The sequence below is a fragment of the Ceratotherium simum genome, chromosome 26 (genome assembly GCF_057802395.1).
Source record: "Ceratotherium simum simum isolate JZ-2026a chromosome 26, ASM5780239v1, whole genome shotgun sequence".
In the NCBI taxonomy this organism is placed as follows: Eukaryota; Metazoa; Chordata; class Mammalia; order Perissodactyla; family Rhinocerotidae; genus Ceratotherium; species Ceratotherium simum.
In genome coordinates, this window is record NC_141925.1 from 40,188,470 (window position 1) to 40,326,705 (window position 138,236).

At 40.0% G+C, this 138,236-nt stretch overlaps 2 protein-coding genes and 1 pseudogene across 3 annotated transcripts; all 3 read right to left on the reverse strand.

Moving 5' to 3' along the window:
- LOC101402247 (NXPE family member 3-like) overlaps window positions 1–10,507 on the reverse strand; it is a 16,006-nt pseudogene extending 5,499 nt beyond the window's left edge.
- A 10,847-nt stretch (window positions 10,508–21,354) lies between these two features.
- Window positions 21,355–40,542, reverse strand: LOC147913669 (NXPE family member 3-like). 2 transcript variants are annotated; one of them, XM_087449220.1, is made up of 5 exons: window positions 40,319–40,381; window positions 39,640–40,283; window positions 35,284–35,363; window positions 34,717–34,929; window positions 21,355–21,887 (listed from the first exon to the last, which is right to left on the reverse strand). In XM_087449220.1, the coding sequence occupies exons 3-5, from the start codon at window positions 35,309–35,311 to the stop codon at window positions 21,355–21,357; spliced, it is 774 nt and encodes a 257-aa protein (XP_087305346.1). In that variant the 5' UTR covers window positions 35,312–35,363; window positions 39,640–40,283; window positions 40,319–40,381. The 2 variants fall into 2 exon arrangements, with proteins under 2 accessions (XP_087305346.1, XP_087305345.1); XM_087449219.1 differs by having other exon boundaries at window positions 39,640–40,542.
- Window positions 40,543–62,651: 22,109 nt separating this feature from the next.
- On the reverse strand, window positions 62,652–94,321 carry LOC101402498 (NXPE family member 3-like). Its single transcript, XM_004442899.3, has 5 exons — window positions 94,253–94,321; window positions 80,953–81,707; window positions 76,600–76,679; window positions 76,033–76,245; window positions 62,652–63,184 (listed from the first exon to the last, which is right to left on the reverse strand). The coding sequence occupies exons 1-5, from the start codon at window positions 94,319–94,321 to the stop codon at window positions 62,652–62,654; spliced, it is 1,650 nt and encodes a 549-aa protein (XP_004442956.1).
- Between the last annotated feature and the right edge of the window lie 43,915 nt (window positions 94,322–138,236).

Consider the following 138,236-nt stretch of genomic DNA (forward strand, 5'->3'; position numbering starts at 1 on the left):
AAAAAGTTCTTGTTCATGTTATCTTTGAAGTATGTGACTATTATAAAGTATATGATTATTATCTATTTTTAGACGTGTAAGCCCTTTGCTGCATGTACACTGCTTTGTTAAAAGGTATATAAATTGCACTCAGACCTGTAGACCTTGGAACAATGCCTCAGAATATTCCGTTGGACTGTTTCCCGGGACTCAATTTCCTCACTTTGATTATTTGAATAAACTCCTTCATTTAACGTTTACCTAGAATCTTTATTTCATTCAATAAATTGGCCACCACAAAGGGACCCAGAGGGACTGCCTGAGACCACTTGGAGCATCGAGAGGACTCGGCACCGTGGTACCAGCAGGGCCCTTTGAGCCCATCCAGCTCGCCAGAGCTCCAGCTGCAGCAAGGTAAGTCTTTCCGGGGTCTCGGATCTCCTGATCAACAGTCGAAGGTCCTTGAGTTTATTCCATAATTGTTTTGCGCTTGTCCAGATGGGGCAGGTTATCCTTTGTGTTCACAGAGAAGAGAATTCCAAACTTGGTACTCAGGTTTTCTGGCCTTTTGAGCCAAGAAAAATTAGGAGAACAGCTGATGGCTTGAATCAGAGTTTCCCCTATTTGCCTCCTTGACAAGTGACAATTGGTTCAGCTAGTGCTGAACCAGAATGGGAAATAAAGCTTCAAAAACTGGAAACTGTGGGACATCCAACAGCCAGCCGCCTGCTAGTACTCCCGCAAAAATACATATGGAGCACATGCTTGCAAATGGCTCCCTTCATAGGAGGATATCACTAAATGAGATCTCACTTTAATATGGCCAAAATGGGCAATTTCAATTTACCCAAATTGGTGTATTTGCATACACAATTGGAGAAAGCCAGCCATAAAATTAAACAACCAATGGGAAGCCTATTTTAATTTTTTGAGGCTTCTAAATGAAATCAAGAATCCTTTATTGCCTCTTTAAAAAAAAATAATTAGGGGGCCGGCCCAGTGGCGTAATGGTTAAGCTTAGCACGCTCCACTTTGACAGCCCAAGTTCACGGGTTCAGATCCTGGGCGTGGATCTACACCACTTGTCAGCCATGCTGTGGTGGAGACTCACATACAAAGCAGAGGAAGACTGGCACAGATGTTAGCTCGGGGCTACTCTTCCTCAGAAATAATAATAATAATAACTAAATGAGAGACATGCCAGATTAGAGAATGACAGGCACACCAGCAACCAGGCTAACAAAAATGAAACCAAATCTGCTGTTCCTCTCCCCTCTTTTGCTGAGCTCCCCTACTTCAACTGCCCCCAAATTCCTGATCTAAAACTAAGCAAGTGGAAATGGGTAAACTTTTGAGATAATTTGAAGTTATAATGGCCATTCCGGGGAACCTTTGTTTCAGATAAATCCACCTTAAAGTTCACCCTTAAAAGAGAGGATTCAAAACCTCTCAGAGACAATGGAATGCCTTCTTTGATTGATATGCAGAAGCTTGTAAAAGACAAAATGACTTCAAAAACAGCTCTAAAAAGGATCCTTACAGAAAAAAAAATCTTTAATAAGAATCTTTAGCCATCTGAGCAGGAGACATTAACGGAGTCCATCTGCCAGAAACACAATTTGGATCCAACTATTCTTTTGAGTTTTGTACCTGAGACATTACAAGCTTTGTTTGACATATAACCAAGAAGTTCTTGTTCATGTTCTCTTTGAAGTATATGACTGTAAAATGTGTGAGCCCTCTCCTGCACATACACTGCTTTGTTAAAAAGTATATAAACTTCACTCAGATCTGTAGACCTCAGAGCAGTTCCTCAGAATCCTCTGTTGGACTGTTTCTCAGGACTTGAGTTCCTCACTTTGATTATTTGAATAAACTCATTCATTTAACCTTTACCTAGACTCTATTTCAATCCATAACTGTGACATTCCCAGTGTCAACAGCAGGGACATGCAGGTAACAGGTGCTCAGTATGCATCTGCTGATTGAAGAGGTTGTGTCCTAGGAGGAGAGGGGAATTTGCTTTCAGGGGGAGGGGAGTATGAGAGAATATTCCTGAAATCTGGAAAGATGCCTGCCTGTGGCCTGCCCTAAGAGTATTTGGGTCCTAGTGCCCCATAGAGGTGACAGAGCGTCAGGAAGCAGGTGAAAGATGATCCCAGGGACTCTGGACCCAGGTGGAGATGCCTGCCCCCACCCCGCCAGCAGAGCCCAAGACCACACAGACTTGGACAATGGACGCTTAGGGGTGACCACTGTGGACAGAGGACTAAGGTAGGATCCCTGATGGTTGCCACATGTGTGGTTATCTGTTTAATGCTTGTCTTCTTTCGGCACTCTGTTAGCTCCCGAGAGATGGGGCCATTCTGCCCTGCTCTCCTATCCCCGGGACTTCCAGGACTTTGGACAGTGTCTGGCACAGAGTGGTGGTGGGGAGCATGCTGAGCAGCAGCAAATGCCTGAGATCAGATTATAAGAACTGACAGAGCCCACTACGTGCTTCATCCTAAGCACTTTACCTACATTAATTTGTTTGTTCCTCACCACAACTCTATGAGCGAGGTACTATTATTATCCCCCTTTATACATGAGAAAATAGAGCTAGAGAGGTTAAATAACTTGCCAGAGATCACGCAAATAGAAACTGGCAAATCGCAGCAGGTGGAGCAGGGCTTTGAGCCCAGACAGTCTCACTCCAGAGACTATTGGGCTTTACCTCCAAGCGACATCCTGAGACGGCTCCTGTGTCGAATCTCAGATTTATTTCCAAACAATGTAAAAAGGATATGTGGTTCTCCTTTTCTGACCAAATGGAGCAGAAAAATTGGTCTGGAAAGACCAAGGTCTCCTGGTGCTAAATTCTCACGTTGGGAGTAAATGTTAGTGGGAGCTCCCAAGAGGCAAGAAGCCTCCGAGATGGGCGTCTGGTGGAGCTGGCCCCTTGGGGGTCTCCAGCCCAGCTTGCCTCAATTCTTAACAGTGGGCTCCTCCAGTCCTCATCAGAGCCAGTGATAAGTTTCATGCTTGGGGCCATGGAGCAGCAGCCATCTCACCTGCCAGCCCTCCCACCTGAACACCTCTGCCTCTTCCCACGGCCTCTTCTCTCCCTTTCCCCTCAGAGGAGGTGTCCCTCCACCTCTGCTCTGCCCCCCACTCAGCCATCTTCTGGGACCCTGTTTTTTTGCCTCCTTCCTCTACTCTCTCTACTGCAGATCAGATGCCCAAGTCTCCATCTTAAAAAATGCCTCCCTCCTGCCTGGGGTCTCTGTAGCCCCGGCCCGGTCTCTGATCTCAGGGACAGTAGGGCTCACTGTGAACCAGTCTGTTTTCACTGTCTGCTCTCCCTCGCTCTCATTCTCTGTCCACCCAGGGAGGCTTGCTTCCCTGAGACTGAGGGTAATTCTCTGCCTTTACTTTGCTTGGCTTCCGGCTGCAGTCTCTGCTCTCTTCTCACTCAGTGGGGTCTCATCCATTCTCCCTGCTCCCTGACCATATATGCTGGTGATTTCCAAATGGACACCTCTCCTTGCAGGGGCTGTCAGAAGAGCAGAGAGGATTGGAACACTTCTCTCTTGCCGCAGGTCTGTGATACTCCTTCCAGCTTCAGCCAAATTGTTGCCTACCCTGACCACTATAGGCCAGGTGGCATGCCCTTTCTCCGTGTCCTCAAACCACTCGGTGCATACTACAGTTAAGCACTGATCACATGGCAGGTTTTAAAAAGTCATGTGCCTCCTTATTGAAAACTTGTAGAGGGCAGGGATGCCAAGCATTATGTAAAAGTAGTCAGCACTTAGCATGAGACCTGGCATATAGCAAGCGCTCAGGAAACGTGTTCAGTAGAAGTGGGTAGGTAAATGATAGGGTAGGGGCTCAGGAAGAGTAATCACAGGGATCAGAACTCAGGGCTTGGGGCAGACACCCCAGACGATGCTGGGTTTCTCACCACACCTGCAGGGCCTCCTCGTGGAGTGTGGTCACATTCCAGTAACATCCACTTGAATGTCCTACCAGTGAGTCACAGGGCAGGGTGGGGGGTCGAGCGCAAAACCAGAGCTTTCCCAAATCTTCACCTCTGTAGTGACAGGTAGACTCTTCCTCCCCAATTAAGGGGGGGATAACATTACAAGTGACAATTTCTTCATATCCAGTGGGTCCCTTGAAATAGCCCATGACATTGACTGTGGCCCACTGGTGTCTCCAGATCGCTCGCAGAATCCTAGCTACCTCACTGGAGTGGATCAGCCGCACTTGCACCTGAGCCTGCCCAGCCCAGAGCAGCGGGAAGGACAACAGGAATGTGCCGTTCTCCAGATCCTGGACATCCCCAGGGACCCCGGCCTTCAAGTCAGGACCCAGCTGCTGCGCCCAAAACAGATCCCCGCCATGGGTCTTGGGCCTGCCCCGGTGGTTTCTGGCTCTAAGGATGGCCTCCAGGTAGCCTCCCAGGGCATAGCTGGTCTGGGCAGGATCTCACAGTTGGTAGGTGGAGATATGGGGGCTGGTGGAGGCCAAAAGGTCACCCCGTCTCCCAAGGTCAGAGGTCAGTGCAAAAGATGGGTTAGGTCTGAGAGCTCCCGGGTGGGAAAGCCAGAGGACTTGCAGGCAGGGCAGGGCCCTGGGGGCAGAGGGACAGTGCTGTCAGGCCAAGAAACTCTGATGTACAAGATCTGTGGGTAGAGAAAAAGGAACCTATCAGTGGTTTGTGTCTCTTCATCTTTCTTCTGGGAAGGAGTAGTCAATTCACCAAACTTAGTCCTCCTCCGCCTGGTAGGTCTCAAGCAGGAGTCCTACCTGCCTTGCCTCATGCTGCTTCTGACCCAAAGCTGGTGTCTGAACCGCCACCACACATCTGCAGACACCGTCTTGTGTTAAAACCATATGTCTGCGGATTTTGCTAAATTCTACAGAGAATAAGTAGCAATCTTTGTCTCCTGGTCCCAACTGGCTTCTGCTCCCCCACCTGCTCCCCTCTGACATACACACTCTTACTGCCACTGGACAGGGGTCCAGGCTTGGATCCACCCTCCAGTCTCTAGCTCGCCCCACCCCTTACAAGCTCTTCTCTTTCTGGACTCCAAAACCTGGAGTAAGTCCCCTACTCCTTTCCTCCTGTTTCCTCTTTCCTCCACCTGGCCTCTACCATCTCCATCCCAGATTTAGAAGAAGGATTTCCTTTACACACAGAAGAAGGAGCTAGAGGCCCACCTCAGGGAGCAGTCAATGGAATTGGACACATGGGGACCCAGGGCTTCCCTGCACAAGAGGCAAAATGGAGAGAAGTGTTCAGGTAGAAGGAAGTGCTGGGGAGGGAGTGGGCTGTGGCTCCAGCTCTCTCTAGCCCCCAACAAAAATTCAAGTCTCAGGTAAGCACAAGCCTAAGTTGGCCTTTCCTCATGGGAAACATCCATATGGTTCAAAATCATAGCACAAATGCTCAGCAATTCCTCCAAGGGAAGGAAGTCAATCCAGTTTCATGGCCCATCAGCATTTGATGGTCTCTAGCCCTTATCTACCCCACATCCGGTTTGTTCTCTGACTACACCTTAATGTCAAGGATCTTGACCCCCTTGCTCAACCTTTCCTCACAGCACAGACATTAGGTGATGTATACACACTCCTGGCCATTGGATACTCCCAGGTCTCACCAGGGCCAGGGCACAGGGGATACCCAGATGCCTCTCCTTACATAGCTCCTGGATAGAGTCAACATGAACAGGAAGCAAGATTTGGGAGGTACATCAGGAAGGAAGGACTGGTATAGAGGTCAAGGGGCAGAAGGAGATATCTCCTTCATGCCGATCATTGAGAACTGTCCTGGAGACACTTAATTAAGCCCCTGGAATTTGAAATTTTCTGTACCACGTCGTATGAGTTGTTGGCGTACGTAGTTTGTGACTGAGAACTGGGGAGGCCACAGTCTTACCAGGGACCCATGTACCATGGGGCCAAGAGGCATATGCAGTTGGGGAATGGGACATGATGTGGTGCAGTCCCGTAGGAGACCAAATCAAATCAGCTGAAGCCTTGGCTAAACTTGGCCAGAGGGGACAAAGGAAGAAAGGAAGGAGCAGAGGAGGAGAGCTTTGAATTGGATACGAAGTTGAAGTTTAAAACGAATAGAACTAAGTCTTAGAGAAGCAAAATAAACTGATTTAATAACCAAAATTGACTTTAAAGTCATGGAGTTAGACTGAGATATGATTAAGGAAGCCCAGGGAAAGGATGGCATTCTACAGACACAGTTCATAGCAACAACCAGAAGAACTGAAGTTGTTTCAAATTTATATTTCAATACGGTCCTCCCGAAGCTGGTTGTAAGTGCTTAAGTAAGCACGAGCCTGCAGTCTCTGCAGGCTGTAGAGACCCACATTGTGGTTCACGGCTGCAGTCTGGCAGCTGGATTTTCATTGCATGGGCTTCACCAAGCAAAAACTGGGCGTCTGATGTTGACTTTGATCTAAGAATCTGCTCCTAAAACTGGGGCTAGATTACCAAGACAGGAGAACATATGATTTTGTTTGTTTTGTATTTCAGAGCATACCACCTCCACCCAAGTCAACTTGAGGGGGTTCTTCTGTCAAGGGGTAGATGAGGCTTTGTTAAAAAGGAATGCAACGAAAAAGATGACATGTAAAGGCCGTAACGAAGGAGGGGAAAATGGACTAATTTTAAAAGCATGTTAAAATATTAAAAGCACAGTTGAAACTTTCTGAAGTGATCAGGAAACAATGGAGAGAAATATAATGCCAAAGACAAACCCTCTACCACAAAAAAAGATGTGACACAGAGAAATATTTTTGCCAACTTCGAAGTAACACAAGTTACTGAAATACTGGAAAATTCAAAAGCAGAAGAAAGACAAATGTGTTTGTTAGGAATTACTTTTGGCCAGCAGTAACAGACACTAACTTCAGTGGCATAAGCAAAGAAAGATTTACTTTTCTCACAATGAGTATCTGGAAGCAGACAATTGATGACCTTGGTTCAATGTCTTAAGGATGTCAGGGCAAGGTCTCTGTGATTCTCTTGGCGTTTTTCTCAGGGTCCCAAGAAGGCTGCTGGAGCTCCAGCCATCTCATTCACTTTCTGGCAGCAGGAAGGAGGAAAAGCAGAGCACCAAAATAACTGTAGAAGTCCCACCCAACAACTTTTGTTTATATTTCATTGACCACACTTGCCTGTCATGGAGTCAGGACATATAGTCTTCTCCCCTTTCCCTGCTGAGCACATTACCCAGGTTTGGGTTAGTAGGAAAGAATGGAAGAATATTTCTAAAATGAGCAAAAGCCTTGGAACCACCAGACTGAGTTCAGGAATCTGCTGAGAGAGAAACTGCCCCCAGGAGGCATGTTTCATGGGAAAAAGCAATTCCTGTGCAAGAAGCAGTGGCCACAGCCTTTGAACAGAGTACAGAAGATGCCTACACACAAGTTATGGCAATATATTTCTTTCCATTGTGCCATTTGCAGAACCCACACCTTATGCAGCAGTTGGATATCAGGACCAGGGAACTTAATAGGGATCAGGAAATTAAGATGTTTTAAACATACATGATGCGGGGAAAACGGACCCCTCAAGTCAGATCTGATGATGAAGGTTTCGTTATTGCATATTTCTGCATTTTTCCAAAAGAAGAAATTGCCCCATACCCCACTCTCTGGAAGAGAAGGCAGTGTGCAGAGGTGGATTTTCCCTACTGCTAATATATGCAGAGGACATGCACTCTCAGTGGGAGAAATTTCCCAATAAAGTTTAAGTTCACAGGTTGTGGACTTCAGACATCCAGTGCAATGCCAACCAACTGGTGACCTGGCGAGGCCAAAGCCAAGAAGCTTTTCTCTTCTTTGCCTGCTAACTTGCCTTCAGACACCTCTGAGGCCCAGCTTTGGCTTTGGCGAAACAAGATACTTGATTGTATTAAGTGCTGAGCTCTGGGAACAGTTTTCTGGGTTAACTGCTCGGAGGGGTGGGAATTTGCTATCATTTTGTAAATCTGGTGGGTGTGGGTCTGCTGCAGTGATAATCTGAGAGTCCTGTTGACTCTGGAGGCCTTTCTTGCCCTTCTTGCCCTTCCTCCATCTCTGAACTCTCAGGGCCTGTGTATGTAAGATGGTGCTTCTGTATAAGTGTGTCTCTTATGTGGATCCAGGCTCTCCTGCAGGCGGGCTTCCCAAGGGCTGGACCTGAGGAGGGTGTTTGTGACAGACACTGTTGGTTGCCTATCCAATATCCCACTTTTTAGGGGGGCAGAATATAGCCAAATGTGTTACATTGTTACCACGTGACACATTACTAGCGGTCTGAGCCGATCATGACATTCACACTCCACACTTTCCCAATCTTCTTGAGAGTTTCCTGGTTCTGGCTGATAAGACATGAGAAGAGGTCTGATGAGAGACCTCAGGGACAGCTTTCTCTCACCTAATAAAAGGGCCCAATGAAGCTGATGCTGTCTCTATTTTATTTCCACCCGGGACGTGGATTCAGTGTCTGGAGAGGCACCATCTGATCAGATCAACCATCTGATAAGAAGAGAAAGGCCGTTTCAAACCGCCTTTCTCCTCCACTACCCACATACTTCTGGTGCTGGGTATCGTAGGAAACATTCTTGTCCCATAGGACCTCTGACACGTGATAGGGCTGTGTCATGATGCAGGGTTGGCACCTTGTGGGGAAGGAGTGTTCCTGGAAGCCATTCCTTTACGGGGACGTTTAGCTATAACTTAACTGTACACAGGAATAGACTGCAAACCACTTCTTTAAATCAAAACTAAATGTTCCTCAATTCAAATTTCCCTTAATGGGCTCTAAAAAATGCCTGTGACCGCTCCAGCATCACCTGACACGGAAGAAGTTGTAGTAGAAAGACACATGGCCTTAACAGATTGAGGTTAAAATATTGTATTATTGTAAATTTTACAAAAACACATGACATTGTTAGTGCCCCTCCCAGGGACTTGGAAAGGATCCGTGCAAGTGAAGGATTCTGAAACTTAAGCCTCACTGGCTTCCCAGCAAATATGCCTCAACGTACCTGTGTATTCAAGCTTGAGAGAGAGAAATCATGCATATAAATCTCCCAGCATGCAGTAGTGACTTGACAAATGTTAATTCTCTTTCCCCCTTCAGTTAACTACAACTAATATATAATGAGCCCTACTATGTGCTAAGCTTTGGCAATATAAAGATGAACAGGAAGTGGCTCTACCGAAAGGTGACAGACAGGAAATAGGTGTTTATAGTACAAAGTGGTGAGTAATACAGTAGGGATTTGAGGTAAGTAGTCTCTAAGGGTGATGTCATTGTCGCTGAAGGTTGAGAGAGAGAGAGATTGTCGAGAGGTGGATATTAGTGACCAAAAACCAAATGAGGCAAAACCAAATGAGGCTTGGATTCTAAAAGACGTAAAAACAGTGGATGAAGAAACTGAATTTCACCTTAGTATGGAAACACCTGGTTGATGGGGAGAAAGCAAAGAGGTCAGAGAACAGTTCCTGGGATACAGCAGGATTTACAGGGACCAGAGGGATGCAGGAGAGAACACAAGTTCAGGGCAGGGTGGCCTAAGGGCTTGTGGCTCTATAGTCATATCAGGAAATGCCATCTCTTGGGGTAACCTTTTCCTCTGCCAGGCTCATGTCCCTAAGATATCCACTCTATTCTGAGATAGCACTTCTCTACCGAATTCCTATCTCCTGTTGTGTGATAGAGAACTAGAAAACAAGAAAGGATGTTCTAAGGAAACGTTCCCAGTTTCACCAGAACTAGTCACAGCAACGATATAAACTTATCCCAGGTTACACAGTGAAAAGTTTGAACAAATGCCCAGAAAAAGGAGCTGTGAAAGCAACTCAGTTTGAAAACAATTATTTAGCTTAACTTAAGTGATTTGTCCTTTGTAAATACACAGATTTATATCTTTGAGTTTTCTTTTGCTTTTTCCCCCTATTTATTTCTGAATAAGCTTCTTTTTGTAGAATTCAACTTTTTTCAGCAGAATCAAGGGGAAAAGGAAACTTCTACATATGCACTGAGGTAGAGAGGGGGAGCAAGGTAGCCTTAGAGACAAGGTATGGAGGTGACAGTGGCCTTCTCAGTTTTAAGAACTGGAAAGGAACGAGGTGAACTGGAGCAGAAATATCACAACGTAGGGAAAGAGAAAGCATGGACAGCTCAGGTTTCTGTCTTCCCTTCAAGCAAACTCTTTTGGGCTAGTGTTTTGGACTCCCTTAAAGCTACTCCCACCTGATACAATGTGCTCATTCTCTTTCTAAAAACTTGTCCCTCCATGACACTTCTGTTCTTGGATTAGAAATAGGAAAATGGAATGACAAAACGGAGAGCATCTCTCGGCCTTCTTCTCCTAGATGAAAGTAACTGGTTCAAGCTCTATGGATGAATAGAGATAAGTGGAAAGAGGTATAGTCACACAAATTGCAATGACTGATCTCCCAACCGCAATCTTGTGCCACTTGAACTGTCTGATGAATAGGTCTGTGGAAGCCTGGAGTTTTTCACTAGACATCTGGTATGTGATCAAGACCCTGTGTAGACCACAGTGTAAAATCCGAAGGACTGACATCAGAAACATGGTGAAATAAGAGTTTTCTATCATCTCCCTCACAAAGAACAACAATCACCCGTAGGTTAGAGGGCTTTTGTAGAAGTTCAGGTGTCTAGTGGAAAAGTTCCAGCACAACCTTGGAGCAATTATGATCCAGCAATTCTATTCATGTCCACAAAAAACTTATATGAGAATGTTCATAGCCGCATTATTCATAACAGTCCCAAATTGAAAAAAACATATTCACCAATGGAAGAATTGGTATGTTCATACCATTGAATACCACTCAGCAATAAAAAGAAAACTATTGATAAATCCAACAATATAAACAAATCTCAAAAACATCAGGTTGCATGAAAAAAGCCAAACACGAAAGATACATATTAGGGCCGGCCCCGTGGCTTAGCGGTTAAGTGCGCACACTCCGCTACTGGCGCTCCGGGTTCGGATTCCGGGCCCGCACCGACGCACCGCTTCTCTGGCCATGCTGAGGCCGCATCCCACATACAGCAACCGGAAGGATGTGCAACTATGACATACAACTATCTACTGGGGCTTTGGGGAAAAAAAAGGAGGAGGATTGGCAATAGATGTTAGCTCAGAGCCGGTCTTCCTCAGCAAAAAAAAAAGAGGAGGATTAGCACGGATGTTAGCACAGGGCTGATATTCCTCACAAAAAAAAAAAAAAAAAAGATACATATTACATTATTCTTTTAGTAAGAAATTTTAGAAGAGACAAACTAATTTATGGTGATAGAAATCAGAATAGCAGTTGGCCCTGGGGTAAGGGGTGGCCTGGAAGGGGGCATGAGGGAAACTTATGGGGTTCTGGAACATCCTTTGTCTTGAAGTGGGTGATGGTTATATAGGTATATACATTTGTCCAAATTAGTTATACGCTTAAGATCTGTGCATTTGACTATATGTAAACTGTACCTCAATAAAAAGGAGGAAAAACAAGGACAAGAGAAAAGGAAAATATGTATATTCATATAACTCATAACTAAATTCTAGATAATATCAACATAGTAGAGATGGTGCATGGGGTAAGATTAAGTGATGTGAGAGTATACTAAAGTACTTGTATTGCTTAAAGGGAAATATACAGATATTGATAGACTCAAGAAATCAACAGTGGTAAGTAAACATAGGTATAAGTAACCAATATAAGACTAAAAATAGAATGTAAAATGTTTAAATCATCAGAAAAAAATTAATTCATCCATTGGAAAGTTGGGAAAGAGAAAAAAAGAAAGTATAATAAATAGAAAATTTGAGACACGTGGAAGAAACAAGTCCTAATTTATGTACTGTCATTGCAATAAGTGTAAATAGATTAAGCTCGCCAATTAAAAGACAGTGGAGTGCAATCGAGAACATATGCTCTTGGTGGACATCTCACTTCCTCAGAAAACATGGAAAAGGAGGGGCTGGGCTTACCACACTCAATCTCTCCCAAACTAAAAAGTGTACTTTCATGGAGGAATTATCTTCCTCCTTTGAGGTTGGACCACAGAGAAGGGCAGGATTAAGTGTGGCAAGGACAGGCATATGCCTAGGTACTGCCTTGGTGGCTGGTGACATGTTTAAGTAGGATAGGACCAAGGACTTGAGGCAGAGGCTAAAGAAGGACCTGGTGGCCCAGGAGCAAAGCCGAGGGAGGGCCCAGGGGACTACTTATGTGGGGCTTGGGGACTCTTTCAGGTTGTCTAGAGTCAGAGAGAGATGTATTGTCTAGAGCTTGAGAACTGGGACTTCCACCATCCAGCATGAATCCTGGGAGCAGCAAAGAGCTAACGCTGCCAGACTCAGTGACTACCCAGCTGCTGGTGAGGACGGGGGACCATCAAGCTGAGGATAAATTCAGACTCCTCTTGACCTTATGCATTAACTTCTGCCTGTTCTCTGACCCAGAGAGGCAAAGAGCCCCGGGCCAGGTGGCAGTACAGCAAATGAGTGGTGTTACCCATCTCATTGTAATTTTCCATATTATTGTCTCCAACAGAGTCCATATGGGGATTGAGTAAATCTATAATGTGCAAGTGCAGTTAAAGTTATGAGGACCCATAAAAATATGAAGCAGGAACAACAGCAGTAAGACAGTAATAGCAACACAGGACAGCTGGGCAGATTTTTAGCTTCCACTCAAGTGAGGATGGGAGGTAGGGGGAAGTGTATGAAAGAGATTCAGTCCCCTAACTGCTATTACCAACTCCAGATACACTCCCAGTTCATCTCTTCTCTTGGAACAAGGGGGTCTTAGCCCCCAGTTCCACTCACCTACTCACCTCTCTCACCTCCATCAAGCACCTAGAAATTTTGCCACTGCTTCCTTGTACCTATAATGTTGGACAGACTTCCTTAAGATCTAAAAGCCACCGACACTGCTCTAGTAAATCCAGTCATCTTACGCCGTCAGGCATCTGTTTCCAGCATGACTACCACGTAAAGTTTATTCAACATCTTATGAAACCTAAGGGAAATATTAAGAAGAGAATTTGTTAGGACAGAGCCAGTTATCTCTTCTCTGCCTTCATAATGCAGCTGCTGCCTATTCTCTTATTGTTGCCCTTCCAGGCCCTCTTTTAGTAGAGAGCTTATTTCCACCTCAGCACTTACTTCTTGAGGCTGATGGAAGACACGGGAATCCAGGCCATTATTCCTTAAAAACTGCAGACATCCTACCATTCAGTTGACCCTTTTCACTCCTGGGGCTAGGTTGCAGGCTCCATATTCTCCCCAACACAGCCCTAGGACCCAGGCAGATACATTCAGCTAGAGAAGACCAAGAAGAGGAATCAATCTACCTAATTGTAAATGATGCCCAGGGCAGAGTCAAGCCCAAAGTGATGCCAGCAAAGCCATCTCCGGGAAGCTTGCTCAGTTGATGGGTGAACAAGTCACTGCCATACATAGACCTGAATTTACTGTTGGAATTTAGGTGGCAATCAGTGAGCATGGTTCCCCAGCCAGCACTGTATTCAGGACCATCTAGATGATTGCTGTGCATCAGGTAGTGGTCAATAGAGGCAAAAAGGGAAATTAGAACCACAGTGGTTGGGTTCTCTGCTGCTGCCCAATGCCACCTCTCTCTCCTGTTTGGCCCAGTTCATGGATGAGAATAAGCATGCAGGGAAACCACGAGGTGGGCTACAGAACCATAGGGTCAGCTAGGGGCCTATTGGTATAGCACCACTCCAAGATACCTCAGCCATTTTCTCTGGTTCTGCCCTGTTGGATGCTGGCTACCAGCTTTCAAGGGGTGGACACCCAGTATCCTATCCTACAGACACTCCACATCTTCTAGAAACAAAAGATCCATCTCACCTCCTTCCCAATCATGAATCTACTCCCAGTTCTCCTCTAGGTTGCCAGTGGTAATTGTCATCTCCAAGGTCTCTTTCTCCATTATCTTCCTCAAGTTCTCAGCAGTATTTTAAACTGTTGACTGCCTTCTCCTCCTTGAAGCCCTATGCAATCCTGGTTTTTATAACTACCTGAGTCTCCTGTCTTCCTGATCACTCACATGCTGCCCCATACCCCTGTCTGTGGATACTACCAATGTTCTATTTGTTAAGCCCTGAACACATCTCTTTCTCAAAATCAGGCACCATGTCTCGTGTCTATCTTTGTATTCCACACAACATTAAGGCCCAGATTGTGATTTTTATTTTTTAGGAAGTTTGGGGGGTGGTTATTGGGGTTGTTGTTGTTTTGCAGGGAAAGATTTGCCTTGAGCTAAAATCTGTTGCCAAACTTCCTCTTTTTTTCTCCCCAAAGCCCCATTGCATGGTGGTATATCCTAGTTGTAAGTCTTTCTAGTTCTTCTATGTCAGCCGCCGCCACAGCATAGCAACTGACAGACAGGTGGTGTGGTTCTGTGACTGGGAAGTAAACCCAGGCCACTGAAGCAGTGAGCACTGAACTTGAACCACTAGGCCATCAGGGCTGGCTCAGCCCAGATTGTGATTTTAATCCATACTGGTTGCTTGACAAACAGACTGAATGCCTTGTTCCCTAAACCTGAGTCTGCCCACGTGCCCACTTCCTCTGCTCACATTTCCTTTCTGAAGCCTAAGCCCCCTTACCTCATCGCAGGATACCTCTCTTCTTGTTCTTTCTCAGCTTCCTCTATGAAGTCCCCCAAGTCTTGTTTCCTCTCCTCACAGCAACTCACAGGGTGATGTCCTGCCAATGCTTCAACTACTGCCACAGTACAGCATCTCCAAACATGTGGATGATGTAGCCAGTCAGGTACCCAGAATGAGTCAAATGTGGAGAGAGGGCAGCTGCAGTAGGAAGGAGAGAGCCACGCTTCTTGGCAGAAGAAACTTTGAGGCCGAGAACACAACAGCAAAGAAGAAATATGGGAATAAGCCTGCAGGAAAGAGGAGCTTAATCGCTGTAGAACACTGTGGTCCAAATCCCCAGACAAAGAAGAATAATCTCCTTTTCCCACTCACCAGAAAGCCTTTTCTACTGACATCTGTAGAACAAAGCAGTGTCCTGGGGAGAGGGCCATGTGTGTCTCCTTTCTAGGGGAAAACTAGACTTGAAGTCCATACCTGAGCAGATGAGGGAAATGTGCACGGGATGATATATTGCGTTCTTGCTTGAAGACTGAGGTGCTTTTTCCCTGAGTCTGAATTTTCTTTGTCTTCCGTGTAGCATTCAGCACTGAGAGGGGAAAAGGGGCTTGAGCTGAGGGCTGGGAAGAGGATTCCAAATGCCATAGCTGTAAGAAATGAGTGAGAGATTGGGGGAAAAGAGAAACTTTGAAATCCAGATTTCACATAGGAAAACATTATTTCTATTCTATTTACAGAACATGTTATATACAAATTATTTGATTAGACAAGATAAGAAAGATCAATTTACAAAAAGGAAAACTCAGAAAGCAGGGAGGATAGTATATTAGTCAGGGTCCAGTGAGGAGACAGGAATACACACCCAATTTTAACAGAGAGAATTTAACATAAAGAATTGTTGACTGGGTATAAAGAGTTGTTCATAGGTAACTGAAAAAGCAAAACGGAACATTCAGGTGTCATGTAGGTTGCAACTGCAGGAAGCAGCAACCACTCTTGGGGCTGAGGAAATGAAGTGAAGAGGTTAGAATGATGCAAACTTAGAAGAGGAATCTCATGGAGATAAAACTCAGACCTCTGGAAAGAGGTGCTGCTCAGCTGGTTCTGCAAGTGTTGGAAAAACTACAAACTAGATTCAGCTTCTGCTCCTGGCAGGACAGATGCTGCCCAGGTGAAGCAGGCTGCTGATGCTCACAGGAACAGGACACAAACAGCAATCCCAGAAGAAGCAGACAGGCAAAATAGAAAGTGCTTTTATTTCCTCCAGGCTTGCAGTCTCCCTCTAGCATCCTCTATTGGAAGATCTGAATAGGGAACCAGCAAGCAGAGCAGAAATGTTTGCAGAGTCCCAGCCTCAGACTCACAAAGTAGAGCATAGAAGGATATGTTTGAAGCTGAGAGACAATAGCTTAATTACTGGCAGAAGTAGATGAACCAGTAATTAAACTTGTTGTTTAGAAGTTGCCCCAGGTGAGCAATAAATTTAGCTTTAATTTTTCTAGCAGCAAGGTTAACACTAAAGGATATAAAACCAGGCTGGCCCAGTGGCATAGTGGTTAAGTTTACACGCTCCACTTCAGTGGCCCAGTGTTTGTGGGTTTGGATCCCCAGTGCGGACCTACGCACCGTTCATCAAGCCATGCTGTGGCAGGCGTCCCACATATAAAGTAGAGGAAGATGGGCACGGATGTTAGCCCAGGGCCAATCTTCCTCAGCAAAAAGAGGAGGATTGGCAACAGATGGTAGCTCAGGGCTAATCTTCCTCCCAAAAAAAATATATATATATATATAAAATGTTTTCTTTCCCAGTAAAGTAAGATAAAACTTTGGAGAAAAACTCCCTGTCAACTAAACTGTAGAAGACACTGGGAAAGGAGTAGAGTTGTTTGGGGGAGAAATTGAGATAACAAGGTCCCTGAGGGAATGCAGTTTGGCTGAGTAGGGTCATAGTTACAAGGACCAAGGGAGGGGAGTCGTGCTCAGGGGTTTGCAAGGTAAGGATCCAGCATGCTGGTTTCTTTCCAGGTCAGCAGGTTCCTTCATGGGCTGTGGTCACCTTCAGCCAGCTGTTCCCTGAGTGTTCACACAAGATTGAGAGCTGAATACAAAATAAGTACTCCCCTAAAACCATTTCCAGGTATTGTCAGTTATCTACCTTTTCCTGGGGTCTACGTTGCAAGGCATAGGCTCTAGCCCTGCTAGTAGTTCAGGAAACAACTTTGAGCATGGTAGACAAAGCCCTAGGGGATTTGTTGCTTAATTCTGCTGTCTCACCTCTTGCCTCATCCCATCCCCAACACAAAAGCATTGCTGTGTGATTTTGAGCATCCCTGTTTCCCAGCCTGGAATGCCCTTCTGATACTCTGTGTCTAGCTAATCCACAATCCTCTTTCAGAACTCAGCTCAGGTATCTCCCTTTGTGGAATTCTTCCCTAGACTGCAAAGGCTGGGTTATATGCCTATCCTGTGTCCTCTCATAGCTCACCTCTATTATAGCACTTATCACATGAAACTGTAGTTGCCAGATACACCAGGGGCAGCATAATCACAGAAATGGAAGACAATTCTGGCTGATTAAAAGTAACAGGCATTAATAAAAGGATCCTGGGTAGCCCATATACTGCTGGGAGCCTGGAGAAGCAGGCCTAAATGCTAAGCTTCCAGGAACTATACCCTTAAACCATACTCAGAACATGCCTGATGAGGTGCTCACCACCACTGTTGCTGCCCAACTGAGCCGTAGGAGACATTCCCGCTGTTGTTTACACCACAGATGCCATTTTTGTGCCAGGAGCCTGACCTTGCAACCACCACCTCTATTGAAAGCCAGGTACCTCTGATACCACCCTCACTAGCAAAGTGGATTCTGTGTGGACCTCATTTTTCAAGTTATTCACGTCTGAATTGAAGGATGTGATATTATGGAAGCCAAGAGAAGAGAAGATTTCAACAAGGAAGGAGTGGTCCATGATGCAGAAAAAAACTAAAAGGTAAGGACTAAAAATTTTTCATTGGATTTACCCTCAAAGAGGCTCTTAGTTACCTTGGTGAGAACAGTTTTGGTGGATTGGAGGGGAAGTGGATTGAGAAGTGAAAGAGAGGGAATGAAGTTGAGGAGACAACTCTTTCAATAATAGCAGCCTTGCAGCTTGAAGAGGTTCTCACTGGCCAAATCTGGAGTAACTTGAGAATCAAAATTAATAATGGTGATAATTGGTTGCAGACCATTGAATAATGAGTCCCTATTGATATAAATGAATGAACAAAGAAACAAATAAATGGGAGGAAAAGGAAAGCTCTTCCTCACAGTAGAATGCCAGCTAATAAACACATGTAGAAGGAATGATGGATTGAGAAGAATCACCATTTGCAACTATCAAAGTAATAATGGTTTTAGGCAAGAAACATAAATGTGTGCTAAAACTGGTAGAGGAAAGCTTGAAGAGGAACACGGTGTTTACATACTCTCAAATATCTCCCCACAAATCACTTATTAATTGCAAAGGGAAAATAGTAACTTTACAATGGAAAAAGCTAGTGGACACCACTTTAGTTAAGTGGTCAAAGTAACATCACCAATATTGGGACACACTGACACGACGTGCTTCCTGATGAGATGATCTGAGAAGAACACTACCTCATTCCTGTGGTCTTCATGCCAAAAAATGCATAGCCTGAAATTAATCATTAGGGACATCAGATAAACCCAAATTAGAGACAGTCTACAAGATAATTGGCCTGTATACTTCAAAAAATTCAAAATCATGGAAAATTTTAAAAGGCTGAGGAACAGATGAAAGGAGACTAAAGACACACGGCAACTAAATGCAATGCATTACCTTGATTTGGATCCTGAGCCAGGAAAAATAATATCTATAAAGGACACTATTGGAGCAATTTATTAAATTTTAATATGGACTGTGGACAAGATTGTATCAATATTAAATTTCCTGACTTTGATAATTACACTCTGGCTATATAAATAAGAGAATATCTTTGTTCTTAGGAAATTCATACCAAATTATTTAGAGGAAAAGAGGCATGATGCATGCAACTTCCTCTCAAGTAATTCAGAAAAAAATGAAACACTAAAAAGAAGATTGAAAGTTCTGGGTGTGAGGGCAAGGATTTTGCATGGGTTTCAGACAGAGTGATTGAGTACAGATTCAGCCTTATCACAGGACACTGTTCTGATATCAACATTTAACTTGTTTTTCTTACTCTTACAGATTTTATTATTATTTCATATGGTTCTTTAAAAAATGTTGTCATAAATTTTTACTACCAAATTAATCTTTATTCATTCTTGTACATTAGGTCTTCCAACTGGAGTCATTTTACTTCCGACTGAAGTATAGTCTTTAAAATTTTTCTTTAGTAAAGACCTACTGGTAAAGACTCTATTAGTTTATGTTTGTCTGAAATGGTTTAATTTTACTTTTTTGTGGACTGAACTGTGTCCCCCTAAAATTCATATGTTGCAGCCTTAGCCCCCAGTGTGACTATATTTGGAGATAGAGACTTTAAGGAGGTAATCAAAGTTAAATGAGGTCATAAGAGTGGCACCATAATCTGGTAGGACTGGTATTCTTATAAGAAGAGGAAGAGACACCAGAGATCTGTCTCTCCACGCATGCACAGAGACAAGGTCATGTGAAGACACAGTGAGAAGGTAGCTGTCTGCAAGCCAGGATGAGAGACCTCACCAGAAACCAACCCTGCTGGCACCTTGATGTTGGACCTTAGCCTCCAGAACTGTGAGAAAATAAATTTCTGTTGTTTAAGCCAGCCCATTTGTGGTATTTTATTATGGCAGCCCAAGCAGACTAATACACCTTTATTTTATAAAAATATTTTTTCTGGTCATAGAAATCTGCATCAAAGATATCATTCCACTGTCTTCTGACTTCTCATTGCTGTTTGAGATGTCAGCTATGAGTCTGTTATTCCTTTGGAGGAAATCTGACTTTCTCCTTACCTGGTTTTTAAGATCTTTTCTTAATGAAATGTTTGGATGGCAATTTATCTTTTGATAAATTTTCTTGGACTTCATTAAGTTTTTTGAACCTGAGAATTGGTGTCTTTTGTCAGTTCTGGAATGTTCTCAGACATTATTTTTTCATATATAGCCTCTGCTTCATTCCCTTTCTCCTCTTCTTTTTCTGGAACTTCAATCACATCTAACATCTATTTTATATTTTCCATGTATTTTTTTCTTTCTGGGCTGAAATGGAATAAATTCTTCAGTTCCTACTTCCAGTTCATTAATTCTTTCTCCAACTATGTCCAGGCTTTTTAAATGTCCACTTAGTTTTCAATGAATTGTTACATTTTTCATTTTGGGAGTTCTGCTTTGCTTTTATCCACATTCTAAAGCCCTCTTTTCTTTTATTAAGGTGACTAAACATACTTTTTTTTTTTTCTGGTTATTCCTATATCTTAAGTTTTTGTAGGCTTGATTCTGCTGACTGTTTTTTCTGCTGTTTCTCACTCTTGGTGTCTTGTTTCTGGTGTGTTTCATGATTTGTAAATATGAGCAGCTCTTGTAGTATTATCTTGGAAGTATATGCTTGTATTATTATTATCCAAGTATAATCTTGTAGTATTATCTGTGGAAAATTCTTTGAGATCTGAGATAAATGTAGGTTTCTCCAGAAATCATATGTATTTTCTTCTGTAAGATGTCTAGAGGTAACACAAATCTAGAACCACTTAACTTTGATCTAGAGATTTTTGAGCCACCCAAGTAGCGTCATGAGGACTGGCTTATGGGTATAAAGTATTAGTGGACACTTCCCTTGCCCTTTCTACATATCAATTTTCCCAAAAGTAGTTTTCACTGTGCTCCCTGGGTCTGGAGTTATAGCTCTGTATTACCCTTAGCCTGAAAACAGAGTCCTTTGAGACCCCAGTTTATCCAGGGCTCTCCTACTAGACTTGCTACTTTGGATAAACTCCAGGACCTTGTCTTCTTCCCTTTGCAAGGCTACAAAACAGATACCAAACAATTAGACACAGGGGCCGGCCTGGTAGCATAGTGATTAAGTTCGCATGCTCTGCTTCGGCGGCCTGGGGTTCCAGGTTTGGATCCCGGGCATGGACCTACACACCGCTCATCAAGCTATGCTGTGGCAGCGTCCTGTATACAAAGTAGAGGAAGATTGGCACAGATGTTAGCTCAGGACCAATCTTCCTCACCAAAAAAACAAAAGAATTAGACACAAAGCTATACATGGGACAAAGTTGCATAAAACTAAATACATGCACATACAAATGAGTACAATAAAACTAGGGAAATCTCAATAAGATTGGTGGATTGTATCAATGTTAATATCCTGGTTGCAATATTGAACTATAGTTTTGCAAGATGTTATCATTGGGAGAAATTGAGTAAATGGTACAAGGGATCTCTCTGTATTATTACTTACATCTGCATAATCTACAATTAAACCAATAAAAATTTCCAAAAAAGGGAATAAAAAGAAAGTATGTAAAATATTATCTCATTTATGTGAAATTACACATGTATACGTGTGATGCATAGACAGATGTATGAACGGATGGTCACCATAATGTTAACAGTGATTAACCCTAGGAAGTAAGTCTTGGGGTAACCACTCTTCTCTGAATCATTGTTAGTTCGGGGTCCCATCGTTGCTGTGGTCCTCTTCACAGTTCTGATGGCCTCCGTCCATATAGCCTCAGGACCCGCAGAAGTGCTCAGGTGGGGCAGATGAAGGAGAGGAGGAAGTCCACCTCATTGCGGACGATGAGCCGTCCTGGGTGGATGTTGTCGGGCAGGGCCAGACTAGAGGTCATCTCCCAGGCATCCACAAAGGCCACACGGAGGTCAGCAAAGGCAGCTCGGAGGAGCCGGTTCAGCTGAAGGGTAAACCAGTCACTGCCATCCACGGCCTTGTAGCGGGTGTTGGCCAGTTTGATAACCACAAGAGTGCGGGGTTCCCGGGCCAGCAGTGCAGCCACGGCTGCCCGGATCCCTGCCAGTCGTCGCACAAAGATGGACGGAGGGAAGGTGGTGAAGTGGGCACCCAGGCCCAGCACCACCACGGTGTGGGGGCCCCCGGCCAGGCCTCTCAGCTCCCGGGCCACAGAGTGCAGGGAGGCCACTGGTATGCGGAGGGAGCGCAGGGGCCAGCTGTGGGCCCGCCAGTGCAGCACGATGCCCTGAGTGGTCTCCACGGCCATCAGGGGCCCTCCCTGATATACAGCATGTAGATTCACTGGCTTCAGGGCTGTGGGGAGGACGAGAGAGGAGGCTTAGGGGTGACATAGGACTGTGTACCTATTGTCTTGTACAAATAAAAATTCTAGTCTCCACTTCCCAGGACATAAGCACTCTGTCCCTAAACCCTAATGCTTCCCCGCTAAATTTTCAAGGTTGCCAAGGATCTCACTATTATCCATCAAAACTCCTATTCAGTTTGCTTTTAATTCTCTAAGGCATTTGGCTTCCCTATGCTGGGTGACCTCTTCTGAAAACCTTCCTTTCTTGCTTTCTGTAACACTACATTATCCCATTTTTTCTACCTTTCTGGTCATTCTTTGCTCAATAGTTGGCTTCCTATTTTCCTTGCACTCTGTGAAGGAAGGCGTTCCCTAAAGTTCTGTCACTATTATCCACTTTTCTTTATCATCTACCCTTTGGGAATTTCATTTCTACCTCTCCAGTTTTTGTCTAAGAGCTGATGACTTCCTGAGCTTTGACTCTACACTTCCCACTGCCTATTCCATATTTTCTCTCTAATTTCCACCATTGCCTTGAACATTGCCTTGATAAATGAATCTATCATCTCTGCACGCATCTTTCTCTCTATGTCCTGAACTTCCCCTTACCATCCCACGTCAGTCAGCCTTTAGTCATATCTGATACCTCTCTGTGTCTTAATTTGAAGTTAAATAATTCAAGTCCTATTCATTATTCATTTTTAAGGTTTCCTATGTCCAACTCTTGCATCCAACTTTTAGTTCATGCTGTTAATAACTCTTGGCTACATTCATCTAACAATATTCCAAACGTACAAATTGGCACTGTTCTGGGTACTTTTGTATACAATGGTGAAAAAGAAATGGAAGTCTTTGCCCTCATAGAGCTTGCTGTCTCTTGGGTGAGAGAGATTTCCTGATGCAGAAGGGAGGTTGGAAATGTTGAGAAACTGAAAGGTTGGTGCTCCTGGAGCACAATGAATGGCATTAGGTGGGGTTAGAGATATAGGCAAGGTCAGGTCATGTAGTCTCTTGTAGAGCATGTTAATGATTTTCACTTTTGTCCCAAGGAAAATTAGAGTCCACTGAAGGTGAGTAACACAATCCAATTTACATTTTAAAAAGCTCATGCTTGGGCCGGCCCCGTGGCTTAGCGGTTAAGTGCACGCGCTCCGCTGCTGGCGACCTGGGTTCAGATCCCAGGCGCGCACCGACGCACCGCTTCTCTGGCCATGCTGAGGCCGCGTCCCACACACAGCAACTAGAAGGATGTGCAACTATGACATACAACTATCTACTGGGGCTTTGGGGAGACAAAAGGAGCAGGATTGGCAATAGATGTTAGCTCAGAGCTGGTCTTCCTCAGCAAAAAGAGGAGGATTAGCATGTATGTTAGCTCAGGGCTGATCTTACTCACAAAATAAAAAAGAAAAAATAAATAAATAAAACTTAAAAAAAAAAAAGCTCATACTTGCTCTTTTCTGAAAACCTGCTGTGGAGGTAGGGGGACTAAGAAGTGAAATGGGAAGCCCAGTTTAAAGGACTTTACAATAGGCTTGATAATGGTCAAGGATGGAGAGAAGTAGAGATAGAGGGAAGAGAGTGGTTTCCAGATTTACATATATATATATATTTTTCTTTTAGTAGCTAAATTTTTCCACCTTTATTGAAATATAATTGAAAAATAAAATTGTATATATTTAAGGTGTATGACATGATATTTGGATATACATACACATTGTGAGAGGATAACCACAATTAAACTAATTAACATATCCACCACCTCACATAATTACCTTTTTTGTGTGTATGATGAGAACGCTTAAGATCTACCCTTTTACAAATTTCAAATATGCAATAGGTATTATTAACCATAGTCACCATGCTGTACATTAGATCTCCAGAACTCATCCCAAATAACTGAAACAGGTGTATTTTTGATGTAGAGTAGACAGGATTAGATAATTGGTTGGATGCTAGCATCAAAGAATAGGAGATATCAATGAGTCCCGATTTCCAGTTTTAGCAGTTGGGAGATAATGGTACTCACTATGTTTCAGGAAGTCTGAATTACGTTTTAGTGACTGGGGAAGAAGGAAGGTGATCCAGCAGTTAGTGCTATATTGAATTTTTGGATGCTTGAGAGGCACCCACATGGAGATATCAAGTTGGCAGCTGGAGTTCAGAAGAGATGTCTGGGTCAGAAAGATAAATTTGGAATTCATTGTAATTATGCATGGTATCAGAGCCATAGGAATAAGCAAGATCACTTAGGAAGATCACGATGAGGGAGAAAAGAAGAAAGTCCAAGAATAACCTCAAAGAACTTCATTATTTAGAGGATGGGTAGAGGAGGAGACTGAGAAGGAAAGACCAGAAAAATAAGAGGATACCAAGTACAAGTAGTGATATAAAGGCAATTAAATAAATTGTTTATATTTGAATGAGTTGGATCTTTCATCTTTTCAACTGAGACAAAAATCCAAACTTCAAACAACATAGCCTGTTGAAGCTATGAGGAAAGAGGTTCCCTTATTCATTGCTGTTGGAAGTGTAAGATGGGGAATTTTGGCGATATCGAACAAATTTACATTTACTATTTGATATATGCGACTACTAGGAGTCTACCCTACAGGATCACTTGAAAAAATAACAAATACCACATGTATGAGTTTATTCATGGTGGCATTGTTTATAATAGAAAAAATTTGAAAAAGACCAGGTGCCCAGAAATGAGGGACATTCATAAAATGAGTCTTGTACAGCAATAAAAAATGTACTGATAAAGAGATATATCACAAATATATTAAGTGGGGAAAAAAGGTGCAGAATGGTCTATGCTATAGGTTACCTTTTGCTAATGGTGTACTATGGGATTTGGCCCAACTACCCTGATGAAGACAACAAAAAAAAGGAATAAAAAAACGTTTTAAAAAATTATCAAGAGAGAAGAAGGAAAGGATTGCAGCACAAAGAGACGGATGAGGGCTGATTCTGAACTGGGGTTATTTGTGAGTCAAGACAGCAGAGATATGAAGCTCTGCTTTTGCCATTCATTCTCAAGAGGTGGAGTGATCATGGGTCAAAGTCCTTTGGCAATCAAGGAGGAAGACTTTAGTGAAATATTTTCTGCTTTTGGCCTGAGACCCTAAAAGATTGACCTGGGATCATTTACCAATCCATGCAAATTCACTGAGAGGTGGAGATGTATTTTTGGTGGCTTCATAGGCTGGCACAACGGGGTTGGAACTTAGAATCCACCAAGGGAGAGACCCTAATGTAACATTCCCTGTACTGGGCTAGAAACTGAAGAACTTTACTCTGGATGTTGGTGTGTACTGTACTCCCAGGCATTACCTAGATGGCCCACAAAACTTCAAACCTTGTTCCTAGACTGTAAGTGCTCTTAGATGTTTGCAGGAATGAAAACTCTTCTTCAGAATAAGATTACATTGCCTTAGGTCTTATGTATACATAAAAGTATTTTTTCAAATAAAATCCTGATTCAAACAAATCTAGTAGAAAACGATAAACCATGCAAATGGTAACCAAAGAAAGTTAGTATAGACTTTAAGGCAAACATCATTTCTAGAAATAAGAAAGTTTTCTTGATAATGATAAAAAATTCAATTTGCCATGAATGTATAGTAATTCTAAATAGCTATGCATCTAATAATATGGCATTAAATAAATAAATAAAGCAAATTTCAAAATACACACACACAGAGAAAAAACAGTCAAATTCACAGTCATTCTAGGAGGTTTTTATACATATCCCTCAGTAATTGGTAAAATAAGTAGACAAGAGGTTAGTAATGATGTAAAAGATTTGAACAATATGATTTTAAAACCAGTCCTATTTATAAAGCTGTCAATTGTAGAATACACATGTGGAACATTCACAAAATTGATTGTATACTGGGCCAAAAACAAGTCTCATTAAATCTCAAAGGATTTGAATTATGTGAAATGTGTTCTCAGGCAACAGTGCAATTATATTAGAAATCAATAACAAGAATAGTATTACTGGAAAGCTATATCACGTTTATATCTCAGTTGAAACCGAGTTGAACTACAAATTCAATATAATCACAATTAAAATCTCAACAGGAATTTCTTTTGAAATTCCACAAATTGATTAAAAAGATTCACATGGAGGTGCAGAAGGCCGAAAAATTGCCAAATGCCCTTTTAAAGAGGAACAAAAATGTAGGTCTTGTCCACCAGAAATCCAAAATTATTACACAACTATAGTAATGAAGACTGGGTGGTATTCGTTCTGATATAGACAAACAGATTCACTAAACAGAATAAAGAGCCCCAAAACAGACCCACCTATGCACACTTGATTCATGGTGAGGATGCACTGCAGAGCAATGGGTAAGGACTGGCTGCTCAATCAGTGGTGCCAGATCAATCAGATATCCAAATATCCACAACTTAAAAAGATACAGTGTTATCTCATAAGTGATCAGAGAAATTCCAATTAAAATCACAAGGCACTATTACACACCCATAATTTTTGCGAAATGTTTAAAAATGATCATATCAAATGCTGGCAAGAGTGTGGAACAACAACTGCTGGCGGAAGAGTCAGCAGGTAAAACCACTTTTTAAAAATTGGCAGAATCCATAAGTCTCAAGACACACCTACGAGCTGATCAGTAAAACCACTGCCAGGTGACGCCCTGCGGAAGCAGGGGAGTGAAGGAGGCTCATGGGGAGTGAAGAGTGACACACACAAGGATATCGATAGTAGCATGTTTCATGATAGGCTTATCAACAGAAGAACGTAAAAATACGGGGTGATATAATCAGACAGTGAAATGCCATGTAACGGTGAAAATGGACGAACTACAATTACATGAAAGAATATGGATGAATCTTAAATACATAATATTGAGCAAAAGAAGTCAGACACAACGGAATTCATAGTGTATGTTTTCATTTATATGAGGTTGAAAATCTGGCAAAATTCACATATATTGTTTAGGAATGCCCAATAAGTTGGCAAAACTATAAAGATAAACAAGGGCATAAATATTATAAAAGAATAATGAGCACATCTAGAATAGTGGGAGATGGAGAGGGAGTTATAACTTGGGAGAGACATGGTATCAGCGGGGCTTCTGGAGTGAGGGTCTTGTTCTCTTTCTTGTTTTGGATGGAAGTTATATGGGTAATCATTTTATGACAATTTGTCAAACTGTTTTATGTGTTTTCTCTGTCTTGTTATATTTTATAATAAAAATTTAAATAAAATCATGTACACCCATTAATATATATACATGCATACATACACACAAATTCTTATATTTGTAAAAAGAAATATCTGATGGATAAATAAGAAATCAACAAAATACTTACCATAGATGGAAGGGAAATGGAGTTTGAGAGGAAACCTCAATTATGGAAACCTCTTTGCATAATTTTCTGTAGTTTTGACTTTTGATTCATGTACATGCAATACATATTCAAAAATTAAATCTAAAAAAACGTGCAATCCCTGAAACTGGGAACATAAATGAAAAAAACAAACCTAAATATTTATCAAATTGATAACAACCACACAGAGAAAGAATTTGTTTCAAGTGACTTCACAACACAGTTCTTTGTACTTACTGAGGGGGCTGCATTCTAAGGACAAAAAGAATTACAAAGGAATATTGCAGTTTGCTCAGACACAAATTTCACACACTGTGATATGGTGGCCGTGTCTCTTAAATCTGTTTCAATCTATCAGCTCCCCCACCTCCACCTGCTTCTTTTTTTTTCCTATTGCAATTATTTGTTAAGGAAACCAGGTTGTTTGTTCTGTAGTCTCCCATAGTCTGGCTTAGAACATCAATAGTGTTTAACATTTTCCTCTAACCTCTGTATTTCCTATAATCTAGCAGTTAGATCTAGAGGTTTGATCAAATTCAGATTCCACTTTGGGGGACAATGTTTCATTTTGCGAAGCAATGCTTCACAGGTAATGATTGTGTGCTTCCATTAAGAGCCACATATTGTCTGGATATCTCTACTTTTTGTGATATGAGCAGCTATTGATGATAACTAACTCCATTAATTCACTAGGGGTTACAAAATGATGCTATTTTCTTTTTTGTGTGTGTGTGTGAAGAGGACTAGCCCTGAGCTAACATCCGCTGCCAATCCTCCCCTTTTTTTTTCTTGAGGAAGATTGGCCCTGGGCTAACATCTGGCCCATCTTCCTCTACTTTATATGGGACGCCGCCACAGCATGGCTTAACAAGTGGTGTGTCGGGGTGCGCCAGGATCCGAACCTGCAAACCCCGGGCCGCTGCAGCAGAGTGCACGTACTTAACTGCTGCGCCACCGGGCCAGCCCCAAAATGATGCTATTCTAATGTTATCATTCCTTCTTTATTTATTAGCTGGAATTTTTTTTTTTTTTTGCTGAGGAAGATTGGCCCTGAGCTGACTTCTGTGCCAATCTTCCTCTATTTTTTTATGTGGGTTGCCACCACAGCGTGGTTGACAAGTGGTGTAGTTCTGCACCCAGGAACCGAACCTGGGCCACTGAAGCAGAGTGTGCCCAACTTAACCACTAGGCCACCAGCCTGGCCCCTGGAATATTTTTATAGAGAGAAATTTCCCCTCACCAACTACTTGGTTACATAGGGAAGACAGGATAAAGACTTGATTCTTTCCCTTTACTTATCAGTTTTTAAAATAACAAGTTGGTTGGCTAAAATTCTCCAAAACGTTATCATTATAAATTCATGGACTTAAACATGTCTGTTGTGTTTCAATCCACAGCAGTTTTTGTCTTCGTTGATGGTCATATGTACTTTTATTTTTTTTGTCCAATGGACGCCTCTTCAAGTTGGCTTCTGAGTTCTTTTGACACAATCTTGTTCGTCTATAAATGGATCTTTCAACTTCATTCAGGGGTTTTATTGTTACTTGTAATAGTGGTATTGTTGCTTTGAAATTACTTTTTAATATGATAGGATACAGCAAACAAGTAATTGTGTTTGTATTGTTAGATTTTCAGTATAAGAGAAATGAGGTACAAATTTAAATTCAAATAAGAAAATAAAACTAATTCTAAAATAAATTTGAAATATCAGTATGAATTCATGATTTTTAATCTATCTATCATCTATCTACATCTTCTCTGTCTATTGAATGGCCTAGAAAAAATGTTAACCCCATAATAATGCGCACTTACAGTGCTCAGATATTAATTTCTAATTTCCCATGAATTCCTGGAGAATCAACAAATTTCAGGTCTGAGGCAGAATAGTACAAAGTGAGCCTGCGATAACTGTCAGAAATCAAAGAATCTTTCTAATGCTGGAGGTACATCAAAAAGGACACAGGAGCCAACTTGTGATTGGGCAGAGACTGTGAAAATTGGAATATTAGAGAAAATAATGAAAGAAAATAATTAGAGAAAATAATGATTTTAGAATAAAAGCTTGGTTTGATCACACCAAATCTATAAAAATCCATGTATCCATAATGATACTCAAAAAAAGACAGTCATTTGTCACCATTTTAAGACCATTTTAAAGCCCATTACAAAGCTCTTTTCTTTGTAAATTGGTAATTAAAGGGAAATAGTTTAATTTTTTCTTGCCTTCCCAAGAGAAGCTATCTTTCAAGCTAAGCTATTAGCTCCAGTTAATTAGAGAAAGCATTATTTTTGTAAAAGAAGGCCGGCTAATAGAGTAGAAAGAACAATCGAGTCAGAAAATCACCCGTTTGTAATACTTATAAAATGACTGATACAGGCAATAATTGTCAGTTGTGTTAATATCATTAGGAGAATAGTTAATGGAGATTTCTGGAATTCATACAATGCCAAAATAACACCACTCTATTCCTTTCTGGTCCCAACGGGAAAACATAACTGTACTGTAGAGGGATCACTGATGATAAATAATCAGATACTATGCATCCCCCAAGGTGCTGCAAACAGAATTTACATCACTTATGCAAACGTTCAAGTTGACTCTATCAAGCCTTTAACTCTAAATTCCAGTCTATAGGAAATACAAGAAATAGAGGACAAACTAAATGTCACCATGGGGAAGCAATCAGAAATATCCAGAGAATGAAATATTTGAGAGGACAAGTGGTCCTGACTTTTCCATAAAGAAGGGTGAAGAAGAGAAAGGACTAGCCTGAACTTAAAGAAATCAAGGGACAAAACCAGGTCTTGGAATGGATCTTGGCTTTGAAAAAACAATTGTATAGACTTTTAAAGGACAATAGAGGAAATTTGATTATCAACTGGATATTAGAGTTAAGGATTATTATTCATTTTGTTAGGTGTGATAATCTTATTTTGGTTATATATATAAAATATTCTGTTTTTAAAAGATTTATGCTGAAATATTTGGGGGTGGAATGTCATGATGTCTGTAATTGACTCAAATACTTAAGAATATGAAAACAAAGTAAAAAGTCACATGTTTATATGCTGATGGGAATGTGATGGAAATAATGTTGTTGAGAGGGAAGATGATTTAGGAGGGAGAGGGGAGATTGGTAGAGAGATGTCCTTGAACAGGGAAGAGGGGATGAGATCTGGAGCTGAAGTGGACAGACCAGCTGTAGAGAGGAGCATGGAGAGCTAATTTACAAAAACAGGTGGGAAGACAGAGAATACTAATACAGATGCTGATAGGTGAGGAAATGTGGTAGGAGGCTGTAGAATTTCATTTCCAATTGCTCATTTTGTTCAAGAAAATGTTAGGTCATCAGCTGAGTGTGAGGTTGAGGAAGCTTTCAGGAGAGAGGAGAAGCTGTGAAGTAGTCAACTAGGAGAGTGGTACGGTGGGACCAGGGCAGTGGCTCTCAAACTTCAGTACACATCACAATCAACTGGAGGGCTTGTTGAAACACAGGCTGAGCTCCTCCCCAGAATTTCTGGTTCAGTAGGTCTGGGGTGGGGTGTGAGAAGTTGCAGTTCTAACAAGCTCCCAGGTGATGCTGATGAGGCTGATCTGGGGATCACATTTTGAGAACCACTGTGACTTCTGTGCAAGCATTAAGGCCCCTGGAGGTTTGTGGGCATGCATTTCAAGTGACAGCAGTCAGCATGGTTGAATGTTTTTCTCCAGGTGTGTTCAGGTGAACAGGTATAGTTGTAAAAGAGGCAGAGAGTTGAATGAGCCAGAGATTATTGCCAAGATCATCACATAGCTGCCTCCTTATCATTCTGGACTCAGCCCAAATGAAACTTCCTTAGAAGCACCTTCCCTGACCATCTAATCTATCTTCCTCTTCACTATCTTGCATTTTCATACTATTTTTTTTCACAGAACTTTTCACTATCTGGAACTGTATGTATATTTATTTTGTTAGTTGTTTCTGAGTCTTTCCACTGGAGTTTATGCACAACATAACAGGAATCTTGATTTTTTGTTTGGTTCACTGCCATATTCCTAGAACCTGGAACAGTTCCTGGACATAACAGGTGCTCAATAAATATGTATTGATGAAAAACAAGAAAGAAAGAAAAAAGAGAGAAAGAAAGGAAGGAGGGCGGGAAGAAAGGTAGGAGGGAGGAAAAGACGAGGAAAAACAAAAGACTACGCAAGAACCTAAATCATTGTATTAGTTTTAACTATGAAGAGAAAAATACTTACATAATTATAAGAATATAAACACAGTTCACTGATATGTCTAAAATTAACGTAAATACATTGGAAAGATGGCAATGGGAGGCTAGCTAGTTGCTCACCACCCCATTTTCTTTTTCTAAAGACTGTGTTTCCCAAATTCCTTGTTTGGACCATGACTAGATTGTGGTGATTGGAACTTGGGCAATGAAGATGTACACCACTTCCGTGCCTGGACATAAAACACCCCATACAACCCTCCACTCTCTCTCTCTCTCTTTCTCTCTCTCTTCCTATCAGTGGGATGGGTGCAGAGGATCCAGTAGTGACCTCTGGGGAGGCCCTAGGGGACAGTGGAGACATAGGATGAAAGGGACCTGGGTTCCGGAGTGTCAGCTTCGAGAACAGCAGTGTGGAAGGCTGCTCCCAAACACTGACTGGATTTTGGGTGAGTTCAAAATAAACTTTTATTGCATCAAACCACTGAAATTGCAGGGCTATTTTTATTACTGTAAAAAAGAGAAGTGTCAAAAATTGATTCATTAGGAATTACTAGCGTATCAGTCAGGGTCCAATCAGGAGAAAGAAATCACACATTAATTTGAACAGGGAAAGTTAACACAAAGAGTTATTAACTATAACAAGGTAAAGAAAATTCTAAAGAATACTATAGTGCTGAGGGAGAAGACCTGAATTCTGAAAGAATTTTTTGGCTTACTAATTTGCTCTGAAGTGGTATCCATTCTATGTATTCCATCTACTGAGTGTTTTTAAAGAATATCTCCATTTGAGATACCTAATTGGTTCTTTGTAGTATAGAAAGAACTCAAAGTAACATATACATAAAATAAAATAAAATTGACTCCGGGAGGGATCTGAGCTTCCACTCCTACCTGGCAGCAAAACAGCAGAAAAAAGTGGAGTACAGAAATGTTAGTTGGCACCATGCTCCCTGCCCCTGTGTCAGTAGGGCAAAGTGTGGAGCTGAACTTCCACTGTCACCCAGTGGCAATGAGGCTGTGGGAGTTGCTGCTCCATTTTCACTGTGGTGGCATCAACAGGGCCCGAAAGGAAGTTGAACATACATCCACCTGGACCTGCACGCTACACCTAAACAGAGTGACTGCCTGCTGAAAAGAACAACGGTAAATAAGATCCAGAGTCTCACAGCTTAACACTCAAAATGTCCTGTAAACAATAGAAAATCATTCATCATACCAACAACCAGGACAATCACGACTTGAATGAGAAAAGACAATCATCAGGTGCCAAAACCAAGATTATTCAGATGTTGGAATCATCTAATAAGGATCTTTAAAGCAGCCATCATGAAAAATGCTTGATTGAGCCATTATGAACACTACATACATATTAGTTTAGTTAAAATTTAAAAGAATCACCTTTCCAAATATGGGCAAGAATACAGAGCAACTAGAAGGTCTATCCATGATGGCGGGGACATAAAATGATACGAGTTTGGAGAACAGTTTGGAAGTTTCTTAAAAAGTTAAACATATACTTATCACATGATCAAGCCATTCCACTCTAAGATATTTACTCAAGAGAAATGAAAGCATGTACCCATACAAAGACTTGTACACAAATGTCCATAGCAGCTTTATTTGTAATAGCTAAAAATTAGAAGCAACCCAAATGTCCATTGACCGATGAATGGATATTCAAACGATGGTATATCCACACAATGGAATACTACACAGCAATAAATAAGGAAAGAACTATTGCCACACACAGAAATGTGGATGAATCTCAAAATAATTACGCTGAGTGAAAGAAGCCACACACAAAAAAGAGTACACATCGTATGGCTCCATTTATATAAAGTTCTAGCAAATACCAACTAAGCTAAAGAGACAGAAAGCAGATGTGTGGTTGCCCGGGAAAGGAGGGTGAGAGTGAGGGAGTGGGAGGGGTGAAAGGGAGGGATTAGGAAGGGCCATGAGGAAACTTTTCTGGATGGTGGCTATGTTAATTATTTTATTTGTGGAAATTGTTTTCTGGGTGAACATATATGTTATAACTTTTCAAATTGTACACTTTAAATATGTGCTGTTTATGGTTTGTCAATCACACCTCAATAAACTGTTTAAAATAAAGGGAACCTCAAATTAGGCCTAGTGACTGAGGGTGACAATATGGCAAATTTCTAAACTTTACAGGAAGACAGGAGTGTATCTGAAATTCCTGTCTGAGATGGGAAATAAAAGTTTAGGTGGATTTTCCTCAAAAACATGGTAAGCAAGTGATACAACTAGCCAGTTGCTAACTTTACAATTGAGTTCACAGAAATTATGATCACCGAACAGCCGGCCCAGTCTGGCGGGCATTCTGGCTAGCTCTTCTGGTCTACCTTCCTCCTTCTCAGATATCGAGACTTGTAATATTTTTGTACTAGGCTGGCTGTACTAACTGGCTGCTTAGGACATACTTTTATTTAAAATAACTACTATAAATGTTAAGCATTGTTTTCTTTTCTAAATGGGAGGTAACTCACAAGTCTTGTGATGGTTTCCTGTTTTCCGTTAATCTTGACTATGTAGAAAAATGGTACACATGGAAGATTTGGGGTTGGATTAATTTAATTTTGGAGGGCTGAAACTACAAGCATTCAGCAGAAGTCACTCGGGTTTTTGGTGCTAAGAGAACCACAGCTCTGCCAGGCACTGGTTGAGACGCAGCAGCAAAGCAGAAAATAAAGAAGGAAGGAAGGAGGGAAGGGGAAGGGGGAGGTAGAAAGGAAGGGGAAGAAAAGGGAAGGGAAGGGAGGGGAGGGAAGGGGAGAGAAGGGAAGGAAAGGAAGGAAGAAAGAAAAGAAAGAAAGAAAGAAAAAAAAAGAAATTGAGGTGGACTGGTGGACGAAAGTTTGAACTTTTTATCCTTCACATGTTAATTCTACTTAAGAGAGGAAATGAGGGTTTTATTTAGAAACTAAATGGGGGGTCTTTTTCTGAATTATCAGAATTTGTATTCTTTAAAAGGTTTTCTTTTTTTTTTTTTTTTTTATGCTGTCATTTCAGCTCACTACTTAACTTCTGGTAAACTAAACTGGAAAGGCAGCTCGCTGGTAATAATTACATCCTCCTAGCTCTAACTCCTTTGCTCACTGCCCTTGGAAAAGTCCCAGCATCCTGCCCACCCTCTCCACCACAAACACAGGAGTCTTGTCTCTCAAAGCCCTCCCTGTTCACCTCTTCCTACATGAGGCCCCAGGTGTCCTGTCCTCTCCCCTCAGGGCCACTCACAGGGCACGGTGTCACGCAGATACTCCCACCACTGCCGAAGTGTGGAGTCTCCCATCATGTGGACGACGTGGCCAGCCAGGCAGCCCAGGATGCTGTCAGCAGTGGAGAAGGAGCGGGCGGAGCAGAACAGTGAGTGCCATACATCTTGGTGGTAGAAGCCAGAGGGCTTTGGGGCTGGGAGCCCAGGGCGGCATGCGGGCCGTGGGGACAGGGCTACAGGAAAGGGAAAAGCAGAACAGAGCTAACATTTATAGCTTACAAAATACCGGCTACTCTTCTAGGTGCTTTACATGTATTATTTCATTTACTCTTTTACAAAAATCCATGAAGTACTATTCTCATCTCCATTTACAAGTGGGAACACTGAGGCACTGAATTGTTAAGCAATTTACCCATGATCAAGAATAGTGATGGGGAGAGATAGCATTTGAACCCCCTTTACAGCCCATGTTACTAACCACAATACTACACTGCCCTGGCAGGGGGCTGGGGCTAAATCCCAGTCAAGGAATAGGACCTCTAAGTCTATCACCCCCCTACCCCCCAGCATATGCAGGCCCCACTCACCCAGGCTGCTGTTCCCTGTGGCTGCCATTCTGATATGGATTGGAGAAATGCCCCGAGGGAGCACCTTGTCTGTCACTTTCCTAGAGAAACACCAAGAGTGAGCATTCAGGTAGGGCGACTAGTGAAAGCTTGAGTCCAATATGGGCATATGATGGTTGACTTGTAATTTCTACTCTGCCTGAGTCCAAAAAGGGTTTGAGGTAGTTACAAGACAGTTAGCACATTTATGATTTGAGGCAATTACAATAAAGAGTTAGAAAAAATGAAGGGAGGAAGAGAAAATCTTATCAGGTATCTGGGAGAAGGACCTTCTACTATCAACCCACTCACTGGCTCTCAGTTCACTAACAGTCCAGGTGATAAAGGAACACCCAAGCTGGAGCACGTAGTTCTTCTCTGACAAATGGGAATATACAAGCATGCCAGCAGAGACCAAGCCTTCCTGGCACTAAATTCTGGAAGGAACACGGAGCAGAATCATTTTTGTTACATAAATACTCAGAGAATGGGGATGATCACCCCCTACTCCTGAGGTGTGGGCTGGACAGAGTGATGTCCAGAGAGCGCAGTGTGAGAGCAGGGTGTGTGGAGAATGGCTTTGCAGTGAGAACCTGACAAACTCTGCCTCAGCCAGGTGACTAGGTCAACATCAACACTCGTCAATCATGGTGATAGTATGTACCCTGGAAACGATGTGATGACAATGTAACTTTAGCTCTGTGATCTTCCTCCCAAAAACGCATAATCCAATCTAATCATAAGAAAAACGTCAGACAAGTTCCAATAGAGAGGAATATTACAATATAATTAACTAACACTCCTCAAACCTGTCAAGGTCATCAAAAACAAGGAAAGTATGAGAAACCGTCTCAGCCAGGAAGAGCCTTAGGAGACATGACAACTAAATGTAATGTGGTATCTGGATGAGATCCTGGAACAGAAAAAGGACATTAGGTTAAAATGACAGAGAACTAAATAAACTATGGACTTTAGTTAATAATAATGTATCAATATTGGCTCATGTATTATAGCAAATATACCACACCAATGTAAGATGTTAATAACAGGGGAAATGGGGGTGAAAGCAGATATGGGAACTCTCTGTATGATCTACTCAGTTTCTTTGTAAATCTAAAACTGTTCTAAACAATAAAGTCTAGTAATAAAAAAATTACACACATAGTTGTTTATCTAAGAGAAATGAAAATATTTGCCTGCAAAAGTCTTATACCTCATTGTTCACAGCAGCTTTATTCATAATAAATAATAAGTTATTTAACAGCTATTTGTTTAATTATAGCCTACTCAGCAGTTCACAATCCTATTGTCTGAGTTTTTTGTTTTGATTAAAAAAATTTCCATTCTGCTTCCGGCAAGGATGCAGTCACTATCGTAAGTGTTTCTGATTTTCATCCACATTTATACATTTGATATACATGTATGTATCTAAAATATTAAATAGTATTGTTTGCAAGTTTTGAAACTTTACATAAATGGTATCATATGTGTGTACTGTTACTTTACTCATGTTTTCAAGATTTATAATTATAAAATTATAAGATATAGCTGTTCTTCATTCATTTTAGCTTCTTATGATTCCATTGTTTCAATACACTGTAATTCATTTATCCATCTCCAATTGATTATCTCTTAGACAGTTTCTAATATTTTGCTTTTACAGACAATGGCTGCAATGAACATTCTTGTACATGTCCCTGGGTCTCATGTGAGAAAGTTTCTTGACAATTTGTAAATAGAAAGCAAATCTTTGGATTGTAGGTTATATGCATCTTTAATGTTACTAGGTATTGTTAAATCACTCTCCAAAGTTGTTATGCCAATTGACACTCCCACCAGTAGCATATGAGATATTCCATTTCTACACATCCTCATCACACTTCTTTTGTCAGATTAAAAGTTTAGTGAATATAAAAATTATTAAATAATCATATGGTTTAATTTAAATTTCCCTGATTACTCATGAAGTTGAATATATTTTTATATTTTTTCTTCTGTGGTTCTTGTTTATGTCTTTTCCCACTTTTCTCTTGAGCTGTATAATTTTTCTTATTGTTTTGTAAGAGTTCTTGTTTTTTAGTTAAGAAAACCTTTTTTCTTGTAATGATGGACATTTAAGATTTATTCTCTTAGCAACTTTCAAATACGCAATACAGTATTATTAACAATTGTCACCAGGCTGTACATTACATCCCCATGACTTGTTTATTTTATAACTGGAAGTTTCTACCTTTTGACCCCCTTCACCCATTTCACCCACCCCCCACTCCCCACCTCTGGCAACCACCAATCTGTTCTCTGTTATCTATGAGCTTGGTTTTGTTTTTGTTTCTTAAATTCCACATGTAAGTGAGATGATATGGTACTTGTCTTTTTCTGGCTGACTTATTTCACTTAATATAATGCCCTCAAGATCCATCCATGTTGTCGGCAAATGGCAAGATTTCATTCTTTTGTATGGCTGAATAGTATTCCTTATAAGATTTCTTCATCTATTGTAATTACTAATCCTGTATCAATTATGTGTGTCACAGATACCATCTTCCAGTCTATACCTTGACTTAAACTATGTTTATTGGACTTTTTGTAATGGGCAAGTTTTTGATTTATATATTGCCCAATTTATGAATATTTTCTTTTACAATTTGTGCCTTTGTTATATCTAAAATAATATTTTACTAACCCAAAATCATAAAGGTGTTATCTGCTATTATCTTCTTTAAGGTTTGCTTTCTCACATTTAGGTCTTTAATCCCTCTGGATTATGTATATACTGTGAGGTTCAGATCTAATTATACTCTTTTCTGTTTATTTACAATCCAATATGTTCCCATTGGTTTGAATGCCTATTATGTTTAGATAAAGTTAGTTATGTTCATGGATCTAGTCTCTTCCATGATTTATGTAACTATGCCTAAACAAATGCTACAATGTCATGTAAAGAGACTTGCCTAAAACTATTTCACATAGAAATTTTGAAATCTAAAGAGATGAAAAAAAGGTATACGATGAAAATACTAAGTAAATGAAAGCTGTTATAGCAATATTCATATTGTAAAAATTAGAACTTAAGACAAAAAGCATGAAAGCAAAAGGAATAATTTACCAATAATATAAAACAATCATAAAGTTGAATGTACTTAACAACATAGCCTTGAAATGTATAAAGTGAAAACTGCCTGAAATTACAAAGAGAAATTGTCAAATCTACAAATGCAGTATAATACATTTATGTCTGAAACTAAGAGATTAAGCAGACAAACTATTAGTGAAGATATACGTGTTTGGAATTTAAAAAATAACAAGCTAAATCAAATAGGTTCAGAATTCCATTCTGAAGACATAGAAAATATGAATTATTTTCAAGGAAACATAGAATATGAACAAAAAATTAGGCATTTGCTGTGTCACAAATAAATTCTCAACAACTTTGAAAGAACCAATGTCATAGAAACCGTATTTCTAGTCATAATGCAAATATGTTAAGAAAAAACAATACAAAGGTAGGCACTCCCTACTCTATATTCAGAAACTAAAAATAATTCCTGAATAACTCATGAGTTAAAGAGGAACTCACTGTAGAAATTATAAAACACGTAAAACTGAATGAAAACGAAGCTCTCATATACAAAAATTTGTAGAACACAGCTCAAGCTATAGTCAGACGGAAATTTATAGTCTTAAAACTATTTTTATTCCACATAAGGAAGATTGAAATAGATGGATTAATTGTTCTGGATCATAAAACTAGAAAAAAGAATGAAATCCTAAAAGAAATAGAAGGAACAAATGTTAAAGATACCAGCAGAAACAAATGAAATAGAATGAGACACCATTTTCCTAGTAATACGGCAGACCCAGGTATTCACACCAACTCGTAACGTTGAGAACGACTAAAAATTCTGGACAAAATATTTTTTAAATCTACTTAAATAATTGAAGATCTAATAAAATAATAAAGAATTTTCAGATGAAAATCTAAGTGAAGACAGGAATTTAGACAAGTGAATGAAGCACTCAAGCCACTTTTGCCCTGAAGTCATTTGCTCTATCTTGAATACCTTATCTCTTATCTTCCCTGGAGAATTCCTATTTTTCCTTTAAACGCCAGATAAATTGTAACCTTCCCTAAATGGATAGCCTGACCCGTTTACTGTAGTATATGTCTGTTTAGAAATATCTGTCAAATAATAGGTGCTCAATAAGCACATGTTGAATGAGAGTATAAATAAATGAGTGATGTAAACTGAGGGAGGGGCATCGGGTCACAGGGACAATATTTAGGAGGAAGGATGTGGCTTGGGTTGGGGCAGACATCCTAGATTATGGGTTTCTTACCATGCCAGCAGGGCCTCATCATGTGGTGTAGTCACTTTCAGGTAACTCCCACTTGAGTGCCCAACCAAAGAGTCGCAGGGCAGGGTAGGCGGTTGAGCACAGAACCAGAGCTCACTCGAATCCACATCTCTGTACTGGCAGGTAGGCCCTTTTGCTCCAGTTGACTGGGGGTCAACATTGCAAATCACAGTCTCTTCAGCTCCCGTGGGTCCTCGGAAATACCCTCTAAAATCAACTGTGGCCCTTTTCTCTCTCCAGATTCTTCGCAGAACCCCAACTGCCTCACTGGAGTGGATCAGCCGCACTTGCACCTGAGCCTGCCCAGCCCAGAGCAGGGGAAGGACAATAGGTATGTGCCATTCTCCAGATCCTGGACATCCCCAGGGACCCCGGCCTTCAAGTCAGGACCCAGCAGCTGTGCCCGAAACAGATCCCCACCATGGGTCTTGGGCCTGCCCCGGTGGTCTCTGGCCACAAGGATGACCTCCAAGTAGCCTCCCAGGGCATAGCTGGCCTGGGCAGGACCCCATAGGTGGTAGGTGGAGTTCTGGGGGCTGGTGGAGGCCAAAGGTCCCCTTCATCTCCTGGGGTTGGAGGCCAGTACAGAAGATGGGTCAGGTTGGCGATTTCCTGGGGAGAGAGGCCAAGAGGGAGGGAGATTCTGTGGACTTGGAGGCAGATTTAGAGGCAGGGCGGGGTTTTGGGGGCCGAGGGTGGTGCTGTCAGGCAAGGAGATCTTGAAATAGATGATCTGTGGGTAAAGAAAGAGAAATCTATCAGTGGTTTATGTTTGCTTCACTTTCTTCTGGGAAGGAGATTTCCATTCACCAAAGCTAGTCCCTTCTGCCAGGTAGGACCCAGGAGGCCTGTCCTGGCTGCACCATCAGGCTGTCTGTCACTCATCAGCCTGGTGTCTGAGTCACGACCATATTTATTTGAAAGGAGCACCTCATGTGAAGGTGAAGTTATGTCTCTGGTTTAGCTCACCTCTCTCCTTATCTCAGGCTTATTCCCTCCATTACCATCTTCCCTCCCTTCCACACACACACCCACAGACATATGTGCAGGCCTGTACCCAACCCTCACATCTCTAGCTTTCCTCACCCCTCACAAGTCCTGCTTCCCTCCCAGAACCTGGCATTCTGAGTAAGTGTCCCCTTTTTTCTTCTTATTCCTTCTCTCCACAACTCCACCTCCACTGTCTCCATCCCAGATTTCCAATAGAGAGTCAGGGGTGGGTGATCCCTTTACTCAATGCTACAAGGATTATAGAAGAAGGGGGTGAGAACATCTCTTAGGGAGCTCCCTCTCTAATTGGGCTAAGTTGGCCAGAAGAAGAAATTCAACCACAGAAACCATTGGAAAAATGAGAACCTTTAGAAAGGCACAGACATAGATGCGGATTGGAAAAAGGTATGAGATACGGCAGGTTATTTTCTAGGAAGACATGGTGTTTGCTATGACAAGGAGTCCCCTCCCAGAGCCCAGAGCAATCTGGTCTCACATGCTGAGAAACACAAAGTTACAAATACAGACCAGAGAATGTAAGGATCCAAATACGAAGAGTAGTAGAGAAAGCGCATGTTTTGTGTGATTGTGGTGGTGGATGTGGGAGGGAGTCTTTGCACCTGGCCTGGTTACATTCCAACAAACTCATCATAAATTGAAAATATCGTTGTCAAAAATGCATTTAATATGCCTAACCTACCAGACATAATAGCTTAGCCTAGCCTACCTTAAATGTGCTCAGAACACTTACATTAGCCTACAGTTGGGCAAAATCATCTGACACAAGGCGTATTTTATAATAAAGTATTGAATATCTCATGTAATTTATTGGATACCATACTAAAAGTGAAAAACAGAATGATTGGATGGGTACAGAATGTTGTATCAGTTGTTTACCCTCGTGATCGTGTGGCTAACTGGGAACTGCGGTTCGATGCCACTGCCCAGCATCATGAGAGAAGATCATACCACATATCTCTAGGCCAGGACAAGATCAAACTTCAAAATTCAAAGTACAGTTTCTCTTGAAAGCATATCACTTTCACGCCATCATAAAGTTGAAAAATTGTAAATCGAAGCATTGTAAGTTGGGGACTGTCTGTAATAGAGTTAGAAGTGTGAGCTTAAGAGTCATCATCTTCTGTTTAGAAGGCTGTTAGTGCAGTTATGTCCAATGTCATGAGGCACAGGGATAACAAACACCCTTTAATTGTCTTCTAAATTGGCTATTTGCTTGCATGTATGTCTCCTCTGCTATACTGTAAACTATTAGAGAGTACTGCATTTTCTCAAGATCTGACATAATGGTTTGCAGGAAGCCTCAGCCACTGGCTTAGGGATGAGAATGTGGCCCCTAGTCAAAAGGCAAGACAGGCCATTAGCATGAGGGTGAGGAGCACAGACAGAGGGAAGGCCTGTTCTGGGGGGCAGAAATAGTAAAAGAGGAGCCCAAATTCACAGGTGATGAGTTAACAAGAATTCTGACTTTGATAACTACATTAAGCTGTATAATGACCCTCCAAGATGTCCTTGTCCTAATCTCCAGACCTTTTGAATATGTTACCTTATATTGCAAACCAGACTTCACAGATGTGATTCAGTTAAAGATCTTGAAATGGGGAGATTATCCTAGATTATCCAGCCCTCAGTGTAATCACAAATGTCCTTATAAGAGGGAGGAAGAGGGAGATTTTACTATAGAAGATAGAAGGTGATGCGATGATAGAAGCATAGGAACAGAGAGAAGAGAGAAAGAATTGAAGAGGCTATGCTGCTGGTTTGGAGACAGAAGAAGGGGCCATATGCCAAAGGATACAAGCTGCCTCTGGAAGTTGGAAAAGGCAAGGAAAGGGATTCTCCCTTGGAAGCTTCAGAAAGAATGCAGCCTTGTGGACCCATTTTAATAACTTCTGACCTCCAGAAGTGTAAGAGAATAAACTATGTTGTTTATGGCACTGTTTGTGATAATTTGTCACAGCAGCTATAGAAAGCTAATACAATTGCTACTCAACTAATGAAGTCCCGAGGAACTGAATGGACTGCCAGCCTACTGAGACTGAAATGGAGTTGTTTTATCACAGAACTCTAGAGCTGGTAATCAGGGACTGTGATCACTCATAAACTAAGGCAATTTAAGATACTAGTAACCAAAGCAACAGAAAGGAAGGTGCAAAAATGCAACCCCAGAAGGAAGGTCACCCCCAAATCATCCCCGTCCCAGTGTTGGCCATGGAGAACAGTGGATAAGAGAGACCCCTTCCAAAAGACAAAACCAAAGCAACTCCTTGGCTGACCAGAGAATTCACTGCATTGCCCAGACCGTGACTTCTTGCAATCCTTGCCCACCAAATGAAGTTTGTGCTCTTGACCTATGACCATGTACATTGATTTTCTTTAATTAAATTAGAGTTTAAACTGTGGTGACTTATTCCCCCTTCACTATTGTATGTTGGGTGTGTTGGTGGAGATTAAATTTATCATGTAAATAAAAATTTCAGGATTATAAGGATATACATCTATTCCTGATAAAGAGTAATCCTGGATTTGAAGCTGAATACAGGATTGAATGGGACCTTTGTCTCATTTGGGGAGGTTGAGAGTTTTCTTAGTTGTACATGAGATAGTTGTTTCATGTTGGGCTATGGCAGCACTTGCAGAGTGTGCTTGAGGCTGCAGTCTCTGTTTTGATTGCTGGAGGAGAAAACACTCACAGGATTGGTTCATCTCTGGGCTGGAGAAGAGCAGGGATCAACATTATAGAGTCTAGTGTCATATCCAGTCCTGTGTGGTTCCTGGGAATGCCTGGCTCACCCAGGCCACTGGAGTCTTGGGGGAAAGTGTACCTGGTAAGGTGTCTGGTCCTGACATGGCCTGTTCACAAGCCCTCACCCTTGGCTGGGAGAATATCAGGGAAACACTAAACTGAGAGATCACAAATCAGAATGGCTTCCTGTCCATACCTTAATAAAGGACAAAAATGTGCATGTGAACATGTCCCATGTTCTCAGGGGCGAAGACTCTTTTTCTTCCTGTCACTTGCAGCTTTGCCCCACACAAATTGTCCTGAAGATTTGAACTGACCAGCAAGAGTGGCCAAGACTTCTGGTTACAGCAAATTTAAACAGATTTGAGAGAGAAAGACCAAGAATATCTGTTCAGTGCACAAAGAATTATTAGACGTGGGAGGTCACATGGATGGTTGTTTTATTATTCTTGATATGCCATATGCGTTTTATATATATTCTCTGGTATGTGTGAAATACTTGATAATAAAAACAAATTAAATTCTCTCAAACCAAGAGGAATTATAAAAGAAAAATACAATCTATCTAGATAAAAATGAAAAGAGAAAACTTCAGGAGTAGCGTCTTTATGATGGTGGAGTAGGAAGCCCTGGATCCTCTTTCCTCCACGAATATACAGATTTAGCAACAATTCAGAGACTAATTCCGTTTGTGAGAAATACAAAAGCTAATTGAAAGGCTTCTATACTCCAGCAGAACACAAAACCAGACTTATCAATGCTGGTAGGGAGATTCAGGACACTCTCTTGCCAGAATCCCTACTCCTATACAGTAACATATGATCAGGAAGAGAACCCCAGCACCCAGCTTCTACTAGGGGAAAGAAAGAGTTGGTCCACTTGTATAGAACCCCAATTGTTCCATGAAGGCTCCCCAGAGGACTGGCTTCTGTCTTGCCAGTCTTGGAATGCTGACAAGACCAGCACAATCTAGCTGCCTGGGAAAGAATAAGGACTACCAGCTTAGGCTAGTAGTCACCACAGCTCCTCCTCCCAGCTCAGCACAGAGCAAGCGGACAAAAAACCCCAGCTCCCAGCTTCTCCTGGGGAAGGAAAGAGTTGGACAGAGCATAAAATGATCCAACTTTTCTGGGGACTACCTGAGGAACTCACCTCAGTCTCACTTGTCCCAGGGCACTGATGGGACCTGGCATACCCTAGATGTCTGGGGGCTTCAAAGAAAGCAGGCAGGTTGGACTAGCACAAAGTTTTGAGAGGTCCCAGGAATCTCTCTGGGTTAATTGGTATGGATCTTCTCTTGTACAAAGCCAGTCCATGAAGACTGGGAAAAGTGGCTGCTTTGCCTAATGCACAGACACCAATACAGAGAGTCAAGTCAGATGAAGAAACAGGAAAATATGTTTCAAAGGAACAAGATAACCTTCAGAAATGGACTCTAATGAAATGGAGATTTATGACTTACTGACAGATTCAAAATAACCATTATAAATGGTTCTCCTCACCAAGGTAAGGAGAACAATGTATGGACAAAGTGAGAATTTGAACAAAGAGATAGAAAATATTTAAAAGTATCAAACAGAAATCATGGAACTGAATAATATAACTGAACTGAAAAATTCACTAGACGGATTCAACAGTAGACTAGATCAAGCAGAAGAAAGGATTAGCAAACTAAAGACAGTTTATTGGAAGTTATTCAGTCATAGAAGCAAAATGAAAAAGAGTGAAGAAAGCTTGAGAGACTTATTAAGTTCTCTTATTAAGAGAACACCATCATAGAAACCAATATTCACATTATGGGAGTCCCAGAAAGAGAAAGGAGAAAGAAAGTCTCAGAAGGCTTATTCAAAGAAATAGCAGCTGAAAACTTCCCAAATATGGGAAAGGAAATGGACATCCAGATCCAAGAAGCCCAAAAGAACCTAAACAAGATGAATTCATAGAAACTCACACAAGTACATTACAATCAAATGATCAAAAGTCAAAGATAAAGAGAAAATTTTGAAAATGGCAAGAGAAAAGCAACTTGTCACATAAGTGTCCCCCATAAGATTATCAGTGGATTTCTCAACAGAAACCTTGCAGGCCAGAAGGGAATGGGATATATTCAATGTGCTGAAAAAAAAAAACACTGCCAACCAAGAATACTATACCCAGAAAAACTGTCCTTCAAAAATGAAACAGAGAGAAAGTTTTTCCCAGACAAACAAAAGCTGAGGGAGTTCATCACAATTAGATCTGCCCTACAAGAAATGCTAAAGAAAGTTCTTATATTTGAAATGAAAGGACACTAAACGGCAACACAATAGCATAAGAAAGTATAAAATTCATTGGTAAAAGTAAATATGTAGACAAATATAGAAGAATATAACACTGTAATGGTGGTGGTTAAATCACTTTTAATTCTAGTATAAAAGTTAAAATACAAAAGTAGAAATAATACTATTTCTCTATTTCTTTATTATTAGAAATAACTATAACTAAAAAACATGTTAACAGATACACATATAAATAGATGTAAATTGCGACAACATTAACATAAAGTGTGTTGGGGGGAGAAGTAAAAGTGTTTGAGTTTTTTGTATGTGATTCAACTTAAGTTCTTATCAGCTTACAATAGACTGTTATAACTATAAGATATTTCAGGGCCTGCCCTGTGGCTTAGCGGTTAAGTGCGCGTGCTCTGCTGCTGGCAGCCCGGGTTCGGATCCTGGGCGCACACCGACGCACTGCTTCTCCAGCCATGCTGAGGCCGCGTCCCACATACAGCCACTAGAAGGATGTGCAGCTATGACATACAACTATCTACTGGGGCTTTGGGGAAAAAGTAAATAAATAAATAAAATTATAAAAAAAAAAAAGATATTTCATGTAAGCTCCACGCTAACCATAAGAAAAATATCTATAGAAGTTACACAAAAGAAAAACAAAGAAATCAAGGCATATCGATACAAAAAGTCAACAAAACACAAAGGAAGACAACAAGAGAGGAAAAGACAGACAAAAGAACTACAAGACTAATAGAAAACAATTAACAAAATGGCAATAGTAAATCCTTACCAATCAGTAACTAGTTTACATGTAAATGGATTAAACTCCCCAATCAAAAGGCAGAGTTGCGGAATGGATAAAAAAAGACTCAACTATATGTTGTTTACAGGAAACTCATTTTAGATCTAAGGACACACATAGGTTGAAAGTAAAAGGATGGAAAAAGATATTCTATGCAAATACTAACCAAGAGACAGCAGGGGTAGCTATACTTTAATTAGACAAAATAGACTTTAAGTCAAACACTCTCACAAGAGACAAAGAAAGGACATTATATAATGATGAAAGAGTCAACTCACCAGGAAGATACAACAATTATAAATATATATGCACCCAATATCAAAGCACCTAAATATATAAAGCAAATATTAACAGATCTGAAGGGAGAAATAGACAGCAATACAATAATTGTGGGTGACTTCAATACCCCACTTGCAATAATGGATAGGACATTCAAACAGAAGATCAACAAGGAAACAGAGGACTTGAAAAACACTATAGACCCAATGGACCTAACAAACACATACAGAACTTTCCACCCAACAGCAGCAGAATACGCATGCTTCTCAAGTGCATGCAGAACATTCTCCAGGGTTGATCACATTAGGCCACAAAACAAGTCATAACAAATTTAATAAAATTGAAGTTATACCAAGTATCTTTTCTAACTACAATGGTATGAAACTAGAAGTGAATAGCAGAAGGAAAACTGGAAAATTCACAAATATGTGGAAATTAAACTACACAAACTTGAACAACCAAGTAGTCAAAGAATAAATCAAAAGGGAAATTAGGAAATATCTTGAGACAAACAAAAATGAAAACACACACACCAAAACTTATGGGATGCAGCAAGGCAGTACTCAGAGAGAAGTTTATATTGATAAATGCCCACATTAAAAAAGAAGAAAGATCTCAAATAAACAACCTAACGTTACACCTCAAGGCAATAGAAAAAGAAGAACAAACTAAGCCCAAAGTTAGCAGAAGGAAATAATAAAGATTAGGGTTGAAATAAATAAAATAGAGAATAGGAAAAAAATCAATAAAACAAAGAGTTGGTTTTTTGACAAGATAAACAGAATCAACAAACTCTTGGCTACACCAATAAAAGAGAAAAGACTCAAATAAATAAAATCAGAAATGAAGGAGGAGAATTACAATGGATGCCTCAGAAATAAAAAGGATCATAAGGGACAATTATGAACAATCATATGCCAACAAATTGGATAACCTAGAAGAAATGGATAAATTCCTAGAAACATACAAATTACCAAAAATGAATCAAGGAGAAATAGAGAGCTTGAACAGACCAATACCAAATAAGGAGATTGAATCAATAACCAAAAACATTCCAATAAAGAAAAACCCAGGACCAGAGTACTTCATGGGTGAATTCTACCAAACATTCAGGAAAGAATTAATACCAATTCTTTCAAATAAACTCTTCCAAAAATTAGAAGTCAACCAAGAATACTTTCAAATTACTTTCAAATTTATTTTATAAGGCCAGCACCACCCTGATACCAAGGCCAGACAAAGACACCACAGAAAAGAAAACTACAGGCCAATATCCCTGATAAACATAGATGCAAAAATCCTCAATAAAATACTAGAAAACCAAATTCAACAGCACATTAAAAGGATGATTCACTATGACAAAATAAGATTTATCGCTGGGATGCAAGGATGGTTCAACATACATAAATCAATCAATGTGATACACCACATTAACAGAATGAAATTTAAAAACCACATGATCATCTCAATAGACACAGTGAAAGCATTTGAAAAAGTTCAATATCCATTCATTATTTAAACTCTTAATAAAATAGATATGTAGAAAACTCCAAAGACTCAACAAAATAAATGTTAGAACCAATAAACAAATTCAGCAAAGTTGCAGGATACAAAATTAACATACAAAAATCAGTCATGTTTCTATACACAAATAATGAACTATTTGAAAAGGAAGTTAAGAAAACAATCCCATTCACAATAGCAACAAAAAATAAGTAAATAAAATTCTTAGGAATAAACTTAACCAAAGAGATGAAAGACTTGTACACTGAAAATTATAAAACGTTAAGGAATTTAAAGAAGACACAGATAAATGGAAAGACTGCCTATGTTTATGGATTGGAAGAATTAAAGTTGTTAAAATGTCCATACTACTCAAAGTGATCTACAGATTCAATGCAATCCTTACTGTTATGAGAGGTTCGGGGATTCGATCGGAGACATAAAAGAAACTTTCCACTCCAAACAAATGGACTGAAGGTATATTTTATTATATAGAGGATAGTAAAGGCGATAGTCCACAAACAGATCCGAATAGGTCAAATAATAAGAGGGAAAAAACACCAGCTCGACTGGAAAGGGAAAACATCCACATGGGCTCAGATAGCAGCAGATCCAAATAGGTCATATAATAAGAGGGAAAAACATCAGATCCATCGGAAAGGGAAACACCAGATCGACTGAAGGGAAATGACACAAATCAACCGGAAAGAGAAACACCAGGTTGACCGAAAAGAGAACACATCACATCAATTACTTCATATCAAATCAATTACTTCACATCAAATCAATTACTCACAATATCCATGCCCCACTGCCGGGAGAGTCCTGTCAATCGACGCGGCTGGGCAAGGATCACACGTCCTGGGCAAGGTGTCCCTTCCACAGGTGGAACTCTCACCGGGTCTCAGTCTCCAGCAGTTTATATAAGCAGTTACAGAGTTTACAGAGCAAGCATCCAGTGTTCCCACGCACAAATGGTTATCAGTGGCGTATGTGCATTGAGCCCCTTGGCTAACGTCCCAGCCCAGTAATTGTGTACGTGCATTGTTCTCTTTGGTTATCGTCTTAGCCCGGCACAGATGGCCAGTCCATCCCATGCTATGACGCTCCAAGAGCCTTGAAATGTTACAACTTGCAACTCTCTCCGTGGGAGAAGGGCCAGTTCCCACCACGCAGAAAACAGCTTTTATATTTCTTTTTGTGCTGGTGGCTGTAGGTCAATGGAGCGGCCAAACATGGCTGTACTCATGTCAAGACACTTATCAAAATCCCAAGAGTATTTTTTACAGAAATAGAAAAACAATCCTAAAATTCCTACGGAACCATGAAAGACCCCAAATAGTCAAAGCAGTCTTGAGCAAAAAGAACAAAGCTGGAGGTATCACACTTCTCGATTTCAAAATATATTACAAAGATACAGTAATCAAAATAGTGTGATACTGGCATAAAAACAGACATATAGACCAACAGAATAGAATAGAGAGCCCAAATAAATCCACACATCTATATTCAACTAATATTCGACAAAGGTGCCAAGAACACATAATGGGGAAAGGATAGTTTCTTCAATAAATGGTGTTGGGAAAACTGGACATCCACATGCAGAAGAATGAAATTGGACCCATATCTCACATCATACACACAATCAACTCAAAATGGATTAAAGACTTAAACGTAAGACCTGAAATCTTACTGCTAGAAGAAAACAGGGAAATAGCTACCTGACATTGGTCTGGGTGATGATTTTTTTGGATATGATGCCAAAAGCATAGACAACAAAAACAAAAATAGACTAGTGGGATTGCATCAAACCAAAAAGCTTCTGCACAGCAAAAGAAACAATCAACAGAGTGAAAAGGAAACCTACAGAATGGGGGAAATATTTGCAAACCATATATCTGATAAGGACTTAGTCTCTAAAATATGTAAAAAACTTCTACAACTCAATAACAACAACAGCAACAAAACTAATAACCCAATTAGAAAATGGGCTAAGGACTTGAACAGACATTTCTCCGAAGAAGACATACAAATGGCCAATAAGTATATGAAAAGATGTTCAATGTCACTAATCATCAGGAAAATACAAACCAAAACCACAGTATCACCTCACACTTGTCAGGATGGCTATTATCAAAAAAACGAAAAACAAATGTCACAAGGATATGGAGAAATTGGAATCCTTGACCACTGTTGGTGGGAATGAAAAATGGTGCAGCCATTAAGGAAAACAGTGTGGATGTTCCCCCCAAAGTTAAAAATAGAACTACCATATGATCTAGCAATCCCACTTCCGGGTATTTATCCAAAAGAATTGAAATCAGGATCTCAAAGAGATATTACCACTCCCATGATCAATACAGCACTATTCACAATAGCCAAGATGTGGAAATATCCATCAATAGATAAATGGATAAAGAAAATGTGGTAGGTACATACAATGAAATATTATTCTGCCTTAAAAAAAGAAGGAAATTATGCAATATGAGACAACATGGATGAACTTTGAGGAAATTATGCTAGTTGAAAGAAGCCAGTAACAGAAAGACAAATATTGCATGATTCCACTTATGTGAAGTATCTAAAATAGTCAAATTTATATAATCAAAGAGTGGAATGGTGTTTGCCAGGGGCTGGGGAGACGGGGAAATGGAGAGTTACTAATCAATGGGCTGTAAAGTTCAGTTAAGCAAAATGAGTAAGTTCTAGAGATCTGCTGTACAACATTGTACCTAAAATACTGTTGTATACTTTAAAAATTAAGCGGGTAGATCTCATGTTAAGTGTTCTTATCACAATAAAATAAAATTTAAAATAATAAATAATTTCTTTTGATCAAAATACACTATTAGAGTGAAAGGCAGGCACAACACAGAGCTGGAGAATATATTTGCAACATACACAACAAATGAAGAGGCTTGTATCCAGAATCTATAAAGAATTTCTACAAATTAAAAAGAAAAAGACAACCCAATATAAAACAGACAGAAGATACTTTAACAGGCATTTCACAATAGAAGAAATTCAAATGACCAATAAATATATGAATAGGTGCTCAACTGAATTATTAAGAAAAGGAATGCAAATTAAAACCACAATGAAATACCTCTACATGTTCAAAGAAAGGCTAAAATTAAAAGACAGACACTACCAACGTTAGTGAGGATGTGGAGCAACTGAATCTCTCCTATTGTGCCAGTGAGAGCGTAAACTGGGAAAACCACTTTGGAAAACTGTTTGGCAGCACGTACCAAGTTTAACATAAACATATCTTAGGACCAAGCAACTTAGCTCGTTGGTATAAACCCCACAGAAAGGTATGCATATGTGCACCAGGAGACATGGATAAGAAGGTTTATAATAGAAATATTTGAAACAGGCAAAAATTGAAAACAACCTAAATGTCCATCATCAGTAGAATGGATAAACAAGTTGTCATATGTTCATACACTGGAGTACTATAATGAAATGAAAATTAACAAATAACAGCTTTATACTACAACATGGATGAATCTCACAGAAATAGTGAATGAAAGAAGATACACATAAAAGAGTACACAGTGTATTATTACATTTCTATAAAATGCAAAATTAGGCAAAAATAAGCTATAATGTTCATAGTTGGAGGAAGAGAGGGTGGTAGTGACAGGGAAAGAGGCATAAGAGGAACTTCTGGGGGTACTGGTAATTTCTATTTCTTGACTGGAGTGATGATTACACAGGTATGTTATCTTTTATTTCATTGATCACTTATGATTTATATATTTATATATATATCATAGTTCAATTTTTTTAAAAGGCTCAAAGTTTTGGCTGCTGCACCAAGAAGTCTCATTCCTTCTCACAGTGAAAGGTTACTCGGGAAATGAAATCAACACTTTCTTTGGACCTGATTGTTAAGCAGTTAGGGTTTCCCTGCCAAACTCCTTCACGCTCTTAGAAAAAAGACCAATTTATTGAACCCGTCTTGCCAGATCAACCACTTAAGAGAAACCAGAAATCAATATTTTCATGTGAAATCTCCTACTGTTTAAATATTAACAACCTATTCAACTGTTTTAAACAGGCCACAGAAAATCTACCTGTAGCTACGTTAAGCCCCAAAACTCCAGTTTTGACCTATAGACAACAGGGAAATGCCTTCTTCTGGAGGTATTCTTAGCTTCATGCCATATGCAACTTCCCAAAAGACACAACAAAGGTCACTCCAGGCGACTGTCCACTCTCTTTCCAGACAGGGATTTTTTTTTCCTGAATCCCTGCCTCTCTTTCTTCTGCTAAAAAGCAGGACTGAACATCATAGACTTTACCTCTTTCTCTTACACTGGGGCAGAAGGGAAAACACGTTTGAAGGGTGAGAGAACTAAGAACAATGGCAATTGCTTTCTTTTCTCCATTGGGATTTCCCTGGGACAATCTCTTCTGGATTTGTGTTTTGAATTCCCTAGTAAACCCCTAACACCCAACCACTCACCCTTCTCCTAAGGATGACGTCCCACCCTACGATTGTTGCTCCTGGAGCCACACAGGGGTGGAGGTAAAGAGATGGAGAGCTTCCCTCAGTCTGCTCTGTCATATTAAGGTAGAAACCAATCCAAACCTGAGGTTGCACACGGAGAGAACAAATGAGCCAGCGATCAGAAGGAGCAGAGGTAAGGGTAGTACTTACCCAAGCCAGAAAAACCAGTGCCACAATCAGATTCTTTTTTTTTTTTTTTTTTTTTTTTTTTTAAAGATTTATTTATTTATTTTCACCCCAAAGCCCCAGTAGATAGTTGTATGTCATAGTTGCACATCCTTCTAGTTGCTGTATGTGGGACACGGCCTCAGCGTGGCCGGAGAAGCGGTGCGTCGGTGTGCGCCCGGGATCCGAACCCGGGCCGCCAGCATCAGAGAGCACGCACTTAACCGCTAAGCCACAGGGCCGGCCCTCACAATCAGATTCTTGTACCCCTTGAATTGCTCCATGAATGGACCCATGGCAGCTTAGATTTTTCTCTGAAATATCCAGCATGAGCCAAGGACCCAGGTAGACCATAAAGCAATAGAAGTTTAACAGACCCTTGCAACAAAACAGAATGTGTTAACTCTGGCAACTTTCCATGAGAGGATGTGGAAATTGCTATGTGGCATATGTACGTGTTCTGCCTGATACTGGATACTCTTCCCGTCCCTCTGTCTCTCAAAATCCACCTTTCTAAGTCCTAGTTTTCCCCCAGAATTCTAGAGTCTCACTTTCTGGCCTTTGGAACCAATGCAGCTTCCCATAAGCAGGCAGATTTCATTCTGGGGTGCCAAGGACATCCCTGGGTCTTTGCACTTAGACTGGCTTACACATCTGAGAAATTACCTCTTTCGCAACTGTTTTAAATAATAATTAACCATATTCAAAAGCCATCAGTGAGAGAACTTCCATTTTGTCATTCACTTGTAAATTTTCATAAAATGTATTTGGTGTTCATTGTAGTTTTTTATTGATATATTGTGACCTAAAATGGGAGGACTTTGACAGGAGAAATTCCCATCATGGGGAGAGAGCATCTACCTGAGAGTTTCAGTGTGAATTATTCCAGAGGATCACGGAGAAGTTATTTAGGTCTGCGAGAGTCAGGGTGGGATTTAGTGTGTGTTGGTGCCCACTGTCCTGAAATATATATGATGAAATAATAATGAGGTAGAATAGCGAGCTAGAATATCAAATCTAAAGAAAAAGAATACAAATACACCAAAACAATGATCAACATCATTATTGTTGATTGTGGTTCAAATTTGATTCTGATACTCTGAATCAGCTGGAGTGAAAAGGGACAGCGCAAATGGTATCAGGATTTCCCACCCCCCAGTCATGCGCTAGGAATTTCACATGATTTTGTCATATCCATATTCTGTCTACACAATTTTTTACTTAAAATTTTTCCCTAAACGTACTCATTGTAAAGATTCAAAGACATTCATTTTGAAGAGAAAAGCAATGATATCTACAAAAGTAAAGGTAAAGGTATCCATTATCTTTATGAAAATTTCACACCTACAGGGAAGTGTAAGAAAACAACAACTAAGTCTTGGTGTGTCCACCATCCAGCTCTATCGAATTGCAGCGGATTGCTATACACACCTCAAATTTGTGTAAAGAAGTAGAATACTTCCTCAATTGCTTTCCTTTCATTCTCTTCCAGATAACCATTATGATGTTTATGATTTCCATAAAACTTTTGTATCATTCATAAAAGAAAAAGATAAGAATGAGGCCAGAGTCGACACGACAGTTACCATGACCACCTCAAGGCTGAACTATGGGCATGTCATTGCCAAATAGGGGTCCTCTATTCGTCGCAAAGACAAGCCAAGAGTCCAGAGGCAAGGTGGTAAGAGAGAAAGGGTCTTTTATTATTATTACAGCTTGCTAGCAAGGGGGAAGATGGTGGACTAGTGTCCATAAAGAACCATCTTAAAACTACAAACTTTTGAAACAGTTACATAGGGCAAATGGGCTGAAAGGGGGTTTTGGAATGTGACCATCTGGTGTTGTAGTCCTTGAGACACTGGCTCTTGTCACTGGCGATGGATACCAGTGTGGGAGATCAAGATTTGGCCATCCTAAAATATATCTCTTTACCTTGATTGTTTTCTCTGAGGGACATTTGACCTCCCCCACTAACTGCCTAAAGAATTTGACATGGTGGCTCCTTCCTAAAACAGATCTTCTATCATGATGGCTGTAAAGATAATGTAGGATAAATGTTACAACAGGAAAGGCACCAACTAGCCCATCTTATCAGAAGTTCTGTCTCACTGGCCACATTCTCTGGATGGCCCTGCAAGAAGTTGCCAGACAAACATTTACATTTATAAGGGAAATCTCCATTTGTAAAGGTATCTCCCTATCTGTTTTGGGAAGAGGGGGGATGGCCTCATTTCTAGAGACTTATCAATGTGGAAGATGAGGCCTTAAATCTGCATAATAACCTTACTCTTGTTTACTGTGCTTTAGTGGTAATCTCCTGTAACTGACCCCCCCCACCCCCAACATCCTCCTTTGTCGTTGGCTGAACATGGTATTTAAGATGAGAATTTCTGCTATTGTGTTGAGAAACGCAGTGTCCCTGCTTTCTCCCATGTATACATGTTATAAAACTTGGTATTATTTTCTCCTGCTAACCTGTCTTGTTAATTATTTGGCCAGCCATAAGAACCTTAAGGAAAAGGGCAGAGGGAGATTCTCCCTCTTCCCCCGACACCAGCATAGGGGGTCCTTTCTGAAGGTCATTACATTCCTGGGAAAACTTAAAGAACAAAAAGTTACTGTCTTATCACAATAAGGAGGTCTATGTGTAAGCTAAGGCTGAGAAAGTAGCAGAGCATGTGATGGTGTTCAGGGCAAGCTACCCCAGGAAGCACCACTCGGGTATGCGGATTATTTCGAGCTGAAGACAATAAGGACTCAGAGAACTCAGGAAGAATATTTGAGTTTCCCCTCTCAAACTGCCTAAAAAATTTAAAACAAAAGATCTGTTTCAGGAAGGAGTTATTATCATGACTGCTATAAAGATAATGTAGGATAGAGGTTACAGTAGAAAAGGCACCAACAAGCCCATCTTATCGGAAGTTCTGTCTCTCTGGCCACATGCTCTGGATGGCCCTGCGAGGAGTTACCAGACAATCATTTACAAGGGAAGTCTCCATTTGTAAAGGTATCTCCCTCTCTGTATTGAGAAGAGGGGGGATGACCTCATTTCTAGAGACTTATCAATGTGAAAGGTGAGGCCTTAAAACTGCATAATAAACCTTATTCTTGTTTACAGTGCTTTAGTGATAATCTCCTGTAACTGACACCCCCACCCCCAACATCTTCCTTGTCTTTGGTTGGACATGGTATTTAAGACGAAAATTTCTGGGCCGGCCCCGTGGCTTGGTGGTTGAGTGAGCGCGCTCCACTGCTGGCGACCCGGGTTCGGATCCCGGGCTCGCACCAACGCGCTGCTTCTCCGGCCATGCTGAGGCCGCGTCCCACATACAGCAACTAGAAGGATGTGCAGCTATGACACACAACTATCTACTGGGGCTTTGGGGGGAAAAAATAAATAAATAAAATCTTAAAAAAAAAAAAAAAAAAAAAAAAAAGACGAAAATTTCTGCTATTGTGTTGAGAAACGCAGGGTCCCTGCTTTCTCCCATGTATACATGTTATTAAACTTGGTATTATTTTCTCCTGCTAACCTGTCTTGTTAATTATTTGGCCAGCCATAAGAACCTTAAGGAAAAGGGCAGAGGGAGATTCTCCCTCTTCCCCCGACAGTTTTGGCGTAGTCGCCAGGAGCCACACTGGCTGGCAAGTTGCCTTCTCTGGCTGGAAGACCTGCCTTCTCCCTGGACTACTGCAGATGATGAGATACGGGAACGCCTGACGAAAGCCGGCAAAAGGTAAGACTTCTTATCACGTCAGCCTCCCGGAATCTCTATCTGCGGAATCCAGTGGAGGAAGTGGTGAGAATTTTTTTCTCTTTCTAAATTTAGATTGGCAGGAGAAAATATTTGGGAAACTAGTTTCTTGTGCTTTTAGTGACTCTTGGTTTAAATTTGGTAGAGTACTCTTGATTTTGATCTTGATCCCTTTTCCTCCCAGAGATAGTCTCTGTTTTTCTCTATTGTCTGTGTCTTTTGTCATAAGAAGGAAATACCATAGGGTAGGACGCAGGCATAGGCCCTATAAGCCTGCTGTCCGGGCCGGCCCCACAGACTGGTGAGTTTGCGGGTCTCACCAGACCGGCGTCTACAAACTTTGCTGTGGGTTAATATGCACATGAAGTGAAGGCCATTGCCAAGGGCATCTTGGAAGCCAAAAAGGCCGCAAATTTGGTGGGCACGGGTCGAGAAGTTAAGAGCCATTAGGGCGCTCGCCACTTTCAGAAGACTCCCGTGTCAGGATAAGTTGGGTCACGGAACGGGGTAGATGACACAGGTCCCCCGCCAACTGCAAGAAAATGTCTGTGCAACGACGAGGTACTCTGTAAAGCACACAGTCCCCAACCCCGCAGCACCTCCGCCCCCAGGTATTATTCTGGCTCCAAGAGACCTAAGGCGTGGCTAAAGCTGTCATTGTGCACATAAGAAAAAAAAAAAAACCGGATGAGGTTTTTCCTTCTGTCTTGTTCTGTGTCCTGAGAAAACTTGGCTTTGTGACCAGTGAGAATATTCTACTTGGTCTCCACCATACGGAAGGTGCATTTACTGGGGTGCACCTTGGTGGCCAGTCGAGTAGAGTGGGGTTCCGAACTGTCTCTTTGTCTGGCTGTGCCAAGCTCTCAGGGGAGTTTGTCATAAAGGGCCCAGTCCATAAGGGCTTTTGTCATCTTAACCTTTGTTGCTTGTTAGTGCTGGAAAAATCCCATTCCAGTATCGCCTGCCCTGTGTCACAGATTAGCAGGTCTGTGACTGGAGGCGTCCCACACTATTGTGGGAGACCGGAGACACCGTTTTCACTACACCATCCTTACCGCCTGTGCAACGAAGGTCTTTACTTTCTCTAAATATCTTTGGGAGTGAATTCTGTAGATCATGGGGGCTACATCATCTGCGCCCTCACCAGGGATGCCTCTTGCATCCATGGTAAAGATTTATTCTAAGCGTGGAAAGTTACCTCCGGTCTTTCCTTAAAAGGCTTATTGGATTGAGTCACTATTAGAATAAATATACAAATGAAGATCCTACTCATCAATGGCCAGACGATGGATCCTTTAGATTGGAAAAACTTCCAAATTGGGGGGAAAAAAATGTTCTGAGAGCTCTCACATAATTATTTATTTGGTACCTTAAAAAAGGCCAGAAAAAAGAAGGGAAAAATTTGAATAGCCTTAAGACCTCGACTCAGGTTACAATTAAATTGAGAACATGTAAAAGTGTAAGTGTTGATAAGATTATAAAGGTTAGAATGTTTGAGCTAATTTTATATAAAGAGGTTACATTAACTTTGCCTGAGTATGTTTTTAAAATGTCTGACTGGAAATGCTTCCGTTGTCCAAAATTAGAAGACCAAGACCTATTGATAAATATCTTAATGATAACTATGTTTAGAGCTATAAGAGGTGATGAAATTTACATAAAATTTTGTAGGAAAAAAACTGATGTTATTTCTATTACAGAACTGGTTAACAAAAATAGTAATTTAAATGATGGCTAATTTTATCTAATGTCTTATAAAGTCTTATAGGCAATCTAAATAATTATTGGGAATAAGTAACTAAATAGTTGTAAAAAAGATAAATGTTAGATGAACTTTAAACAATAATTATGCGTTATGGTGGTTACAGCTTCCAAACTCTTTTTGGTGACTTAAAACTTTAGAGTTTTGCTAAATTTTATGATAAAAATTCAGTTGAATAGATCATTTCCAAATAACATAAGATATTAGACATTGATTGCTAAATGTACGTTTGTCTACTTTTGGCTTTTCATTACAGAAAAACTAAAAGGTGTTTTGGATCTATTGGTAAACATGTGTTTTATTAAAAATTGTACTATAAAGTAACATATTTCTAGAAGTTATGAAGTGTTTATAAATTTTCCAAGCCACAAGATACTAATGTAAAAAAAAGTTTATAATTGTTTACTTAGTTTTTACTTACAAATTAAGGTTTATAAAGGTTAAAATTTCTAATTAGTATATGTGATTGAAGCTACTAAATATTAAGAAAAATATGTCTATGTACAGAGAAAATAAGATGTATAAAGAAGGTACAAAGAATGGAAATATTTTGTTTGGTTAAGAAAGATAAATTTGTCCTCAAGTACTAGGAGGGAAAAGAAAGACATGAGACAAATTCTAAATGCAAAAAGGAAGTTATAAAAAGTTTGTAGAAGAAGAATTCTGAAAAAAGAGTTTTTGCATGGTCAAGTTGGCTAAGATTAAAATGAATTTAATTAAGTAAATGAGTTTTAATATCAAAAATAAGCTGGTACAAAATTATAATTTGGTCTTATTTCTATTAAAGGGATAATTTGCTTAAACTTGGTAAAGAGGTTACAAAAGATTTTTCTTTACCTTTGAGTAAGTCTACCTAAAAGACAGAAAAATCTATGTTTTGTTAAAATAATTTCCTGTGTTCAAAAGACTGAGGTCTCTCTATTAAGGCTTTATGGACTGTTAATGCTCTGTTTGCTTTGACTTTTTATATTTTTGACAAGCTCCCCAAAATTCATATCTTAAATAAAGTCTTTTTTACTTTTTTCTTTGAGAATTTTCAAAGGGCCCTGGAACTTCTCAAAAAAATTTGCTCTCTTCCTATAAGGAGAAAGATACTAAACTTATTAGGCTTATTCAGTATGTTAAATTACATGGAAAACATTGTCAGACAACTGATGATAAGTCTGCTTAGGTACTATTATGTAGGCAAACGTTATTGACATAAGTGTTTTAAAATTATATAACATTACTAAAATTCTGATCTGTCTTTTTTATCAGTCATAATTCTGGTTATTATTGAAGTGTTATATGTCACAAAATTAACCAAATTTCTCTGTCAATTGCCATTTTGAGGTCTTGTTGTTTACAGAATTTCTTTGCTCTAATGCTTTTGCAAAATATGTTTCAACTTCAGAGAAATTCATAGAAAGGACTCTGACATTTACACTAGAATACAGGTTTCTGACAAACTTTCTGATCATAAAACTGAACTGGGTAAGAAATTACAGAAATCTGATAGAGAAACTGATAACTTCATAAAGCTGCTAACAAAGAGATTGGGATCAAGAAGAGATTACACAGGACTGAATGAACTGATAAAGATGATTATAATTTTTCTGATTTTTCATTTGAAATATTACTAAATTTTTAATGTTTTGTTTTTTCAGATTTAAAGAAAACTTTTTCTCTTTTCTCCTGAGCTAGCTATGACATAACAATTTGGTAAATGATACTTTTATAAGCAAAATTAAAATATTTACCTTTTTCTCTCTATATGATCCCTCGAATTTAAAAACTCTTAGTAAGTGAATATTGTTGTTTTCATGGCAATATAATTATTTACATAAGTTCAATAAAAATCTGTTCTCCTTATAACAAGACACAATTAAAAACGTTGGTTATATTACCAAAGTTGTGACTAAAACATCATATTTGCGATATAACCATACAGCTTTTGAAGAATAAAGATTAGACTGTATGGAATAAAGCCACGTGGAAATATTGGCCTAGTACCTTATGTTCCAAGCAACACTTACCAGGATAAATAAAAAATGTCACTTATCTGGCAGGTACAAAGAACCTCAAAATATTTTGGGGGAACCTTAAAAGAAAAGAATTCACCCAGATCTGTAGGTATTGCAGGCGAAGACTGATGACAAACTCCTTGGCTTGGCTTTCCTGGCCTCGAGAGACCTTTAAAGTTCAATCTGAGATTCCTTATAAAAAGTTCCAACAAAGCAGATTTAAAAGAGCCTATGTGATCAACTACTATTCTTACTGTACTTATGTAAATAATTGGGCCAACTTTATTGGAACTAGACTTATTTTGCAAACTAGTTAGTTTTAATTTGGCTATCTTAATAAAAATGAGAGTGATTTTAGAAAAAAAAATTATATTTCAATAAAAACTATAATATACATTTACGGATATTAGATCCTAGTTTTGTTAATTGTCTTTTGAGATTTTTGTTTTATATCTGTTGACTGGACTGGATCCTGATTTCTTCTAGTCTCCTGAATATCTGGCTACAGATATCCAAACTAACGTTTTTTATTTTCTCCATCATTTTCATTTAGAATCACTGAAAACTGAACCTGCCCTTTTTCCTGAAGCCTTACAAACTAAAGCTGATAGACTTGATATAAACTTAAGAGATGACCTGATGACACCATCAGAGACATTTTAAACTGCAAAAGATACTTTGATGCTGACATCTAAAACCTTAACTGGCTGTCCTCTAAACTCAAAAACTGCTTTACTCCAAATAGAAGGCATAGACTGACTCCTTTTAAAATAGTTTTTAGACGTCCGATGCCTACTGGCGTCTCTAAACCTTCAATTCCTGGATTAAATAAATATTATGGGAACTTAAGTAAACAATTTGATGCTATGACTAGTTATATACAGAAATTAACTAGTATACTTGAAGCATATCATTGTAGGGGGAAGAGGGAGAATCTCCCTCTGCCCTTTTCCTTAAGGTTCTTCTGGCTGGCCAAATAATTAACAAGACAGGTTAGCAGGAGAAAATAATACCAAGTTTTATAACATGTATACATGGGAGAAAGCAGGGACACTGCGTTTCTCAACACAATAGCAGAAATTCTCGTCTTAAATACCATGTTCAGCCAATGACAAAGGAGGATTTTGGGGGTGGGGGGAGTCAGTTACAGGAGATTACCACTAAAGCACAGTAAACAAGAGTAAGGTTATTATGCAGCCCAAGGCCTCACCTTCCACATTGATAAGTCACTAGAAATGAGCTCATCCCCCTCTCTTCTCCAAACAGAGAGGGAGATACCTTTACAAATGGAGATTTCCCTTATAAATGTAAATGATTGTCTGGCAACTCTTCGCAGGGTCATCCAGAGAATGTGGCCAGAGAGACAGAACTTCTGATAAGAGTGGCTTGTTGGTGCCTTTCCTATTGTAACATGTACCCTACGTTATCTTTACAGCCATCATGATAGATCTGTTCCAGGAAGGAGCTACCATGTCAAATTCTTTAGGCCTGGTAGCATAGTGATTAAGTTCGCATGCTCTGCTTCGGCGGCCTGGGGTTCCAGGTTTGGATCCCGGGCATGGACCTACACACCGCTCATCAAGCTATGCTGTGGCAGCGTCCTGTATACAAAGTAGAGGAAGATTGGCACAGATGTTAGCTCAGGACCAATCTTCCTCACCAAAAAAACAAAAGAATTAGACACAAAGCTATACATGGGACAAAGTTGCATAAAACTAAATACATGCACATACAAATGAGTACAATAAAACTAGGGAAATCTGAATAAGATTGGTGGATTGTATCAATGTTAATATCCTGGTTGCAATATTGAACTATAGTTTTGCAAGATGTTATCATTGGGAGAAATTGAGTAAATGGTACAAGGGATCTCTCTGTATTATTACTTACATCTGCATAATCTACAATTAAACCAATAAAAATTTCCAAAAAAGGGAATAAAAAGAAAGTATGTAAAATATTATCTCATTTATGTGAAATTACACATGTATACGTGTGATGCATAGACAGATGTATGAACGGATGGTCACCATAATGTTAACAGTGATTAACCCTAGGAAGTAAGTCTTGGGGTAACCACTCTTCTCTGAATCATTGTTAGTTCGGGGTCCCATCGTTGCTGTGGTCCTCTTCACAGTTCTGATGGCCTCCGTCCATATAGCCTCAGGACCCGCAGAAGTGCTCAGGTGGGGCAGATGAAGGAGAGGAGGAAGTCCACCTCATTGCGGACGATGAGCCGTCCTGGGTGGATGTTGTCGGGCAGGGCCAGACTAGAGGTCATCTCCCAGGCATCCACAAAGGCCACACGGAGGTCAGCAAAGGCAGCTCGGAGGAGCCGGTTCAGCTGAAGGGTAAACCAGTCACTGCCATACACGGACTTGTAGCCGGTGTTGGCCAGTTTGATAACCACAAGAGTGCGGGGTTCCCGGGCCAGCAGTGCAGCCACGGCTGCCCGGATCCCTGCCAGTCGTCGCACAAAGATGGACGGAGGGAAGGTGGTGAAGTGGGCACCCAGGCCCAGCACCACCACGGTGTGGGGGCCCCCGGCCAGGCCTCTCAGCTCCCGGGCCACAGAGTGCAGGGAGGCCACTGGTATGCGGAGGGAGCGCAGGGGCCAGCTGTGGGCCCGCCAGTGCAGCACGATGCCCTGAGTGGTCTCCACGGCCATCAGGGGCCCTCCCTGATATACAGCATGTAGATTCACTGGCTTCAGGGCTGTGGGGAGGACGAGAGAGGAGGCTTAGGGGTGACATAGGACTGTGTACCTATTGTCTTGTACAAATAAAAATTCTAGTCTCCACTTCCCAGGACATAAGCACTCTGTCCCTAAACCCTAATGCTTCCCCGCTAAATTTTCAAGGTTGCCAAGGATCTCACTATTATCCATCAAAACTCCTATTCAGTTTGCTTTTAATTCTCTAAGGCATTTGGCTTCCCTATGCTGGGTGACCTCTTCTGAAAACCTTCCTTTCTTGCTTTCTGTAACACTACATTATCCCATTTTTTTCTACCTTTCTGGTCATTCTTTGCTCAATAGTTGGCTTCCTATTTTCCTTGCACTCTGTGAAGGAAGGCGTTCCCTAAAGTTCTGTCACTATTATCCACTTTTCTTTATCATCTACCCTTTGGGAATTTCATTTCTACCTCTCCAGTTTTTGTCTAAGAGCTGATGACTTCCTGAGCTTTGACTCTACACTTCCCACTGCCTATTCCATATTTTCTCTCTAATTTCCACCATTGCCTTGAACATTGCCTTGATAAATGAATCTATCATCTCTGCACGCATCTTTCTCTCTATGTCCTGAACTTCCCCTTACCATCCCACGTCAGTCAGCCTTTAGTCATATCTGATACCTCTCTGTGTCTTAATTTGAAGTTAAATAATTCAAGTCCTATTCATTATTCATTTTTAAGGTTTCCTATGTCCAACTCTTGCATCCAACTTTTAGTTCATGCTGTTAATAACTCTTGGCTATATTCATCTAACAATATTCCAAACGTACAAATTGGCACTGTTCTGGGTACTTTTGTATACAATGGTGAAAAAGAAATGGAAGTCTTTGCCCTCATAGAGCTTGCTGTCTCTTGGGTGAGAGAGATTTCCTGATGCAGAAGGGAGGTTGGAAATGTTGAGAAACTGAAAGGTTGGTGCTCCTGGAGCACAATGAATGGCATTAGGTGGGGTTAGAGATATAGGCAAGGTCAGGTCATGTAGTCTCTTGTAGAGCATGTTAATGATTTTCACTTTTGTCCCAAGGAAAATTAGAGTCCACTGAAGGTGAGTAACACAATCCAATTTACATTTTAAAAGCTCATGCTTGGGCCGGCCCGTGGCTTAGCGGTTAAGTGCACGCAGCTCCGCTGCTGGCGACCTGGGTTCAGATCCCAGGCGCCGCACCGACAAGACCGCTTCTCTGGCCATGCTGAGGTCGCGTCCCACACACAGCAACTAGAAGGATGTGCAACTATGACATACAACTATCTACTGGGGCTTTGGGGAGACAAAAGGAGCAGGATTGGCAATAGATGTTAGCTCAGAGCTGGTCTTCCTCAGCAAAAAGAGGAGGATTAGCATGTATGTTAGCTCAGGGCTGATCTTACTCACAAAATAAAAAAGAAAAAATAAATAAATAAAACTTAAAAAAAAAAAAGCTCATACTTGCTCTTTTCTGAAAACCTGCTGTGGAGGTAGGGGGACTAAGAAGTGAAATGGGAAGCCCAGTTTAAAGGACTTTACAATAGGCTTGATAATGGTCAAGGATGGAGAGAAGTAGAGATAGAGGGAAGAGAGTGGTTTCCAGATTTACATATATATATATATTTTTCTTTTAGTAGCTAAATTTTTCCACCTTTATTGAAATATAATTGAAAAATAAAATTGTATATATTTAAGGTGTATGACATGATATTTGGATATACATACACATTGTGAGAGGATAACCACAATTAAACTAATTAACATATCCACCACCTCACATAATTACCTTTTTTGTGTGTATGATGAGAACGCTTAAGATCTACCCTTTTACAAATTTCAAATATGCAATAGGTATTATTAACCATAGTCACCATGCTGTACATTAGATCTCCAGAACTCATCCCAAATAACTGAAACAGGTGTATTTTTGATGTAGAGTAGACAGGATTAGATAATTGGTTGGATGCTAGCATCAAAGAATAGGAGATATCAATGAGTCCCCGATTTCCAGTTTTAGCAGTTGGGAGATAATGGTACTCACTATGTTTCAGGAAGTCTGAATTACGTTTTAGTGACTGGGGAAGAAGGAAGGTGATCCAGCAGTTAGTGCTATATTGAATTTTTGGATGCTTGAGAGGCACCCACATGGAGATATCAAGTTGGCAGCTGGAGTTCAGAAGAGATGTCTGGGTCAGAAAGATAAATTTGGAATTCATTGTAATTATGCATGGTATCAGAGCCATAGGAATAAGCAAGATCACTTAGGAAGATCACGACGAGGGAGAAAAGAAGAAAGTCCAAGAATAACCTCAAAGAACTTCATTATTTAGAGGATGGGTAGAGGAGGAGACTGAGAAGGAAAGACCAGAAAAATAAGAGGATACCAAGTACAAGTAGTGATATAAAGGCAATTAAATAAATTGTTTATATTTGAATGAGTTGGATCTTTCATCTTTTCAACTGAGACAAAAATCCAAACTTCAAACAACATAGCCTGTTGAAGCTATGAGGAAAGAGGTTCCCTTATTCATTGCTGTTGGAAGTGTAAGATGGGGAATTTTGGCGATATCGAACAAATTTACATTTACTATTTGATATATGCGACTACTAGGAGTCTACCCTACAGGATCACTTGAAAAAATAACAAATACCACATGTATGAGTTTATTCATGGTGGCATTGTTTATAATAGAAAAATTTGAAAAAGACCAGGTGCCCAGAAATGAGGGACATTCATAAAATGAGTCTTGTACAGCAATAAAAATGTACTGATAAAGAGATATATCACAAATATATTAAGTGGGGAAAAAGGTGCAGAATGGTCTATGCTATAGGTTACCTTTTGCTAATGGTGTACTATGGGATTTGGCCCAACTACCCTGATGAAGACAACAAAAAAAAGGAATAAAAAAACGTTTTAAAAAATTATCAAGAGAGAAGAAGGAAAGGATTGCAGCACAAAGAGACGGATGAGGGCTGATTCTGAACTGGGGTTATTTGTGAGTCAAGACAGCAGAGATATGAAGCTCTGCTTTTGCCATTCATTCTCAAGAGGTGGAGTGATCATGGGTCAAAGTCCTTTGGCAATCAAGGAGGAAGACTTTAGTGAAATATTTTCTGCTTTTGGCCTGAGACCCTAAAAGATTGACCTGGGATCATTTACCAATCCATGCAAATTCACTGAGAGGTGGAGATGTATTTTTGGTGGCTTCATAGGCTGGCACAACGGGGGTTGGAACTTAGAATCCACCAAGGGAGAGACCCTAATGTAACATTCCCTGTACTGGGCTAGAAACTGAAGAACTTTACTCTGGATGTTGGTGTGTACTGTACTCCCAGGCATTACCTAGATGGCCCACAAAACTTCAAACCTTGTTCCTAGACTGTAAGTGCTCTTAGATGTTTGCAGGAATGAAAACTCTTCTTCAGAATAAGATTACATTGCCTTAGGTCTTATGTATACATAAAAGTATTTTTTCAAATAAAATCCTGATTCAAACAAATCTAGTAGAAAACGATAAACCATGCAAATGGTAACCAAAGAAAGTTAGTATAGACTTTAAGGCAAACATCATTTCTAGAAATAAGAAAGTTTTCTTGATAATGATAAAAAATTCAATTTGCCATGAATGTATAGTAATTCTAAATAGCTATGCATCTAATAATATGGCATTAAATAAATAAATAAAGCAAATTTCAAAATACACACACACAGAGAAAAAACAGTCAAATTCACAGTCATTCTAGGAGGTTTTTATACATATCCCTCAGTAATTGGTAAAATAAGTAGACAAGAGGTTAGTAATGATGTAAAAGATTTGAACAATATGATTTTAAAACCAGTCCTATTTATAAAGCTGTCAATTGTAGAATACACATGTGGAACATTCACAAAATTGATTGTATACTGGGCCAAAAACAAGTCTCATTAAATCTCAAAGGATTTGAATTATGTGAAATGTGTTCTCAGGCAACAGTGCAATTATATTAGAAATCAATAACAAGAATAGTATTACTGGAAAGCTATATCACGTTTATATCTCAGTTGAAACCGAGTTGAACTACAAATTCAATATAATCACAATTAAAATCTCAACAGGAATTTCTTTTGAAATTCCACAAATTGATTAAAAAGATTCACATGGAGGTGCAGAAGGCCGAAAAATTGCCAAATGCCCTTTTAAAGAGGAACAAAAATGTAGGTCTTGTCCACCAGAAATCCAAAATTATTACACAACTATAGTAATGAAGACTGGGTGGTATTCGTTCTGATATAGACAAACAGATTCACTAAACAGAATAAAGAGCCCCAAAACAGACCCACCTATGCACACTTGATTCATGGTGAGGATGCACTGCAGAGCAATGGGTAAGGACTGGCTGCTCAATCAGTGGTGCCAGATCAATCAGATATCCAAATATCCACAACTTAAAAAGATACAGTGTTATCTCATAAGTGATCAGAGAAATTCCAATTAAAATCACAAGGCACTATTACACACCCATAATTTTTATAAATGTTTAAAAATGATCATATCAAATGCTGGCAAGAGTGTGGAACAACAACTGCTGGCGGAAGAGTCAGCAGGTAAAACCACTTTTTAAAAATTGGCAGAATCCATAAGTCTCAAGACACACCTACGAGCTGATCAGTAAAACCACTGCCAGGTGACGCCCTGCCAAGTGAAGCAGGGGAGTGAAGGAGGCTCATGGGGAGTGAAGAGTGACACACACAAGGATATCGATAGTAGCATGTTTCATGATAGGCTTATCAACAGAAGAACGTAAAAATACGGGGTGATATAATCAGACAGTGAAATGCCATGTAACGGTGAAAATGGACGAACTACAATTACATGAAAGAATATGGATGAATCTTAAATACATAATATTGAGCAAAAGAAGTCAGACACAACGGAATTCATAGTGTATGTTTTCATTTATATGAGGTTGAAAATCTGGCAAAATTCACATATATTGTTTAGGAATGCCCAATAAGTTGGCAAAACTATAAAGATAAACAAGGGCATAAATATTATAAAAGAATAATGAGCACATCTAGAATAGTGGGAGATGGAGAGGGAGTTATAACTTGGGAGAGACATGGTATCAGCGGGGCTTCTGGAGTGAGGGTCTTGTTCTCTTTCTTGTTTTGGATGGAAGTTATATGGGTAATCATTTTATGACAATTTGTCAAACTGTTTTATGTGTTTTCTCTGTCTTGTTATATTTTATAATAAAAATTTAAATAAAATCATGTACACCCATTAATATATATACATGCATACATACACACAAATTCTTATATTTGTAAAAAGAAATATCTGATGGATAAATAAGAAATCAACAAAATACTTACCATAGATGGAAGGGAAATGGAGTTTGAGAGGAAACCTCAATTATGGAAACCTCTTTGCATAATTTTCTGTAGTTTTGACTTTTGATTCATGTACATGCAATACATATTCAAAAATTAAATCTAAAAACGTGCAATCCCTGAAACTGGGAACATAAATGAAAAAAACAAACCTAAATATTTATCAAATTGATAACAACCACACAGAGAAAGAATTTGTTTCAAGTGACTTCACAACACAGTTCTTTGTACTTACTGAGGGGGCTGCATTCTAAGGACAAAAAGAATTACAAAGGAATATTGCAGTTTGCTCAGACACAAATTTCACACACTGTGATATGGTGGCCGTGTCTCTTAAATCTGTTTCAATCTATCAGCTCCCCCACCTCCACCTGCTTCTTTTTTTTTCCTATTGCAATTATTTGTTAAGGAAACCAGGTTGTTTGTTCTGTAGTCTCCCATAGTCTGGCTTAGAACATCAATAGTGTTTAACATTTTCCTCTAACCTCTGTATTTCCTATAATCTAGCAGTTAGATCTAGAGGTTTGATCAAATTCAGATTCCACTTTGGGGGACAATGTTTCATTTTGCGAAGCAATGCTTCACAGGTAATGATTGTGTGCTTCCATTAAGAGCCACATATTGTCTGGATATCTCTACTTTTTGTGATATGAGCAGCTATTGATGATAACTAACTCCATTAATTCACTAGGGGTTACAAAATGATGCTATTTTCTTTTTTGTGTGTGTGTGTGAAGAGGACTAGCCCTGAGCTAACATCCGCTGCCAATCCTCCCCTTTTTTTTTCTTGAGGAAGATTGGCCCTGGGCTAACATCTGGCCCATCTTCCTCTACTTTATATGGGACGCCGCCACAGCATGGCTTAACAAGTGGTGTGTCGGTGTGCGCCCAGGATCCGAACCTGCAAACCCCGGGCCGCTGCAGCAGAGTGCACGTACTTAACTGCTGCGCCACCGGGCCAGCCCCAAAATGATGCTATTCTAATGTTATCATTCCTTCTTTATTTATTAGCTGGAATTTTTTTTTTTTTTTGCTGAGGAAGATTGGCCCTGAGCTGACTTCTGTGCCAATCTTCCTCTATTTTTTTATGTGGGTTGCCACCACAGCGTGGTTGACAAGTGGTGTAGTTCTGCACCCAGGAACCGAACCTGGGCCACTGAAGCAGAGTGTGCCCAACTTAACCACTAGGCCACCAGCCTGGCCCCTGGAATATTTTTATAGAGAGAAATTTCCCCTCACCAACTACTTGGTTACATAGGGAAGACAGGATAAAGACTTGATTCTTTCCCTTTACTTATCAGTTTTTAAAATAACAAGTTGGTTGGCTAAAATTCTCCAAAACGTTATCATTATAAATAAATTCATGGACTTAAACATGTCTGTTGTGTTTCAATCCACAGCAGTTTTTGTCTTCGTTGATGGTCATATGTACTTTTATTTTTTTTGTCCAATGGACGCCTCTTCAAGTTGGCTTCTGAGTTCTTTTGACACAATCTTGTTCGTCTATAAATGGATCTTTCAACTTCATTCAGGGGTTTTATTGTTACTTGTAATAGTGGTATTGTTGCTTTGAAATTACTTTTTTTTTAATATGATAGGATACAGCAAACAAGTAATTGTGTTTGTATTGTTAGATTTTCAGTATAAGAGAAATGAGGTACAAATTTAAATTCAAATAAGAAAATAAAACTAATTCTAAAATAAATTTGAAATATCAGTATGAATTCATGATTTTTAATCTATCTATCATCTATCTACATCTTCTCTGTCTATTGAATGGCCTAGAAAAAATGTTAACCCCATAATAATGCGCACTTACAGTGCTCAGATATTAATTTCTAATTTCCCATGAATTCCTGGAGAATCAACAAATTTCAGGTCTGAGGCAGAATAGTACAAAGTGAGCCTGCGATAACTGTCAGAAATCAAAGAATCTTTCTAATGCTGGAGGTACATCAAAAAGGACACAGGAGCCAACTTGTGATTGGGCAGAGACTGTGAAAATTGGAATATTAGAGAAAATAATGAAAGAAAATAATTAGAGAAAATAATGATTTTAGAATAAAAGCTTGGTTTGATCACACCAAATCTATAAAAATCCATGTATCCATAATGATACTCAAAAAAAGACAGTCATTTGTCACCATTTTAAGACCATTTTAAAGCCCATTACAAAGCTCTTTTCTTTGTAAATTGGTAATTAAAGGGAAATAGTTTAATTTTTTCTTGCCTTCCCAAGAGAAGCTATCTTTCAAGCTAAGCTATTAGCTCCAGTTAATTAGAGAAAGCATTATTTTTGTAAAAGAAGGCCGGCTAATAGAGTAGAAAGAACAATCGAGTTAGAAAATCACCCGTTTGTAATACTTATAAAATGACTGATACAGGCAATAATTGTCTGTTGTGTTAATATCATTAGGAGAATAGTTAATGGAGATTTCTGGAATTCATACAATGCCAAAATAACACCACTCTATTCCTTTCTGGTCCCAACGGGAAAACATAACTGTACTGTAGAGGGATCACTGATGATAAATAATCAGATACTATGCATCCCCCAAGGTGCTGCAAACAGAATTTACATCACTTATGCAAACGTTCAAGTTGACTCTATCAAGCCTTTAACTCTAAATTCCAGTCTATAGGAAATACAAGAAATAGAGGACAAACTAAATGTCACCATGGGGAAGCAATCAGAAATATCCAGAGAATGAAATATTTGAGAGGACAAGTGGTCCTGACTTTTCCATAAAGAAGGGTGAAGAAGAGAAAGGACTAGCGTGAACTCAAAGAGACCAAGGGGCAAACCAGGTCTTGGAATGGATCTTGGCTTTGAAAACAATTGTATAGACTTTTAAAGGACAATAGAGGAAATTTGATTATCAACTGGATATTAGAGTTAAGGATTATTATTCATTTTGTTAGGTGTGATAATCTTATTTTGGTTATATATATAAAATATTCTGTTTTTAAAAGATTTATGCTGAAATATTTGGGGGTGGAATGTCATGATGTCTGTAATTGACTCAAATACTTAAGAATATGAAAACAAAGTAAAAAGTCACATGTTTATATGCTGATGGGAATGTGATGGAAATAATGTTGTTGAGAGGGAAGATGATTTAGGAGGGAGAGGGGAGATTGGTAGAGAGATGTCCTTGAACAGGGAAGAGGGGATGAGATCTGGAGCTGAAGTGGACAGACCAGCTGTAGAGAGGAGCATGGAGAGCTAATTTACAAAAACAGGTGGGAAGACAGAGAATACTAATACAGATGCTGATAGGTGAGGAAATGTGGTAGGAGGCTGTAGAATTTCATTTCCAATTGCTCATTTTGTTCAAGAAAATGTTAGGTCATCAGCTGAGTGTGAGGTTGAGGAAGCTTTCAGGAGAGAGGAGAAGCTGTGAAGTAGTCAACTAGGAGAGTGGTACGGTGGGACCAGGGCAGTGGCTCTCAAACTTCAGTACACATCACAATCAACTGGAGGGCTTGTTGAAACACAGGCTGAGCTCCTCCCCAGAATTTCTGGTTCAGTAGGTCTGGGGTGGGGTGTGAGAAGTTGCAGTTCTAACAAGCTCCCAGGTGATGCTGATGAGGCTGATCTGGGGATCACATTTTGAGAACCACTGTGACTTCTGTGCAAGCATTAAGGCCCCTGGAGGTTTGTGGGCATGCATTTCAAGTGACAGCAGTCAGCATGGTTGAATGTTTTTCTCCAGGTGTGTTCAGGTGAACAGGTATAGTTGTAAAAGAGGCAGAGAGTTGAATGAGCCAGAGATTATTGCCAAGATCATCACATAGCTGCCTCCTTATCATTCTGGACTCAGCCCAAATGAAACTTCCTTAGAAGCACCTTCCCTGACCATCTAATCTATCTTCCTCTTCACTATCTTGCATTTTCATACTATTTTTTTTCACAGAACTTTTCACTATCTGGAACTGTATGTATATTTATTTTGTTAGTTGTTTCTGAGTCTTTCCACTGGAGTTTATGCACAACATAACAGGAATCTTGATTTTTTGTTTGGTTCACTGCCATATTCCTAGAACCTGGAACAGTTCCTGGACATAACAGGTGCTCAATAAATATGTATTGATGAAAAACAAGAAAGAAAGAAAAAAGAGAGAAAGAAAGGAAGGAGGGCGGGAAGAAAGGTAGGAGGGAGGAAAAGACGAGGAAAAACAAAAGACTACGCAAGAACCTAAATCATTGTATTAGTTTTAACTATGAAGAGAAAAATACTTACATAATTATAAGAATATAAACACAGTTCACTGATATGTCTAAAATTAACGTAAATACATTGGAAAGATGGCAATGGGAGGCTAGCTAGTTGCTCACCACCCCATTTTCTTTTTCTAAAGACTGTGTTTCCCAAATTCCTTGTTTGGACCATGACTAGATTGTGGTGATTGGAACTTGGGCAATGAAGATGTACACCACTTCCGTGCCTGGACATAAAACACCCCATACAACCCTCCACTCTCTCTCTCTCTCTCTCTCTCTCTTCCTATCAGTGGGATGGGTGCAGAGGATCCAGTAGTGACCTCTGGGGAGGCCCTAGGGGACAGTGGAGACATAGGATGAAAGGGACCTGGGTTCCGGAGTGTCAGCTTCGAGAACAGCAGTGTGGAAGGCTGCTCCCAAACACTGACTGGATTTTGGGTGAGTTCAAAATAAACTTTTATTGCATCAAACCACTGAAATTGCAGGGCTATTTTTATTACTGTAAAAAAGAGAAGTGTCAAAAATTGATTCATTAGGAATTACTAGCGTATCAGTCAGGGTCCAATCAGGAGAAAGAAATCACACATTAATTTGAACAGGGAAAGTTAACACAAAGAGTTATTAACTATAACAAGGTAAAGAAAATTCTAAAGAATACTATAGTGCTGAGGGAGAAGACCTGAATTCTGAAAGAATTTTTTGGCTTACTAATTTGCTCTGAAGTGGTATCCATTCTATGTATTCCATCTACTGAGTGTTTTTAAAGAATATCTCCATTTGAGATACCTAATTGGTTCTTTGTAGTATAGAAAGAACTCAAAGTAACATATACATAAAATAAAATAAAATTGACTCCGGGAGGGATCTGAGCTTCCACTCCTACCTGGCAGCAAAACAGCAGAAAAAAGTGGAGTACAGAAATGTTAGTTGGCACCATGCTCCCTGCCCCTGTGTCAGTAGGGCAAAGTGTGGAGCTGAACTTCCACTGTCACCCAGTGGCAATGAGGCTGTGGGAGTTGCTGCTCCATTTTCACTGTGGTGGCATCAACAGGGCCCGAAAGGAAGTTGAACATACATCCACCTGGACCTGCACGCTACACCTAAACAGAGTGACTGCCTGCTGAAAAGAACAACGGTAAATAAGATCCAGAGTCTCACAGCTTAACACTCAAAATGTCCTGTAAACAATAGAAAATCATTCATCATACCAACAACCAGGACAATCACGACTTGAATGAGAAAAGACAATCATCAGGTGCCAAAACCAAGATTATTCAGATGTTGGAATCATCTAATAAGGATCTTTAAAGCAGCCATCATGAAAAATGCTTGATTGAGCCATTATGAACACTACATACATATTAGTTTAGTTAAAATTTAAAAGAATCACCTTTCCAAATATGGGCAAGAATACAGAGCAACTAGAAGGTCTATCCATGATGGCGGGGACATAAAATGATACGAGTTTGGAGAACAGTTTGGAAGTTTCTTAAAAAGTTAAACATATACTTATCACATGATCAAGCCATTCCACTCTAAGATATTTACTCAAGAGAAATGAAAGCATGTACCCATACAAAGACTTGTACACAAATGTCCATAGCAGCTTTATTTGTAATAGCTAAAAATTAGAAGCAACCCAAATGTCCATTGACCGATGAATGGATATTCAAACGATGGTATATCCACACAATGGAATACTACACAGCAATAAATAAGGAAAGAACTATTGCCACACACAGAAATGTGGATGAATCTCAAAATAATTACGCTGAGTGAAAGAAGCCACACACAAAAAAGAGTACACATCGTATGGCTCCATTTATATAAAGTTCTAGCAAATACCAACTAAGCTAAAGAGACAGAAAGCAGATGTGTGGTTGCCCGGGAAAGGAGGGTGAGAGTGAGGGAGTGGGAGGGGTGAAAGGGAGGGATTAGGAAGGGCCATGAGGAAACTTTTCTGGATGGTGGCTATGTTAATTATTTTATTTGTGGAAATTGTTTTCTGGGTGAACATATATGTTATAACTTTTCAAATTGTACACTTTAAATATGTGCTGTTTATGGTTTGTCAATCACACCTCAATAAACTGTTTAAAATAAAGGGGAACCTCAAATTAGGCCTAGTGACTGAGGGTGACAATATGGCAAATTTCTAAACTTTACAGGAAGACAGGAGTGTATCTGAAATTCCTGTCTGAGATGGGAAATAAAAGTTTAGGTGGATTTTCCTCAAAAACATGGTAAGCAAGTGATACAACTAGCCAGTTGCTAACTTTACAATTGAGTTCACAGAAATTATGATCACCGAACAGCCGGCCCAGTCTGACGGGCATTCTGGCTAGCTCTTCTGGTCTACCTTCCTCCTTCTCAGATATCGAGACTTGTAATATTTTTGTACTAGGCTGGCTGTACTAACTGGCTGCTTAGGACATACTTTTATTTAAAATAACTACTATAAATGTTAAGCATTGTTTTTCTTTTCTAAATGGGAGGTAACTCACAAGTCTTGTGATGGTTTCCTGTTTTCCGTTAATCTTGACTATGTAGAAAAATGGTACACATGGAAGATTTGGGGTTGGATTAATTTAATTTTGGAGGGGCTGAGGAAACTACAAGCATTCAGCAGAAGTCACTCGGGTTTTTGGTGCTAAGAGAACCACAGCTCTGCCAGGCACTGGTTGAGACGCAGCAGCAAAGCAGAAAATAAAGAAGGAAGGAAGGAGGGAAGGGGGAAGGGGGGAGGTAGAAAGGAAGGGGAAGAAAAGGGAAGGGAAGGGAGGGGAGGGAAGGGGAGAGAAGGGAAGGAAAGGAAGGAAGAAAGAAAAGAAAGAAAGAAAGAAAAAAAAAGAAATTGAGGGGGACTGGTGGACGAAAGTTTGAACTTTTTATCCTTCACATGGTAATTTTACTTAAGAGAGGAAATGAGGGGTTTTTTTAGAAACTAAATGGGGGGTCTTTTTCTGAATTATCAGAATTTGTATTCTTTAAAAGGTTTTCTTTCTTTTTTTTTTTTTTTTTTTATGCTGTCATTTCAGCTCACTACTTAACTTCTGGTAAACTAAACTGGAAAGGCAGCTCGCTGGTAATAATTACATCCTCCTAGCTCTAACTCCTTTGCTCACTGCCCTTGGAAAAGTCCCAGCATCCTGCCCACCCTCTCCACCACAAACACAGGAGTCTTGTCTCTCAAAGCCCTCCCTGTTCACCTCTTCCTACATGAGGCCCCAGGTGTCCTGTCCTCTCCCCTCAGGGCCACTCACAGGGCACGGTGTCACGCAGATACTCCCACCACTGCCGAAGTGTGGAGTCTCCCATCATGTGGACGACGTGGCCAGCCAGGCAGCCCAGGATGCTGTCAGCAGTGGAGAAGGAGCGGGCGGAGCAGAACAGTGAGTGCCATACATCTTGGTGGTAGAAGCCAGAGGGCTTTGGGGCTGGGAGCCCAGGACGGCATGCGGGCCGTGGGGACAGGGCTACAGGAAAGGGAAAAGCAGAACAGAGCTAACATTTATAGCTTACAAAATACCGGCTACTCTTCTAGGTGCTTTACATGTATTATTTCATTTACTCTTTTACAAAAATCCATGAAGTACTATTCTCATCTCCATTTACAAGTGGGAACACTGAGGCACTGAATTGTTAAGCAATTTACCCATGATCAAGAATAGTGATGGGGAGAGATAGCATTTGAACCCCCTTTACAGCCCATGTTACTAACCACAATACTACACTGCCCTGGCAGGGGGCTGGGGCTAAATCCCAGTCAAGGAATAGGACCTCTAAGTCTATCACCCCCCTACCCCCCAGCATATGCAGGCCCCACTCACCCAGGCTGCTGTTCCCTGTGGCTGCCATTCTGATATGGATTGGAGAAATGCCCCGAGGGAGCACCTTGTCTGTCACTTTCCTAGAGAAACACCAAGAGTGAGCATTCAGGTAGGGCGACTAGTGAAAGCTTGAGTCCAATATGGGCATATGATGGTTGACTTGTAATTTCTACTCTGCCTGAGTCCAAAAAGGGTTTGAGGTAGTTACAAGACAGTTAGCACATTTATGATTTGAGGCAATTACAATAAAGAGTTAGAAAAAATGAAGGGAGGAAGAGAAAATCTTATCAGGTATCTGGGAGAAGGACCTTCTACTATCAACCCACTCACTGGCTCTCAGTTCACTAACAGTCCAGGTGATAAAGGAACACCCAAGCTGGAGCACGTAGTTCTTCTCTGACAAATGGGAATATACAAGCATGCCAGCAGAGACCAAGCCTTCCTGGCACTAAATTCTGGAAGGAACACGGAGCAGAATCATTTTTGTTACATAAATACTCAGAGAATGGGGATGATCACCCCCTACTCCTGAGGTGTGGGCTGGACAGAGTGATGTCCAGAGAGCGCAGTGTGAGAGCAGGGTGTGTGGAGAATGGCTTTGCAGTGAGAACCTGACAAACTCTGCCTCAGCCAGGTGACTAGGTCAACATCAACACTCGTCAATCATGGTGATAGTATGTACCCTGGAAATGATGTGATGACAATGTAACTTTAGCTCTGTGATCTTCCTCCCAAAAACGCATAATCCAATCTAATCATAAGAAAAACGTCAGACAAGTTCCAATAGAGAGGAATATTACAATATAATTAACTAACACTCCTCAAACCTGTCAAGGTCATCAAAAACAAGGAAAGTATGAGAAACCGTCTCAGCCAGGAAGAGCCTTAGGAGACATGACAACTAAATGTAATGTGGTATCTGGATGAGATCCTGGAACAGAAAAAGGACATTAGGTTAAAATGACAGAGAACTAAATAAACTATGGACTTTAGTTAATAATAATGTATCAATATTGGCTCATGTATTATAGCAAATATACCACACCAATGTAAGATGTTAATAACAGGGGAAATGGGGGTGAAAGCAGATATGGGAACTCTCTGTATGATCTACTCAGTTTCTTTGTAAATCTAAAACTGTTCTAAACAATAAAGTCTAGTAATAAAAAAATTACACACATAGTTGTTTATCTAAGAGAAATGAAAATATTTGCCTGCAAAAGTCTTATACCTCATTGTTCACAGCAGCTTTATTCATAATAAATAATAAGTTATTTAACAGCTATTTGTTTAATTATAGCCTACTCAGCAGTTCACAATCGTATTGTCTGAGTTTTTTGTTTTGATTAAAAAAATTTCCATTCTGCTTCCGGCAAGGATGCAGTCACTATCGTAAGTGTTTCTGATTTTCATCCACATTTATACATTTGATATACATGTATGTATCTAAAATATTAAATAGTATTGTTTGCAAGTTTTGAAACTTTACATAAATGGTATCATATGTGTGTACTGTTACTTTACTCATGTTTTCAAGATTTATAATTATAAAATTATAAGATATAGCTGTTCTTCATTCATTTTAGCTTCTTATGATTCCATTGTTTCAATACACTGTAATTCATTTATCCATCTCCAATTGATTATCTCTTAGACAGTTTCTAATATTTTGCTTTTACAGACAATGGCTGCAATGAACATTCTTGTACATGTCCCCTGGGTCTCATGTGAGAAAGTTTCTTGACAATTTGTAAATAGAAAGCAAATCTTTGGATTGTAGGTTATATGCATCTTTAATGTTACTAGGTATTGTTAAATCACTCTCCAAAGTTGTTATGCCAATTGACACTCCCACCAGTAGCATATGAGATATTCCATTTCTACACATCCTCATCACACTTCTTTTGTCAGATTAAAAAGTTTAGTGAATATAAAAATTATTAAATAATCATATGGTTTAATTTAAATTTCCCTGATTACTCATGAAGTTGAATATATTTTTATATTTTTTCTTCTGTGGTTCTTGTTTATGTCTTTTCCCACTTTTCTCTTGAGCTGTATAATTTTTCTTATTGTTTTGTAAGAGTTCTTGTTTTTTAGTTAAGAAAACCTTTTTTCTTGTAATGATGGACATTTAAGATTTATTCTCTTAGCAACTTTCAAATACGCAATACAGTATTATTAACAATTGTCACCAGGCTGTACATTACATCCCCATGACTTGTTTATTTTATAACTGGAAGTTTCTACCTTTGACCCCTTCACCCATTTCACCCACCCCCCACTCCCCACCTCTGGCAACCACCAATCTGTTCTCTGTTATCTATGAGCTTGGTTTTGTTTTTGTTTCTTAAATTCCACATGTAAGTGAGATGATATGGTACTTGTCTTTTTCTGGCTGACTTATTTCACTTAATATAATGCCCTCAAGATCCATCCATGTTGTCGGCAAATGGCAAGATTTCATTCTTTTGTATGGCTGAATAGTATTCCTTATAAGATTTCTTCATCTATTGTAATTACTAATCCTGTATCAATTATGTGTGTCACAGATACCATCTTCCAGTCTATACCTTGACTTAAACTATGTTTATTGGACTTTTGTAATGGGCAAGTTTTTGATTTATATATTGCCCAATTTATGAATATTTTCTTTACAATTTGTGCCTTTGTTATATCTAAAATAATATTTTACTAACCCAAAATCATAAAGGTGTTATCTGCTATTATCTTCTTTAAGGTTTGCTTTCTCACATTTAGGTCTTTAATCCCTCTGGATTATGTATATACTGTGAGGTTCAGATCTAATTATACTCTTTTCTGTTTATTTACAATCCAATATGTTCCCATTGGTTTGAATGCCTATTATGTTTAGATAAAGTTAGTTATGTTCATGGATCTAGTCTCTTCCATGATTTATGTAACTATGCCTAAACAAATGCTACAATGTCATGTAAAGAGACTTGCCTAAAACTATTTCACATAGAAATTTTGAAATCTAAAGAGATGAAAAAAGGTATACGATGAAAATACTAAGTAAATGAAAGCTGTTATAGCAATATTCATATTGTAAAAATTAGAACTTAAGACAAAAAGCATGAAAGCAAAAGGAATAATTTACCAATAATATAAAACAATCATAAAGTTGAATGTACTTAACAACATAGCCTTGAAATGTATAAAGTGAAAACTGCCTGAAATTACAAAGAGAAATTGTCAAATCTACAAATGCAGTATAATACATTTATGTCTGAAACTAAGAGATTAAGCAGACAAACTATTAGTGAAGATATACGTGTTTGGAATTTAAAAAATAACAAGCTAAATCAAATAGGTTCAGAATTCCATTCTGAAGAAATAGAAAATATGAATTATTTTCAAGGAAACATAGAATATGAACAAAAAATTAGGCATTTGCTGTGTCACAAATAAATTCTCAACAACTTTGAAAGAACCAATGTCATAGAAACCGTATTTCTAGTCATAATGCAAATATGTTAAGAAAAAACAATACAAAGGTAGGCACTCCCTACTCTATATTCAGAAACTAAAAATAATTCCTGAATAACTCATGAGTTAAAGAGGAACTCACTGTAGAAATTATAAAACACGTAAAACTGAATGAAAACGAAGCTCTCATATACAAAAATTTGTAGAACACAGCTCAAGCTATAGTCAGACGGAAATTTATAGTCTTAAAACTATTTTTATTCCACATAAGGAAGATTGAAATAGATGGATTAATTGTTCTGGATCATAAAACTAGAAAAAAGAATGAAATCCTAAAAGAAATAGAAGGAACAAATGTTAAAGATACCAGCAGAAACAAATGAAATAGAATGAGACACCATTTTCCTAGTAATACGGCAGACCCAGGTATTCACACCAACTCGTAACGTTGAGAACGACTAAAAATTCTGGACAAAATATTTTTTAAATCTACTTAAATAATTGAAGATCTAATAAAATAATAAAGAATTTTCAGATGAAAATCTAAGTGAAGACAGGAATTTAGACAAGTGAATGAAGCACTCAAGCCACTTTTGCCCTGAAGTCATTTGCTCTATCTTGAATACCTTATCTCTTATCTTCCCTGGAGAATTCCTATTTTTCCTTTAAACGCCAGATAAATTGTAACCTTCCCTAAATGGATAGCCTGACCCGTTTACTGTAGTATATGTCTGTTTAGAAATATCTGTCAAATAATAGGTGCTCAATAAGCACATGTTGAATGAGAGTATAAATAAATGAGTGATGTAAACTGAGGGAGGGGCATCGGGTCACAGGGACAATATTTAGGAGGAAGGATGTGGCTTGGGTTGGGGCAGACATCCTAGATTATGGGTTTCTTACCATGCCAGCAGGGCCTCATCATGTGGTGTAGTCACTTTCAGGTAACTCCCACTTGAGTGCCCAACCAAAGAGTCGCAGGGCAGGGTAGGCGGTTGAGCACAGAACCAGAGCTCACTCGAATCCACATCTCTGTACTGGCAGGTAGGCCCTTTTGCTCCAGTTGACTGGGGGTCAACATTGCAAATCACAGTCTCTTCAGCTCCCGTGGGTCCTCGGAAATACCCTCTAAAATCAACTGTGGCCCTTTTCTCTCTCCAGATTCTTCGCAGAACCCCAACTGCCTCACTGGAGTGGATCAGCCGCACTTGCACCTGAGCCTGCCCAGCCCAGAGCAGGGGGAAGGACAATAGGTATGTGCCATTCTCCAGATCCTGGACATCCCCAGGGACCCCGGCCTTCAAGTCAGGACCCAGCAGCTGTGCCCGAAACAGATCCCCACCATGGGTCTTGGGCCTGCCCCGGTGGTCTCTGGCCACAAGGATGACCTCCAAGTAGCCTCCCAGGGCATAGCTGGCCTGGGCAGGACCCCTTAGGTGGTAGGTGGAGTTCTGGGGGCTGGTGGAGGCCAAAAGGTCCCCTTCATCTCCTGGGGTTGGAGGCCAGTACAGAAGATGGGTCAGGTTGGCGATTTCCTGGGGGAGAGAGGCCAAGAGGGAGGGAGATTCTGTGGACTTGGAGGCAGATTTAGAGGCAGGGCGGGGTTTTGGGGGCCGAGGGGTGGTGCTGTCAGGCAAGGAGATCTTGAAATAGATGATCTGTGGGTAAAGAAAGAGAAATCTATCAGTGGTTTATGTTTGCTTCACTTTCTTCTGGGAAGGAGATTTCCATTCACCAAAGCTAGTCCCTTCTGCCAGGTAGGACCCAGGAGGCCTGTCCTGGCTGCACCATCAGGCTGTCTGTCACTCATCAGCCTGGTGTCTGAGTCACGACCATATTTATTTGAAAGGAGCACCTCATGTGAAGGTGAAGTTATGTCTCTGGTTTAGCTCACCTCTCTCCTTATCTCAGGCTTATTCCCTCCATTACCATCTTCCCTCCCTTCCACACACACACCCACAGACATATGTGCAGGCCTGTACCCAACCCTCACATCTCTAGCTTTCCTCACCCCTCACAAGTCCTGCTTCCCTCCCAGAACCTGGCATTCTGAGTAAGTGTCCCCTTTTTTCTTCTTATTCCTTCTCTCCACAACTCCACCTCCACTGTCTCCATCCCAGATTTCCAATAGAGAGTCAGGGGTGGGTGATCCCTTTACTCAATGCTACAAGGATTATAGAAGAAGGGGTGAGAACATCTCTTAGGAGCTCCTCTCTAATTGGGCTAAGTTGGCCAGAAGAAGAAATTCAACCACAGAAACCATTGGAAAAATGAGAACCTTTAGAAAGGCACAGACATAGATGCGGATTGGAAAAAGGTATGAGATACGGCAGGTTATTTTCTAGGAAGACATGGGGTTTGCTATGACAAGGAGTGCCCTCCCAGAGCCCAGAGCAATCTGGTCTCACATGCTGAGAAACACAAAGTTACAAATACAGACCAGAGAATGTAAGGATCCAAATACGAAGAGTAGTAGAGAAAGCGCATGTTTTGTGTGATTGTGGTGGTGGATGTGGGAGGGAGTCTTTGCACCTGGCCTGGTTACATTCCAACAAACTCATCATAAATTGAAAATATCGTTGTCAAAAATGCATTTAATATGCCTAACCTACCAGACATAATAGCTTAGCCTAGCCTACCTTAAATGTGCTCAGAACACTTACATTAGCCTACAGTTGGGCAAAATCATCTGACACAAGGCGTATTTTATAATAAAGTATTGAATATCTCATGTAATTTATTGGATACCATACTAAAAGTGAAAAACAGAATGATTGGATGGGTACAGAATGTTGTATCAGTTGTTTACCCTCGGGAGCGTGGTGCGAACTGGGAACTGCGGTTCGATGCCACTGCCCAGCATCATGAGAGAAGATCATACCACATATCTCTAGGCCAGGACAAGATCAAACTTCAAAATTCAAAGTACAGTTTCTCTTGAAAGCATATCACTTTCACGCCATCATAAAGTTGAAAAATTGTAAATCGAAGCATTGTAAGTTGGGGACTGTCTGTAATAGAGTTAGAAGTGTGAGCTTAAGAGTCATCATCTTCTGTTTAGAAGGCTGTTAGTGCAGTTATGTCCAATGTCATGAGGCACAGGGATAACAAACACCCTTTAATTGTCTTCTAAATTGGCTATTTGCTTGCATGTATGTCTCCTCTGCTATACTGTAAACTATTAGAGGGAGTACTGCATTTTCTCAAGATCTGACATAATGGTTTGCAGGGAAGCCTCAGCCACTGGCTTAGGGATGAGAATGTGGCCCCTAGTCAAAAGGCAAGACAGGCCATTAGCATGAGGGTGAGGAGCACAGACAGAGGGAAGGCCTGTTCTGGGGGGCAGAAATAGTAAAAGAGGAGCCCAAATTCACAGGTGATGAGTTAACAAGAATTCTGACTTTGATAACTACATTAAGCTGTATAATGACCCTCCAAGATGTCCTTGTCCTAATCTCCAGACCTTTTGAATATGTTACCTTATATTGCAAACCAGACTTCACAGATGTGATTCAGTTAAAGATCTTGAAATGGGGAGATTATCCTAGATTATCCAGCCCTCAGTGTAATCACAAATGTCCTTATAAGAGGGAGGAAGAGGGAGATTTTACTATAGAAGATAGAAGGTGATGCGATGATAGAAGCATAGGAACAGAGAGAAGAGAGAAAGAATTGAAGAGGCTATGCTGCTGGTTTGGAGACAGAAGAAGGGGCCATATGCCAAAGGATACAAGCTGCCTCTGGAAGTTGGAAAAGGCAAGGAAAGGGATTCTCCCTTGGAAGCTTCAGAAAGAATGCAGCCTTGTGGACCCATTTTAATAACTTCTGACCTCCAGAAGTGTAAGAGAATAAACTATGTTGTTTATGGCACTGTTTGTGATAATTTGTCACAGCAGCTATAGAAAGCTAATACAATTGCTACTCAACTAATGAAGTCCCGAGGAACTGAATGGACTGCCAGCCTACTGAGACTGAAATGGAGTTGTTTTATCACAGAACTCTAGAGCTGGTAATCAGGGACTGTGATCACTCATAAACTAAGGCAATTTAAGATACTAGTAACCAAAGCAACAGAAAGGAAGGTGCAAAAATGCAACCCCAGAAGGAAGGTCACCCCCAAATCATCCCCGTCCCAGTGTTGGCCATGGAGAACAGTGGATAAGAGAGACCCCTTCCAAAAGACAAAACCAAAGCAACTCCTTGGCTGACCAGAGAATTCACTGCATTGCCCAGACCGTGACTTCTTGCAATCCTTGCCCACCAAATGAAGTTTGTGCTCTTGACCTATGACCATGTACATTGATTTTCTTTAATTAAATTAGAGTTTAAACTGTGGTGACTTATTCCCCCTTCACTATTGTATGTTGGGTGTGTTGGTGGAGATTAAATTTATCATGTAAATAAAAATTTCAGGATTATAAGGATATACATCTATTCCTGATAAAGAGTAATCCTGGATTTGAAGCTGAATACAGGATTGAATGGGACCTTTGTCTCATTTGGGGAGGTTGAGAGTTTTCTTAGTTGTACATGAGATAGTTGTTTCATGTTGGGCTATGGCAGCACTTGCAGAGTGTGCTTGAGGCTGCAGTCTCTGTTTTGATTGCTGGAGGAGAAAACACTCACAGGATTGGTTCATCTCTGGGCTGGAGAAGAGCAGGGATCAACATTATAGAGTCTAGTGTCATATCCAGTCCTGTGTGGTTCCTGGGAATGCCTGGCTCACCCAGGCCACTGGAGTCTTGGGGGAAAGTGTACCTGGTAAGGTGTCTGGTCCTGACATGGCCTGTTCACAAGCCCTCACCCTTGGCTGGGAGAATATCAGGGAAACACTAAACTGAGAGATCACAAATCAGAATGGCTTCCTGTCCATACCTTAATAAAGGACAAAAATGTGCATGTGAACATGTCCCATGTTCTCAGGGGCGAAGACTCTTTTTCTTCCTGTCACTTGCAGCTTTGCCCCACACAAATTGTCCTGAAGATTTGAACTGACCAGCAAGAGTGGCCAAGACTTCTGGTTACAGCAAATTTAAACAGATTTGAGAGAGAAAGACCAAGAATATCTGTTCAGTGCACAAAGAATTATTAGACGTGGGAGGTCACATGGATGGTTGTTTTATTATTCTTGATATGCCATATGCGTTTTATATATATTCTCTGGTATGTGTGAAATACTTGATAATAAAAACAAATTAAATTCTCTCAAACCAAAGAGGAATTATAAAAAGAAAAATACAATCTATCTAGATAAAAATGAAAAGAGAAAACTTCAGGAGTAGCGTCTTTATGATGGTGGAGTAGGAAGCCCTGGATCCTCTTTCCTCCCACGAATATACAGATTTAGCAACAATTCAGAGACTAATTCCGTTTGTGAGAAATACAAAAGCTAATTGAAAGGCTTCTATACTCCAGCAGAACACAAAACCAGACTTATCAATGCTGGTAGGGAGATTCAGGACACTCTCTTGCCAGAATCCCTACTCCTATACAGTAACATATGATCAGGAAGAGAACCCCAGCACCCAGCTTCTACTAGGGGAAAGAAAGAGTTGGTCCACTTGTATAGAACCCCAATTGTTCCATGAAGGCTCCCCAGAGGACTGGCTTCTGTCTTGCCAGTCTTGGAATGCTGACAAGACCAGCACAATCTAGCTGCCTGGGAAAGAATAAGGACTACCAGCTTAGGCTAGTAGTCACCACAGCTCCTCCTCCCAGCTCAGCACAGAGCAAGCGGACAAAAAACCCCAGCTCCCAGCTTCTCCCTGGGGAAGGAAAGAGTTGGACAGAGCATAAAATGATCCAACTTTTCTGGGGACTACCTGAGGAACTCACCTCAGTCTCACTTGTCCCAGGGCACTGATGGGACCTGGCATACCCTAGATGTCTGGGGGCTTCAAAGAAAGCAGGCAGGTTGGACTAGCACAAAGTTTTGAGAGGTCCCAGGAATCTCTCTGGGTTAATTGGTATGGATCTTCTCTTGTACAAAGCCAGTCCATGAAGACTGGGAAAAGTGGCTGCTTTGCCTAATGCACAGACACCAATACAGAGAGTCAAGTCAGATGAAGAAACAGGAAAATATGTTTCAAAGGAACAAGATAACCTTCAGAAATGGACTCTAATGAAATGGAGATTTATGACTTACTGACAGATTCAAAATAACCATTATAAATGGTTCTCCTCACCAAGGTAAGGAGAACAATGTATGGACAAAGTGAGAATTTGAACAAAGAGATAGAAAATATTTAAAAGTATCAAACAGAAATCATGGAACTGAATAATATAACTGAACTGAAAAATTCACTAGACGGATTCAACAGTAGACTAGATCAAGCAGAAGAAAGGATTAGCAAACTAAAGACAGTTTATTGGAAGTTATTCAGTCATAGAAGCAAAATGAAAAAGAGTGAAGAAAGCTTGAGAGACTTATCTTATTAAGTTCTCTTATTAAGAGAACACCATCATAGAAACCAATATTCACATTATGGGAGTCCCAGAAAGAGAAAGGAGAAAGAAAGTCTCAGAAGGCTTATTCAAAGAAATAGCAGCTGAAAACTTCCCAAATATGGGAAAGGAAATGGACATCCAGATCCAAGAAGCCCAAAAGAACCTAAACAAGATGAATTCATAGAAACTCACACAAGTACATTACAATCAAATGATCAAAAGTCAAAGATAAAGAGAAAATTTTGAAAATGGCAAGAGAAAAGCAACTTGTCACATAAGTGTCCCCCATAAGATTATCAGTGGATTTCTCAACAGAAACCTTGCAGGCCAGAAGGGAATGGGATATATTCAATGTGCTGAAAAAAAACACTGCCAACCAAGAATACTATACCCAGAAAAACTGTCCTTCAAAAATGAAACAGAGAGAAAGTTTTTCCCAGACAAACAAAAGCTGAGGGAGTTCATCACAATTAGATCTGCCCTACAAGAAATGCTAAAGAAAGTTCTTATATTTGAAATGAAAGGACACTAAACGGCAACACAATAGCATAAGAAAGTATAAAATTCATTGGTAAAAGTAAATATGTAGACAAATATAGAAGAATATAACACTGTAATGGTGGTGGTTAAATCACTTTTAATTCTAGTCTAAAAGTTAAAATACAAACGTAGAAATAATACTATTTCCCTATTTCCTTATTATTAGAAATAACTATAACTAAAAAACATGTTAACCGATCCACATATAAATAGATGTAAATTAAGACAACATTAACATAAAGTGTGTTGGGGGACAAGTAAAAGTGTTTGAGTTTTTTGTATGTGATTCAACTTAAGTTCTTATCAGCTTACAATAGACTGTTATAACTATAAGATATTTCAGGGCCTGCCCTGTGGCTTAGCGGTTAAGTGCGCGTGCTCTGCTGCTGGCAGCCCGGTTCGATCCTGGGCGCACACCGACAAGCACTGCTTCTCCAGCCATGCTGAGGCCGCGTCCCACATACAGCCACTAGAAAGATGTGCAGCTATGACATACAACTATCTACTGGGGCTTTGGGGAAAAAGTAAATAAATAAATAAAATTATAAAAAAAAAAAAGATATTTCATGTAAGCTCCACGCTAACCATAAGAAAAATATCTATAGAAGTTACACAAAAGAAAAACAAAGAAATCAAGGCATATCGATACAAAAAGTCAACAAAACACAAAGGAAGACAACAAGAGAGGAAAAGACAGACAAAAGAACTACAAGACTAATAGAAAACAATTAACAAAATGGCAATAGTAAATCCTTACCAATCAGTAACTAGTTTACATGTAAATGGATTAAACTCCCCAATCAAAAGGCAGAGTTGCTGAATGGATAAAAAAAAAAGACTCAACTATATGTTGTTTACAGGAAACTCATTTTAGATCTAAGGACACACATAGGTTGAAAGTAAAAGGATGGAAAAAGATATTCTATGCAAATACTAACCAAGAGACAGCAGGGGTAGCTATACTTTAATTAGACAAAATAGACTTTAAGTCAAACACTCTCACAAGAGACAAAGAAGGACATTATATAATGATGAAAGAGTCAACTCACCAGGAAGATACAACAATTATAAATATATATGCACCCAATATCAAAGCACCTAAATATATAAAGCAAATATTAACAGATCTGAAGGGAGAAATAGACAGCAATACAATAATTGTGGGTGACTTCAATACCCCACTTGCAATAATGGATAGGACATTCAAACAGAAGATCAACAAGGAAACAGAGGACTTGAAAAACACTATAGACCCAATGGACCTAACAAACACATACAGAACTTTCCACCCAACAGCAGCAGAATACGCATGCTTCTCAAGTGCATGCAGAACATTCTCCAGGGTTGATCACATTAGGCCACAAAACAAGTCATAACAAATTTAATAAAATTGAAGTTATACCAAGTATCTTTTCTAACTACAATGGTATGAAACTAGAAGTGAATAGCAGAAGGAAAACTGGAAAATTCACAAATATGTGGAAATTAAACTACACAAACTTGAACAACCAAGTAGTCAAAGAATAAATCAAAAGGGAAATTAGGAAATATCTTGAGACAAACAAAAATGAAAACACACACACCAAAACTTATGGGATGCAGCAAGGCAGTACTCAGAGAGAAGTTTATATTGATAAATGCCCACATTAAAAAAGAAGAAAGATCTCAAATAAACAACCTAACGTTACACCTCAAGGCAATAGAAAAAGAAGAACAAACTAAGCCCAAAGTTAGCAGAAGGAAATAATAAAGATTAGGGTTGAAATAAATAAAATAGAGAATAGGAAAAAAATCAATAAAACAAAGAGTTGGTTTTTTGACAAGATAAACAGAATCAACAAACTCTTGGCTACACCAATAAAAAAGAGAAAAGACTCAAATAAATAAAATCAGAAATGAAGGAGGAGAATTACAATGGATGCCTCAGAAATAAAAAGGATCATAAGGGACAATTATGAACAATCATATGCCAACAAATTGGATAACCTAGAAGAAATGGATAAATTCCTAGAAACATACAAATTACCAAAAATGAATCAAGGAGAAATAGAGAGCTTGAACAGACCAATACCAAATAAGGAGATTGAATCAATAACCAAAAACATTCCAATAAAGAAAAACCCAGGACCAGAGTACTTCATGGGTGAATTCTACCAAACATTCAGGAAAGAATTAATACCAATTCTTTCAAATAAACTCTTCCAAAAATTAGAAGTCAACCAAGAATACTTTCAAATTACTTTCAAATTTATTTTATAAGGCCAGCACCACCCTGATACCAAGGCCAGACAAAGACACCACAGAAAAGAAAACTACAGGCCAATATCCCTGATAAACATAGATGCAAAAATCCTCAATAAAATACTAGAAAACCAAATTCAACAGCACATTAAAAGGATGATTCACTATGACAAAATAAGATTTATCGCTGGGATGCAAGGATGGTTCAACATACATAAATCAATCAATGTGATACACCACATTAACAGAATGAAATTTAAAAACCACATGATCATCTCAATAGACACAGTGAAAGCATTTGAAAAGTTCAATATCCATTCATTATTTAAACTCTTAATAAAATAGATATGTAGAAAACTCCAAAGACTCAACAAAATAAATGTTAGAACCAATAAACAAATTCAGCAAAGTTGCAGGATACAAAATTAACATACAAAAATCAGTCATGTTTCTATACACAAATAATGAACTATTTGAAAAGGAAGTTAAGAAAACAATCCCATTCACAATAGCAACAAAAATAAGTAAATAAAATCCTTAGGAATAAACTTAACCAAAGAGATGAAAGACTTGTACACTGAAAATTATAAAACGTTAAGGAATTTAAAGAAGACACAGATAAATGGAAAGACTGCCTATGTTTATGGATTGGAAGAATTAAAGTTGTTAAAATGTCCATACTACTCAAAGTGATCTACAGATTCAATGCAATCCTTACTGTTATGAGAGGTTCGGGATTCGATCGGAGACATAAAGAAACTTTCCACTCCAAACAAATGGACTGAAGGTATATTTTATTATATAGAGGATAGTAAAGGCGATAGTCCACAAACAGATCCGAATAGGTCAAATAATAAGAGGGAAAAACACCAGCTCGACTGGAAAGGGAAAACATCCACATGGGCTCAGATAGCAGCAGATCCAAATAGGTCATATAATAAGAGGGAAAAACATCAGATCCATCGGAAAGGGAAACACCAGATCGACTGAAGGGAAATGACACAAATCAACCGGAAAGAGAAACACCAGGTTGACCGAAAAGAGAACACATCACATCAATTACTTCATATCAAATCAATTACTTCACATCAAATCAATTACTCACAATATCCATGCCCCACTGCCGGGAGAGTCCTGTCAATCGACGCGGCTGGGCAAGGATCACACGTCCTGGGCAAGGTGTCCCTTCCACAGGTGGAACTCTCACCGGTCTCAGTCTCCAGCAGTTTATATAAGCAGTTACAGAGTTTACAGAGCAAGCATCCAGTGTTCCCACGCACAAATGGTTATCAGTGGCGTATGTGCATTGAGCCCCTTGGCTAACGTCCCAGCCCAGTAATTGTGTACGTGCATTGTTCTCTTTGGTTATCGTCTTAGCCCGGCACAGATGGCCAGTCCATCCCATGCTATGACGCTCCAAGAGCCTTGAAATGTTACAACTTGCAACTCTCTCCGTGGGAGAAGGGCCAGTTCCCACCACGCAGAAAACAGCTTTTATATTTCTTTTTGTGCTGGTGGCTGTAGGTCAATGGAGCGGCCAAACATGGCTGTACTCATGTCAAGACACTTATCAAAATCCCAAGAGTATTTTTTACAGAAATAGAAAAACAATCCTAAAATTCCTACGGAACCATGAAAGACCCCAAATAGTCAAAGCAGTCTTGAGCAAAAAGAACAAAGCTGGAGGTATCACACTTCTCGATTTCAAAATATATTACAAAGATACAGTAATCAAAATAGTGTGATACTGGCATAAAAACAGACATATAGACCAACAGAATAGAATAGAGAGCCCAAATAAATCCACACATCTATATTCAACTAATATTCGACAAAGGTGCCAAGAACACATAATGGGGAAAGGATAGTTTCTTCAATAAATGGTGTTGGGAAAACTGGACATCCACATGCAGAAGAATGAAATTGGACCCATATCTCACATCATACACACAATCAACTCAAAATGGATTAAAGACTTAAACGTAAGACCTGAAATCTTACTGCTAGAAGAAAACAGGGAAATAGCTACCTGACATTGGTCTGGGTGATGATTTTTTTGGATATGATGCCAAAAGCATAGACAACAAAAACAAAAATAGACTAGTGGGATTGCATCAAACCAAAAAGCTTCTGCACAGCAAAAGAAACAATCAACAGAGTGAAAAGGAAACCTACAGAATGCGGGAAAGATTTGCAAACCATATATCTGATAAGGACTTAGTCTCTAAAATATGTAAAAAACTTCTACAACTCAATAACAACAACAGCAACAAAACTAATAACCCAATTAGAAAATGGGCTAAGGACTTGAACAGACATTTCTCCGAAGAAGACATACAAATGGCCAATAAGTATATGAAAAGATGTTCAATGTCACTAATCATCAGGAAAATACAAACCAAAACCACAGTATCACCTCACACTTGTCAGGATGGCTATTATCAAAAACGAAAAACAAATGTCACAAGGATATGGAGAAATTGGAATCCTTGACCACTGTTGGTGGGAATGAAAAATGGTGCAGCCATTAAGGAAAACAGTGTGGATGTTCCCCCCAAAGTTAAAAATAGAACTACCATATGATCTAGCAATCCCACTTCCGGGTATTTATCCAAAAGAATTGAAATCAGGATCTCAAAGAGATATTACCACTCCCATGATCAATACAGCACTATTCACAATAGCCAAGATGTGGAAATATCCATCAATAGATAAATGGATAAAGAAAATGTGGTAGGTACATACAATGAAATATTATTCTGCCTTAAAAAAAGAAGGAAATTATGCAATATGAGACAACATGGATGAACTTTGAGGACATTATGCTAGTTGAAAGAAGCCAGTAACAGAAAGACAAATATTGCATGATTCCACTTATGTGAAGTATCTAAAATAGTCAAATTTATATAATCAAAGAGTGGAATGGTGTTTGCCAGGGGCTGGGGAGACGGGGAAATGGAGAGTTACTAATCAATGGGCTGTAAAGTTCAGTTAAGCAAAATGAGTAAGTTCTAGAGATCTGCTGTACAACATTGTACCTAAAATACTGTTGTATACTTTAAAAATTAAGCGGGTAGATCTCATGTTAAGTGTTCTTATCACAATAAAATAAAATTTAAAATAATAAATAATTTCTTTTGATCAAAATACACTATTAGAGTGAAAGGCAGGCACAACACAGAGCTGGAGAATATATTTGCAACATACACAACAAATGAAGAGGCTTGTATCCAGAATCTATAAAGAATTTCTACAAATTAAAAAGAAAAAGACAACCCAATATAAAACAGACAGAAGATACTTTAACAGGCATTTCACAATAGAAGAAATTCAAATGACCAATAAATATATGAATAGGTGCTCAACTGAATTATTAAGAAAAGGAATGCAAATTAAAACCACAATGAAATACCTCTACATGTTCAAAGAAAGGCTAAAATTAAAAGACAGACACTACCAACGTTAGTGAGGATGTGGAGCAACTGAATCTCTCCTATTGTGCCAGTGAGAGCGTAAACTGGGAAAACCACTTTGGAAAACTGTTTGGCAGCACGTACCAAGTTTAACATAAACATATCTTAGGACCAAGCAACTTAGCTCGTTGGTATAAACCCCACAGAAAGGTATGCATATGTGCACCAGGAGACATGGATAAGAAGGTTTATAATAGAAATATTTGAAACAGGCAAAAATTGAAAACAACCTAAATGTCCATCATCAGTAGAATGGATAAACAAGTTGTCATATGTTCATACACTGGAGTACTATAATGAAATGAAAATTAACAAATAACAGCTTTATACTACAACATGGATGAATCTCACAGAAATAGTGAATGAAAGAAGATACACATAAAAGAGTACACAGTGTATTATTACATTTCTATAAAATGCAAAATTAGGCAAAAATAAGCTATAATGTTCATAGTTGGAGGAAGAGAGGGTGGTAGTGACAGGGAAAGAGGCATAAGAGGAACTTCTGGGGGTACTGGTAATTTCTATTTCTTGACTGGAGTGATGATTACACAGGTATGTTATCTTTTATTTCATTAATCACTTATGATTTATATATTTATATATATATCATAGTTCAATTTTTTTAAAAGGCTCAAAGTTTTGGCTGCTGCACCAAGAAGTCTCATTCCTTCTCACAGTGAAAGGTTACTCGGGAAATGAAATCAACACTTTCTTTGGACCTGATTGTTAAGCAGTTAGGGTTTCCCTGCCAAACTCCTTCACGCTCTTAGAAAAAAGACCAATTTATTGAACCCGTCTTGCCAGATCAACCACTTAAGAGAAACCAGAAATCAATATTTTCATGTGAAATCTCCTACTGTTTAAATATTAACAACCTATTCAACTGTTTTAAACAGGCCACAGAAAATCTACCTGTAGCTACGTTAAGCCCCAAAACTCCAGTTTTGACCTATAGACAACAGGGAAATGCCTTCTTCTGGAGGTATTCTTAGCTTCATGCCATATGCAACTTCCCAAAAGACACAACAAAGGTCACTCCAGGCGACTGTCCACTCTCTTTCCAGACAGGGATTTTTTTTTCCTGAATCCCTGCCTCTCTTTCTTCTGCTAAAAAGCAGGACTGAACATCATAGACTTTACCTCTTTCTCTTACACTGGGGCAGAAGGGAAAACACGTTTGAAGGGTGAGAGAACTAAGAACAATGGCAATTGCTTTCTTTTCTCCATTGGGATTTCCCTGGGACAATCTCTTCTGGATTTGTGTTTTGAATTCCCTAGTAAACCCCTAACACCCAACCACTCACCCTTCTCCTAAGGATGACGTCCCACCCTACGATTGTTGCTCCTGGAGCCACACAGGGGTGGAGGTAAAGAGATGGAGAGCTTCCCTCAGTCTGCTCTGTCATATTAAGGTAGAAACCAATCCAAACCTGAGGTTGCACACGGAGAGAACAAATGAGCCAGCGATCAGAAGGAGCAGAGGTAAGGGTAGTACTTACCCAAGCCAGAAAAACCAGTGCCACAATCAGATTCTTGTACCCCTTGAATTGCTCCATGAATGGACCCATGGCAGCTTAGATTTTTCTCTGAAATATCCAGCATGAGCCAAGGACCCAGGTAGACCATAAAGCAATAGAAGTTTAACAGACCCTTGCAACAAAACAGAATGTGTTAACTCTGGCAACTTTCCATGAGAGGATGTGGAAATTGCTATGTGGCATATGTACGTGTTCTGCCTGATACTGGATACTCTTCCCGTCCCTCTGTCTCTCAAAATCCACCTTTCTAAGTCCTAGTTTTCCCCCAGAATTCTAGAGTCTCACTTTCTGGCCTTTGGAACCAATGCAGCTTCCCATAAGCAGGCAGATTTCATTCTGGGGTGCCAAGGACATCCCTGGGTCTTTGCACTTAGACTGGCTTACACATCTGAGAAATTACCTCTTTCGCAACTGTTTTAAATAATAATTAACCATATTCAAAAGCCATCAGTGAGAGAACTTCCATTTTGTCATTCACTTGTAAATTTTCATAAAATGTATTTGGTGTTCATTGTAGTTTTTTATTGATATATTGTGACCTAAAATGGGAGGACTTTGACAGGAGAAATTCCCATCATGGGGAGAGAGCATCTACCTGAGAGTTTCAGTGTGAATTATTCCAGAGGATCACGGAGAAGTTATTTAGGTCTGCGAGAGTCAGGGTGGGATTTAGTGTGTGTTGGTGCCCACTGTCCTGAAATATATATGATGAAATAATAATGAGGTAGAATAGCGAGCTAGAATATCAAATCTAAAGAAAAAGAATACAAATACACCAAAACAATGATCAACATCATTATTGTTGATTGTGGTTCAAATTTGATTCTGATACTCTGAATCAGCTGGAGTGAAAAGGGACAGCGCAAATGGTATCAGGATTTCCCACCCCCCAGTCATGCGCTAGGAATTTCACATGATTTTGTCATATCCATATTCTGTCTACACAATTTTTTACTTAAAATTTTTCCCTAAACGTACTCATTGTAAAGATTCAAAGACATTCATTTTGAAGAGAAAAGCAATGATATCTACAAAAGTAAAGGTAAAGGTATCCATTATCTTTATGAAAATTTCACACCTACAGGGAAGTGTAAGAAAACAACAACTAAGTCTTGGTGTGTCCACCATCCAGCTCTATCGAATTGCAGCGGATTGCTATACACACCTCAAATTTGTGTAAAGAAGTAGAATACTTCCTCAATTGCTTTCCTTTCATTCTCTTCCAGATAACCATTATGATGTTTATGATTTCCATAAAACTTTTATATCATTCATAAAAGAAAAAGATAAGAATGAGGCCAGAGTCGACACGACAGTTACCATGACCACCTCAAGGCTGAACTATGGGCATGTCATTGCCAAATAGGGGTCCTCTATTCGTCACAAAGACAAGCCAAGAGTCCAGAGGCAAGGTGGTAAGAGAGAAAGGGTCTTTTATTATTATTACAGCTTGCTAGCAAGGGGGAAGATGGTGGACTAGTGTCCATAAAGAACCATCTTAAAACTACAAACTTTTGAAACAGTTACATAGGGCAAATGGGCTGAAAGGGGGTTTTGGAATGTGACCATCTGGTGTTGTAGTCCTTGAGACACTGGCTCTTGTCACTGGCGATGGATACCAGTGTGGGAGATCAAGATTTGGCCATCCTAAAATATATCTCTTTACCTTGATTGTTTTCTCTGAGGGACATTTGACCTCCCCCACTAACTGCCTAAAGAATTTGACATGGTGGCTCCTTCCTAAAACAGATCTTCTATCATGATGGCTGTAAAGATAATGTAGGATAAATGTTACAACAGGAAAGGCACCAACTAGCCCATCTTATCAGAAGTTCTGTCTCACTGGCCACATTCTCTGGATGGCCCTGCAAGAAGTTGCCAGACAAACATTTACATTTATAAGGGAAATCTCCATTTGTAAAGGTATCTCCCTATCTGTTTTGGGAAGAGGGGGGATGGCCTCATTTCTAGAGACTTATCAATGTGGAAGATGAGGCCTTAAATCTGCATAATAACCTTACTCTTGTTTACTGTGCTTTAGTGGTAATCTCCTGTAACTGGCCCCCCCCACCCCCAACCTCCTCCTTTGTCGTTGGCTGAACATGGTATTTAAGATGAGAATTTCTGCTATTGTGTTGAGAAACGCAGTGTCCCTGCTTTCTCCCATGTATACATGTTATAAAACTTGGTATTATTTTCTCCTGCTAACCTGTCTTGTTAATTATTTGGCCAGCCATAAGAACCTTAAGGAAAAGGGCAGAGGGAGATTCTCCCTCTTCCCCCGACGCCAGCATAGGGGGTCCTTTCTGAAGGTCATTACATTCCTGGGAAAACTTAAAGAACAAAAAGTTACTGTCTTATCACAATAAGGAGGTCTATGTGTAAGCTAAGGCTGAGAAAGTAGCAGAGCATGTGATGGTGTTCAGGGCAAGCTACCCCAGGAAGCACCACTCGGGTATGCGGATTATTTCGAGCTGAAGACAATAAGGACTCAGAGAACTCAGGAAGAATATTTGAGTTTCCCCTCTCAAACTGCCTAAAAAATTTAAAACAAAAGATCTGTTTCAGGAAGGAGTTATTATCATGACTGCTATAAAGATAATGTAGGATAGAGGTTACAGTAGAAAAGGCACCAACAAGCCCATCTTATCGGAAGTTCTGTCTCTCTGGCCACATGCTCTGGATGGCCCTGCGAGGAGTTACCAGACAATCATTTACAAGGGAAGTCTCCATTTGTAAAGGTATCTCCCTCTCTGTATTGAGAAGAGGGGGGATGACCTCATTTCTAGAGACTTATCAATGTGAAAGGTGAGGCCTTAAAACTGCATAATAAACCTTATTCTTGTTTACAGTGCTTTAGTGATAATCTCCTGTAACTGACACCCCCACCCCCAACATCTTCCTTGTCTTTGGTTGGACATGGTATTTAAGACGAAAATTTCTGCTATTGTGTTGAGAAACGCAGGGTCCCTGCTTTCTCCCATGTATACATGTTATTAAACTTGGTATTATTTCCTCCTGCTAACCTGTCTTGTTAATTATTTGGCCAGCCATAAGAACCTTAAGGAAAAGGGCAGAGGGAGATTCTCCCTCTTCCCCCGACAGTTTTGGCGTAGTCGCCAGGAGCCACACTGGCTGGCAAGTTGCCTTCTCTGGCTGGAAGACCTGCCTTCTCCCTGGATACTGCAGATGATGAGATACGGGAACGCCTGACGAAAGCCGGCAAAAGGTAAGACTTCTTATCACGTCAGCCTCCTGGAATCTCTATCTGCGGAATCCAGTGGAGGAAGTGGTGAGAATTTTTTTCTCTTTCTAAATTTAGATTGGCAGGAGAAAATATTTGGGAAACTAGTTTCTTGTGCTTTTAGTGACTCTTGGTTTAAATTTGGTAGAGTACTCTTGATTTTGATCTTGATCCCTTTTCCTCCCAGAGATAGTCTCTGTTTTTCTCTATTGTCTGTGTCTTTTGTCATAAGAAGGAAATACCATAGGGTAGGACGCAGGCATAGGCCCTATAAGCCTGCTGTCCGGGCCGGCCCCACAGACTGGTGAGTTTGCGGGTCTCACCAGACCGGCGTCTACAAACTTTGCTGTGGGTTAATATGCACATGAAGTGAAGGCCATTGCCAAGGGCATCTTGGAAGCCAAAAAGGCCGCAAATTTGGTGGGCACGGGTCGAGCAGTTAAGAGCCATTAGGGCGCTCGCCACTTTCAGAAGACTCCCGTGACAGGATAAGTTGGGTCATGGAACGGGGTAGATGACACAGGTCCCCCGCCAACTGCAAGAAAATGTCCGTGCAACGACGAGGTACTCTGTAAAGCACACAGTCCCCAACCCCGCGGCACCTCCCCCCCAGGTATTATTCTGGCACCAAGAGACCTAAGGCGTGGCTAAAGCTGTCATTGTGCACATAAGAAAAAAAAAACCGAATGAGGTTTTTCCTTCTGTCTTGTTCTGTGTCCTGAGAAAACTTGGCTTTGTGACCAGTGAGAATATTCTACTTGGTCTCCACCATACGGAAGGTGCATTTACTGGGGTGCACCTTGGTGGCCAGTCGAGTAGAGTGGGGTTCCGAACTGTCTCTTTGTCTGGCTGTGCCAAGCTCTCAGGGGAGTTTGTCATAAAGGGCCCAGTCCATAAGGGCTTTTGTCATCTTAACCTTTGTTGCTTGTTAGTGCTGGAAAAATCCCATTCCAGTATCGCCTGCCCTGTGTCACAGATTAGCAGGTCTGTGACTGGAGGCGTCCCACACTATTGTGGGAGACCGGAGACACCGTTTTCACTACACCATCCTTACCGCCTGTGCAACGAAGGTCTTTACTTTCTCTAAATATCTTTGGGAGTGAATTCTGTAGATCATGGGGGCTACATCATCTGCGCCCTCACCAGGGATGCCTCTTGCATCCATGGTAAAGATTTATTCTAAGCGTGGAAAGTTACCTCCGGGTCTTTCCTTAAAAAGGCTTATTGGATTGAGTCACTATTAGAATAAATATACAAATGAAGATCCTACTCATCAATGGCCAGACGATGGATCCTTTAGATTGGAAAAACTTCCAAATTGGGGGGAAAAAAATGTTCTGAGAGCTCTCACATAATTATTTATTTGGTACCTTAAAAAAGGCCAGAAAAAAGAAGGGAAAAATTTGAATAGCCTTAAGACCTCGACTCAGGTTACAATTAAATTGAGAACATGTAAAAGTGTAAGTGTTGATAAGATTATAAAGGTTAGAATGTTTGAGCTAATTTTATATAAAGAGGTTACATTAACTTTGCCTGAGTATGTTTTTAAAATGTCTGACTGGAAATGCTTCCGTTGTCCAAAATTAGAAGACCAAGACCTATTGATAAATATCTTAATGATAACTATGTTTAGAGGTATAAGAGGTGATGAAATTTACATAAAATTTTGTAGGAAAAAAACTGATGTTATTTCTATTACAGAACTGGTTAACAAAAATAGTAATTTAAATGATGGCTAATTTTATCTAATGTCTTATAAAGTCTTATAGGCAATCTAAATAATTATTGGGAATAAGTAACTAAATAGTTGTAAAAAAGATAAATGTTAGATGAACTTTAAACAATAATTATGCGTTATGGTGGTTACAGCTTCCAAACTCTTTTTGGTGACTTAAAACTTTAGAGTTTTGCTAAATTTTATGATAAAAATTCAGTTGAATAGATCATTTCCAAATAACATAAGATATTAGACATTGATTGCTAAATGTACGTTTGTCTACTTTTGGCTTTTCATTACAGAAAAACTAAAAGGTGTTTTGGATCTATTGGTAAACATGTGTTTTATTAAAAAATTGTACTATAAAGTAACATATTTCTAGAAGTTATGAAGTGTTTATAAATTTTCCAAGCCACAAGATACTAATGTAAAAAAAAGTTTATAATTGTTTACTTAGTTTTTACTTACAAATTAAGGTTTATAAAGGTTAAAATTTCTAATTAGTATATGTGATTGAAGCTACTAAATATTAAGAAAAATATGTCTATGTACAGAGAAAATAAGATGTATAAAGAAGGTACAAAGAATGGAAATATTTTGTTTGGTTAAGAAAGATAAATTTGTCCTCAAGTACTAGGAGGGAAAAGAAAGACATGAGACAAATTCTAAATGCAAAAAGGAAGTTATAAAAAGTTTGTAGAAGAAGAATTCTGAAAAAAGAGTTTTTGCATGGTCAAGTTGGCTAAGATTAAAATGAATTTAATTAAGTAAATGAGTTTTAATATCAAAAATAAGCTGGTACAAAATTATAATTTGGTCTTATTTCTATTAAAGGGATAATTTGCTTAAACTTGGTAAAGAGGTTACAAAAGATTTTTCTTTACCTTTGAGTAAGTCTACCTAAAAGACAGAAAAATCTATGTTTTGTTAAAATAATTTCCTGTGTTCAAAAGACTGAGGTCTCTCTATTAAGGCTTTATGGACTGTTAATGCTCTGTTTGCTTTGACTTTTTATATTTTTGACAAGCTCCCCAAAATTCATATCTTAAATAAAGTCTTTTTTTTTACTTTTTTTCTTTGAGAATTTTCAAAGGGCCCTGGAACTTCTCAAAAAAATTTGCTCTCTTCCTATAAGGAGAAAGATACTAAACTTATTAGGCTTATTCAGTATGTTAAATTACATGGAAAACATTGTCAGACAACTGATGATAAGTCTGCTTAGGTACTATTATGTAGGCAAACGTTATTGACATAAGTGTTTTAAAATTATATAACATTACTAAAATTCTGATCTGTCTTTTTTATCAGTCATAATTCTGGTTATTATTGAAGTGTTATATGTCACAAAATTAACCAAATTTCTCTATCAATTGCCATTTTGAGGTCTTGTTGTTTACAGAATTTCTTTGCTCTAATGCTTTTGCAAAATATGTTTCAACTTCAGAGAAATTCATAGAAAGGACTCTGACATTTACACTAGAATACAGGTTTCTGACAAACTTTCTGATCATAAAACTGAACTGGGTAAGAAATTACAGAAATCTGATAGAGAAACTGATAACTTCATAAAGCTGCTAGCAAAGAGATTGGGATCAAGAAGAGATTACACAGGACTGAATGAACTGATAAAGATGATTATAATTTTTCTGATTTTTCATTTGAAATATTACTAAATTTTTAATGTTTTGTTTTTTCAGATTTAAAGAAAACTTTTTCTCTTTTCTCCTGAGCTAGCTATGACATAACAATTTGGTAAATGATACTTTTATAAGCAAAATTAAAATATTTACCTTTTTCTCTCTATATGATCCCTCGAATTTAAAAACTCTTAGTAAGTGAATATTGTTGTTTTCATGGCAATATAATTATTTACATAAGTTCAATAAAAATCTGTTCTCCTTATAACAAGACACAATTAAAAACGTTGGTTATATTACCAAAGTTGTGACTAAAACATCATATTTGCGATATAACCATACAGCTTTTGAAGAATAAAGATTAGACTGTATGGAATAAAGCCACGTGGAAATATTGGCCTAGTACCTTATGTTCCAAGCAACACTTACCAGGATAAATAAAAAATGTCACTTATCTGGCAGGTACAAAGAACCTCAAAATATTTTGGGGGAACCTTAAAAGAAAAGAATTCACCCAGATCTGTAGGTATTGCAGGCGAAGACTGATGACAAAATCCTTGGCTTGGCTTTCCTGGCCTCGAGAGACCTTTAAAGTTCAATCTGAGATTCCTTATAAAAAGTTCCAACAAAGCAGATTTAAAAGAGCCTATGTGATCAACTACTATTCTTACTGTACTTATGTAAATAATTGGGCCAACTTTATTGGAACTAGACTTATTTTGCAAACTAGTTAGTTTTAATTTGGCTATCTTAATAAAAATGAGAGTGATTTTAGAAAAAAAAATTATATTTCAATAAAAACTATAATATACATTTACGGATATTAGATCCTAGTTTTGTTAATTGTCTTTTGAGATTTTTGTTTTATATCTGTTGACTGGACTGGATCCTGATTTCTTCTAGTCTCCTGAATATCTGGCTACAGATATCCAAACTAACGTTTTTATTTTCTCCATCATTTTCATTTAGAATCACTGAAAACTGAACCTGCCCTTTTTCCTGAAGCCTTACAAACTAAAGCTGATAGACTTGATATAAACTTAAGAGATGACCTGATGACACCATCAGAGACATTTTAAACTGCAAAAGATACTTTGATGCTGACATCTAAAACCTTAACTGGCTGTCCTCTAAACTCAAAAACTGCTTTACTCCAAATAGAAGGCATAGACTGACTCCTTTTAAAATAGTTTTTAGGCGTCCGATGCCTACTGGCGTCTCTAAACCTTCAATTCCTGGATTAAATAAATATTATGGGAACTTAAGTAAACAATTTGATGCTATGACTAGTTATATACAGAAATTAACTAGTATACTTGAAGCATATCATTGTAGGGGAAGAGGGAGAATCTCCCTCTGCCCTTTTCCTTAAGGTTCTTATGGCTGGCCAAATAATCAACAAGACAGGTTAGCAGGAGAAAATAATACCAAGTTTAATAACATGTATACATGGGAGAAAGCAGGGACACTGCGTTTCTCAACACAATAGCAGAAATTCTCGTCTTAAATACCATGTTCAGCCAATGACAAAGGAGGATTTTGGGGGTGGGGGGAGTCAGTTACAGGAGATTACCACTAAAGCACAGTAAACAAGAGTAAGGTTATTATGCAGCCCAAGGCCTCACCTTCCACATTGATAAGTCACTAGAAATGAGCTCATCCCCCTCTCTTCTCCAAACAGAGAGGGAGATACCTTTACAAATGGAGATTTCCCTTATAAATGTAAATGATTGTCTGGCAACTCTTCGCAGGGTCATCCAGAGAATGTGGCCAGAGAGACAGAACTTCTGATAAGAGTGGCTTGTTGGTGCCTTTCCTATTGTAACATCTACCCTACATTATCTTCACAGCCATCATGATAGATCTGTTCCAGGAAGGAGCTACCATGTCAAATTCTTTAGGCAGTTAGTGGGGGAGGTCAAATGTCTCTAGAGAAAACAACCAAGGTAAAGAGATAGATTTCAGGGTGGCCAAATCTTGATCTCCCACATCAACAGGTAAAAGAGGCGTGGCCCCCACCTTCTGACAAGTCTTGCCATCCCTTTCGACCAAGAGACCGGGTGTACATGAAGGTCTTTAAAAAAAAACACGCACTGTCACCTCGCTGGGAAGGACCTTATAAAGTCTTACTGACGACCTGCACTGCCATCAAAATAAAGGAAAAATCTTCCTGGATCCATGCAAGCCACGCCAAAATAGACCCAGAACATCGCTCTCAAGACAACTGGGAGATAATCCCCACAACTAACCATAAACTAAAGATTTCGAGGGCCAAAACCCGGGCCCCAGAAGCAGCCGACATCACAAAGTAGACAGCTTTTCCCAAGATCACGGATCAAAAAAACCTACTTTGACCCATTTCCTCCCCCTTACTTTAAAACTCAAGATATATATACACACTCACACACACACAAACTATTAGTAGATATATATATATATATATATATATATATATATATATATATATATATATATATACTTTTTTTTAATCATTTATTAGAAAGCTGACTGGAGAGTGCTGGTCTCTATCTGTCCCTCTTCCCTCTCTAAGTCTCCGCTATGGGCTCTTTTCCGATCTGTGTCTTGCTTTTACTAACTCTCTCCTTTTCAACAGGTCGGGCACAGACCAAACACCCCCTTATGCCAGTTTACCAAGCCCTAGCCACGCTAACTAATCAATCTGACTGTTGGTTATGTCAACATCTAGATAGTGCAAAAAAACCTGAACTAGTCTTTGTTCCTGTTGATATAAACACCTGGTGGACTAAGTACGGAAAATGGATGAATAACAGAGTATGATATCCACAACAAGAGAAATTTCACTCTGCTTCTTCTCCTGGTGAGTCACTTGGGCCCCAGAAAGACTACTTAAAAGGTCAAGGACTGTCCCTTGCCCAAGTACAAGCAATAGGTAAAAGTTTTTCCCTCTACATTAAAAATAAACATGGCACTAGACCTTTCCTGGGTGACATACCGAGACAATATTACAGTCAAACTCTGTGGTTTGATTCCACAGGTGGCATCTTCAGAACTCTCAAAAAAATTATAAGTGACTCTATCACTACTCCCTCTGGCACAAACATTTGCCAAATCACCAAGTGCTCTGGATGGCTTACGAGCCACCCGTGTGCAACTTGGGGTATCACAGCTATCCGCATGGTTAAGCTGCCCAATGCCACAGACTATATATGGGTAGATCAAAAATCTAGACTCACCTGGTCAGGTGACAAGACCAGGCTTTATAGCTGCCAAAATCAGACTACAGACCTCCTGTACCAGCTATTCCGCAATCTGTTCTGTTCTCGCAGACTGACAGGAGCTCATAGAAAATAGAGATGTTTAGGTAATAACAGTGCAAGTGGCACAGATCATAAAATAGTCCAGATCCTGGAAACTACAGGCTCAATTCTAACCTTGTCTTTAAACTACACTGATCTTTTCATTTTATGTGGCAACAAAGTATATAAAAGATTCCCACCTAATTGGTCAAGACGATGCAGACTTAGATACCTGGCTCCTTCTGTCACCAAACACTCCACCTTAAATGCCAGCCAAAATTACAAACTTGGGTTCGTTTGTTCATAAGATTGTGCCACATAAACGTGCCAGTCGAGAAATCGTGAAAAATCCACTTGTGTATCACAACTCCAAGTTCTTTTCAGCCTTGAGAGTCCTATTCCCCAGCTTTAGAGATTATGAGCTAAAAAAGGCGATCTTAAATCTCTCTATGGTAATAGAACAAGAGTTCAACACCACCATACAAACCTTAAACATACTCCAGTCAGAGAGTAACAGCCTAGCCTCTGTGGTGCTCCAAAATCGACGTGCTCTGGATGTACTCACTGCCCAACAAAGAAGAGCATGTGCAATCATTAGAGAAAAATGTTACTTTTATGTGAATCAAACAGGTAAAGTAATATCTAACTTAAATCTATTAAAAGAGAAGATTGACATTTTTCATCAGATAAACAAAGCTCACACATTTTATTGGACTGATTTATTTCCAGGATTGGGGGACTGGTTTAATAGAGTGTAGAAAAATGTGCTCCGATTTGTTCTTTTCTGCTTGTTCATCCTCATTCTAATCTACGTTCTTTTCTCTCTTTGCAGACTTCTTATCACTCAGATACTAACACGATTTCTCTCTCCACACTCACCAGCTCAGCTTTTAATATATAAAACTTCTAGGGAAGTTTCAGAGGAGGGAACTGATGGTGCTCAGGGCAAGCTACCCCAGGAGGCACCACTCTGGTATGTGGATTATTTTGAGCTGAAGACAATAAGGACTCAGAGAACTCAGGAAGAATATTTGAGTTTCCCCTCCCAAACTGCCTAAAAAATTTAAAACAAAAGATCTGTTTCAGGAAGGAGTTATTATCATGACTGCTATAAAGATAATGTAGGATAGAGGTTACAATAGAAAAGGCACCAACAAGCCCATCTTATCGGAAGTTCTGTCTCTCTGGCCACATGCTCTGGATGGCCCTGCGAGGAGTTACCAGACAATCATTTACAAGGGAAGTCTCCATTTGTAAAGGTATCTCCCTCTCTGTATTGAGAAGAGGGGGGATGACCTCATTTCTAGAGACTTATCAATGTGAAAGGTGAGGCCTTAAAACTGCATAATAAACCTTATTCTTGTTTACAGTGCTTTAGTGATAATCTCCTGTAACTGACACCCCCACCCCCAACATCTTCCTTGTCTTTGGTTGGACATGGTATTTAAGATGAAAATTTCTGCTATTGTGTTGAGAAACGCAGTGTCCCTGCTTTCTCCCATGTATACATGTTATTAAACTTGGTATTATTTTCTCCTGCTAACCTGTCTTGTTAATTATTTGGCCAGCCATAAAAACCTTAAAAAAAAAGGGCAGAGGGAGATTCTCCCTCTTCCCCCGACACATGCATATTGCTCACAAGCAGGTGTGGACTTATCCAGGCTACGTGTAAACTAAAGCATTGCAGACTCAACAAAGGGGTGCCTTGTGGATCAGGGTTATTTATAGCTCCAACATGATTCCCTTATACAAGATGGCTTCCCTTATGCTAACTTATGCTAACCTGTGACTACATATCTATCATAGCTATTTAAGCAACACTAACAGGCAGAAATAAGAAATTACATTTTAACCTTGACTGTCTCCAGATGGCGGGAGAACAATGCAGTAGTCTTTCCCTGCGGTTAGGACGTTTAGAAAGACCCAGACACAAGATACACTGTAGCTCGGAATGGCGACCAATCGCAACTGGACTCAGCCTCAGCCTTGCAAACTCTGCACTTTTTGCCTTTAAAACCCAGCCACCCAAAGACCAAGGGCGGGGCTCACTTATCAACTTGTGGGTTGAGGTGTACTTCCTCGGTTTGCAAACCTTTTACTAAAGCCTCTTTTCTTTAGAACTTATCTTTACCTCATAAAGCTGCTCACTTCGGTTAACATTTTCCATAAAATGTATCCATAAAAAATATATATATAAGTGAATAAATAAATATATATATAATGGTATTTGGCTGATCTCAACATGTATAGAAGTGGAAGCTGTATGTCTCCTTCTCTTACTTGCTTTTTTCCTTAATATTTTTGAGATTTAGTCTTGTTGACACACATAGTTCTGATTTATTCATTTAACAAGCTGAATCATATTCTGTTGTATGAATATGACAAAATTTATTTATACTTTCTCTTGTCCATAGGTATTTAGCTTGTTTCCAATTTTTCATACTTATGAAACCAGCAAACAGCCATTGATGATTAAGCACCTAGTAACTATGGGGGATTGGAATTTGCCAACTCAAAATATGTCTCTGCCTGAATGACATTTTGACTCCCACTAACTGACCAAAGGAGTTTGGGATGGGAGGCCTGCCCCCAGAAAAGGCCGTTACTATAGACATCTCCGGGTACCTGGGTGGATCATGCTAAGCCCATTCTTAGTTCTAGTTACCCTTTATGAGAGACATTTACATTTGTAAAGAAAATCTCCATTTGTAAAGGTATCTTCTTCCCTGCACCAGGAAGAAAGGGGGCTGACCTTACCTAGAAACTTATCAGAATGGAAGGCGAGGGACTTAAATCTGCATGATAAACTTACTCACTGTTAACTGTGCTGTCTGGGCAATATGCTCTCTGACTCCCACTAGGTTCCTATAGATGACATCTCCCTGGAGCCTGGGTCACCATGGTAATGGATGTTCAAGCTATTTTTTTCAGAACTGAACCCCTTGTCCACTTGGGGCCGGACTGAGACCACCAACCCATCAACTGGGCCCTATGACGGCAAGAGGTTGGAACTCCACCCTCAGGGCAGGCTAATGCCGCCATTCTGTGAACATGTGTCCTACGAAGAGACATGAAGCCTGACTATGCTTGCGCAGATCGTCAATTCCCTCATCTCTCCTCACCTCCAATCATTTCAGACCCCCTTGTCCCCTTCCCCATAAATACCCCTGAGGCCCTATTTTTGAGGAGGCGGATTTGAGACTTGTTCTCCCGTTTTCCTCACTTGGCTGCCTTGTGATTAAACCCTCTCTCTCTGCAATCTCATCGGCTCAGTGATTGGCTTTCTGGGCAGTGGGCAAAAACGGACCTGGTGCGGTAACACTTAGAAAAAAAGCTGCAACTCGCATCCTTATACTAGTCTGCTTGTGGGCGAGAATGATGACTTCTCTAGAGCAATGCTTCACAAACTCTCCATGCTGAAAGACCAGGCTGATTTTCTTTCCATTTGTAAAATATATTAAAAATAAATTGCCAGAAAAAATAAATGAAAAAAGCCAGACAAGCATTTCTTCATATTTTATCATACAAATATGTATCAGTAAATAATTATAGTAATAATAATAATTGTATGTTATCAACTTTATATAAAAGATACCATTCTACAACTTGCTGTGTTCCCTCAATTTAATTATTTTTGAGATTTGTGCATATTGGTACATATAGCTCTAATATATTCATTTTAACTGCTGTTTAGTAAATGACTGAGTGAATAATGTATAGTTAATTGATTCATTCTCCTAGTGCTGCATATTTAACTTGCCTCCAATTATTCACTCTTGTAAATAATGTTGAAATGAATACTCATACATGTCTCCTTGTGCACAAGGTTTTAAGAGTTTTTCTACAGTTTATACCAGGGAGTAAAATTGCTGAGCTTCATAAAGTATATGCATCTTCAGCTTTACTAGGTATGGATAAATTGCTTTCCAAAGTGGTTGTACTGTTTATACGCTCATCAGTAATTGTGAATTCCTTTGCACCACATCTTTACCAGTATTATCAGACTTGCTAAGTTTTGCCAGCCCAATGAATTTCAATGGTACCTCACTGTGGTTTTAATTAGCAGTTCTCTGATTACTAATGGAGTTCATTATGTTTTCACATGTTTATGAAAATTTTCTCTTCTATAAATTTCTAGTTCATGTATCTTACTCATTTTACCATTGGGTATTTTTCTATTTTTTAGCTGGTATTTTAGTCTGGGTCCAATCAAGAGAGAGAAACCACACAGTAATTTGAACAGGAAAATTTAATATGAAGAATTGTTAACTATAGCAGGGGATTGAAGCAATTAGAGATTAGCAATGGAAGAATTATTATTATTATCTATAGGAATATTATTATTATTTGCAAGAATAGCAGATATAAGGGGCAGCCTCTACTCTGAGGGCTGAGATCCATACCTTTTGGAGAGGACTAGGTCATGGTCCACCAAATGGCAAAGTCACTGTGGTGTCAAAGTAGTAGAACTTACCGTAAATCTGCCCTCTGGAACCTTTGGTGTCAACTTAAAAGCAAATTTGCCTGCTCTTTTATCTCAAAATGAGTTTATTTGGGAGTAAAGCCAAAAGAATCCCAATTCGGGATACGTGTGCTATGGCAAACCATAAGCAAATCTGCAAAACAACAGAGGGGTGCCACTTTTATAGAGAAAAAGGGAAGTAGGGAGGGGCTGTTCTAAATGAAATTCCATCCTGGGAAAGTAACGGTTCAGGGCAGCAACGACTTCTCATTGGCTGAGCTGTGTATTTCTCATTGGGTGGCCTGTTGCCAGGTGAGAAGAGAAATCTTCCTTCAGTAGTAAAGTAGTTTTACTTCCTGTGGAAAATGCAAGCCTTTCTCTCTTCCTGTTTGGTGTAATTGATGATGTGGATACAGTGTGAGAGCTTCCCCTACAGGCCTTCCCAACTCCAATTCAGTTAAAATTTTTTTTATTAATTTCCACACTGGAAATCAGTGCTTTAGGGTGCTAGTGAAAGATGTTCAAGGGGAACACCAGGTGAATGCAAAAAACAGTACCCAGCTGAACCCAACCACTTACAAATACACAAAACGCACAATGCACTCACCTTAAACATCTGCCAGCTACCTCAGTTCACTGAATGTGTCAGGAGCCACACCCATCCAGATGTGGTATCACAACTTTCTGTTCAGTTTTGGATATCCTCCTCCCACTACTTCACAATAATTCTCGAGCTACAACTTTTCCAATGCCCACTTCCACAAGCAAACTTTGGATCTTTCTCAATACAAAGGGCCATATCTATTGTAGTATTATGTAGTTCATATATGGGTAAGATATGTAAAACTATGCTATTGTTTTATTAGGTCCCTATCTTTTTTTTTAATGTGTCACTCACATAAAGTTTTTGAGTATTAAACCCCTAATTCCATTTATCCCATAAGTCTTGTGGTTTTCACTGTATGATTTTGGTGATTTTTAGGAATACTATGTTATAGCAGAATTGATTGTATACACAACTCTAGACTAAAACATTTTAAAATCTTGGTGAAATAGGTGATTTTCTAGGAAATTTCCAAAATTGATTTAAGAAGAAGCTAAAATCCTATACTGATAAAAATCACAAATAAGACTTTTTAAAAGTTATCAACAGTATGCTACCAAAAAATATGTCAGACTTAATAGGCTTTGAGGATAAATTCTTTCAAATGTTTTAGAAATAAATCATTTCCATATTGTATAAACTGCTGCAGATCATTGGAATAGATGGAATATTTCCCAGTTCATTTTACGAAACTAGCAACAACCTGGACACCAAACCTGGCCAAGATACACAACACAGAAAAAAATAAAACCTCATATCAATCTCATTTAAAAATATAGATGTAGTGATCATAAATAAAATATAAACAAATCAAATTCAACAACATTTTTAAAGGATCATAATGATACTGGGATCGATTTGGATTTATTACAGGAGAATAGGACTAGTGAAATATTAGGAAATCTACTAATATAATTTATTGTATAAATAAGAGAAAGAACAATTCAAATAGATGCAAAAGCAATTTTCTGTAAATTAAACATTTAATCCTTATTTTAACAAACAGAAGCTCTAGAAAAGTAGAAATAGAGGAATACTTCTACATCATGAAATAATTTTTTAAATCTGCCTCAAATCAACAGCTAACATCAAAAGGTAAAACACCAAAAAGTTTCCTATTAAAAAATACAGTATTATTATTATAACACTAGTGTTATGAAGTGCTTACTATGTACCAGCCAATATCCTAAGAATTTTACCTTCATTACTTAAATCCTCAGAACAAATCCATGATGGAACTATGCCCAAGATCACACAGTTAGTAACGCATAAACGAAGTTTCTGTTATTTGTAGATGATATCATTACCTACAAACCCAAGATAAGCACCTGAAAAATTATTAGAATTAGTTATAATTCAGTGAAGTGGCTGGTTATAAAGTATTTAAACAAAAATCAATAGCTTTTCCATATACTTTCCCATAGATTAGCAATAACTGGTCATCAAAGTTTCAACAGAAACAAAAATTTTTAATTTCCTGAGTGTAAAGTGATAAAAGTATAATACATACATGAATTCAACTTCAAAACTTTACTAAATGACATAGAAGAAGAGTGAAATAGAGACACGTATGTTCTTAGACAGAAATACACAATATTGTAAATATGTTAATTCTCTCAAAGCTAATTTATAAATTTAACGCAATTATGAGTGAAACTCCAAAGTAGTATTTTTCGTGTGTGTGTGAGGAAGATTAGTCCTGAGCTAACATCCGTTGCCAATCCTCTTCTTTTTGCTGAGGAAGATTGGCCCTGGGCTAACATCCGTGCCCATCTTCCCCTATTTTATATGGGATGCTGCCAAAGCATGGCTTGACAAGCACTGCGTTTGTGTGAGCCTGGGATCTGAACCTGTGAACCCCAGGGCCGCCAAAGCAGAGCGCGTGCACTTAACTGCCATGCCACTGGGCCAGCCCCCAAAGTAGTATTTTTTTTTTCTTTTTGTGAGGAACATCAGCCCTGAGCTAACATCAGATGCCAATCCTCCTCTTTTTTGCTGAGGAAGATTGGCCTTGGGCTAACATCTGTGCCCATCTTCCTCTGCTTTATATGTGAAATGCCGCCACAGCATGGCTTGACAAGCGGTGCGTCGTGCACACCTGGGATCTGAACCTGCGAACCGGTGCAGCCACAGTGGAGCGTGCGCGCTTAACCGCTGCGCCACCGGGCCAGCCCTGCAAAGTAGTATTTTTAACTTAACAAAATAATCATTGCGTTCATCTGGGGAAAAAATTTGCAAAAATTGCCAAGAAAATGCTTAAATAGTAGTGAGAGATACTTTGATCTTAAATTGTGCTTTAAACTAAAATGTGCTATGGTAGATACAAACCATATTATACTAGTAACAAACTAGACAGACTAATAAAACTACATAATCCAACCATATGCTGAAGAGAAAGCCTAGACTCAGACCAAGCATAGTAGTTACCATGTGACAGAGGTGGCATTTCAAACTGGTGCAGAATAAAGACATTGCCCAATAAGTGGTGTTGTGATAATTAGGGTGACATTTCTTGATTAAAGAGTTAAAATTTTAATAATAAAACCAAGAACTATTATTTTTGAAAATTAAGGTTTATATAATCTTGCATTGGAAAAGACTTTATTGTGGTAAAATACAAATAACACAAAATTTATCATTTTAATGTTTTAAAGTGTACAATTCGGTGACATTAAGTACATTTCCGATATTTTGCAACCATCACCAGTAACTAGTTCCAGAATTTTTATATCACCTCAAAGGGAAACCCGATATCTATTAAGCAGTCACTCCTCATTCCCCCCTCCTTCCCCCTGGCAAACACTAATCTACTTTCTGTCTCTATGGATTTGCCTCTTCTAAACATTTTGTGTAAATGTAAACATAAGATAAGTGGCCTTTTGTTTCTGGTTTCTTTCGCTTCACGTAATGTTTTCAAATTCATCCATGTTTTAGCATGCATCAGTACTTCATTATTTTTAATGGCTGAATGATATTCCATTGTATGGGTAATACTACATTTGTTTATCCTTTCATCAGTTGGTGGACATTTGGGTTATTTCCACCTTTTGGCCATTGTGAATAGAGCTGCTACAGACATGTGTATACAAGTTTTTGTGTGAACACGTTTTGAATTCTCTGGCGATATATCTAGGAGTGGAATTGCTCGGTCATATGGTAACTCTAATTTTAACTTCCTGAGGAACTTCCAAACTCTTATCCACAGTGGTTGCACCATTTTACATTACCACTAGTAACACATGAAGGTTCCAATTTCTTTACCTTCTTGTCAACACGCTATTTTCCTTTTTTTTTTTTTTAAATTATGGCCATTCTAGTGGCTATGATTTGCATTTCCTAAAGACTACGATATTGAGCATCTTTTAACATGCTTGTTCATCATTCATATATATTCTTTGGATAAATGTCTATTCAAGTCTTTTGGCCATGTTTTAATTGGGCTGTCTTTTTCTTGTTGAGTTGAAGGAGTTCTTTATATATTCTAGATATTAGGCCCTTATCAGATATATGCTTTGCAAATATTTTCTCCCATTCTGTCAGTTGTCTTTTCACACTCTTGCTAGTGAACTTTGATGGCCAAAATTTTTTATGTTGATGTACAATTTATATATTTTATATTTTCTGTTTGTGCTTTTGGTGTCATATCTAAGAAACCATCACTTAATCCAAGGTCAGGAAAATTTACCCTCATATTTTCTTCTAGGAGTTTTATAGTTTTAGCTGTTATATTTAGGTCTTTGATCCACTTTGAGTTCATTTTTTAGAGGGTGTGAGGTAATTATCCAACCTCATTCTTTTACATGTGGGTATCCAATTGTACCAACACCATCTTCTTTCCCCATTGAAGGCTCTTGGCATCCTTGTTGAAAACCACTTCACATGGACTCTCAATTCTAGTTCATTGATCTGTGTATCTATCCTTATGACAGTACCACAATGTTTTGATTACTGTGGCTTTGTAGTAAGCTTTGAAATAGGGACATGTGAGTTCTTAAACTTTGTTCTTTTTCAAGATTGTTTGGCTATTCAAGGTCCTTTGCAATTCCATATGAATTTTAGGAGTGACTTCTATTTCTGCAAAAAAGCCCTTTGGGACTGTACAGATTGCATTGAATCTGTAGATTGCTTTGGATGGTACTGCCATCTTAACAATATTAAGTCTTCAAATCCATGAATAGGGATGTCTTTCCATTTATTTAGATCTTCTTTAATTTCTTTCAGCAATGTTTTGTAGTTTTCAGTGTACAAGTCTTGCGCCTCCTTGGATAACTTTATCTCTAAGTATTTTGTTCTTTTTGATGCTATTGTAATGAAATTTTTTTTAAATGTCCTTTTTGGATTGTTAATTGCCAATGAATATAAATACAACTGATTTTGTGTGTTGATCTTGTACCCTGCAACTTTGCTGAATCAATTTATTATCTCTAGTAGTGTTTTTGTTGATTCTTTGGAATATTCTATATATAAAATTATGTCATCTTCAAATAGAGATAGTTTTACTTCTTCATTTCCAATTTGGATAACTTTTGGTTTTTTTCCTTGCATAACTGCTCTGGCTAGAACTTCCAATGCAATGTTGAATAGAAGTGGTGAAAGCAGGCATCCTTGTCTTGTTCTTTTTTTATTCTTATTTTTTATTTTTTTATTATTATTTTTTTGTGAGGAAGATCAGCCCTGAGCTAACATCTGCCAATCCTCCTCTTTTTGCTGAGGAAGACTGGCCCTGGGCTAACATCTGTGCCCACCTTCCTCCACTTTATATGGGACGCCGCCACAGCATGGCCTGACAAGCAGTGCATCAGTGCACACCCGGGATCCGAACCCGGGCCACCAGCAGTGGAGCACGCGCACTTAACCGCTACGCCACGAGGCCGGCCCCTTGTCTTGTTCTTGAAAGTTTTTAGTATTTCACCATTGAGTTTGATGTTAGCTGTGGGTTTTTCATAAATACCCTTTATCATGTTGAGGAAGTTCCCTTCTATTCCTAGTTTCTTGAGTGTTTTTGTCATGAAAGGATGTTGGATTTTGTCAAATGTTTTTTTATGCATCGAGATCACTATGTGGGGATTTTTTTCCTTCATTCTATTATTGTGGTGTATTACATTGACTGATTTTTGTAGGTTGAACCATCTTTGCCTTCCTGGAATAACTCCCACTTGGTCTTGGCGTATAATCCCTTTAATATGCTGCTGGATCCAGTTTCCTAAAGCTTTGTTGAGAATTTGCATCTGTATTCATAAAGGATGTTAGTCTGCAGTTTTCTTTCCTTGTAATGTACTTTTCTGGCTTTGGTATAAAGCTAATGCTGGACTAATGGAATGAATTAGGAAGTATTCCTTCCTTTTCTATTTTTTGGAAGACTTTGAGAAGAATTGGTGTTCATACTTCTTTAAATGGTTGGTAGAATTTTTCACTGAATGACACCAGTGAAGCCATCTGGTCCTGGACTTTTCTTTCTTGGGAGGTTTTTGATTATTGATTCAATCTCCTAACTTCTTATTCGTCTATTCAGGTTTTCTATTTCTTCTTGAGTCAGTTTTGGCACATTGTGTATTTCTAGGAATTTGTCCATTTCACCTAGATTGTCTAATTTTTTGGCCTACAACTGCTAATATTATTCTTTTACAATCCTTTTTTCCAGTAAGGTCAGTAGTAATGTCATCACTTTCATTTCTGGTTTTATTAATTTGAGTCTTCTCTCTTTTTTTTCTTAGTCTGGCTAACAGTTTGTCAATTTTGTTGATCTTTTCAAGGAACTAGCTTTTGGTTTAATTGATTTTCTCTATTATTTTTATATTCTCTACTTTTCTTATCTCCCCTCTAATTTTTATTATTTCTTTCCTTATACTATCTTTGGGTTTAGTTTGCTCTTCTTTCTCTAGTGGTGTGTGCATGTGGGGGAGGTACTTTACAAGCCTGACACCACAGAACAAAATCATAAAGAAAAAACTTAACAGCATAATCACAAGAAAAAAATTTTTTAACTTCTGTTCATCAAAAAACCACATGAATAAATTAAAAGGCAAAAAGCAAACTGGGAAAGTATTTGAAATGTTTATCAGACAAAGGTTAACATTCTAAGACCTTCTGCAAATCAATAAAATGAACACACTAGTAAAAAAGTATGCAATAGACAGGTCTAAGAAAAAGAATGTGGGCCGGCCTGGTGGTGCAAGCGGTTAAGTGCGTGTGCTCCGCTGCAGTGGCCCGGAGTTTGCCGGTTTGGATCCCGGGTGCACACCGACGCACTGCTTGGCAAGCCATGTTGTGGCAGTGTCCCATATAAAGTGGAGGAAGATGGGCACGGATGTTAGCCCAGGGCCAGTCTTCCTCAGCAAAAAAAGAGGAGGATTGGCAGATGTTAGCACAGGGCTGATCTCCTCACACACAAAAAAAAAAAAATGAAAGAAAAATCATTCTAATGACCACTAAACATATAATTAAATCCTCAATCACAACTTGTAAATAAAGAAATTAAAATAAAAGACATAATATGTTTCTAGGTTAATTTTTTTTTTTTTGGTGAGGAAGATAAGCCCCGAGCTAACATCCATGCTAACCCTCCTCTTTTTGCTGAGGAAGACCAGCTCTGAGCTAACATCTATTGCCAATCCTCCTCCTTTTTTTTTCCCCCAAAGCCCCAGTACATAGTTATATGTCATAGTTGCACATCCTTCTAGTTGCTGTGAGTGGGACATGGCCTCAGCATGGTTGGAGAAGCGGTGCATTGGTGCGCGCCCGGGATCCGAACCTGGGCCGCCAGTAGCAGAGCGCGTGCACTTAACCGCTAAGCCACGGGGCCGCCCCTCTAGGTTAATTTTTTATTGGAGTGAAATTCACAACATAAAGTTAATCATTTTAAAATGCACAATTCAGTGGCATTTAGTACATTTACAGTGTTATATAACCACCACATCCATCTAATTCCAAAACATTTGCATCACCCCAAAAGGAAACCTACTATCTATTTAGCACTAACTCCGCATTTCCCCTCCTCCCAGTTGGCACCACTGATCTATTTTTTTCCATCAAAGAGGAATTAAAGCAGTGAAAATCAACCCAGTTGTACATCAGAATCATCTGGGAAGCCTCAAAAATTCCAACGCCCAAGGTCAGATCCCAGACAAATTAAATCAGAATCTTTGGGTGTGGGACCTGGGTATTGTTGCCATGCAAAGGGCATCATCCGCTCACAGCAAGACAAAAGCCAATCCATCAAGAGGCAAGATGGTGGGAGAGAAAGGGGTTTTATTAAGCGAAAAGCCAGCTAATTGGAAGATGGTGGACTTGCGTCCTAAAGAAACGTCTTAAAGAGAATATAGAATCTTGAAGCAGTTATGTAGGGCTAGTGGGCTAGAGAGGAGGGGGTCCAGAATGTTGACCACCTGGCACTGCAGACTGGGGGTTGCCACACCATCTGGTGCTGTACACTGGGCGGACGCCACACCAGACCTTTCAGGTGTTATTGATGATGTATGCCAGTATAGAATCTCTCTCCAGCGGTCACTGGAGGAGTCAAGAATGTTGTCCATCTGGCACCATAAACTGGAGGTCGCTACCTTTCTAAGGAACTCAAAAGAACAAAGTTACTGTCTTATTGCAGCTGGGATGTATAAAGCTAAGCAGGGGTCATAAGTCATAATGCCTGCAGTTTTCTATACGTTTCAGTTATTTATTATCTAGCCTACATGCAAGCCAGAGTACGTCCAGCTGGGTTAATTACTTAGAGGTTATCCATAGTTGAAGGCACACTTGATATTTTTCATTAAAACCTCGACATAGTTGGATGGATCTATACTTTGAAGATATTTTTGTACATCTTTCATTGACCAGAGGGTAAGAGATAGGAAGTGAGGGGCTAAGGTCACCAATTAAACAGGTAAGTTCAGGTTGTCCATCACCATCTGTTAGGTTTTTATGATTATAGGACCACTCATCTTTACATCTTTTTCCAGAATGCATTAGAGGCTGTTTTGTGGGGAGTGTTATAAACAAACAGGGGACAGGAGATCCCCTGTCGGTTGACCCTATAGGTTACATCTGGAGGTTCTATACCATATAGTATAGTAAAATCAGGGATATCTGAGAAATTGACTGCTGGCATTACTATAAGGTTACCATGATCATGTACTGAGTAGGGCTTTAGGTGACAAATCCAGCAGTCAGTTGCTTTGGTGGAAGAAGCTATAGCTTGGGAAATCCGTATCAGGGAGTTATCTTCCCACCTCCTGATGACAGGTACAAAGACTAGTATGTATAGGTCAAATAGACTTATGAAATACATATGTTAAATCCTTTATGGGCTCACATGTCCACATACAGGTTTCAGGCGGCTTTGGCACTTCTACTGATGGGGCTTGCTTTATTCGGGTATGATGTATCCATGGCTTGACTCCTGCGAGCTTGACAGATGAGCAGGTGGTCAGTAGTACATCAAAGGGACCCGTCCACTTGGAGGTCAGTTGATTTTCTGGTCCTTGTTCTCTCCAGGTCTTTAGTAGGACTTGGTCACCAGGATGGAAAGGGTGCAAGGGCACATCGGGTGGGTAGGCTGACCTGCTGGAGGCAAACTCATTAACAGAAGTTAGTATAGAACTTAAGAATTTAACATAAGTTGTAATTGTGATATCTTTTAGAGTCTCAAGAGATTTCCCTGCGAAAGATGAAGCCTGAAATGGCCTGTCGTATAAAATTTCAAAGGGGCTTAACTTTAATCCATAACAGGGCAATGGGTAAAGCCTTATCCCAAGTTAATGCTTTTTTTGACATATTTTTGTAATGTTCCTTTTGTTTTTTTTTTTGTAGTGAGGAAGATTAGCCCTGAGCTAACATCTGTTGCCAATCCTCCTCTTTTTGCTGAGGAAGATTGGCCCTCGGCTCACACCTGGGCCCATCTTCCTCTACGTTATATGTGGGACGCCTGCCAGAGCATGGCCTAATAAGCAGTGCGTAGGTCCATGCTGGGGAACCGAACCTGCGGACTCCAGGCTGCCAAAGCGGAGCGCTGGAACTTAACCACTATGCCACTGGGCTGGCCCCTGCAATGTTCTTTTTTAAGGTTTGGTTCACCTTCTCCTTTTTTTCTGGTTGATTGGCGTCTCCATGTCGAATGCAACTTCCATTTGATGCCCAGTACCTTAGATACCTGTTGTGTGATTTGAGAAATAAAGGCAGGTCCATTGTCACTTTCTAGAGTGTTAGGCAAGCCAAATCTAGGCATAATTTCTTTTTTATTATACTTTTTTTTTTTTTTGGCGAGGAAGATTAGCCCTGAGCTAACATCCAATGCCAATCCTCCTCCTTTTTGCTAAGGAAGATTGGCCCTGGGCTAACATCCGTGCCCATCTTCCTCTACTTTATATGGGATGCTGTCACAGCATGGCTTGACAAGTGGTGCATCAGTGTGCGCCTGGGATCCGAACCCAGGAACCCTAGGCTGCCAAAGTGGAGCGGCAGAACTTAACCGCTAAGCCAGCAGGCCGGCCCCTAGGAATAATTTCTTTTAATAAAATCCAGACTACTTCTGATGCTCTTTCATCCTGGTGGGAAAGGCCTCTACCCACCCAGAGAAGGTGTCTACAAACACCAGTAAGTATCCAAGTTTCCACTTATTCATGGCATTTGTGTAAAGTCTATTTGCCAATGCAATCTTCAATACGCCAGTCCCCTTTATGTTGGGTTCCCATGTGAGGGAGTCCTGGAGTTGTTTTAGGGTTGTTTTTTACACAAGTCATGCAATTTTTAGTCACTTGTACGGTTTTCTGCAAATTAGGTCCCACGATGTACTTCTGGACCCACTGTAAGGTAGCATGTCTCCCATAATGAGTGCTCTCATGTACACATTTTAAAATTGGGTACAGAAGGGCCTCAGGAATTAAAATTATTCCCTGGGCATTACGTTTCCAGCCCATGGAATGTTCAGAGACAAAGCCCCATTCTTTTGCCCGACTCAGGTCCTTTTCTGAGTCCGTTGGCTGGTACCCCAGTAAATCCACCTGGGGGAGCAAGGAGCCGGTCATAGCCGGGGCTCCTGATTTTGCTGCCTTTTTCGCTGCTTGGTCAGCCAGTCCTTCACTACGAAAGTTTCACCCTTTTGGTGGCCAGGGCAGTGCATTACAAACACCTGAGAGGGTTCATCAATTGCCTCTAATAATTGTAATATCTCTGGAGCATGTTTAATTTCTTTTTAGTCAGCAGCTAGAAGCCGCCTTTATTTCTAGATTGCTCCATGGGCATGGACCACTGAAAATGCATATCAGGAATCCGTATAGATATTCACCCTTTTTCCTCGTGATAAAACTAGGGCTCTAGGGCTGCCCCGTGGCTTAGCAGTTAAGTGCGCGCACTCCGCTGCTGGCGGCCCGGGTTCGGATCCTGGGCGCGCACCGACACACTGCTTCTCCAGGCATGCTGAGGCTGCGTCCCACATACAGCAACTAGAAGGATGTGCAACTATGACATACAACTATCTACTGGGGCTTTGGGGGAAAAAATAAATAATAAAAATAAAAAAAATAAAGATAAATAAAAACTAGGGCTCTGGTGAGAGCGATGATTTCAGCCTTCTGCAATCAAGTCCCTGGGGGTAATGCCTTGCCTTCTAGGGCTTTCAGTAAGGTTACAACTGCTTACCGAGTACATGTCTTAACTTGGTCCATGAAGCTACTACCATCTGTGAAAAGTTCCAGGTCAGGTTCTTCTTCTGGCTGGTCTTTCAGGTCTGCCCGGCTAGAATAAATTGTTTCTATAACCTGTAAGCAGTCATGCTCCAAAGCTTGTGAGGTTTCATTGGGAAGCAAGGTGGCCGGGTTTAGAGTTGAAGTGACTTGTAACCTGACATTTGGATTGTCCAGAAGGATGGTTTGGCATTTACCCATCCTTCCTGAGGGGAGCCAGTATCCCCCTTTTTGTTCCAGTAACGTGAGGACGTGGTGGGGTACATATACTGTGGTGGGTTGGCCTAGAGTAAACTTCTCAGCCTCTTGAAGAATGTCACACTTGGCTGCTACTGCCCGGAGGCCAGGGGGCCATCCCTTCACCGTTTGATCCAATTGTTTAGAGAAATAGGCCACTGGCCTAGAGGCTGTTCCCAATTTTTGAGTTAATACCCCTAGACTTATGCTTTGTCTCTCATGCACACAGAGGCTAAAGGGTTTGTCCAGGTTTGGCAGTCCTAAGGCCGGGGCTGGGGTCAGCTTGGCCTTAATAGTGTCAAATGCTAGCTGGCACTCTTTAGTCCAATCCAAAGGTTCTGAATCTAAACCTGTCAGAGCCTCATACAGGGGTTTTACTATGAGCCCATAATTAGGAATCCAAATTCTGCAGAAGCCTGCCATTCCTAAAAAGCCTCACAGTTGTTGGCGAGTTTTGGGGGGACTCAAGCTGGCTATTGCCTTCTTCCAATCTGGCAACAACTCTCTGTGTCCATTGGATATGGTACATCCCAGATATGTGACCTTTTGTTTACAAATCTGGGTTTTCTTCTGGGAGACTTTATATCGGCATTCTGCTAAGTAATTTAAAGTTTTAATTGTGTTGGCCAGACACTGTTCATAAGTGGTGCTTGCTATTAGCAAGTCATCCACATATTGTAATGACAGTCCCTCCTGGAGTCTTTGATGACTTAAATCTCTAGCCAATGCTTCCCCAAATAAAGTGGGAGAGTTCTTAAACCTCTGGGGGAGGACAGTCCAACAATATTATTGAGTTGTCTGAGTGTCTAGATCGTACTATTCAAAGGCAAACAACTATTGGGCCTCTTCTGCTAATGGTATGCAAAAAAACGCATCGTTTAAGTCCAATGCTGAAAACCAACCATATTCTCCTGGTATATTTGTTAATATGGTGTAAGGACTGGGCACCACAGGGTGCAAATCTTGAACCACCTCATTTATGGCATGCAGATCTTGAACGAAGCGATATTCGTTACAATTTGGCTTCTTCACTGGGAGAATAGGAGTGTTACATGGAGACTGACAGGGTCTGATTAATCCTGCCTCTAAAAACGTTTTACAAATAGGCTGTATGCCCCCTTTGAGCTCCTGTTTTAGCAGATATTTTTTCAGATTGGGCTTTATCTTCTTTTCCTTTAAGGGTATCCGTACTGGCTGGGCATTCCTTGCTTTCCCCAGAGTCCCGTTTGCCCATACGAGCCTTACCTTCTCGTAGATTTCAGGCGGTAATAGTTCCAGTTCTGACTCCAAGATTCCCAGGAAGGCCATTTGCAAACTTAGGGACTGCTCTGGAGGAACTCACATATCAAGTTGTCCTGGAGCAAAGGTTATTTGTTCATTCAATTTACAAAGCAGATCTCCATCCAGAAGTGGGATGGGGCCTTCCGGCATATACAGAAAACTGTGTTTCGGGGTTAGATCCCCCACCTGGCACTCTAGGGTTGTAGAAATGAACGATCTTGGATTTCACCAGGTACTCCAGTGTCTGGGGTCAATCTTGACGTTTTCTTTGCTAATTTAGTGTTCAGAACAGAATAGGTGGCACCAGTGTCAACTAAGAAGTCAATCAGCTTGTTCCCCACTGTCATTTGTACCTGGGACTCCTGTGGGGCTCTGGATGGAGTGTTTTAAGTCTAGAGGAGCCCAGGGCCTCTTCAACCCTCATCAGAATAGTCCTCCCTCTCGACCATCTGGGCAGCTTCTTTTCTTGTACTGTTAGTACTTTCCTTTCCTTTGTTGGGGCATTCCTTTTTCCAATGTCCTTCCTCTTTGCAATAAGCATGTTGGTTTTTCCCCCGGGGATGCTTATCTCCCTTTGGCTGGCCTGGTTTTCCTTTCAGATGGTTTGAATTCCACCTGCTCAAGGCAGCATCTAGGAAAGCAACATTCCTTTTTGCATCTTCTTGCTTCGTCTGACGTTCCCTGTTGTTGTACACCTTAAAGGCGATAGCTATAAGCTGGGAAAGATTCATCCCTAATGCTCTGTCTAGTTTTTGTAACTTTTTTTGATATCTGGGGCAGTTGGTCCTATAAAAGTCATGTTAACCATTCTAAGATTTTCAGCAGTTTCCGGATCTGCATCTGTATAGTGCCTATAAGCTTGATAAATCCTCTCTAGGAACTCAGAGGGGTCTTCATCTGATTTTTGCTGAATTTCTTGGATTTTATTTAGGCTCTTTTACTTAGGGATCCCGGTTCTCAGGCCTGTCAAGATACATCTCTTGTAGTGTTCTAGTCTGACTCTCCCTGCAGCCTCATTAGGATCCCAGACTGGCTCAACTAATGGGACAGTTGTGTTAGCCTCAAGTGTACCAGCAGGGTCCTCTAGATGGAGCCAGTGAGCTTCTACTCTGGCTTTGTCTATTATCAATCTCTTTTGGTCTCCCATTAGGAGTACATTCATTAAATGACCAGTGATAGGTGTCAAAGATGGAAGAGAACAGTTCTGTCATCTGCAGGGGTTCCTCCCAGTGAGGTGCATTTTTATTTTTCCAATTAAATAAATCAGGGATAGAGAAGGGCCTATGTATCCATATGAATCCGGCAGGTTGTCCTTGGGCATTAACCCCTACTGGATACTGTCATAACGGATATTGCCCTGCTCTGGCGGGGGTCCCTGGCCAAATTGGGCTCCCTGTCTAGTACAGGAGGGTGAAATCCCGAGACTCTTGGGCCCATTTCAGTTCTCCCCTCATAGGAGGGTGGAGCGTCTGCCTCCGGCACCGAGGGTGCCTCCAGGGGTGGTGGCACAGGGTCAGAGGGGACCTGCAAGGTCTGGTGCCTGTGCAACAGAGGGGTTAAGAGTTTGTAACACCATTACATCATCATCATCTTCTCTAACGTCCTGTATGACAGACCCCTTTTGTTCCTTCTCTGCTCTCTGTACCATAAGGAAATCCTTCCCTTCTCTTTTTCATCTTGGTACAGCAACAGAAAGGCTTGTAAATAAAGAACTTCCTCATATTTCCCAGTTTTTTTACAAAACAATTCTAGCTGCAAGATGGTATAATAATCCAGTGAGCCGTTAACTGGCCAGTGCTCACTGGATTCTAAAGAATACTGTTGCCATGCAGTATTACAGTAGAAAATCATCTTTTTCTTAGACATAGGCTCATAACTCTAATTAGACCATTTATTCAGAATCATCCTCAAGGGGCTCTGCTTGGGGACAGATGATGCATTCCCCGTTCTGACACACAGAGATGGACAGACATAGACACACACAAAAAAAACCAGACACCAGTGAACTGGTTCCCCGATTCTGGATAAAGTCTCACAACTATTCCCCACTCCAGCAGGCACCCTATCAAGCAGATGATCCTTCCTCTCAAAGAGGGGAGGACCCTAGATGGAGGTGGAAGGGAGTTTTCAGTTGTACACACTGAGGTGACTTACCCTACTCCAGATGTGAGTCCATCGACTCATCTAAAGAAGTCATTTCTCCTTCCACCATGGAGAGTGTTGAAGGCAGCCAGCAGCAGAGAGAAGCCAACAGCGGGCCGTCCCTGAGACAACAAGAGCCTCGGCCGCTGCTAGGGACTTTCCCAAGAATGAATTTCCCCTGATGTCAGCTAGCCACGGGCAGACCCATAGGTCCCTTCATGGTCGCCAATTTCTGTTGCCATGCAAAGGGCACTATCTGCTCGCTGCAAGACAAAAGCCAATCCGTCAAGAGGCAAGACAGTGGTAGAGAAAGGACTTTTATTAAGCAAAATGCCAGCTAATGAGGAGTTGGTGGACTCGTGTCCTAAAGAACCATCCTAAAGAGAATACAGAATCTTGAAGCAGTTATTTAGGAATAGTGGGCTATAGAGGAGGGGCTCCAGAATGTTGACCATCTGGCGTCATAAACTGGGGGTCGCTACATTTCTAAGGAACTGGAAAGAACAAAGTTACTGTCTTATCACAGCTGGGAAGTATAAAGCTAAGCAGGGGTCATAAGTCATAATGCCTACAGTTTTCTTTATGTTTCAGTTACTTGTTATCTAGCTTACATGCGAGCCAGAGTATGTCCCGCTGGGTTATTCACTTAGAGGTTATCTACAGTTACAATATGGCTCCCTTTCTACAAAAATGTCTTCCCTTATGTCAAGCTTGTGTTGAGCCGGTATCAGTGTTAGTATTTTTTAAGGCTCCCCATGTGATTCCAATGTGCAGTCAAGGTTGAGAATCACTAATTTATTTTATTTATTTATTTATTTATTTTTTAATTTTATTTATTTATTTCCCCCCAAAGCCCCAGTAGATAGTTGTAGGTCATAGCTGCACGTCCTTCTAGTTGCTGTAATGTGGGATGCGGCCTCAGCATGGCCGGAGAAGCGGTGCGTCGGTGCACGCCCAGGATCGAACCCGGGCCGCCAGCAGCGGAGCACACGCACTTAACCGCTAAGCCACGGGGCCGGCCCGAGAATCACTAATTTAAAAGAGTGATAATATCTAATATTAATTCAAGTGAGAGTGCATCCTGGTATAGGGTGCACTGTAATTTGTACAGCTTTATGAAAGAGCTGTCTGGCAAATAATAGTTCACCTGTATTGAGCTTTTATCATGTACCAGACACTATGCTAAGTGTCTTACTAATTTTTTTAATCCTCACAACAGTGTTAGGGAGTAGTGTGATATCACCCTTGTAGGGCAGGAAGTGAATTCCTCTACCCATCTAGGTCCTTCTGGCTGGTCTACAAATTAAATTGACATGAGACAGAATAACAGGAGAAAATCAAACAAAGCTTTATAACATGTATACATGGGAGAAACCCAGAAAAACTGAGTAACTCAGCCAGAATGGCTGAAGCTGTCAACTTAAATACCATTTTCAGCTAAAGACAAAGGAGGATGTTGGGGGTAGTGGTTTGGGGCTTCAAAGGAGAGGCAGGCAATTCACATGGAGATGGAAAAGCAAATGTTTGGTAGATAAGAATGGGCTTAGCAAGGACCCTCACAGTCTACCAATACCCAGAGTTATCTATGGTGATGGCCTGTCCTGGGGACAGGCCTTTTATCTTAAATTCTTTTAGGCAGTTGGGGGGAGGTCAAAGTTTCTTTCAGAGTCTTTTGTTCTTAAGAATAATCAAGGCAAAGAGACACATTTTGTAGTGGCCAGTTCTGATCCCCCACACTCGTTTTACAGATGTGGAAACAGAGACACAGAGAGATTAAATGACTTAACTAAGTTACACAGCAAATAAGTGCTTTTAACCTATGCTTTTAGCCACTACTCTACATTGTGTGCTGGCATCCTTTAAAATGCTCCTTCTGGGAAGTTATTCCAAGGAAATCATCCTGGATGTGCACAAGAATTCTCAGTGCATGTGTTTAAAAATGAAAATTGGAAACAATTTAATAACCCAGATGTAAAGTAGGAAATGATTAAATTGTGTAAATTATATGACTGAATAGTAGGTAGCTATTTTAAATGTGTAGTTAAAAATATATGTATATATGCATGGAACAATGGTTGAATTATTGTTAAGCCAAAAAACTTATAAAATAGTATGCACAATATGTGTGTATATATGTCTGGTAGAATATATTCCAAATGCTAATTGGTATCTCTGAGTGATAGATTGTGGGTAACTTTTATTTTCTTCCTTTTGCTTACACATATTTCCCAATTTTTTTTTTAATGCTCATGTATTATTTGGTTTTTAAAATGTTAACTGCTGGGGCCAGCCTGGTGGCATAGTGGTTAAGTTTGCATGCTCTGCTTTGGTGGCCTGGGGTTCACAGGTTCAGATCCCGGGTGTGGATCCACACATCGCTTGTCAAGCCATGCTGTGGCAGCAACCCACATAAAAAATAGTGGAAGATTGGCACAGATGTTAGCTCAGGGACAATCTTCCTCACCAAAAAATAAAAAAAATAAAACGTTAACTGCCTTCATTAACAAACCTCCTCCATCCTTTTGCCCTCAGGATAGAGTTGTAGGGGAGAAAGACAAATCCTCTACCCTCTTGGTCCTTTTAACTATGAATTAAATTGACATGAGACAGAATAATAGGAGAAAATCAAACAAAGCTTTATAACATGTATACATGGGAGAAACCCAAGAAAACTGAGCAACTCCCCAGAATGGCTGAGGTTGTCACCTTAAATACGATCTTTAGTTAAAGACAAAGGAGGATGTTGGGGGTCGGGGAAGTCAGTTTTGCGAGATTACGAGAAAAAGCATAGTAAACAAGACTAAGGTTATTATGCAGATTTAAGTCTTTGCCTTCCGCATTGATAAGAGTTTCTAGAGATAAGGTCAGCCTCCTCTTCCTGGTACAGAGAGGGAGACATCGTTACAAATGGAGATTTCCCTTGCAATGTAAATGTCTCTTACAAAAGGTAAATTTTACTTGGTTTTCAGAGCTTTTCCCCTGTCTGCAGTTTCTTAAAAGTAACCAGCCCAAAATAATCCTCATGCCAAAGAGACACATCTTGAGGTGGCAAATTCTGTTTCCCTACACAGTTTACCCTGTGTAGAGACCCTACACAAAACCTATCATGCTCTCATCTGTTTCCCCTTTCCATTTTGCACCTTTTGGGTTCCAGTCTGTACTATCCCAAGCTGTCTCTAGTCCAGATGACAAAAGAATGAGATGTCACTATTTTCTTTAACACCAAGACTCAACTTGTTTCCTTTCCCCCTTACACACCTCCTCTGCCTTCATTTCTCCAAACCAAATAACCGCAACTCCTTCCTCTAGTGTTGTATGGTTGAGGAGCTAAATGTGACTATTGACTCAAGAGAAAAGCATAGAAATAAAACCTACCCCACCCCTACCCAAATATTTTTCTCCATCTTTTCTTTTTTTGGGGGTGGGGGAGGGTCTTCTCCTTTCACTTCATCTTTTTTTTTCTCTTTTCCCTGAAAAGAAATATATAATGCATCACCACCGCTCCCCCCAAAAAACATTCTGGATTCAGGTCATATTCACTGTTAGTATCTAGCTACTTACTATATATCTTGCATAAGTTGCTTAACCTGTTTCTTCTGTAAGTAAATTAATCCTATCTACCTTATTCACATTACAAAGTAGTTGTATTGATAAATATAATCTGCGAATGCTCTAAAGACATAAAATGCACTTTATGAATTCTGAATGAGGCGTGATTTTTTCCTCCCTAATTTCTTTTTTGACTCTCCTGCCTCCTTGACTACTTGTTAGGTTTTCTTCCTTTTCTGCTCTTTCTCCTTTTCATTTTCTCTTTCCTCACCTATCTCTTTTTATTTATTCATTCTGCAAACATGGATCAACAACTGGGTCAGACATGCTGCTCGGATGCTTTGAAGAGCTCACAATAAAAGTGGGGAACCCCATCTCATAGACTAATAGCTGCAGTATGATGTCGTAAGTACTAGAACAGCACAGAAGACCCTGAGATTAAATCTGGGCACACGGAAATCTTCACAGAGGAAGTGGTGGTTTGAAGAGGGCCTTGAAGGATGAAATAGTGCACAGATAGACAGAGGAGGCAAGAGCATCCACATAGAAGTACCATATACAGAGACAGAAAGATAGGTAATCCCAGGATGGCAGATGCAGAAGATGCAGTTAGAATGGAAGGTTACAGCCAGATCATGAAGGGTTTTTTAAAAATCTGACTAAAGTCTTCAGACTTAAAACCCAATTCAGGGTTTCCTGGTTTTGTTTTTGCTATGGTCTTGGGAGAGAGCTGGCAGGATCATTGAAGAGTCTCCCTACCTAGGTGGGAGGGGTTTGCATGGTACCAGCTGTGTGGAAAGACTTAGCATCTTCTCATCCCAAGCATTTCCCAGCCCTCACATTTCCCCTACCCCTATTTGCTCCTTACTTCTCTCTTCCTTTCTTTTTCTCCCTCCCCTCTCTCCCATTCCTTCTCCTTCAATCACCTTTCCCTTCTGCCCTTCATCACCCTTGGATCTCAGTGCATTTTGGGTGGGAAAGTTCAATCAACAGCAGTAGGAATTTTTTGCAAGGGCATTGGTGCCCAGGTCATAAGAGCAAAGGGTGATGGAGGAGATAGTGAGCAGGGCTCCCTACCTCAGCTCTCAGGCATTTCGGGGAGGAGTATTTGCTCACATGCACACACTTGGTCATGGGGAAAAATGAAATAAAGCACAAGGAAACAAAAATGAGAGCAACAGGCACGATTTGTGGGAGGGGTTTTCCAACAGAAGAGGCAAGAGGGAATCCATGTCCATGCTTAATTTTTTTTTTTTTTGGCTGAGGAAGATTTTCCCTGAGCTAACATCTGTGCCAATCTCCCTCCATTTTTTCTTAAGTGGGACACTGCCACGGCATGACTGGTGAGTGGAGTAGGTCTGCGCCTGGGATCCGAACTCAAGAACTCGGGCTACAGAAGTGGAGCTCATAGAACTTTAACCAATCGGGCACAGGGGCAGGCCATTGAATTTTTTTAACATAAGTAAACAAAGTGGGTCTGAAGTATGGATTGTGAGAAAGTGAGATCTCCTTCGCTCGTGCCAAGGTCCTGAGCGGACTCTCAGAGTGACTCAGGGCCATCCCCCACCACCCCCAGGATATCCGGCAATCGTGATAGGCAGGATGGACTACAAAATTTGTAGGGCCCAGTGCAAAATGAAAACTTGGGGCTCCTTGTTCAAAAATTGTTACGAATTTCAAGATGGGAACAGCAGAGCATTCAAGTCAGCAAAGTCCCTTCAAAGCACCATGCCCTATGAGACTGTACCATTTGAGCACCCATGAAGTCAGCCCTGATGAAAGGCGATAGTAATATGGACATGGCAGGCACCATACACAGGAACTGATGGTGGCAGCTGCTCAAAAAGGGTCACAAAGGAAATGAGGCAGTCAGGTCCCATGGTTGGGTCTGCGACTATCTGTGAACTATTTTCAACATTTAAAATAGTTAGGAGAAATGGTTGTTGGAAGTATCCAATATCCAGTGGATACTGGAAGTAGAAATGAAAGTTTTGATAAACTTGAAAAACAAAAGTGAGGAAAAGGTACATCATAACGCAATTTTCTAAAAATAAACTGACAAGGGTGTGTTAGTTCTGGCTGCTATAACAAATTACCACAAACTAGGTGGCTTATAAACAACAGAAATTTAGTTCTGGGAGCTGGAAGTCCGAGATCAGAGTGCCAGCGTGGTCAGGTACTGGTGAGGGCCATCTTCCAAGTTGCAGGCTGCTGGCTTCTAGTTTTATCATCACTTGGCAGAGAGCAGAGACAGGAAGGAAGCTCTCTCCTGTCTCTTATAAGGGCACTAATCCTGTTCATGAGGGCTCCACCATCATGACCTAATTACCTCCAAAAGGTCCCACCTCCTAATACCAACACACTGGGGGTTAGGATGTCAACAGATGAATGTGGGGGGACACAAACACTCAGTCCATAACAAAGGGGGTCATAGGTGATGAAAAGGTTAAGAATCATGAAATAAAATTAGCTCATCTCATCATACTACAATCTAGTCAACTTCGAAGGAATTCTTGAGGGGAAAGCCAAGATCAGAACGGACTCTCACCCACGTCTAACCAAGGAAAGATCTCTCTGATGGACCCAGCCCCCTCCATCTCTCTGAGATGATTTGGAGCTCGGTTGGATCCCCAGCATACACCTCTGTGGGTTCACATTCCCGTCCCACCCCCTGTCACACTCAGCTCCTTCCTTGTCTCCCACCCTTCTCCCTGTTTCTGCAAGGGCCACGTTGTCATTTCTTTGAGGTGAGCAAAGGGTCATCACATTTGGCTGCCTTACCTCTTGTGGGGGGTCTCACGGAAAGGGAGGTGAGGATGAAGGTGAGGGAGGGTTAGCTGGGAAAGAGATCGATGGAAATTATGTTTGTGGGCCTGAATTTTGTTTTATTTGGTTTTGTTTTGTCTCATGTTGAGACAATATGGCCCCATTTTATGAACATGTTTTTAGTTTGCAAGTTTCTAATAGCAGCCCTGAGCTGAGGTTTCAGGGACTGAATAGAGAATGACTTGATAACATCAAATACAAGTAATATAGGGCTATTCCTCCACACATGCAAGGAAAGTCCACAGTGGTGCCAACAAACCAACTGGATTCCCATCCATTCAGCCCCTATGGGGTCATGTGCACTGGCAGCTCTGGGAATTTACACATCTCCATCTTACCATCAGCATCTTTTAAATACAAATGCCTTCCCCAACCAGTACACACTCACCTTCTAATGAAGCCATAAGAAGAGCCTCTCCTTGTCCTAGCTCCCAGTCTGCTTGGTCACTTGGCTGTCCCCTCACTGGCTGACCCTGGGCCTTGGCCCTCCGACTCACCGTGCCACTCCTCTGAGATCACATTTGCTCACACTCACCTGCCTCACTCTCAGCTCCACTTCTTTGGCCAGGAATAGGAGTCAAGATAATAATTTTTCAGGGCCTTTCTGATCTCACTGCAAGTTGCTCCTGCTATCTGCCAGCTACCATGTCGTTCCCCCTTATTTCTAAACAATGTCAACATCTGGCTCAGTGTCACTCTCTCCAATTCCCTACCTGTCCTAACACTCAGCAATTTCAAAATCCATGTAGGTGAACCATTCAACACTATGGCCTTTCAGTTCAGTGAGCTGCTCTCCACTAATGATCTTGTCATCCACCCTTTCTCAGCCACTCACTCTAGGCTGAACATTTCACACTTGGCACTCTGTCCTCAAACTCTAATACCGCCTCTTATCCTCTCTCTCAGCCAATGACCATGGTTCCCACTTCTGAAAAAAGTGGGACTTTTCCCACAGACTCCCCCACCCACATTTCTACCCGCCTATCAGCATCTGCATCCACATAATCAGCCTGCCCATCAGTTACCATGGATGAGCTGTCTTTACTCTTATCCAAGAAGAGTCTTCCCTAGACTCCATTCTTTCTCACCTTCACAAGGCCATTGCCCAGGAAATTCTCCTTGCATCACCAATTATCTCCTCTTTTCTGAGTTATTCCCATCAGCATACAGCTATGCTTTTATTCTCTCATCTTAACAAAACCCTCCCTTGACCTCACTGATTGCTGAGGTCTAGCCTGATCACTGATATGTCTTTTACCAACTACTGCTCCATTTCTTTGATCCCTTTACAGTAAACTCTTCAAAGCAGGTGCCTTTACTCAATGTCATTGATTTCTCTACTCCCATTCTTTCATAATCTGGTTCCAATTAGACTTTGTTCTGACCATTCGATTGAAACTGATCTTCTTGAGGTTACCAATGACCTTTACAGTGCATAATCCAAGTATTAATCACCTATTGATGGTTCTCAGAACCTATCAGCGGCGTCTGTACCAGCACCCGGATACCTGTTCTTCACCTGCTTTCCAGGACATCTCACTTTCCTGGTTTCCTCTTAGCTCATGGATTGCCCCTTCTCAGACTTCTTTGAAGGTTCCTCCTCTTCCCCCAACCTCTTGATGTTGGCATGCCCCAAGGATCAGTCCCTGGTTCTCTTCTCTATTTATACTCACTCCCCTGGTGCGCTCATCCAGTCTCATGGCTTTAAGGGCCATCCATCTACCAACAGCTCCCAATTTAAATCTCTAGCCTAGAACTCTTTCTTGAATTCCAGACTCATATATCTGTCTACTCAAAATCTCCACTTGGATGTGTAGCAGATTTCTCAAATAGATGCGTGCAAAACTGTGCCCCAGATTCCACCACCACCACCCGCCCTCCAAATAAACTGCTCTACCCTTAGCCTTTCCCTTCTAAGTTGGTAATAATGCCATCCTTCCGGCAACTCAGGCCAAAAACCTTAAAATCACTCTTATCTTTTTGTTTTTTTCTCACATTCTACACTCAACCCATCAGGAAATCCTATTGGTTTTACCTTCAAAATATATTCATAATCTGACTACCTCTCATTACCTCCACTGCTACCACCGTGGTCTACACCACCATAATCTCTTACCTAATTGGTGCCATTGCTTCCACACTTGCCTTCCTATAGTCTTTTCTCAACAAAACAGCCAGAATGATCCTTTAAAAAATGAGATCATGTCATTCCTCTGTTCAAACAGCGGCTCCTTGTCTTACTCAGAGCATGCATTCTCAACAGAAGCAATATCACCTCCAAGGTGATGAAAGTTGTTTCCTGAGGGGCAGGGGGAGAAAAAAATCTTGGATATTACAGTGGTTTGTGGCCCTCAAAGGGCCAGAGTACATAAGAAAATGTATTTTATATCTACAGTATTAAAATTTTATAAAAGGGTAGCAATTAGGAAGATAAAATTGTCTAAAAAGCCTCCTAAGGGGCATAGCAACGGCAAAGAATAGTTGACAACTACTAACTCAGAGGAAAAATCAAATTCCTACATGGCCCTGCATGATCTAGCCCCCATTATCTCCCTGAGCTCATGTCCTTCTATTCTTCCTCTTGATCATTCAGCTCCAACCACACTGGCCTCTTAGCAGATTCTCAAGTACATCAGGAACACATGTACACACACGCATTGAGCCTTTGCATTCACTGTTACCTCTGCTATGGCTACTCTGTCCAAGGTTTCCTCCAGGCTGACACCCTCACCTCCTTCCAGTCTTTGCTTGACTCTTCTCAATTCTTCTCAGAGAGACCTACTATGGCCACCCTATTTAGTGCTGCAGCATGCTCCCCTTACCTCCGCACCCTGGACCCATTTACCCTGATCTACTTTTGCTTTTTTTTTTTCCCATAGCACTTATCATCTTCTAACATACTATTTAATTTTCCTTTTATGTGTCTTGCTTGTTTTCTGTCTCCATTTACCAGAATATAAACTCCATGAGGGTAGAGATCTTTGTTCTATCCACAGCCCTTATAACAATGCCTGGCACAAAGTAGCTCTAAATAATGGAAAGATGAATCCTTTCCAGCCCTAGGGGAAAAACTTAAGTCCTAGAAGGAACTATAAATGCAGTTAAGCATGATTTATAATTGGAAAAAAAGTATGAGGCCACGGCCCAAGGATATGACTCATGACCACATTACTAATTCTGCCTGAGACCCCCTCCTTAGGGTCCTAAGAATAACTAGAAATTAAGGCATGGTAAAGCTGTGTCTGGAGCCTAGCCCAGGGCGAGAGGGACTTTTCGCTTGTGCCTCACATTCACAGATTGCCTCAAATACAGGTTTTGAACTTTCCCTCTAAAGGGGTTTGTTATATATTCAGCCGGAGACACGTCCACAAGAGACGAAGGAGACTTTCAGCTTAGAACTTAACTGGTATCTCATTACAGCATTCTCCCCCATCGATTAACTTGGGAAACCCTGTAATTTATTTCATGACTATCAAAATCATAAAGCTTTATAATGTTTCTGTGTTGAAAACATTCATTTGTTAAATGTAACTATTTCAATTATGCCACAACTTTGGAATTCTGTTTTTGCTTCTTTGGTTTTTCACATACTGCTGAATTTGAGAAATAGAAGTGGCCTGGGCTTTAAGACAGCCTGTGTATATCAGATCAGTTTTGTCCCTTTTTGGTCACAGAGAACCAAGGAGGTAGACTCTGCAATATTACATGGGCTCACGGCCCTCACAGGCTGCTGTACCTCAGACACCCAAATGCCTCCTTCCCTTCTGGCTCACTTCCTCCAACAAATGTACTTACAAAGCACATTCCTTCCCTTTTGCTCAGTTATCCTATAATACTCCGGGGTGGGGGTGGGGGTAAAAGATGGAAAGCCCGTGGGAAGGATTACCCAGGAGACCCAGGTATGAATGGTTCCACAGAGACCATCACAGAAAAGGGGCACCCACCCTCTTTGGGTTTTGTGACTGTAACAGTTCATTTTATGTGTCAACCTGGCTAGGCTATGGTACGCAGTTGTTGGGTCAAACACCAGTCTAGATGTTGCTGTTGAAGGAAACCAGAATATGTCACCCCAAAATATGCCTCTTTGACATAAAAATTATTTTGAGCTAAAGGTATTTTAAAAAACAGTAGGTGTGAGGCTGGCCTGGTGGTGTAGTGGTTAAGTTCCCGTGCTCTGCTTTGGTGGCCCAGGGTTCATGGGTTCGGATCCCGGGTGCAGAGCTACACGCCACTCATCAAGCCACGCAGTGGCGGCATCCCATATACAAAAATAGAGTAAGATTGGCACAGATGTTGGCTCAGACACAATCTTCCTCACCAAAAAAAAACCTAACAACAACAACAAAAAAACAGTAGGTGCAAAAAGGGCACTCCGACTCTCCTCTTTTTCTTCCAGAAAGCAGGAGATAAGACCTTAATACGGAAAACATCCTCCTTATCCCAGAAGGAAAGTAACATTCTTATTATCAAGGATGGGAAGTTGAGACCTAGAGAATTCTGTAAAACAGACCTTATTAAAATAATTCTGATCTTCCTGTCACCTCCCCACGTATTTTAATTACTTTTTCACAATTGCCTCTCATTGTTCAACCTAGTATAAAAGCAGTTAGGTTTTGCCACTTCTTTGGGTCTTAATTGCCTTATGAGGGCTCCTGTGTCACGTAAAACTTACATTGAATAAATTTGTATGCTTTTCTCCTGTTGATCTGACTTATATCAATTTAATTCTCAGACCCAGCTGAAAACCCTAAGAGGGCAGAGATAAAATTTTGCCTCCCTTACACTGTGAAGGTATTTTTTAGATATGATGAATATTTAATTTTGAATAAAGCAGATTATCCTCCATAATGTGGGCAGGCCTCAGCCAATCTGTTGAAGGTCTTAAGAAAAAAGACTGAGGTTTCCCGGAGAAGAAGGAATTCTTCTCAAGGCTATAATAACATAGAAACCCTGCCTGAGTTCCAGCCTGCGGAATTCAGACACAAGAATGCAACATCAACTCTTCCCTGAATTTCCAGCCTGCTGGCCTACCCTACAGATTTCGGACTTGCCAGCCCCCACAATTGCATGAGCTAATTCCTTAAAATTTCTCCCACTCTCTATCCCTCATTCTCTGGAGGACCCTGAATAATACAGTGGTTAACTTATGGCTAGTTTCTGTTGGTTTTGTGTCTTCACCACCCCCCTTAGCATCCTTCTTCTTTTCAATCCAGATTTTTAAAAAATTTTATTGTTTGCTTTGGAACTAGACCTCCTTGCCTTTCACACACAACTTCCTTCTTTCTTATTTTCCTAGAACAAATTATTACCCTATCAAAGAGCCATCAACAGACTTCCCAACTGCTTCTCTACCTTTTTTTGGTTCTCTTAACCCTGACACATCCATTCAACCAGCACTTTTCAAAGACGATAGGGGTAATAGTCAGGCGCTTTGGAAATAAAATGTTGAAGACATCACACCCTGACTCCCAGGCTGCTCAGGTTGTAAGTGAGTTGGCGGGCAAACAAAGAGTTGCAGTGAAGTGTAGTAAGTGGTACACTAGAGATGTAGGTCCCTTAAGATCCTGGTGGGACAAGGTGTGTGTGTTGGGAGGGGTTGAGCTGGGGGTGAATAAAGGACTGTGTGGTTTCCAGTCAGGAGGCTCTGCGAGGCAGAGAGAGGGAGTGTTGAGGTCGTTTGGAAATGGCTTGGACAGGAGTGAGGAGGCCAACTCCGCCACTGGGATGGATCCAAACACATTATTTCACATCTCAGGATTTGTTCCCTCCTTTTCAAAAGAAGAAAGTACCGTGGAAGGGGAAAGAGCAGAGTTAGAGACCATGAGGCCAAAGAAAAAGTCTCTAAAAACCAGAAAGAAGTCCTGGGAGCAGCTGGGACAATATAGAAAAAAAGTACTCAACTTGTAGGTTAGCAACGTGCTAGGTGCTGAGGTCGACACCAGCATTTCAAAGGGGGACCAGGTGCTTATCTTCAGGGAACTCATAGTCTAAAATAAGCTCAACGAGCACTCTCGAGAATATTCTTACTCTGGGCATGTAGACACCCACACAGCTCACTCCCTCAGGTCTCTGTTCAGTTGTTGCTTCATCAGAGAGGTTGATCCTGCCCATTTGATATAAAATAGCACACCCACCACCACCCTGACCTTCTATATCCTCTCACTCGACTGTGTTTTTTAACTTTTTACTCAAGTATAATATATATACAGGAAAAGTTCACGTCATAAATGTACAGCTCACTAAATTTTCACAAACTGAACGCACACGCGACACCAGCATCCAGATCAGGAAACATTATTACCAGCCCCCAGAAGCACTCCTCTTGTCCACTCTCAACCCTTCCCTCATGGATAACCACTATCCCAATTTCTAACAGTGTACTGCTTTTTTACTCCACATAAATGGAATCACACAGAATGTACTCTTTTGTAATTGACTTCTTCACTCAACATCAAGTTTGTGTGATTCATTCATGCCATTGTGTGTACTTTTAGTTCATTCATTCTCATTGCTCTATAGTGTTCCTTTGTGTGAGTGTGACACAATTTATTTATCCATTCAACCATTGAGGGGTATCTGGGTAGCTTCCAATTTTGAGTTATTAGGAATAAAGCTTTTATGAACATCGCAGTACATGTCTTTGAGTGAACATACGTACATATTTCTGTTCGGTATATGTCTTGGGGTCAAGTTGCTGGGTCATAAGACCTACTTTGTTTTTTTAATTATTAAATCTTTCATGTATTAAAATCAGTGTGTATGTATGTACACAGAGAGAGAGGGAGAGACAGAGAGACTTAGAACTTAATAAATAGAATATTACTGCCATAGTCCATTCAGGCTGCTACAACAATGTACTATCGACTGGGTGATTTATAAACACAAACATTTATTTCTCACAGTTCTGGAGGCTGGGAAGTCCAAGATGAAGGCACTGGCAGATTCGGTGTCTGGTGAAGGCCCACTTCCTGGTTCACAGATAGCCTTCTGTGCTGCGTCCTCACAAGGTGGAAGGTGAGGGGTCCCTGGGGTCTATTTTATAAGGGCATTAATTCCATTCATGAGAGCTCCACTCTCATGGCCTAAGCACTTCCCAAAGTCCCCACCTCCAAATACCATCAAATTAGGGATTACGGTCAATATATGAATTTAGGGGCGAGGACAAATATTCAGCGTACCTATAGCAATTATCAATACTTTAAAACCCTTTGTGTCTCTCTCTATCCCATCCTCCTCTCTATCTCAGAAGTAACCATTATTCAAAATTTTATTTATCATTCTCTTAATTTTTATTATTTTGAGACACAGTCATGTACCACATAACAACGATCTGGTCAACGACAGACCAGATCTACGACAGTGGTCCCATAAGATTAGTACCATATAGCCTAGGTGAGTAGTAGGCTATACCACATAGGTTTGTGTAAGTGCGCTCTATGATGTTTGCACAACAAGGAAATCACCTAACAATTAATTTCTCAGAAACTATTCCCATTCTTAAGCAATGCATGACTATATATGGATAGATACAGATATAGATACGTAGATAAATCACTAAGTAATACTTTATTAATATATAATATATAACAATAACATATTAAATAACATTATATTACTATATTATACAATATATAATTATTATATAAATTATTTTGTTTTTCATGTTTTTGAACTTGATGTAAATGAACTCCGCTTTATTTTTCTTCATAGCACTTCTCACCACTTAACATTTATTTTCTTATTTATTTATTATCTGGCTCACCCTCTCCCTCACAGCTCCTTGAAAACAATTAAAAAATACGTCTTGTTTTTATTCAGTGCTATACCTCCAATTCCAGGAAGAGTGTCTGGTACCTAAAAGGTGCTCAATAAACACTAGTTGAACAAAAGAATGAGCAACTTTGCTCTCTACAGCAGTAGCGTGATGCAAGCTGTTTGTCAAAACGAAACAGTTCTAACGATGGCTGATGAGCATTGTCCTGCTAAGGGTTCCTCTGTGTCAAGAAAAATGAGAACAGGGAATTTCTGAGGTAAAATTAACTGTAACTTAAAAAAAATAATAAACGTAGTTGGCCGATGGAGCAATGGAAAAAGCAGCAGCCTCAGCATGAGCAGACTTAGACTGGATTCTGGCTCTGCTGCTTGCCAGCTGTGTGCCTGTGAGCGAGGCTCAAATTTTTTTGTTGCCACTTCCCCATGTGCAAAATGGGGATACTATTATAGAGTGGTTAATGAGAGAGTTAGGTGAGTGTATGAATGAAAATGCTCTGAACAGTAACTGCAAAGAAAATG

Coding starts and splice junctions, on each gene's coding strand:
- LOC147913669 (XM_087449219.1), bottom strand. CDS start 35,311: ATGGCAGCCACAGGGAACAGCAGCCTGG. Junction 34,930..35,283: donor CACAGGGAACAGCAGCCTGG/GTGAGTGGGGCC, acceptor CCTTTCCTGTAG/CCCTGTCCCCACGGCCCGCA. Junction 21,888..34,716: donor TCTGCGTGACACCGTGCCCT/GTGAGTGGCCCT, acceptor TCCTCCCCACAG/CCCTGAAGCCAGTGAATCTA.
- LOC101402498 (XM_004442899.3), bottom strand. CDS start 94,321: ATGGGTCCATTCATGGAGCAATTCAAGGGGTACAAGAATCTGATTGTG. Junction 81,708..94,252: donor CACTGGTTTTTCTGGCTTGG/GTAAGTACTACC, acceptor CTTTACCCACAG/ATCATCTATTTCAAGATCTC. Junction 63,185..76,032: donor TCTGCGTGACACCGTGCCCT/GTGAGTGGCCCT, acceptor TCCTCCCCACAG/CCCTGAAGCCAGTGAATCTA.